This window comes from Patella vulgata, chromosome 4 (assembly GCF_932274485.2).
Source record: "Patella vulgata chromosome 4, xgPatVulg1.2, whole genome shotgun sequence".
Taxonomy (NCBI): domain Eukaryota; kingdom Metazoa; phylum Mollusca; class Gastropoda; family Patellidae; genus Patella; species Patella vulgata.
Genome location: NC_065882.2, coordinates 8,599,763 through 8,743,941, shown reverse-complemented (window position 1 = coordinate 8,743,941; position 144,179 = coordinate 8,599,763). Strand labels below are relative to the sequence as shown.

Genomic DNA, 144,179 nt, shown 5'->3' with positions numbered 1-144,179 from the left:
TGATGAGCTTTTTAGAAAAAATATAATTAATTCATGGATTTTCTTCATAAAAATGGATAAATATTATCGAAAGCATCACAATGGTAGACAGTAGAATCGATGTAGGTACAAAATGACACCGTCACAGAAAGTTATTGATGTTTGCTTCCAATGCTTCCAAGCGTTATATTAAGAGGCCACTTCCGTAAAGCGGTCAGTCATGAAAATTCCCTTGAGTGGCTGCTCAATACAGATTCTACTGTAAAAGAAAGTCCACTTACCTCAAATTTTGGTCCGATGACTTTACAGGGTCCACACCACGAGGCAGAAAAATCAACACAGATCATTTTATCCCCTGCATCTTTTAATAATGCATCAAATGATTCCTAAAATAAACATATAGTCGTAATAAAAGAAAGGGGGTTTAGTGTTTAACATTCTATATCCCCCAAGTGAAGAGAGAGAGAAATGGGGTTTAACGTTCACTCTACACAAACCAGGTCATTTCGGGACTAACATTTTTTTAAATTTTATTTCAATAATTCGCTTGCGCGTAGGGGTCTTTAGCAGTGGGAGGAAACCGGAGGACCCGGAGAAAACCCTCGAGGTTGGACAGGCGACCCTACTCCTTGTCACGTACAACCGGGGAATCGAAACCACGCTAGTTGACTCAATGATAGACTTTATGATACAGCGCGCACACGCTAACCATTCAGCCATCCACCCCCACCCCGTGCAAGTGAAGACAGTCATACATCATAAAAACAGCGGCCCTTACAGCCTATTCATATCGAATTCCAATTGTCAACGGTTCATTTCAGTCATAGTTTTTTAAGGCGAGCGATCGCTCTCAAGCGCCTGCCGCTCACCTGAATGTCGACCGAGGGGGGCTTTTTCTCCCTCTCCTTAAAATTGAAAATCCTTCTCCTTTACAAAGTCATGGGGGTTTATTAGTATTAGTGCTTAAATTCCAAAATGGTAAATATACAATGCGTGTTTATGTCAACACTTGATTTCAACAAGTGATTAGAAATAATGCTATATAAAAATATGACCCGGCATAATGACCAGTCAGTTTTAGAAAGTATTTGATCCATTATTGTTTATCTATGTTAATGTCTCTAGTGATAATCCTGTATAGTATACACGTATGTTTTGATGTCAACACTTGAGCTTATCCATTAAACTATGTGTATCTTTCTAAAGTCAATAGAATGATCACTTTGGCCTGTACCAGTGCTCTCTTTACAATTAAATTACATAGACAGTGATTCATGAAACAACAGTTTTAAAACATTAAACTATTAAATCATTAAAATTTAAAGCTCATTTAAAAAGTTCACTTTTAAAGGCTCAATACCACTCTTGTTGTAACTGAATAATATGTCCCAATCTTTATTCTGGTCAACAAATTGTACTATCTTACAATATTCCAATTAATTGATGATACAAATTTCATCTTAACACACCTAATTTAAAAAAAATTGGAAAAATTCAACTAAATGATTTGAAAAGCCCGATGTAAAGCTTTTCAAATGTGACTTGGATTTAAAGATATTTTTGAACCTTCTGGACAAGTAAAATAGGATTTAATGGATAATTTACACAACAGGTAGGACAATAACACATCTAGTACTTAGAATCAGGGCTCTATAAAAGTTGAGTGTGCCTGTGCACACACTTGAAAATGTGCCTGCAGGGTCATACTGAAACACAGGGATGTAGCCATGATTTGGTGAGTGGTGTATAAATATATCTGGCAAGCAGAGCGAGGCCAAAAATTTTTTGGGAGGGGGGCGTGGTCTTTTATGAAAATTAAACCCTTCTTGGTGTATTTTCAGAGCATCTGCTGCCTTTTGTATTTGGTTCAGTGCAAATCAAATTTCCATTTATATATTCAAATTTTACCAAATTCACTTAATTTTCATCAATGATACAGGGATCTAAAAACTTTTTGACACCACCCGACCGAGCATAAAATTGTCCCGCCCCACTCTAGCTGTTTCTCTGGATATGAGAACCTTTCGGTATTTGTTGTTTTGTTGGGGTTTTTTTTTCAAATATTACTTTATTACTGAGATTAAAAACTAAAACAATTTGTTTAAACGGTGTTTGTGTTTTATTTGAGTACAATGAATTATGACAACAGGTAGATATTGATAATTAAAACATGTTGTATTATTTGACTTGTTTGTAAAGTTGTTGTACGTGTCTCACGAATATTATTTATTATTACGGTGGAATTAGAATCAGGTCAGGCAGAAACTGAGAAAGCTCTCATCGTCCTCCTAGTCCTACTCTCGGGCCGTAGCAAATCCACGGTCAACACAGGTAAGAAATAAAATAAAAAACATCATGAAAATTTGCAGGCACGTGTTGGACAATTACGACATTCAAACCTGTAACATTGGAGTGCCGTAAATTGGTCTGGGTCACCTATTTACGGCAAATAAACAAATATAAAGACCGTAGAATAATTGTAAAATGAATAGACCTAGGCCTACACATCTTCTAAGTATAAATAATCAAAATACTAACACATCTTTCTTTAAACTAATTTGGGATGATAGGGTCTACTACGGCACACAAAAATAAATTATGCCGTGACAGACATGGTTTGCGTACGTCGGCTTTTAGTTTAACTTTTACCATGGGCGGCAAAAAATAGTGCCGGGCGCAGGCGCAACCCGGCGTGGCTACATCTTTAACAATGTGCCTGCAAAAATTTTTTTTAAAGCAAATGTGCCTGCGCACGCCGTGCGCATGTGGGCGGAAATATCGATGCCTGCTTAGAATAAGGCTATTTTTTATTTTCTGGAGCTGTCAAGCCAGTAAGAGTGTTATTGTCCCTTTAAGATTCATTTACATGACTAGGTAACTCAGCAACGTAAATAATGGCCTGTTTAGTTTAGTTTTTACTGTACATTAAGTAAGTATTTATCAGCAGAGTGCCGGTTCCTGCATGATTTATGCAGCCTTGAAAGTTCATTAAGATACTATATGGGGAGCAGTTATTTAAAAAATGCCAATCCTAAAATTAATCCACTGATAAAGTAGCCTATAAGGTTGTTCTAGAAACCACCATTTGCATGCAACACACCTCAACACAGGATGTTGTTCACAATGACAAAGCATATTATTACCAATCAGCCATTCCAGGCAAAAATTTTTTTTAAAGCAAATGTGCCTGCGCACACCTTGCGCGGAAATATCGATGCCTGCTTAGAATAAGGCTATTTTTTATTTTCTGGAGCTGTCAAGCCAGTAAGAGTGTTATTGTCCCTTTAAGATTCATTTACATCTCAACACAGGATGTTGTTCACAATGACAAAGCATATTATTATTATCAATCAGCCATTCCAGGCAAAAAAATTTTTTAAAGCAAATGTGCCTGCATACACCGTGCGCATGTGCGCGGAAATATCGATGCCTGCTTAGAATAAGGCTATTTTTTATTTTCTGGAGCTGTCAAGCCAGTAAGAGTGTTATTGTCCCTTTAAGATTCATTTACATGACTAGGTAATTCGGCAACGTAAATAATGGCCTGTTCAGTTTAGTTTTTACTGTACATTAAGTAAATATTTATCAGCAGAGTGTAGGTTCCTGCATGATTTATGCAGCCTTGAAAGTTCATTAAGATACTATATGGGGAGCAGTTATTTAAAAAATGACAATCCTAAAATTAATCCACTGATAAAGTAGCCTATAAGGTTGTTCTAGAAACCACCATTTGCATGCAACACACCTCAACACAGGATGTTGTTCACAATGACAAAGCATATTATTATTATCAATCAGCCATTCCAGGCTATTCTACATGGTTTTACTATTGTTGTCCCCCTCCATAGTTTCCAAGTAAAACAATAAACATATACAAATAAATCAATATTGTTACAAAACAATAATCCATTCTCAGTCTCGCACAAATGTGATGACAAAAAAAAATGAAGACAAAATCATTGTTTGTAGGACTGCTGGGACCAAATAAAAAGTGGGTCAGTTACCCCTGGACTGTCGTTCTATTGTCATTGCCCTCCACAAACAGACCATAAAAACAAACTAGAAAGGCCTTGATAAGGGTCATCTATTGTAAACGACCTATTTGAACTATTTCTATTTTTAAATTAAAATTTTCCCATATTTTGATAGGCCTACTCTACACACTACGACAATGTGAAGGTCTAGCTCAAATCAGCATGTATGTACGCTTATGACATGATTAAGAAAGATTGTGCGCGGTGACACGGCGGGTTCGGCTAAACGGCTACTTATGACGAATCATCAATTAATGTCCGGTATTCATTCAGTTATTTCAGTGCAACACAGACAAGCCTTCGTATACTCCATGCGTGGACCGTGGTTACATTAACCCGGTGGCTGTAATCAGCACTTAGCACTTAGTTCATGAATTTGTAAAGTAGCCTCACTTCACGTTCATGACCAAATTGTAATTAATAGTCTGTAATTTAAATCATACTCACAACACTGTCGACTAATTGCAACATTTTTGATTTCCAAAATCACAACTTGTGACAAACAAAATAACAATTTAGACGCGAGTTTTGGTAATGTTTATCTGGAGTGAAACGCGTGGTTTTATAACAAAACAAACGCCCTCTATCGGCTGAGAAGCTTCGCGATTAACCAGACGAAACAATAGTTTATTTCAGTTGAATTTGGATTGAGGAACATGTCAGGCTTATGTTGATTACCACGACCTGGGGTGGCAGGGGGCGCCCCCCCCCCCCCATTTTGGGCACCAAATGCTGGGAAAATTTGGGCACACAATTCTACTTTGTAAAAGTTGTATAAAAAAATATTGTGTTCTCGAAAGTGTCTAATTTAACAGCGAATTTATTATTATTATGTAACATACTAAGAACCTTACTACATTGTTTGGGCACCAATCACCACCGCCCCCCCCCCACCCAGTCAAAAATTTCACCGTACGCCTATGTTGATTACTCTTATAATATTATAGACTACTTTATTTTTTTAAAAAAAACTATAAAATGTTTACGTTTATTGCCCGGAGAGTGACGTTTTCGCTTACTCTTCTTACGAGTGTCAACCACGGCTTTTAATATTACGTCATGGCAATAAGTGGAGACCTAGGTTGTTCGTCCATTCCGAAAGACAATTCGCTGTTTCTTGCCAGACTCCCCTTCCTTCAATAACTACAAGGTGGCGGAACCACACCGAAAACAAAATCTAGTTTAGCCTATACAAGGACAAACAGTAGCCTACATACATAATCCCATACGACACATATTAAAGTGTAGGCCTATTCAACCATGGCCTGAAAAATCTCGAGGGTAGACCTAATTCTTCTTGGTCGATCCAAACCAAGATACGAGAATTGGACATTATAAATTAGAAAATCTAAGTGTGGAAAGCCTATATATATAGGCGTGCTGTCTCGATGGATGTGTGTGTGTTGGGGGGGGGGGGGTGCTGAATGGTTAGCACGTGTGCACTGTATCATAAGGAGTACACTCTAAATCCAGTGGACGCCAGACGCGTCCGAGCGCGTTAGATTGTAAACACACGAAGTTTTAATCTGCCCACATAATGTTTTTTATTTAACACAGCCATTAAAAAGGGAACAGAGAGCGACCTTTATATGATTTGGAATTATGACGCCGAGTGTTCATTGTGATTTAGTAAACACAGACTGTTCGATTGTGAACACATTTGGGTTTAAACATTAATAACAGAACACATGACGTCGTCTGAGATGTTTTTAAGAATGAACACCTTGCGTCATCCATTCACCGTCAAATTTTCTCTATGAACAAGCTATTCATAGAAAATTATTAAAACTGCCAACTTGCACTTAAAAGTACAAGTAGGCAGTTTTAATATTTGATTAAGAAACCAGATATAGTTTTATTTGTTTTGTAAATAAAGGATTATTTTTTTCTTTTTTTTTTTACAAAAGGCAGCCCAATGACGTTAATATACGTCCATTTGGGTAGCCTATCAACAGAATCTCCGTCGAAGCAATACCATTAAAACCTTTCGAATGAGAGTTGCGAACACGCTTTTAAAGGTCATGTTTGTGTGAACGTTGTATTTGTTTGCCCCAACGCCTGGCGTTAAGACAAACACCCACACCGTTCACACAAACATGCCCTTATGAGCATGCGTTAAGAGTCACGTGCACACTTTCAAAGACGACCTAGGACGCCATTGTACGTATTTTGATGTGAGACATTAAATCCAGCTCTGAATCACTAATCAGTGTACAATGATGAATTTCAGCATAGACACTTTGTTAACGGTAAGTTTTGCAATAGAAAATTTAATTTTATTTTCCTCCTTGAGTATTTTGATTTACTGTTAATCATTTCAACCGTTACCGCTCTCTTGGGCCTTGGCGTCTCAAAGAGTAAGACGTCTGTAACTGAAGGCAAATTTCTTTAGTTATGTATTTTATTGTTATGAATAGAGGAACGCGGACATTTTTAAGAGTGTTAGAACAGGTGGGTCTAATTTTAAAATATCCTTAAAGAAACGGGGAAGCTGACTGTAGACTATAACGTATAAGGACTAAGACTAGTAATTATTTCCCCTTATTTCATGTAGTGCGAGTTATAAATAGACAATTTTTCCCTTAATTTTTTTCTCCCCTCTTCCTGCATTTTTGGGTTGACTTTTTGGTCTAGAATTGGAGAAAAGGGATCAAATTTGCAATTTCATAGCAGTTTTGGGTAATACTGATGATATTACAGCGGAGGGATAGGGGGTGTAAAGTGTCTTTCTGCAGAGCAATCATTGTGTCGGAAGTGAGATTTTCACCCCTGTCAACTTCAAATCCGTGTAGCAAAAAATCTAAACGGTCAACCCCCTACAAAATTATGATGAGGAGATTGCCAAATGTTGTCCCCATTGTGCCTATAAAGATTGGAACCAACGGAATGTTGAGCAAAAAGCTACAGCCTGTGATGTTACAGTCATTTAACATTGAAGTCAAAGGGCAAATAATTGCTAGTCTGAGTCCATAAGGTTGGACACATAGTTATCTCCCTTCTAGTTATACGTCACGCGAGTTCTGTTTCGAACACCACGTGTTCAGAAGAAGAACACCTCGTGTTCAGAAGAAGAACACAAACTGTTTGTTGTTTCAGCTTTTTATTTTTACCCCCATTCCTCCCCTCAACAAACACACACACGCGTTATTTACAGTTATCAGTAATGAGTATTTAGTATTGATGCATTTGGTCATTTTTATAGCGGTAGGGGTCTACTATTACAGTATTAGGTCTAGCATGTTCCATCACCGCCCATGAAGAAGATTAACATCGAAGGATTTTATAAGGAGTAGATGAAAAAAAACAACACAATTTCCGAATACGGTGCACTTTAAGCTTCTGCTAAATAAAACTGGTAAAGTATTTCTGTACATCAGAGATACTATGCCTGCAGAAAATTTCGTTTACAGCTTTTAGTTCAATGTACTGATTCAATGAAACTTTTTTTTCATTTTTTAAAAAGTATTTACATTTAAATTTCGAATCACATTTTTCAGGTGTAAGGTGAATGACGGGCCTTTTTGTCATCAACTTTATTGAGATCGAAACTCAAAACGGTGCGATGAAAAAAGAATCCATTGTGCAAGTAATTGATGTAAGTTTAATTCTTGATGCACTGACAAAATTCATTTTCTGTACAATATTTTCAAATTACTGTTTGGCCAACAATCCGGAACGGATATTGTCATTGTGTTGCGGTACAAACGATGAAATGCAGGGCCTTGAGGGTCCAGGGAACTTCTGGCTTAGCCAGCATTAAAATACTCGGACAAAAGAAGGTAAAAGAAAAAAAAAATAGAACATTTAAAAAAAAGAAACCCATTTGTTTAAGAATGCTTAACCAAGAACTTAATAATAACAAATAAATTTATTATTTTTTTTGTATGCTGGGTGTCCACTGGCAGCGCGGATGGGGATCGTGATTAATGGCTCCCTTTGCACCCGTCCCCAACCCCTCCCCTCCCCTCCCCTCTAAATAGAAGTAGTATTGGAGCCACATTGATTTTCATCTAAGTTGCGTTTCATCAATAATTAGTCTGATCTAAACCACGCGAAAATCATTGTCGCAATGTACCTCATACAAAATATCACCAATGGCATGGCATTGCCAATGGCCAGTGTTCACTGTGTAGGACAACTACACAGAGCTGGGCACTCTACTGGTTTATGACATGTCGTTCTAACGTGCACAGCTTCATTTGGATATCGATGTTGCTGTTGCTCTGGGTGGATACCTGCCTTAACTATCAGCCACAATAAAATGTATTTTTGTTTTTTTTATTTAGACTTTCGTTTTTCCTAATTTCAGGAATATGACAGTTCAGAAATTGAGAGGTCACTCATAAGGGGGGACAGCTACATTTATAAGTACCAAGAACAGAAAATACCGTCCGTTGGATTTTTATTTAAAATCATGATAACATGTAAAATAAACTGTTTTGGGACTAAATAAAACCTTTAAATTCATATATATGTTTATTTTTCTCTTTTTGCCCAGAACATTTTGTAAGATATGGAAATCGACTAATTTTCTTTCGCTCATTGTGGCTTTATATATATACAGTTAATCCAGTACAATGAATCTGAACACTTAGTGTTAGCAAACAGCAAATGAACGCGTTCAAGTGTTCAAAATCTGTTTCATTTTTGCGTTCATTACGGAACGCGTCCAGTGTTCGGATCTGAACGCTTAGTATTATTTTGTTAAGAACATTGTGTTCTGTGCTGAACGGCAGACGTATACATCAGTTTGAATTTGAACGTTTAGTATTACTTTGTTAAGAACATTATGTGTTCTGTGCTGAATGCCAGACGTATAAATCTGAATACTCATCCTGTTGGACGCGTTCAAAATCTGTTTCATTTTAGCGTTCTGTAAAGGCGTCCGTAGGCGTCCGCGGGTTTAGAGTGTAGGGTCGCCTGTCCAACCTAGTGGGTTTTCTCCGGGTCCTTCGGTTTTCTGCCACTGCTAAAGAAAGACCTATTCGCGGAAGCGAATTACTGAAATAAAATTGATCCTTATGTTAGTCCCGAAATGACCTAGTTTGTGTCAAGTAGACGGTAAACCCCATTTCTCTCACTCTCTCACTCACGGTCTCGATGAATGTTAGAGAGGCAGAACCTCTGAAAATGCCCGAAAAACAATTCGGGTTACAGAATGGCGGTGCCGGTCGTTTGTCAGAGGCGAAGGAGCGGAGCTTACCGTGTAGGACATCCCCCACTCACCCACAAAGAGAATTAGGGAAATTTGACAGCTGCAAATGCGTTTTTCTGGCGCGAATCGTCAAAATGGGAACCCAGCATTAAGACGGTTGTATTAATATCTTCTAATTTAACCGAACCTGTGATGCATAATCAGCAAGCTCGTTTTGTTGGGTTTTTTTATTTTTTTATGTTTTTTTTAAACCCTGATTATCAAAATTACCGTTAATTAATGTGCTTATTAGGCAACTCGGATTATGAATCACCTGGCCGATTTTCTCTTAGGTATGACTGTTGTTGTAGCCGACAAGCAAGTTGATTGACTTCTTAATTAACAAGTAATAAACATGGGGACTGTTTCACGAAATTTTAACTAAGATAAAATCCAAATTTTAGTAATTTTATTGGATAATATAAGATTGTTTTAGTGCTTAGCCAATTAAAATTGAAGTATCCACTAAAATTTGGATTGTATCTTTAGTTAAGATTTCGAGAAAAAGGGCCCAGTTGTATAGTTTAGCCGACAAGCAAGTTGACATGACTTCTTAATTAACAAGTAATTTCCGCCTCGGCTGGGCCCCTCGACCAAAACACTATCCTGATCTTCACCAATACACCTCGGAAAGAGTGCTAATAACTACTACATAAACCCGTTGTAGTTTAGCCGAAAGTAGATTGACTTATGATACCATAGTGGCCCATTCATTGTTTTACCAATCGGCTAGATTAAACAGTCGATTAAGAACATTGCTTATCTGTTATGATATATTGTGTTCTGTGTATCTCCGTATTATAAGCGTGCGGGGTGGGGGGTGGATGGCCGAATGGTTAGCACGCGCGCGCTGTATCATACGGTCTGTCATTGAGTCAACTGGCGGGGTTTCGATTCCCCGGTTGTACGTGACAAGGCGTAGGGTCGCCTGTCCAACCTCGTGGGTTTTCTCCGGGTCCTCCGGTTTCCTCCCACTGCTAAAGACCCCTACGCGCAAGCGAATTATTAAAATAAAATTGAACCATGTGTTAGTCCCGAAATGACCTAGTTTGTGTCGAGTGGACGTTAAACCCCATTTCTCTCACTCTCTCGCTCACGGTCTCGATGAATGTGTATCTGTTATCACTCGTTACATCAGTCAGTTTATAGAGAGATGACTCGTGTTTTCCTTTGGCGTTCGTCACTTCCGATTCAGGAAACCTATATTACTCAGCATATCGTAGCAATGATCTCTGTCTTAAAATTATTTTTGGAATGTGTTTAACCAGCTCTATCACATATGTGATAATGACTGGCACCAATATTGTCCTTTAATACATGTTATATCTATAATATATGTATTCAAACGTTCTGTTATATAACCCGCATATGCATGTGCTTAAAATAATCTCTTAACTGACTTGCATATTTATTTTTTTCCTCTGTTGTAAATTATTGTGATGTGTTGTTTAATTTATTAGTTATATCTTTTGTATTATATTTTCTACGAAGGGCAGAATCCTAGAAAGGCTATTTTAGCCTAACCTTCATCCTTTCTTAAAGTAATGAAAAGGAAATGAAATGGGGTTTAACGTCCTACTGTTCTGCTCCTATGCTGGGCTAATGAAGACGGGCATACGCCATGCAATGTGCCATGAGGGAAATTTTGCCCGGGCAGCGGCACTATCGCCTACTCTTATATCGAATTCCAACTGCCAAGGGATCTTTTATGTGCATTCCAATGTATACACGGGAACTCGGTTTTTCATCTCATCCGAAGGACTAGACAGCTGTCCTTGTCAGGCCCTCCGTCCTGCATCACTGACAAGGGGGAACCACGCCCTTCTTAAAGCAGCTAAATCGCTAATATTTGGGACCTAGAAATTGACACAAACGGGTTTCAACGCATATATTAATCTAATATGAATGTATATAAAGTGATTTACATTCAATCCTCGTTCTTCCAGCCCCTTGTTACAAATGGCGCTGAAACGCATTATGGTACACGATTCGTGTACCAATGGTAAAATGTTTATTTTGTCTTAAATATTAGATATCAGAAGCCCATCTTTTCCCGTTAAGATCACAACACCAATGTTGATTAAATTGACAAATTATTCGTGTTTTCAATGTCGATGGAGTAAGATGATCTTGAGTTAGAGACTTAGCTACTTTAAATAAAGTCATTATTATTACACCTCACTGGTTTGAACGACTAAAATGAATAGTCGGGCCTTTTATGTTCCTTAAAGACTCAATACCACTCTTGTTGTAACTGAATAATATGTCCCAATCTTTATTCTGGTCAACAAATTGTACTATTTTACAATATTCCAATTAATTGATGATACAAATTTCATCTTAACACACCTAATTTAAAAAATTGGAAAAATTCAACTAAATGATTTGAAAAGCCTGACGTAAAGCTTTTCAAATGTGACTTGGATTTTAAAATATTTTTGAACCCTCTGGACAAGTAAATTTGGGTTTAATGGATAATTTACACAACAGGTATAGGACACTAACACATCTAGTACTTAGAATAAGGCTATTTTTTATTTTCAGGAGCCAGCAAGAGTGTTATTGTCCCTTTAAATGTGTTCTTTTACATGTGTAAAAATACAATAGATATGTGAGTAACTTCCTTGTTCAATAAGTATGCCAATAAGAAGACGGTGTGTGAAATTGTGTATATATGTATAACATCAACGATAAATATATGGTTGGTGTATGTGTTTGTGTGGGTGTGTGTGTGTGTGAGAGAGAGAGAGAGAGAGAGAGAGAGAGAGAGATGGGGTTTAACGTCCACTCGACACAACCAGGTCAATTTTATTTCAATAATTCGCTTGTGCGTAGGGGTCTTTAGCAGTGGAAGGAAACCGGAGGACCCGGAGAAAATCCACGGGGTTGGGCAGGCGACCCTACTCCTTGTCACGTACAACCGGCGAATCGAAACCACGTTAAAATAAAACCGGGTTTAACGTCCTGTGCCGCTGACAAAGGGGAAACCAAGCCGGAAAAAACCCGACGAACTTTCACGGCTAATACACCGGGATCGAACAAGGAACCTCTATTGTGGACCCCACTTATGTAAACCGCAATTACGATATCAGTACTAGCCAGTCTCTGTATTATGTTTAACGATAAGTGTCTATATTCAGGGATAGTGCTAAATGATAAGGCCAGCTCAATTTTTTGTCATGTCACGAGATGTAAACACAGCTAGCGCTAAACCTAACCCAGGACCTAGCCCCAATGCTTACCCTAACCCTAACCTATAATCTCGCCAACAATCACGTGCCCTAACCTTATTTACATCTCAACGACCTTGAAAAAATTGGGCCGACCTTAACAAATAGATTTAACCTTAATTTATGTCCTATTAAATAAAACTTGTTTACGAGTTTGAAACCAATATTTGACCGGGACCATAATAATGCTGCAGAAACTTGTTTAAATAAAATCTAGGGCATTGTCACTGATTCCAGGATGTTATGACACCAATGAAAGATCGTTTTTTCACAGTTTTCTGGTTAACTATCAGAACTAGAAAAGATCACATTGCCATCTTCCGGGTGAGCCAATAAAATGTGTTAATTACGCCTTTTGTTGCTATGGTTATTGCTTAAAACCTGTCACCAAAGGTGTCATATAAATATAACTAAATTGTATACTTAGTTGAGCTGGTGTCTCAATGTGGTGCAGACATAATTTACATTCTTAAAGGAATTTTATATTTCAAGATGGGCGACTTCAAGCTGTTTTTATTTCTTGTAATTAGTGGTATGTATAACTTTTTATTTGGAATAAGAAATCTGGGATGGACTGGGGACGGGGGTCCTAGCGCCTATAGGCCCATGAGGGGCCCCAACTTGCCAGATTTTGTTACGAAAAAATAAACTGTAAATGGTGCTTTCAGGAGTATATCCAGGGGCGTAAATGTGGGGTGGGGTTGTAGGGGTCAAAATAAGTGCAAGCTACGGTAGCTGATTTAGGACACGTAAAAAAAAAAAAAAAAAATCAGGCGCTCGAGATACTAAGTCGAGCGCTGGATATAATTAAGTCGAGCGCTGGAGATAGTAAGTCGAGCGCTGGAGATAGTAAGTCGAGCGCTGGAGATAATACAATCGAACACGTCTCAACCGATGTTTTAAGCTGCACAATTTTGTGCATACTTGTAGAATAAAGATATGCATTTGTTCGTTTTAACAGACCATCCTTATCACCACCACTAAATATTCACCATTATTATCTACCTCTTCCAAGTGGGGAGTACATCGCAAGTTATTATACGAATCAATAATTGTATATATTGAGTTTTGCTAGGAGAGACGGACATTTCCCCTTATCTAGAAGTTTAGGTCCAAGGTTATTTATTTCATATGTAGCCCCCCGCCTCCCCGGTCCTCACACTTTGTTCTAGCTGAGGATTCAACGTTCTCTTTCACTCTTTAGGAAACCTTTATGTTATTAAATTCAGGGTCCTAGCTGTGGGAGGAAACCTAAGGACATGGAATAAAACAATACCATTGTGAAGGCATCTTATTATAAGAAAAAAACTTGGAAGGGGGGAATATAATGGTGGTGTTGACTGAGCATGGGATGGAGTGGATGGGTGGGTGGGTATCCGCTCGGTCACTGCAGCTTTGGATTGTCTGTTAAAACGAACAAATGAATATCTTTGTTCTACAAGTTTATCATAAAATAATGCACAGAACTGTGCAGCTTAAAACATCGGTTGAGACGAGTTCGATTATATTATCTCGAGAGCTCGACTTAGTATCTCGATTTAATTATCTCGACGCCCGACTTGATTATCTCGAGCGCTCGACTTAATTATCTCAAGCGCTCGAATTCGTATCTGGAGAGCTCAAAATATTTTTTTTGTTTGTGCATGTCCTAACTCAGCCACCGTAGCAGTCATTGCATTCGGTCTCAAAATTATTCATCGGGGACTAAATAAATTAGTAAGGTAAACAAACAATGCCAAAATAGAAGGGAAATGAAATGAAATGGGGTTTAACGTCCTACTGTTCTGCTCCGAACTGGGCTAATGAAGACGGGCATACGCCATACAGTGTGCTATGAGGGAAATTTTGCACGGGCAGCGGCACTATCGCCTACTTTTATATCGATTTCCAACTGCCAAGGGATCTTTTACGTGCATTCCAATGTATACACGGGACCTCGGTTTTTCGTCTCATCCGAAGGACTAGACAGCTGGCCTTGTCAGGTCCTCCGTCCTGCATCACTGACAAGGGGGAACCACGCCGGAAAATCTGGATGAACTTTCTCAGCCAATGCAGGGATCAAACACCCGACTTCCAGGCTAGCGAGCCAGCGTCTTACCCACTTAGCCAAAAAAATAGAAGGGAAAATCCCAAATACATAATACATGCATGAATATATCTATGTATAAGTATGGTTGCTTTGGTTGGAAATCACAAAACGCGCCAGTTTTTCAAAGCTCAAATTAGTAAAAACTGTTACGCGTTCAGCAATGAAACAGGAACGCTTTTATGAACTATCGACTCTTGCGTGTGAGCGTAACCTCATGAACCCGATCGATCTTGACAAAATCGCCGATCGGAGGTCGAAGAAATAGGTCCATGTAAACGATGTAATTATTATCACTTTCATAACTTGTCAAAGATTCACAGTACTTTGTACGTTCTTGTAAAATTCTTAAACATACATTATGCAAGAGCTAAATCTGCCTACTGCAGGTTTTTCTTTAGGTCTGGAATGTTATCTAAATTATTAATTAGGCATTTATTAACATGAAAAGACCTTAATCAACTCTCGATGGCATGGATACTCGAGATTTTAACTAGATTAGAACGGTTCGTCATTTAAAAATTTAATTTAAAATGGGAAAGCGAGGCTAAGTCTCGAATATAACAGTGCCCTTACCACAATGCACACATCTGGCCAAAACTACAAACAGTGATAACTTGGCTTAGAATGAAGTAATTTGAATGAAATTTTCAAAATTTTCATGTTACATTATCTATTTTTGAGCTATTATAGCAAGGATGATCAGCTCTTTATCTAAAACTTACACAATGTATCTTTATTAAATAACATAAATTCACATGCGTGGTAGGCTACTCAGTTTTACTCATGTATTTTCTGACCATCAGAATTATGCAAACTCTTCTCACAAGGTCCAGAAAATGGTATTTGAGGAAATTTAGATTCAAAAATTTCTACAGGGAAGCATGCCCCCACACCCCTAGAAGGCTTGCACATGTGGTGCTCTACTCGTGACTTCTTCACTCGTATTAGAGGCCTGTGCATTAGTCGGTCTCATCTTTGCTAAACACCCCTTTCCCACCCCGTACAAAATCGATATGTACGCCCACTAGTTTATCCTGAGTACCAACCCCGCAGAGATTGTCTTTCTTACCAATTCATCAACAACGACGAGAATTATATAAAACTAAAAAGGCTCCCGCAACTATGGAGGAACATTACCAAGGCCCATAGCCTACCATATAGGCTCAGACTCCTTCTCAGCACACCCTTGTTCCATTACAGTTTTGGGCCCATTATATAGGCATAGGCCCTTCTCAGCACACCCTGTTCCATTACCGTTTTATTGTAAAGTAACATTTTTAAGGCCTATAGCCTATACCATATGGGCATAGGCAGGGGCGTACATAACGAATTTGTTTGGGGGGGGGGGGGTGTTTAGCCAAAATGCGACCGACTGATGCACATACCCTCAGTACGAGTGACGCAGTCAGGAACCGCGCACAGGTGCGAGTTGTCTAGGGGCCATGTGCAGAGCGGGTCTAGAAGCTAGGGGGTGGGGTGGGAGTGGTTCCAAATCTAGGGCGCTATCCACAATTCGCCGATCGTTGTCTCGCCGGAAAGCAGTTTTATTTAAGTTGACATAAAGTTTATGTCATATATGATGATTGTGCCTATAACTCTGAGCAACCTGAGAAAATTTTGAAAAATGAGTCAATATTCTAGCATTTGAGGTCATTGCTGGGAGAAAGTCTTGAGGACGAGAGGACCAAAAATGTGAGCCAATGGGACAGAATCTCGAGATCTGCCCCTGTCAATTCCCCCTGTTTCGCAAGTGTTGACATAACATTTGTATAGTCTAACGCCCCACGACCCACACACCAGGGGGAGGTCACTATAATCGTGAATATGATAGTACTGAGACAGTATAAGAAACAGAGGAATAGAAGAATAATGTCATAACGGAATCGAGCGCCGCAGGCGCGAAAAAATTCAGATAATATGTAACCGAGCTTTTAATTTTTCGGAACTGGGCCTGAAAATTTTAGTCATTGTCATGGCAAATGGAACCAAATTCTCGCTAACAAGAGGATAAGAAATGAGACAGAATCTTGTGGCCTATCTGTCAATTTCGCCTGTTTTGTAATTGTTTGTTTGACTCATTAATTCATTTAGTCTGAGACCGACTGCGGTGAGTACTTTTTTTGAGACCGACTATTTTTTTGCCATGAGGGAAAAACATTTCATAGAACAACATACTCATAACAGAATATAAGTGACAAACATTTTTTCAAACATGACAAGCAGACATGGTTATTTTATACTATAGTTTTGTGTGACGTATGCAATTTAGGCTCACGGATTCACACAAATACATAGTAATTGGGATCTATTCTGGCATTGTTTGTTTGCCTCATTAGTTCATTGAGTCGCCGATGCATAATTTTGAGACCGACTGCAGTGACTGCACTAATTTTGAGACCGACTATTTTTCGCCCTGGGGGAACTTTTGTTCATAGACCAACATACTCACAACAGAATAAGAGTGAAACACAACATTTTTTCAAACATGATAAGTTGACAAGGTTATTTTATACTAAAGTTTTGCGTGAGTAGCGTGACGTATGCAGTGAACACTTATTTTGATACCGACTGCTCTTATTTTGCGACCGACTGCACTAATTTTGCGACCGACTATTTTTCTTCCTGGGGGGTACCCTAGATAACAAACCTTAATCTCTCAACCCTCCGTGTTTCGAGTTAAGAACTGAGGCCATGACCTATAACGTTGCAGCTCCGGGAGCGATTCACACCCGGCATTTTTAAACAAAATTGACAATAGTTTTAATCAAAACAACGATTGATTATTGTTATTTATAATATTTCTACAACACCCAACTACAATTAAGCATATAATCCTACCTGAAACGGGTACAAATCGTCGTATTTAAAATCGAGGCGTTAAGCCGTTACTAAGACCGTCATCTTTTTAAACAGCATATAGACCGTATAATATGTCATTTTGAAGGCGGGGCTAAATTAGGCTTTTATAACAGCCAATCAAAAAGGCAATTTTGGACCTGATAATAAATTGCAGACCTCAGGATATGGTAAAAAGGGCGTGTACTAAAAGAGTTTGCCACGTCAAACTGAAGGCTGCCAATCGTAGCTAAAAACAAACACATCAGTATATCTCAACGTTTTTAGCTACGTTCTCGTAGCTAGGTGTACCCCTCCCCACCCCCACCCCACATTTACGCCCCTGGGCATAGGCCCCTTCTCATCACACCCGTTTCATTACCGTTTTATTGTAAAGTAACATGTTTAGGTCCCATTGCCGGGCACACGCATGTGTTGTGCTATGGGGGATGCGTTTTCTCCACGCGTGCTTGAAAAGGATAAAAGACCATTTGTCGGCATACCGTGCTAAATGTTTACAAACGAGTGATGTTATTTATATAGCCACAGATCACTAATGATTTCCCCTATTGACTTTAAAGGGACAATAACACTCTTGCTGGCTTGAAAGCTCCAGAAAATAAATAATATCTCTATCTAAGTACTAGATGTTTCAGTGTCCTACCTGTTGTGTAAATTATTCATTACATCCTATTTTACTTGTCCACAGAGTTCGAAAATATTTTTAAATCGAAGTTTCATTTGAAAAGGTTTACGTTAGACGTTTCAAACCATTATGTTGAATTTTTCAAAATTTTTAAATAAGGTGTGTTAAGATGAAATTTGTATCATCAATTAATTGAAATATTCTAAAATAGTACAATTTGTTGACCAGAATAAAGATTGGGACATATTATTCAGTTACAACAAGAGTGGTATTGAGCCTTTAATGTTAATTCTCGTCTCTTAAACCGACTCTAACGTTTTCCCAAATTTTCGTTGGGTAGAACGCTTTCTACCACAGATTGGGCAACAAGCACGTATGAGGTTCTTCATGAAAAACTTGAGATACACCAGCTGGAAGTGGAGAGAAATAAACATGCAATTTTCGGCCCTACATTTCAACCTAACCAACCTCTCTACTCTTGTATCCTCCCGCCTCAAATTTATGAATATTCATCAAAACCTGGCAGAGAATGTATTTTCAAACCCTTTTCTACGAAACAGTCAATAAAAATCGCCATGCAAAACGGGAAATAGGGGAAAGTGAAAAAAAGACTAAAATAACTTTCTGTGTTTTTTTTAAATAATAGACTGTAGTAATTTATAGTATTATAATTATGTTTCTGTCTGTTTCTAGTTGTGCTTCTTTACCCAGTAACAGGACAGCTTCTGGAGAATTATATAGATGGGCGAGCCCCAGATGAAAATAAATATGTAATATATCCAGGTATGATATAATGAGAGAGAGAGAGAGAGAGAGAGAGAGATAGATAGATAGATAGATAGATAGATAGATAGAGAGAGAGAGAGAGAGAGAGAGATGAACGCCTACTTGACACAAACTAGGTAATTACGGGAATAACATGGTTCAATTTTCAATAATTCTCTTGCCTATATGGGTCTTTAGCAGTGAGAGGAAACCGGGGGACTCGGAGAAAACCCACGAGGTTAGACAGGCGACCCTACAAATCCATTTAACTCAGCATGGGGTCTTATGATCTAATGCGCATGCGTTCTACTATTTGACTCTTTGCCCCCATTGAGAAGACCCGGAAAAAACCAACGAGGTGACACAGGCGACCCTACTCCTTGTCACGTAAAAGTGTGGGATATAAACCAAGCCATGTAATTCAATTACAGATCATATTAGACCATTCGACTGGCCAACCCACTGTATAGAATAGGAATGGTGTTAAGAAAAATGAAATGAAATGGGGTTTAATGTCCTACTGTTCTGCTCCGATTGGGCTAATGAAGACGGCTATATCCCATACAGTGTGCAATGAGGGTAATTTTGCCCGGACATCGGCGCTATGACCTACTCTTATATCAAATTCCAACTGTCAAGGGGTCTGTTACGTGCACGCCAATGTGTACACGGAACCTCGATGTTTCATCCCATGCGGTCGACTAGAAAGCTGTCCTTGTCAGGCCCTCAGTCCTGCACCACCGACAAGGACAAAACCACGCCGAAAAATCTCGATGGACTTTCTCGGTCCACACCTAAATAATTATATATTTCCCGTGTGTATGAAAGATGTACAATATTTGCTGACAAGACGTTAAAGCCCATTCCAATCTTGATAGTTTTATTTCTTCTTTATTTCCATTAGATTCAAGTGATTCAGTATCAAAGAGATTCCATTATAACAGCCATATGTTCGCCAATAGACACCCATCTTATAGTCGTGCCTTTTATAGACATATGGCTATTCTGAGACGTTTTAAAGGCACTTTGTCCATACCTTACAAAGCAATACTGGGAGCTGGAGCCCCACTTGATATAATGACATTGTTCCGCTGGCTGGTTTTATCTCGAAGACAGAGACAGTTTCGTTATAAACGAAGTATCATCGGAGAGGGAGAAACGGACACTCCTATCACATACCACGCTAATACGGAAACAGGATCACCAGTGGGAAATATGGAAATGTCCACTATGTCACACACGGATGCAGTGAACCACTCCCATTATACGCATACACAAGATATGGCGACATATGTGATGACGTCAGATGGTATGGCGACAGATGTGATGACGTCAGATGGTATGGCGACAGATGTGATGACGTCAGATAGTATGATGCCAGATGGTATGACGTCAGATGTGATGACGACAACAAATCATAATAGTGACGTTACAATGGATATGACCACACTGGCAATGCCAGAAACTAGCATGAACATTAGTAACATACATGGCAATATGACAATGCATAACACGATACCAGAAAGTAACATGATAATACATAACACGACACAACATACAACGCCAGAAAACAACACGAGTGAAAAAACGACACATCACATGATGCTAGATAACACGACACATCGCGACATGGTGTCAGAAAATACGACACATCACATGATGCTAGAAAACATGACACATCACATAATGCTAGAAAACACGACACATCACATGATGCTAGGTAACACGACACATCACGACATGGTGCCAGAAAATACGACACATCACATGATGCTAGAAAACATGACACATCACATGATGCCAGATAACACGACACATCACATGATGCCAGATAACACGACACATCACATGATGCCAGATAACAAAATAAATGAAAACAAGACAGAGGAGGAGATTGAACAAGCGACCCAGCTGATGGAAAAAAATCTGCATAATTATCCACAGATGTCAGATCACAGCCACAACAACCACACAACTCCATCAACTGCTTTGAAAACAGACGGTAAGTCGAGTTGTATTTCTCCTAGTTTAACGTGGGTGGGGGAGGTCACGAGACCATTTTATGTATAAATTTATCTGATTTCTCTTGGTAAGAGGATACCGGTGAAACACCCTTTATAAAAGAGAGAGAGAAATGGGGTTTAACGTCCACTTGACACAAACCAGGTCATTTCGGGACTAACACGTGGTTTAATTTTATTTCAATAATTCGCTTGCGCGTAGGGGTCTTTAGCAGTGGGAGGAAAATGGAGGACCCGGAGATAACCCTCGAGGTTGGACAAGCGACCCTACTCCTTGTCACGTACAACCGGGGATTCGAAACCACGCCAGTTGACTCAATGACAGGCCTTATGGTACAGCACGCACGTGTTAACCATTCGGCCATCCAACCCCCCACCCTTTATAAAAGGCTTCTGGAGCGCCTTGTCTGATAATGTAAAGGCCACGATTTGCTGATATTTCTTGCTACAAATGAAATTAGATTTAAATGGGGTTTAACTATACTGCACCGACTGGGATAATGAAGACGCGCATACACCATGCAAACGCCATGCATACGCCATACATTGTGTTGTGTTATGGCGGGAAATGGAATGAGATGAAATGGAGTTTAATGTCCTACTGTTTTTCTCCGACTGGGCTAATGAAGACGAGCATACGCCATACAATATTTGACCCACCCCTGGTTCAACCTGTATTCGCCAAATCTTATGTTGGGCCAATATTCGCTCCACCTCATATATAGCCTATATTTGCCCCAACCCGTATTAAGCCTATATTCACCCCATCCCATATTGAACCTATAATCTCCCCACCCTATATTAAGTCTATATTCGCCTCACCCCCAAGTTGAGTCGTTATTTGCTCTGCGAAATGTTCGCCCCACCCCCATATTCAGCCTATATTCGCCCCATCCCATATTCAGCCTATATTCGTCTCACCCCATATTCAGCCTATATTCGCCCACACATGTTTTGAACCTATATTCGATCCACCCTTGTTGACTTGAGTCTATATTCTACCCACCCATGTTGAGTTGAACCAATAATCGACACCTAGTTGAGTTGGGCCTATATTCGACCTACCCAGGTTGAGTTGGGCCTATATTCGACCCACTCATGTTACACTCTGCCAATAATCGACCCACCCGATGTCCTGTTTATTGTTAAAACCTGATATATCATTTTCTTAATTTTCCAAATGGAACAGACGTGAGTATAAAAACTTAATTTATTAATTCCATATCCCCTGTTTGTTTGTTTTTTTTATTGTTTTTTCGTTTTTTTTTTAGATTTACGAATTGAATGTTTTCTCTTTATTGTTAATTCTATCAAATGAATGCTTATGTTTGTTGTTTTTTTAAATGTTTCATGGATTATCAAATGTTTATGACTTTTATATGTTCTGTCAGACTACCAATTTACTCCCAAGTCGATTAAAGACGCCTTCCCATTTACAAACTGTATGATGTGATGATATATGTAGACTACAAACATATTCAAACGAATTTATCTATCAAACATTTGCTTCATATCCCTCGCAAAACATATCATTTCCTAGAAAACTATTCCATGCCGTAAGAATCATTTTTAAGCAAGCTTGGTTAACACATGCCTTGATCGAGGGAATTTTCAACTTTTATTTGTCGTTACACGCTGTCGATTTACCATAAATAACGAAGCCTAAATAAATTCTACTGTTTAAAGCCGCGGCATGCTGTACTTCTACGCCCTCACTGTTCCCACAACCGCTAGCCATTACATCAACGCATACGAAACGCTCATTACATCACCGGAGCATACAGCTTTCCAGTTAGTGATATCCTTACATTTTTGTCCCGTGGGCGTCCCATGGTAATCCAGTATTTTTCCACTACGATTGAATGTCTATACTTTCCATCAATACCCAATATGCCATACTTTTATTGGAAATAACTACCCTATAACTACTTTCTGAAGCAATGGTTACCAGCATGAACAGTCCATTAATTATTCTTTACCGTACTCTGGTAAATTTGTGTTTCTGAAGCAATGATTAAATGTACTATTAACTCATTTACCATTGCTTCTCTTACTGTTGTAAAGTTGTGTTTCTGAAGCAATGGTTAAATGCACTATCAACTCAATAACCATTGCTTCCCTTACTGTTGTAAAGTTGTGTTTCTGAAGCAATGGTTAAATGTACTATCAACTCATTAACCATTGCTTCCCTTACTGTTGTAAAGTTGTGTTTCTGAAGCAATGGTTAAATGTACTATCAACTCATTAACCATTGCTTCTCCTACTGTTGTAAAGTGGTGTTTCTGGACAGTTATCCGCGCCTTTGTCCATATTGCCATTTGTCCATTTCAATCAATATTTATGTTGTTATCTAGCCGTATAACTATGAGATTCAAATATCAAATATTTAAGACACAGTGAACATTTTAAAATCAGTACAGGGTTTCGGATGCCATTTGTAATGAACAAAGAAAACCAATATCCTACAAACCAGTAAGACAATGCGAAAGTAATTAGCAATGGCTGATTCACAAAAGACAAAATACTAATAAAACGGACTAAGCAGACGCAAACAGTTGTCGGTTAATTTAAACTGTTCACGTATTTCACGGAACATACCTAATTTGTAACTTCAATAATTGTCTTTTACAATTGAATATAAACCACTTAAAGGACAATATTGGTGTCAGTCATTATTACATATGTGATAGAACTGGTTAAATACATTCCAAATATAATTTTAACACAAAGATCATTGCTACGGGAGATGTGTAACAAGCACGTGAAGAAACGGGAAGTGACGCCAAACATGACAAACACGAGTTATCCTTCTATATATCTGACTGAAGTAACGAGCAATACCAACCAAACGATCGAATTTCATTTCACTGATAATTCCGTTGAAGTTGAAAAGTTATTATTTAACCAGTTCTATCACATATTTTATAATGACTGACAGTACTGACACCAATATTGTCCTTTAATATACATTCAAATTACATGATTATGTGCGTTTAGACCATTTTCGCCTATTTTGACGATGCACTATGTAAAATTTAGAAAAAAGTGCTGACAGCTCTCGCTATAATAGTTAAAACATAGATAATGAAAAGGGAATATGATGAAAATGTCAGTCAAATTACTTCATTCTGGGGTAAGTAAGGACTGTTTCAAGTATATCAGAGTCGTAATTGTCCTTGTATACATTGTTACGATTGTAAACAAAGTCTCGATTATCCATTTTTAAATTAAATCATTACCTTCCAATTGATATTTTATCCGTTGAAAATCAAGAGTATGCGATGGCCTAGAGAGTCGAGTGTCTTATTAATCTATCTATCTATCTATACTAATATTTGTGAAGTTTGTCTGTCTGTTTGTCTGTCTGTCTGTTCGGGTTGGCGGCTACACTAGGTCTGCCCGGAGTCTGAAATTTGGGGTATAGGGGTAGCTCGGACCGGGGAGTAACATAGGCCAGGTGGCGTTACTCTATCACTTCCGGTTTCGGTGTTATGACCCCCGAGCGAAGCCGGGCATTCTTCTAGTAATTTATAAAACATTTAAGGCCAAAAGAACGACCCACAATTGGCAGATTTATGTTTTGAATAATGCATCTTTAACATATGGTGGGTCTTGAATAATGAATCTTTAGGATTAAAGAGAATAACGCCATGTGCCTTTTATTACTATTTATTTCAATATTGATATTTTATTGCTCCCCTTTCCTTAGACATAATATACTATTTCAAGGTGACATTAAGTGTTGGGATGGAATATATCGCCTCAGTATCCACAAATGTTCCCACCGTTACAGTTTCTTTTTGTAATATATTTCAGGATGTGAAATGCTATCATTGCATTGGATCATTTCAAGATTGTGGTAGACGACAGCATGCCGAGGATAATAAGATAGTATGCCCACCTGGGTCAGGTTGTATTGTAAGTATACCTATCATATTTACCATAGTTACCATGGTTACTATATCTACCATAACACGATAGTATTCTATCCGGTTCAGGTTGTATTGTTACTATAGTTACTATAATAAGGGTTAGTGCTAAATGATAAGGTCAGCTCAATTTTTCGTCATAGGTCACGGGATGTAAACAGTGTTAGCGCTAATCCCAACCCTAACCCTAACCCTGGAACTAGCCCTAATGCTTACCATAACCCTAGCCTACAATCTCGTCAACAATCACGTGCCCTAACCTTATTTACTTCACAGCGACCTTGACAAAAATTAACAAATAGATTTAGCCCTATAATAAGGTAGTATGCCCATCTGGTTCAGGCTATATAGTTAGTACAGCTGCTATAATTATATAACAAGTATTGGGTGAGTAACACTTTAGCTTGCTAGCCCGCAATCGCCCCACTCGGGCACTCGTTGACGTCTACGTAAAATAGTCTTTAGCACATAAAATTCAAAGACGATTGGGTGGAAATGCCTCAGTCCGGGTAAACTTTCTCGTATAGCCATGGTTATAGCTAGTCCGGTGGGTACAGAAAAGCATTTTCATTTGATTCTAAGATGGTATTTTATTATTTTCATATAGGTTGGAATGTTTGGCGGAACATATCATCTGTATCACAGAGACTGTCTACCAAGATGTAATGACGACAATCAGCGCACCTGTCAATTTACGTCAAATTTACATAGAAATTGTTCAAAATGTTGTATGGGTGATAGTTGTAATGACTGGGATTATAATAGTTCGAACTCACTCAAGGGCTGGACTAATCCACAATACGTCACTTATATCTTCCTCTACTTCGTTACTTTTAAATTATTTAATTAACAAACAAAACAATTGTATATAAATGCGTCCTGCCCTACTTTACTTGCCTGGATGATAATATGATTGCCCTACTTGCCTGGATGATTATTACTCTGATTAAAACACAGATCCTATTTCGTTTCGTTTTTTATAGTTCAAAATTTCGTTTAGATTGTGTTTACTACAATAGTATCTGGAAGAGTTGAAGTGAGGGATTAGCCAATGGAACGGCCTGTTACGGCGACTTCTTGGCGTGTCTTGCACGGCACAGTGGGTAAACCACTAGAAACGTCAACGCTGATTGATTAATCAATGTCTGACGCCATTAAAACACAGATCTTATTTCTTTCTTTTTTTTTATAGTTCAAAATTTCGTTTAGATTGTCTTTACTACTCTAGTATCTGGAAAAGTTGTTATATTACCGGCGTTTTGGTTGGAAGTGAAGGATTGGCCAATGGAACGGCCTGTTACTGCGGCTTCTTGGCGTGCGATGCACGGAATTGTGGGTAAACCACTAGAAATCAATGTCTGACGTCTTAGGGTCAAAAGCCGCGCGTACGACCTTCCAGTACAACTGGTCAGATCTTCGTGTAGTGTGGGCCATCGAAAGTATAAAAAAACGAAACGAAATATAGATCTGTATTGTAATCAGATTGGGTGCTATATCCCGGCCCTCTTGTCCGGATAACGCATCAAGGTAACCAATCGAACGAAATTTAATCACTTTGTTATTCTCGTACATTCGATATAGTCTTCGTCTCCCATACACAATCCTTTACGACGCCGTCATTGGGAATACGAACACACAATCCTTTAATTATAGACGACGCTGTCAATCCTTTAATTATAGACGACGCTGTCATTGGGAATACGAACTGGTCAACACGACGTCACACTGGTTGAGAACAGACACTAACTTAGTTGACCGGCATTTTAAGTCCTAAATATCGACGATTTTAGTCAAAAACACAGAGTAAACTTAGAGAATTTTGTTAAGGATTTATTCTGCTTCCATTTAACAAAATTGAAATGTAAACAGTCATGTAAAACGGGGTAGAACGGCATTACAAAAAAGGATACTAATTTTTAGATATGGCGGCCATTTAGAGCAGAGATCTATTCTCGAAGTATGAAATAGATGGACCTCTGTGTGCAGAATGATGCATCCGTCGTCCAAGGAGTGGCATTGGGAATCGCGCCTAAGCGAAATACTGAAACCACTGTGGTTAATTATATTATCAATGTGATTAAAATACAGATCTATATTTCGTTTCGTTTTTTTTATACTTTCGATGGCCTACACTACATGAAGATCTGACAAGTTATAGCGATAGGTCACGTCAGGGGTCAAATGACGTCAGATATTTGATTAACCAATCAGCATTGATGTTACTAGTGGATTACCCACAGTTCCGGGCAGACCATTTGATTGGCTGACCCCTCATTTCAAGCAGAACACGAGTTAAATAACAAGTCGTCCAGATCCAAGTGTAGTAAAGACAAGTAAAACGAAATTTTGAACTATAAAAACGAAACGAAATAGGATCTGTGTTTTAACCAGATTGTTATAATATAGACTATTTTCAAAAATATACATAATTTGTGGATATTCATCCATTGTCTAATATTTCAAAAGTTTTAATTAGAAAATTAAGACGACGGCTTATGAAGGGAACTGTACCTGTTAATCAATTAAATGACGTTCTTAGCTATTATCACACGAGCACATGGTTGAGTGTATAAATAATGGCTGCCGGTTACCCTGATGACGTCACATCCGTCGCCTAAATCTGCTGATTGAAGTCGATATAATTAGTATTTCTGGTTGTGTATTGTATTGTTATGCGTCTACATTTTCATGTTGACGTAGATGTATTATGTAGTCGCCTACATAGTTAAACAGATAATGCCAAAAAAAAGAAGGGGAAAATCCCAAATAATGTATGAATATGATTGCTTTGATTGGATATCATAATATGCGCCAGTTTTTCAAAGCTCAAATGAAACAGGAATACCTTAATGACCTGGCGGACACGATCGATCTTGACAAAATAGCTGATCGGTGGACAAACTTGACTAAGCGCGAACGCTTGATGAAACTACGAGGACATAGTCATATCTTTTCTAATTTATGTACACTCACCACAACAATATATCGAAGATAATAGGTCCATGTAAATAATGTAATTATCACTTTCAGAAGTTGTCAAAGATTCGCAGTACTTTGTAAGTTCTTGTAAAATTCTTAACAAATAACATGAATTCCCATGCGTAGTACTCCATTTTACTCGTGTTATAAGTGTTTTTCTGACCATCCGAATTTTGCAAAATCTTTCCGCAAAGTCCAGGAAATGTCATTTCAGGCACTCTAGATTCAAAAATTTCTTCGGGTAACCATGTCCTCGGATCCCACTAGAACGCTCATGGCTGCGTCACTCGTATTACAAATAAAATCGATATCTACGCCCCTGGGCCCTTATTCACAAAAACTTAAACTAAGTTACAACCGAAATTTTAAGAAATACTGCAACTTCATTGGATATATGAAAATTGATTTTACTAGTCAGCCAATCGAATTGCAGTATTTCTTAAAATTTCGATTGTATCTTAGTTTAAGTTTTCGTGAATAAGGGCACTGGTTAAAATGGCCCATCCCTTTTACGCATAGTGGCAAAGAATGTAATACATATACCAAGGTTGTGGGCCCTCTAGATGTAGATGAAACTTAAAATATGTGTTAAAGGACAATATTGGTGTCAGTCATTATCACATATGTGATAGAGCTAGTTAAACACGTTCCAAATATAATTTTAACACAGAGAAAACGAAAAAAAAAGAAGTCCGTGCATTACCGTGTTTTCATTTAGTACAGAGTGAATAAAAACAAGGGAATGTACGGACTATTTCTATTTTTCTCGTGTTTTCTTATCTAATGACATTCAATTACTTTTTTGAATTGTCGGATATCCTCTCGCAGTCTCGCATAACAACTTTTGGTCTTCGAAAGAATTATTAGTGAGTAGAAATTCGGTCGTGTATCTGTTATCACTCGTCACGTATATAGAAGGATAACTTGTCTTTTCCTTTTGCTTTAAGGAACATTGGAACATGTTTAACCAGTTCTATCACATAATATGTGATAATGACTGACACCAAGATTGTCCTTTGAGGATCAAAAGATCTTGGATGATTTCGATTTTAGTGCGCATCAGACCGTAACATCTTGGGATATGACCCCGCCTTTTAAGCAAATTGTGAAATATGTGGAAACTCTAGAGCTCACAATTTTTTTTTCGATTTATATGCATATCCTGATTATATGCATATCCTATGGATGAAAAAATGTCGGATAAGTTTTTAACAATTTTTTTTTTTCATTATTTTTAAATTTTTAATTTGAAGCATTGGGGTCGTGAGATGACGAATCCTATCGATAAACCAAATTTCCGCGACCTTTCGTTCTAGGGTTATGCTCTCTCGTCCAAAAATCTTTTTCAAATTTGGCGTTTTCGTTCATGAGAGTACGAACAGTGTCAATATTCAAGGTTAGTGCTAAATGATAAGGCCAGCTCAATTTTTCGTCATAGGTCATGAGATGTAAACAGGGCTAGCGCAAATCCCAACACCAACCCTAGCCCCAATCGGTTACCCTAACCTACAATCTCGCCAGCAATCACGTTCCCTAACCTTATTTACATCCCAGCGACCTTGACAAAAATGGAGCTGGCCTTAACAAATAGATTTAGCCCGACTTTTTCCGAAATCCCTCTGAACGATGGTACCTGTTATGACAATATCTGTTTAATATCAGATCTACTCAAATCGATTATTTAAAATTTTATTTAGAAAACAAAATCAGACGATATTTTATATATGATTGTAAAGAGAAACTTGATACAGTTTATATATATGGGTATAAAGCGATATCATGAAATGAAATGGGGTTTAACGTCCTACTGTTCTGCTCCTATACTGGGCTAATGAAGACGGGCATACGCCATGCAGTGTGCTATGAGGGAAATTTTGCCCGGGCAGCGGCACTACGGCCTACTCTTATATCGAATTCCAACTGCCAAGGGATCTTTTACGTGCACGCCAATGTGTACACGGGACCTCGGTTTTTCGTCCAAACCGAACGACAAGACAGCTGTCCTTGTCAGGCCCTCCATCCTGCATCACTGACAAGGGGAGATACGGTTGTAAGGCGATATTCTATAATATGAATGTCTGGACTGAAATGAAATTTAATGTCCGGCTTTCTTTGCCCACTGGGCTAATGAAGACAGGTATACATCTAGATGTCGGACTACGTTTTGCAATATCACGGTGACCATGAATACATTAGACTTACATAAAATACGTCATATTTTTTTCTGTTAACTATTTGCACGACTTCCTATTAAAGTAAACTTCTTTTGACAAAGGAAACGTGTACAACAAAACATTTGCGATATATGTAGATCATATTTGGTTAAAAAATAAAACTTAGAAAAACGTGCTTTGTTGGGGTTTTTTTGTCTCCGAGAGAAGTGGGATTTAAAGGAGCTAAGTCGCTAATGTTTGGGACCTAGAAATTGACACAAATGGTTCGCAACGCATATAATAATGAAATATGAATGTATATAAACTGATTTAAATTCAATCGTTTCTGTTTTTACTGTCTAATCAGTTATGTTCGGCGAAAAACGCCAAAAGTCTCAATCGAATGGTAATCTCTAGCGTCTGGTTATTCCAGTCCACACCGATAATATTTATTGCGCATGCTCTCCACGATATCACCTATGGTGGAAGTGGACGTAAAACTTTAGGAAGGAACGAACGAACAGATAAGAATATGGCGCCACCGTTTGACATGACTTGTGAAATATGTCTAGCCTTGTTCTTTGAGGCACTTATAATTGCCACAAATGTCACTGAAATGCATGGTAAAATGTTATTTTGTCTTAAATATTGGATATCAGAAACCCATTACTTGTTGGTAAGATCAAAACATCAATGTTGATTTAAATTGACAAATAATTCGTGTTTTCAATGTTGAAGACTTTGGATGATATTGAGTTAGAGACTTAGCTACTTTAAAGTCCACTGAACACAGACTATAGGTTGTTCTAGGACTAACCTATTGCAAATCGCGGGAAAAGTTCATCAGGATTTTCCGATGTGGTTTCCCCTTGCCAGTGGTACAGGATGAAGGGCCTGACAAACACGGCTGTCTTGTCGTTCGGATGAGACAATAAACCGAGGTCCCGTGAATACATTGGCGTGCATGTAAAAGATTCCATGGCACTTGGAATTCGATACGAGATTAGGCCATAGTGCTGCTGCCCGGGCAAAATTTCCCTCATAGCACACTGTATGGTGTATTCCCGTCTTCATTAGCCCAGTCGGAGCAGAACAGTAGGACATTAAACCCCATTTCAATTCATTTTTCTGGTAAATCTTTATTTCAATAATTCTCGGGGAGGTCGAATAGTTTAACGCATGCGCATTAGATCACAAGGTCCATATCGCGGGGGAGGGGGTAGATGGTCAAATGGTTTATGTGTGTGCCTTGGATCATAAGGTCTGTTATTAAGTCAAGTGGTGTGGTTTCGACTCCCCGCTTGTACATGAAAAATGTGGGGTCGCCTGATCCAGATTGTAGAAAACTATAGCTATAAGATATCCTGGATAGAGTCTGGGTGATCCAAACTATATATGATTATGACTATAATTATCGTTGGATAAAGTCCGGGTGATCAAGACTAAAAGGAAATAAAATCTATCATATACTATACCCTGGTTAGAGCCTGGGTGATCCAGGCTATATATAACTGTAGCTATAATATACCCTGGATAGTGACTGGGTGATCCAAGCTATGTATAACTATAGCTATAACATATCAAGGATAGAGACTGGGTGATCCAGATTATATATAACCATAGCTAGATTTATACATATTTATTTTAATCAATAAATAATAGTAAAAAATCGTGAAACAAATAAAGTAAATATGGCCGCTGGTCCTTCTAGGGCGCATTATAAGCTTACATTGGCCACCTTGCTGTAAATGTCACTGAGGTCCTTGCATCAAAAGTGAAAAGGGGGCAAAAGTGAAACAAATCAAGTGAATATGGCCGCTGGTCCTTCTATGGCGGATTAAACTTGCAATGGGCCCCTTGCTGTAAATATTACTGGGGCCCTTGCATCAACAGTGAAAAGGGGGCTAATTCCGGCCATTGTCCTTTACTCAGACAAATGCAATTTGTATGTCAGCATTTTACTTAGATCGACTTACTTGGCACAAACATATAGGCTACAACATAATAAATAAACTTATGTGCTATATTAGGTTATATAAAAATAAAATTTTTAACTAATTTGGTGACCCCTTTAATATTAAGCATCCTCAATGCATCACAGTCAGGACAATCACCCCCACCCCGACCCTTAATGCGGCCCTGATTCTGCCATCACCAGCATGGATTCTTCCAGATCCTACCAATTTCTACAAAATATCTTCAAGTCTGGGCATAAATTAGAGGTAATGTAGATATCACTGTCCAATCACAAGCATGGATTCTTCAAGATCCTACCAGTTTCTACGCAATATCTTCAAGTCTGGGCATAAATTAGAGGTAATTTTAATCCAACAACTGGACCAACAGAACTGAGCCATGAAATCAGATAATTCTTCCTGAAATAGAAGTTATAGAATAAATAGTTTAATATATTGACACATGAATATAGACATGGTTGTTATTTATATAACAAGCACCTGTTGTTGTTTATGTAACAAGCACCTGTTGTTATTTATATAACAAGCACCTGTTGTTGTTTATGTAACAAGCACCTGTTGTTGTTTATATAACAAGCACCTGTTGTTGGTTATGTAAGTAACAAGCACCTGTTATGCAATTCAACATATCAAAATGTTGTTGGTTTTTTTTGTCCCATCCAAATGAGTAGGCACTGTCCTTACCAGGTCCTTTGCCCTGAATAACCAAACCAGAAAATCCTGCATCTTCAATAGAAGGCTTGATTTCGCTTTAACTACATACATCCTATCAAGGCCTTCACGTAATACCCTGCATATTTCGGCACTAATTTTGATTGGGTACAAGCCCAGCTTGTAAGCCTATCAGATTCCTCAGTCGTAGCGAATACTAAGTCTCGCACTTTCAAGCTAAAATGTTCAAGGTTCGTTCAATGTCAAGGTTTCCGTGGAGGTTGCGATGTCACAATCTCTGACAGGACGCTACTGTTCACGTGTCTGTATATAACTTAGCTATAAGTTCGAGAATTGTGAAGTAAACTAGCAAGGTCCAGATGTTGTAAAACTCGCAGTCGTTGCTTCAGGAACATGAAAATCCTGAGGAACATTTGCAGCCAACACCGGGATCTAAGCCAGGAACGAATTTTAACTAACGAGCACCTTACTCCTTGAGCCACAGTGGATCCCAGAAATCAATGGACATTAATGTAAACTTTAAATGGCCATGGTGGATTTACTGTCACCTTTCTCCATAAATAAATAAGTTACCTCTCATCTCCAATAGTTTGAATGTTTTTCATCATCATGGCAGTAAGACAGGGATGGAGTTGATAAAATGGTCGACCTAGTATAGGATGTTCCTGTAAGATGGAGGCAGATCAACATATATAAACACAATATCTAATGCACTGCTGGTTCAAGAGTGATTATTGTAAACAGAGAGAGAGAGAGAGAGAGAGAGAGAGAGAGGTCATTTTGGGACTAATATATGGTTCAATATATGACTGAACAACAGACCTTATGATTCAACACGCACATGCAAACCATTCACACAACCACCCCCCCTTATTATCAACAAGGAATTCTGGAACAGTAATGTTTTGAGCTGGGATTTGAAGGTTTCCATGGATTTTGAGAAGATTCTGGCCCTGAAGATACAATTGTTCTCCTGATGAACAATGATTTGTACAGGCCCTGGACTGTAGTGGACTCTTACAGTTGGCCCTGAATCCATTCACTTGATTTGATATTTGTTTGTTGGAATAGGGAGCCATGGTGGTTATGTGAGTAAGACCCTGGCTCGCTAGCCTGGAGGTTGCGTGTTTTGATCCCTGCATGGCTGAGAAAGTTCATCAGGATTTTCCCGCATGGTTTCCCCTTGTCAGTGGCGCAGGATGGAGGGCCTGACAAGGATAGCTGTCTAGTCGTTTGCATGGGACAAACAACCGAGGTCCTATGTAGCCTATACATTGGCATGCACATAAAAAATCCCTTGGCAGCTGGAATTCGATATAAGAGTAGGCCATAGGGGCGCTGCCCGGGCAAAATTTCCCTTATAGCACACTGTATGGCATGTGCCTGTCTTCATTAGCCCAGTAGGACATAGGCGGTTAAACCCCATTTCATTTCATTTTCATTTCATTTCTGTAGGAATAAGAAGAAAAGTAGGCTTTGTACAAACCTGGGGCCTGTTTCACGAAATTTTAACTAAGATAAAATCCAAATTTTAGTAATTTGATTGGATAATATTAGATTGATTTTAGTGCTTAGTCAATCAAAATTGAAGTATCTACGAAAATTTGGATTTTATCTTTAGTTAAGATTTCGAGAAACAGGACCCTGGCTGGTTTCTTTCCCAGACATGATATCACATTGTAGAAACTAGAAACCTGCCCAGTTTCACAGAAATTATATCACATTGTAGAAACTAGAAACCTGTCCAGTTTCACAGAAATTATACCACATTGTACAAACTAGAAACCTGTCCAGTTTCACAGAAATTATACCACATTGTACAAACCTACTCAGTTACACAGAAAGTATAGTATACCTACATGTATTATAAGATCCATGATTGAACAAACCTGCCCAGGAGTTTCTCTCATAGACAAATAAAAGGGAGATAACTTTATTTTATATTTTATTTTGATGGATATGAACCAACAAAGACACCAATAAATTCCTACACATGGTTACCAAGGACAACCTTCTATTAAGTCTCTCCACTTCCCTCCCCCCACCCCCCTCATTTTTATGGCGATTTTTGTTGACTTCTGTTGTAGCATCAGAGAAAAGGGTTTGAGGTACATCTTCTCCCAGGTTTTGGAGAATATTATACATAAAAGTGTTGAGAGGTTGGTAATGCCATAGAACTAGAATACTAACGGGAACGCCCACCGTGTGACGTCACTACCTTATGTGACGGCGGGCTTCTGACGCTGATATCGGGCACAGCGTACTTCCGGTTTCTGCTCGCACTAACAAAATGCCTGGCGCGAATTGTGTTTTGTTCGGATGTTCCGCCTGCAATAAAAGAAATCGGGTTGATCATTCTATCGCTTACCCAAAAACAACAGTGTGGAGAGAGAATCATTACGTATCATCATATACAGTCTACCAGATCAGACCCGATAAATGACAAGACCTTGACAACATGTTCAAGACACGTTGAGCCGGATTATTTCGTTGAAAAAGTAAGTAAAAACTCAAAAGAAATTAATTATGTAGATTCTAGTTGGCAGTCCACCCTGACAACCTACAATGAAACAATGAATGTCTGTATTTTCATGTTTGCCCGTTAGATTTTACCCCTTCTCTCATCAAAGTTGTATGCATATAGGTTTGTTTACATTAGTGCCGTAGCTAGGCCTAGTCTATTTTCAATTTGTTATGAAATTGACGATTACTACACCCGATGAGTGTGTGACAGCATGACGATTCTCTCTCAACAATCTTCTTTTACTTTAATTTTATGAATTACTAATTATTATTTTTTTTTAAAGGTCAAAGTTTTAACTGAGCAGCTCCATAAAAATTAAAATTGTATATTTATTTATGACTGACCTTGACCTGTCAAATCCTTTTATTTTTAAATTCCGAAATAATCTTGTTCCCGGTATGAATAATCAACAAGCATGGAAAAAAAATAATTATATCTGAACCTTTTGTTTTGTATGTAGGAACCTTTTTATTTTGATTTTATGAATATTTCAGATGTTTACAAAAATTCTGGGTCCACTTATCGAAGATTAAAAGAAGGGTTAGGGAGACTATCAACCTTAATTCTTCTACAGAAAAGCGCAACAACAAAGAAATTGAATCCAAGGAAGTCACCGGTAACTTAAATTTCTGTTAACTTAATTATAATTATGAACATTTGATGTTTCCTTATTAAAGATCAGTATATGAACATTTAATTCATCAATATTAAACAGACATTATGCAAGAGCTAAATCTGTCAACTGCAGGTCTTTCTTTAGGCCTGGAATGTTATCTAAATTATTAATTACACATTAATTAACTTATCCAGACCATAATCAACGCTCGATGGCATCGCTAGCCTGTGATATATACTGGATTAGAGCCCAGTCTGCTACTTCTGATTAAATCAAAAAATGGATAATCGAGACCATGTTTTTTTTTTATCGTACCGACCTTAGTAATGATGATCGAGGCTAGGCCCAAAATTCAACCACTAAATACTCGGTTCAGGGTGGATCAATTTGACTGAAATTTTCAGCAAATTCCCTTTACATTATCTAGTTTTTAACTATTATGATGAGAACTGCTAGCTCTTTCTGTAATCTCCCATAATTTTATTTATAAATACTTGTATGAATATCCGATTCTTCTTTATATTTACTTTTGTAAGTTTTTCGATTTTATTCAGAAACCGAGAAAATTATGAATACATGTATGAGAATCCAATTCTTCTTGTTTTAATTGAGTTTTATAAATTTGTCTATTTTATTCAGAGTCCAAGGAAAACCGAGGAAACTCAATGTTTACATATGAACGAAGTAACCTTTCAGATGTTGCAGAAATCATTTTTATGTCAAATGCCTGCTTTGTGGCTATGTCAGTCTTCAAGTGATTATATCTATCTGATTAAAACTGAAGATAAAAGTGTAACATACCATTTAACCATTGACAAGGACTTGAATTGTGAAGTACAATATAATAATTTTTGTTTCCTGTTCAAATTAAAGTTACATCTATAGATTTACTTATAAGAACTGTTGAGAATATGAAGATATGTAGGGGCATAACATCAAAACATTTACAGTCTTATTCTCAATGTCAGCCTACAACTGTAAGATATATCAGACAAGTTGATCTTTTCATGAACACAAATAAGTCAACATATAAATTACGAAATCTGTGTACTTGCTTCTGTATGTAATAGTTTTCTTGAGGACACTCAAATCGAAATTTGTTTAAGTTGTCGACAGATTAACAGAGATTTACAGAGAAAGTAAATAGCAATAATAATAGTTTATTTCACATATATGGCTACATAGCACATTGCATATTCAGATTTTGATTGAAAATATATAATTCAAAGAATCAATATTTACATACTTGTAAATGTAATTTACAATTCAAAAATAGCTTAGCAATAATATATAGTTGCCATATAAACGAGCAAAAAGTGGTAGAATATAATCATGTGGTACGAATTTGATTAAAATGTAGATTTCACTCCATTTTGATTTATTTCTTCCAACTGACTCCACTCCACATAGATTTGAGGTCAAATGAGAAGTTATAGAGTTAAACTGTGATCATTGATGTCAGGTATTTTATTTACAGCACTTTGCTGCAAGCATTTCACACAATGAAAGTAACAAAAACACAGATTATACAGATAATTTCATACAACAAAATAGAAAGTGTATAATTAAACTAAACATCACCTGGCTCTATTGGAATTAATATCGATATTGGAAGTATAAAAATATAAATGTGATTGAATCTAGGATTAAATCTAGAACTTAATCAGCAGTGTTCTACAAATTTTTTATTTCTTGTTATTACTGTATTGTAGATAATAAGTAATGAAAAGAAAACAAGGCCCCAAGTTCACAAAGCATTCTCAGTCTTAAGTTAAGGTTTTACTCAAAATTGTTTGTCTTATTTTAACTTAAATATAACACTTTACTAACTATTGTTGTTTTAATGTAAATATATCAGTAAGAAACTATGTGCAAAGTTTTGTGTTTCTGGATCAAAGATATTTCTCAAAAACAGTGATTGAAAGTTGAGCAAATTATTAAGTCTGGGAATGCTTTGTGAACTTGGGGCCAGGTTGATAATTGTAAACAAAATATATCGAGACACAATGAAATAGCACCTCTGAGATGACGTGGCATAACTTTGCACCTTCCACAGTTGCACAAAACCTAGCTTTTTAAAAGCTGCATTATATACCCCACGTGTGTACCAGAAAAATCAACATACTGATTCTGTTGGGTTTAATTTTTTTGATTGAGAATTGTTCGGGGTGCGTTTACGCAATCTTCAAAACATTCTCACATGTTATCATCGTAATATGATGTTGTTACATCCTTAATTGCAAGATTAAAGCAAATCTTTAAAACAAAATTGAACTGAAAAGTACTAAGTAGGGTGTTAAACCTGGATTCATTTCAAACAAGATTTACATTCATCCATTTATAAAAGTGATGTATTATTTTTATTGCATCTCAGTATAAAATATTAACAATGATAACAAAATTTATACAAATTTTATACAGGTGCACAACTTGTAATGTGTGAGCTTTATAAATGTATTAAATTATTCTTAAATATACATTATGTAAGATTTTGATAAAGAGCTAGCCATTCTTGCTATAATAGTTCGAAGATAAATAATGTAAAATGAATAATTTGAAAATTTCATTCAAATTACTCTATTGCGAGCGAAGATATTAGCCTTTGAAGGCCTTTGAAGGTTTGACAAGACGTGTGCAATAATTTCAACCATCGTACTGGTTGTTCGAAGTAGTCTCACTCCTCCATTTTTAGCTTAAATCAAAATATGGCTGAACTGTTCTAATCTATTTAATATTGGAGAAATCCGATGTCATCGAGAGTTGATTAGGGCCTGGATAAGTTAATTAATGTCTAATTAATAATTTAGAAAACATTTCAGGCCTAAAGAAAACCTGCAATAGGCAGATTTAGCTCTTGCATAATGTATGTTTAATCATTATTATCATAAGCTTATGGATTTTTTTGTTCATTTCTATTTGCCTTTAGTGTTTATCAATGGTCATTATCTGTTAAATTCACAAGTTTTATTTAACAAGCATCACTGTCATGTGAATAAAATATCTTTGAACAGAGCCTTGGATCATTCCAACCACATATTGTTGTTCTTGTTTTTTAAATTAGTCATCTTGAATAGTAATTTAACCATTTGTTCCAAATGATGATAAACTTATACTAGAAAATGCACAGGCAGATGACAAGTTTTGATGTATAATATTCCTTGTTGGGGTTAAACTCGATTGAGGTTCGGCAAACCCTTGAGATCATGTGAACATCAGATCATTTTTCATATAACCACTACTTGAACTTTCCCATTAAATTTAACTGGATTAGTTTGAATCTTAAAAAGAAAATAAATAACAATGAAAACAACGTAAATAAAAACCAAACAAAATCAATAGCTATGAATTAAAATTACCAGTGTAAATCTGTACACAACCAAAGACAGGGTTGGAGGTTATAATTTCCCTCACAATTTTATCTAATTACGAGCTTGATACCAAATTAATACAGTTCTTTAAAGGCTCAATACCACTCTTGTTGTAACTGAATAATACGTCCCAATCTTTATTCTGGTCAACAAATTAACTATTTTAGAATATTTCAATTAATTGATGATACAAATTTCATCTTAACACACCTTATTTAAAAAATTCAACATAATGGTTTAAAACGTCTAACATAAACCTTTTCAAATGAAACTTCGATTTAAAAATATTTTCGAACCCTCTGGACAAGTAAAATAGGATGTAATGGATAATTTACACAACAGGTGGGACACTTAAACATCTAGTACTTAGATAGAGATATTATTTATTTTCTGGAGCTTTCAAGCCAGCAAGAGTGTTATTGTCCCTTTAAAGTAAATATTATACAAAATAAAAGAAACTGTTCCAAAGCAATTTGGGATCACGTGGCTAAGTGGGTAAGACGCTGGCTCGCTAGCCTGGAGGTCGGGTGATCGATCCCTACATTTGCCGAGAAAGTTCATCCAGATTTTCCGGCGTGGTTCCCCCTTGTCAGTGATGCAGTACGGAGGGCCTGACAAGGACAGCTGTCTAATCCTTCGGATGATACGAAAACCCGAGGTCACCTGTATACATTGGAATGCACGTAAAAGATCCCTTGGCAGTTGGAATTCCCATAAATCACACCTTATGGCGTATACCCGTCTTCATTAGCCCAGCATAGGAGCAGAACAGTAGGACGTTAAACCCCATTTCATTTCATTTCCAAAGCAATTTGATCGTTTGAGAAGAAAAAAAATATATAGACATGGTCGAGACTATAATGAGTTTCAAAACTTGCCCATTTGCTACGAACACTATGTGATTATATGTATGTTGTTGTATATGTAGAAAACTTACGGATGCTACTGGAACGACAGGTTGAGATGTCTCAAACAAATCTTTAGCAAAGAAAAGCTGTAGTAAAGAATACACATTTTTTTTTTTATAAACAATATTTTTATTCAGGATGTCTGAATGGGATTGGGGAACAGGCTTAGCCTATGTAAAACCCCTTGTTATAAACAAGAAAAGGGCACTGGGAAACCAGCCAAAACTGGCACGGACATGCCAAAGGCTAACAACAATATGCACAAAACAATAAATAAAAATAATAACAAGTCCTAAATAAAATGTGAATGTCATCATAATTTATTAATAATAATTTTATAATATGTAGTAGAAAATGATACACAAACGTGTGTTCGGATAATTTAATGTCCGAAAATTAATGGTTTATACTCCCGATGGTATGTTATATAACTAATTTAAAAAAAACTCATTAAAATTATGAATAACTTACATCTATTACACCGTCAAGTTCTTGAAATTCCAGGACGTCGTACTCTTCTGCTATGTTGACATACGGCCGGAAGTTACTTGTGCCTTATTGACTTCGCGCATGCGATGTACAACATAATTATGTCATCACCGTTGTACGTCACCGAGTGGGCGTTCCCGTTAGTATTCTAGTTCTATGGTTATGCTCAGAGATAGAGATATGGAGAGAGAGAGAGATAGAGAGATCCTACCTGTTGTGTTAATATAGACCATTTATCTGTGTGTAATTGTTGTTGATAAATATCAGGAACTAGACTCCATATATCTTCTAATGATACAAGTTGCCCACCTACAAATAAATATCATTTGGATTTAACTTTGGAGATCTTCTTCTAAGTCAAAGGTGCCCCACTGCAAATTAAAATTTCACATATCTTCCAATGATATTATCATTTAGATTTAAGTTGATGGTGTGAAAAGTGAGAGAGAGAAATGGGGTTTAAAGTCCACTCACGAAACAAACTAGGTCATTTCGGGAATAACACATGGTCGATTTTTTATTTCAATAATTTGCTTGCACGTAGGGTCTTTAGCAGTGGAAGGAAACTGGAGAACCTGAAGAAAACCCACAAGGTTGGATAGACGACCCTACAACTGGAGAATCGAAACCACGCCAGTTGACTCAATGACAGACTTTATGATACAATGCGCACATGTTAACCATTCGGCCATCCAACCTCCCACGACTGATCTAGAGTATTAAGATTGACAGTTCAAAATAAGAGTACGCTCTAGTGTCACCTGAGCAAACTTTCCACTGTATGGGGTACGCCCAGTTATTTTATTTAATTTAAAAGCTCAATAACACTCTTGTTGTAACTGAATAATATGTCCCAATCTTTATTCTAGTCAACAAATTGTACTATTTTACAATATTCCAATTAATTGATGATACAAATTTCATCTTAACACATCTAATTTAAAAAATTGGAAAATTTCAACTAAATGATTTGAAAAACCTAACGTAAACCTTTTCAAATGTGACTTGGATTTAAAAATATTTTCGAACCCTCTGGACAAGTAAAATAGGATGTAATGGATAATTTACACAACAGGTAGGACACTTAAACATCTAATACTTAGAATAAGGCTATTATTTATATTCTGGAGCTGTCAAGCCAGCAAGAGTGTTATTGTCCCTTTAATATCTTACTTGGTTGATAAACGTTAAAATATAAAACAGGAACACTATAGCTAGAACTGTAGACGATATGATAATCATAGGTTAATATCTTCACTGGATTCACATACTGTAGACAGCTTGGATCATTGGTCTGAAATACAAAAACATGTATGGATCAAGATGGTCAAGTCAGATAAAGTTAGGCCATAACAAATGAAGAGCCCCAGGGAAGAACAATCTTAGTCATTATTTCAACGAACCTCAGTTAATGGCGCCATCTGGTAGCAAATTGTATAAGCTTTCTGTGGAACAATCAATTTCAGGCAAAAACGATCACGATCAGTCACATCGAACCAAGGCCCTTCTGAAATGGCCTCCCGGACAAATACAAGTCCATCGTACCCTTATTTGACCTTAAGTTGGCTGAAAAGTGGAAGTCAGTTGTTGTACTGGTAATTATGATTCATATTAAACATCATTTTGAAGTTGTGATTAAACCCACTCGTTGTTCTGTTCGCGTCCAGCATTCTCGTCCAAAAGTCTGGTTTGCCTTTTATGCGAAAAGACAAAAATGTGACTTAGATCATTCTTCCCCTTGACTCTTCAAATAATATTCTGGTTCACAAAAACACTCCTGTGTCACTTTAAAAAGGGGCATATGACCTGTTTTTATTTCAAAAACAAAAACAATCACGGGTTCTTTTATCTACACACCAATGTGTACACGGGACCTTGGTTTTTATTCATATCCGAACAACTAGACGTTGTTCTTTACTAGACGAGGTTAAGTGAGTAAGACGCTGGCTTGCTAGCCTGGAGGTCGGGGTTCAATCCCAGTGTTGGCTGTGAAAGTTTATTGGGATTTTCCGTCATGGTTTCCCCTTGTCATTTGTACAAGACAGAGGGCCTGATAGGGACAGCTGTCCAGTCATTTGGATGGGACAAAAATCTGAGGTCCTGTGTACACATCGGAGTGCATGCAAAAAATTCCTTGGCAGTTGGAATTTGATATAAGAGTTGGCCATTTCCCTCATAGCACACTATATGGCATAAACCCAATTTTCATTAGCCCAGTCGGAGCAGAAGAGAAGGATATTAAACCCAATTTCATTTCTATACTAGAGTGTCCATCCTGCACAACTGACAAAGGGAAACAGCAATGAAACATCCTGAGAAACTTCCTCTGCCAACACAGGACCTCGTTTTTTGTCCTATTCAAACAACTAGAGGATGTTTCTTGGGCTATAGTTAAACAACTCATTTGAATATCAGAAATACAGGAACTAAAGTTACCTCTTCAACTGATACAGATTCTAAACTGTTTATATCTGATCTGTCTGTATCAGTTAAATTCTGTTGATCCTCGGGTGAGATATTCACTGTCTGTCTTTTCACCAGGTAAATACTCTCATCATGCTGAAAATAACAAAAATACCTGCATTACCATAACCCTTTAGCAAACCAGAGATAAGTGGAATTTAATCAAGGTCCACTGAACTTAAACCAGGTTATTTCGGGACTAACATATGTTTCAATTTTATTTCATTAATTGTCAGTGCAAAGGGGTCTTTAGTATACAGGTCACAATTTATGGAATACAATTACTGCTTATTACTGAGCGACGTTTCAACTAGGCTTCTCTAGTCATTATCAAGCAGTGGAAGTAGTGGAAGGAAGTCAGATAAAATTTAACAGGATAGACCCAAACCTTGTCACGTACAATCTGGGAAATGATACCATGCCACTCAATAACAGACCTTATGATCTAAAGCTCATCCATCCCCACTTACCCTATAGTACCAGGTGCATGTAGTTTGTGGTGCTGGGGGTAGGTGTAGTTGCTACTGGGAGTTGTAGTTTGTGGTGCTAGTGGGAGTTATAGTTTGTGGTGCTAAAGGGAGTTGTAGTCTGTGGTGCTAGTGCTTTAGTATCAGGTGCATGTCGTTTGTGGTGCTAAAGAGAGCTGTAGTTGGTGGTGCTAGAGGGAGCTGTAGTTTGTGGTGCTGGGGGGAGGTGTAGTTTATGGTGCTTGGGGGGGGGAACTGTAGTTTGTGGTGCTGAGGGGGGGGGGGGAGAGGTGTAGTTGCTAGTGGGAGGTGTAGTTTGTAGGGCTAGTGGGAGTTGTAGTCTGTGGTGCTAGTGCTTTAGTACCAGGTGCATGTAGTTTGTGGTGCTGGGGGGAGCTGTAGTTTGTGGTTCTGAGGGAGCTGTAGTTTTTGGTGCTAGAGGGAGTTGTAGTTTGTGGTGCTAGTGGGAGTTGTAGTCTGTGGTGCTAGAGGGAGCTGTAGTTAGAGGTGTTAGAGGGAACTGTAGTTTGTGGTGTTAGAGGAAGCTGTAGTTAGAGGTGCTAAAGGGAGCTGTAGTTTGTGGTGGTTCAAGGGATAAACGCATGGGTGATATCGAAAACATCTGAAAATTGATGTAAGGATCTTTGTAGACAGGAAAATGAATAAACTGCATGTAAAAAACACTACACGTTAAAGTGACTGATCATCATGTAAAAGACCGTACATGTTAAAGCGAGAGAGAGAGAGAAATGGGGTTTAACGTCCACTAGACACAAACTAGGTAATTTCGGGACTAACACATGGTTCAATTTTTTTTCAATAATTCGCTTGCGCGTAGGGGTCTTTAGCAGTGGGAGGAAACCGGAGGACCCGGAGAAAACCCACGAGGTTGGACAGGCGACCCTACTCCTTGTCAGCTACAACCGGGGAATCGAAACCCTGCCAGTTGACTCAATGTGACAGACTGTATGATACAGCGCGCGCTAATCATTTGGCCATCCAACCCCCCTACATGTTAAAGCAATTGATCATCATGTAAAAGACCATCATTCACACGACCATCATTCACATGACCATCATTCACACACATTAAAACAAACAATAACCCCAAAAAATAATAAAACAAACTATCTCCATTGAGTTTTTGATGGTCTAAAAGTAAGTGTAAGAGAACTGCACCCAATCGGCATGATATAAAACACAATATACAAAGACATAGCCCATAATAAACAGCACAGTATATATCAAATCGAGTAAAGGAATCCAGGGGCTATTCTTGGTGTCTTTCTTTAAACCTGTACCTTGATCCCATTCAAATATTCCCTCTATTTGACTTACAGGGGAGGAGATAGCCGGGGAATGGTCATACTTCTCGCAGTGTCTCGTTTAATTAGAGCTAATCCCATTTAACACTGCTGTAATGGAGCAAATTTCTGTTCCAAATTATGACTGATCAATAGTCCGATTAACAACCAATAGCTAACTGCATAACAATATCATTACGCTTTAAACAGAGCTCCAAATTGGACCAAATATGTTCACATAACGTTACATCATGACTAATGATTTTATTATGTCCAATAACCAGTGCATACAGAGCAAAGTATTGCAGAAAAACTAATTACGTGACAAACAAGGCTATCAACACGAATACAATGTAAACAATACTGTTTGGAGACGAACAACACTTTCACCATTTTTAATACTTTAAATCACTGTCCAAAGTTTTAGGGAAGACCCCGGATTAAAGGAAGGGCTGTCATGTTGCTGTACTTGGGATAGATTTGACTGAACAGGAAGAATAGACACACTTCCTCAAAAGCTCAAGTATCAGAAGTCAATCCAGCAATGGCCAGAGAGGGATTTCTCGGGTCATTGCTTCAGGAATATGGGGAATGGTCCAAGACATGCGCTTTACAACTGGATGCAAACCTGTGTACTTCCTATCAACACATGGACTCACTGTGGCTAAGTGGTTAAGACGCTGGCTCGCTAGCCTGGAGGTTGCGTATTCGATTCCTGCATTGGCCGAGAAAGTTCATCAGGATTTTTCGACGTGGTTTCCCTTTGTCAGTGGTGCAGGATGGAGGGCCTGACAAGGACCACTGTCTAGTTGTTTGAAAGAGATGAAAGAGAGAGAAATGGGGTTTAATGTCCACTCGACACAAATTAGGTCACTTTGGGACTAACATATGGTTTAATTTTATTTCAATAGTTCGCTTGCGCGTAGGGGTCTTTAGCAGTGGGAGGAAACCGGAGGACCCGGACAAAACCTATGATGTTGGACGGATGGGATGAAAAACGAGTCCCGTGTATACATTGGCATGCACATAAAAGATCCCTTGGCAGTTGTTGGAATTCGATATAAGAGTAGACCATAGTGCCTCATAGCACACTGTATGACGTAACGGTATAATAATAATAATAATAATAAAAATTTTATTTAATGAGGCAACGTATTTAGTTTGCAAAAAAAAAACTAATCTTCCATAGGTCCCTCCTAAACTACAAAGACATATATACATGTAATATCAGGATAAATTTAAAATCATTAGAAATGCAATAGCATTTTAAAGTGGGAAGTTTGATAAGTCACTCCCAAACTACAAAACATATACATTATACAAGTAGAATATAGGAAGAACACTATAATTACACACAAAATAAAATAGAATGCAGTTGCAAGTTAAAAATAATAAGTATGTCATCAGTTGAATATTATGGTTCCTACAGTGTGCAAAATAGATGAGTTTTCAGTTTAATCTTAAAATTTTCAACATTTTTACACATCTTTATATCAAAAGGCAGATTGTTCCATAAAAGACATGCAGAATAATGAAAAGTACATTTCATGGATTCCGTTTTGCATTTTTGAAGAAAAAGAGATTTACTGGTCTGTGAACGGAGCAAGATATCCGTTTTGGAAACAAGAGATTTTTCAATAAAATGGAAATTTAGATAAAGTGGAGTATTAAATGTAATAATTTTGAATGATAAGACAATTTTATTGTAAAGAATCCTCTGTGTAAGGGTAAGCCAACCGAGTTTAGTAAATAAAGAGGTGGACGGAGTTTCAATCGGTGCATCAAGAATAGCTCTTGCTGCCCTCTTTGCTCGTCTTCATTTCCAAATCAACACTAGTTTTAGATCACAAGGACTGTTATTGAGTCAACTGGCGTGGTTTCGATGTCACACTTGTACGTGACAAGGAGTATGGTCGCCTGTCCAACCTTGTGGGTTTTTTCTCGGTCCTCCAGTCTCTACACGTGACAAGGAGTATGGTCGCCTGTCCAACCTTGTGGGTTTTTTCTCGGTCCTCCAGTTTCTACCTACTGCTAAAGGCCCCTACGCGCAAGCGAATAATAAAATTAAATTGAACCATTTTTATCCCGAAATGAGTTTTTGTGTCGAGTTGATGTTAAACCCCCCCTCACTCTCTCTCTCTCTCTCTCTGTCTCTTTGACCATTACAAAAAAATAAGGATACATTGTTTTTTTTAACTTTATATTTATTTGTTTGTAAACATATATAAATAAGTTATAATAATATCTACTCTCTTTTATTAAAGAGCTAATTCTGCCTATTGCAGATCTTTTTTCTGACTTGAAATGTTACCTAAATGATTATTTAGACATTTATTCACTTAAAAAGACCACAATCAACTCTCTAGATCATTGTATGGCTGAGATATTAGACATATATTCATGTGACGAGCCTATCGGCGGTGAAGTGTCAAAAGAGTGTATCTAAGAATTTCTAAAGATTAAGAAATAGAACCTTTTGCATTTCAAAATTTCCACAAATCAAGATACAACATTTGGACACATGATACCCAGAACAGTTTTAATTGGCGTAGAGATACACAGCTTAGACAGAAATGTGCATATTAATTGGGAGATTTTAAAAATGCAAAAAAGTGTATTTGACTAATTTCCTGAGATACACCCTTTTGACACTTCATCGACGCTATAATTAATACTCTAGAAAATTGCATGGCTGAGATATTAAGTGGATTAGAAAATGTCTACCATTTCATTGTTAAAGTAGCTAAGTCTCTAACTAATTATCATCCAAAATCTTCAACATTGAAAACACGATTTATTTGTCAAATTAAATCAACATTTATGTTGTGATCTTACCAGAAAAAGATGGGCTTTTGATATCCAATATTTAAGACAAAATAAACATTTTACCATTGGTACACGAATCGTGTACCATAATGCGCTTCAGCCCCAGTTGTATCAAGAGACTCGAGGGACGAGGCTAGACACATTGCACCAAATCAAACGCGTATGTAGACTGGAATAACCAGACGCTAGAAATTTGCACTCGCTTGAGACTGCTGTCTTACTTCACCGAACATAACTGATTTGAAATTGGAGTAAAAACGGAAACCATTGACTGTAAATCAGTTTATATACATTCATATTACAGTTTTATATGCGTTGCGACCCACTTTTGTCAATTTCTAGGTCCCAAATATTAGCGATTTAGCTCCTTTAAATGTTAAAATGGAAATGAATTTAACAAATGTAATATTTGTACAAAGATAATATGAATAACAACCATTAAGAGTGAATGTAATGAAAAGTTGATAAACAATGACGAAATGCGACACTTCACAGTCACACATGATACATTTATAAAACTAGGATCAATAATAGCCAATCTTATTAAAATACAGATCTATATTTCGTTTTGTTTTTTTATACTTTCGATAACCTACACTACATGAATAGCTGACCAGTTGTAGTGGGAGGTCGCGTTAGGGGTCACACGAGCGGCTTTTGACCCTATGATGTCAGACATTTGATTAACCAATCAGCATTGACGTTTCTAGTGGGTTACTCACAGTTCAGTGCACTATGCGCCAAAAACTCACTGTAACAGACCGTTTCATTGGCTAATCCCTCACCACATCATTCAGAACACGAGTTATATAACAACTCTTACAGATCCTAGTGTAATAAAGACATGTAAATGAAATTTTGAACTATAAAAAACGAAACAAAATAGAATCTGTGTTTTAATCAGATTAAATAATAGGCCATTCAAAAATAATATTCTTGTTCTCAGTCAGAGTCATTTCAAGGCATATCATGTCGTTTATAGGGATGTGTATGATTATCTAGTGTCATGCATGATTGGCAGAAACCAGTGTTGGAATTTAAAAATGTTCTTGTCAGACATTTTTACAGAAAATAAAGGGACATAACTCTTATCATTATTTCAAGACATTACATTTATCTCATGATTATCTAGTGTAATATTGTCAATAATATTCATCAGGTTTTATACACTACAAATTTTTACTCCTGTAACTGACGGAAAATATTTACATGAGGTAATTAACGAGATTGTTTTTAGTTTTTGAAATAAAACAGATCATGCAACTTAAAGTGATGCAGGAGTATCTTAGAATCAGAATATGTTTTTGTATGGCCATAAAATTATGTTTGGTAATACACCATTCTTCCTACAGCATAATATATAATTCAATTTAAAAACATGCCATGTGAATGTTGACTGGTAATTTTTAATCGCTAACATCGTGTCACATAACATGTATGGATTAATAGATAATATCTGAAAGAATAAATGGAATGAAATGGGGTTTAATGTCCTACTGTTCTGTGCCGACTGGGCTAATGAAGACGGGCATACAGTGTGCTATGTGGGACATTTTGCCTGGACAGGTCAGAAAAAAGAATCCATCCATTAACATTCATGTACATGCTGTCTATACATGATGAAATAAAACAAAATCCTTAATAACAATTTGGAGGAGGAGAAGAAGGATGGTGAAAATCATCCATGGCATAACTGCCTATACAACCATAATGAAAGATACAAAATCCAAAATAAATATTTTGGTTGGGTGGGGATCAAATATCCATCAAATGCTGGAAGGATCCAACAGATATTAATAATACCTGCTTGCAATGATCTACAAGCATTAACATAGACATCCCAATATGCCAGTACATAGAATTATTTCCTTCTTTTGGTTATTTTTTTTAAGATAACTCATTCTATAAATATAAATCTGGGCCAGAATGACAAAATTATTAATGAACTGAATGCATGTAATTTGAATGAAGAGGTAACAGCACTGGTAGTAAATTTAATTTAACTATTGCTGTTATAACAATGTTTAACCAGTAGTATTTACATAATAATGTTTTGATTAATTCACTAATTTTGTCCCAAGTTTTGAAAATCACACTTCCAATGCTTTCATTATTGAGGCTCGTTCTTTCAAGGCTTTAAATGCTGCGTCTTTTTCTTTTTTGGTCGGAGTTTTCTTCTTTTGTTTTGCCGTTTGGATTTTTCTATAAGCTTCCATGACCTCTGCATCTGCTGCTGCTAGTTTTTTCTTCATCTCTTGTCGGGCCATTTGTTCTTTGGCTTTACAATACAGCTGTCGAGTTATGATTATATTCCGTTGACACAATAAACGAAGTTCCGACTGCTTCTTTCGGATCTCCGCCAATATTTCATCATCAGGATTGTCGTCTTCCTTATCCTCGAAATCGAGAATCCCCTGCTCTTCCAGCTCTCTCTTAATCCTCCTCTCAAGATGCACTGGGTTACCAATGTTCAACTGTTTAGCTAAAGTTCTTGGTGAAATGGCCGGAGCTTCGTCTGCGGATTCCTTTCCACCAGTTATATCATTCATGGAATCGTCTATAGGCGTCATGATGTTTTCTTCAATTAAAGCAGAAACGAGACGCTGAGTCAGTTGACCAAACGGCGAATCTTCCATATTGTTTGGTTCAAGTTTTTTCAGAAGTGTTGTTGAATCATGATGGATATGATTGTTGTTATGACTTCCTGAGTTTCGTTTCTTGTCGACTTTAACGCCGTCCGTCTGCTCTTCCATTAAATCTTCCTCCGCCCACTTTTCTGTATAATGTTTACCAAGTGGGGTCACTTTAAAATAATCGCTGTCTTCTTCGTGAGATTTAAGGGTGTCTTCGAGAAGTTTAAGATCGTCGTTGGTGATATCTGCACAATACGGTTCAACCGATTGCCAGAATCTGTTAACCGCATCATTCTTCGGGAGTTTTGGCAAGGTTTCTCGTGGCGAATCGGAGAATTCATATTCTTGAAGTTTCGACACAGCAGATTTATTTTTAGGTTTTGCCGGTGGAGTGGCAACCACGTGTGAAGCTTTACCATTCACATCTTTCAACTTTTTACTCGGTTTGTCATCCGTCGCACCTTTCCCACGTTTCCCGGAGTTCTGCTGGTGATCCTTGCCGACAGGAGTACCCTTCTTATTGCCAGTCGAGTCTTTTTTATCTTGCCAGTTGACGAGTATCTGTATCTCACTTTCCAACAGCTTCAGCCTTTTTCCTGCTGATGCTAATAAAGTTTCTAGATCCGTCTGAACTGTATCAAGTTCATCCAGCGTCAGACACTCATCTTCAGTTCTATCCAAAATACGACTGTACTTCAAACAATCTTTTGTGTGATCAACTGGTTGCAGGTCTGGGAAAGCCAGTGGACATTCTTTGTCGATATGCGACGTCTTTCCTTTTCCCTTCATCTTTCCTCAGCGGTAAAATACACCGTTATCTTTCAAAATTATTTTTACTGTTCTTTGTCGGCCATTTTTCTTGTTTTGATCAAGCAAATTACGAAGGGGGAATAACTCGCACAATCTTATTTCCCGTTCGAGAAAGGGCTATATTTAGTAACGATAGATATACGCTAAATAACCCCGATATTAAGGTAATCGTGATATATTTTCACGTGCAGTGTTGGATTGGGTGTGATTGAACTATAATTGTTTTATATAAGCATTTCACTTACAGGAGATTTCCGTATTTCCCAGGAATCGTTATTAGCTTGTGATATCTGAATAATTTTTTTCACAAGTTCGTTGAATTCCGTCTCAGAAATCGAACCTGCCGCCATTTCTTGCTAACACGCGACGCCCACGTTGTTTCTAAACGGTACACAAGAGCCAGGCTGTGTCTAAATATTGAATTAGGGGACAAGTTTCAGAACCCGTGGATTTTAATATTTATCCGATGGTCATAAATTCTTCTAAGATGTAAAGTCACTAATATTTAATAAAGATGTTTATTTATTTAATGGTTGTTCGTTTTATTAACTGCGTCAAAAAAAGCGCGTGGTCATAAGATGTATATTTTTCAAACGCTTAATACCCTCCACAGGGTAGACTAGTCTGACCTAAAACGGTTTCTAGATACCCCAAAATCTATTGAGCAAAATCTCGAAGAAAATAGGTCAGCGCTGTGTTGCTTTATTATTTAAATCATTTCATTGACTATAGACGAGCAGTGAGCGGTATTATTGACTTGGAAACAAAGCACACGGGCTGTTTTTCACTTGATAAACATGTACTCTATTCACACTGCATCATTGACGAAGTTCATAGGCACACAATATACAACAAATAATTATGAGGAGCGATGTTGTTTTTTTTTGTTTTTTTTCTTAAAAAGATTCTGTTTGCTTTTTGCGATAAAATATTTAACATATAAACAGTGGTATAAATTACGATTGTTTCCTTGTTCTTGGTGTTTCGTTTTTTTTTTTTTCTTCATCAATAAAAGTTAGTAAAACATTTTTCCATAACCGCATTACCCAACTTCCTCAAGGTATACATATTTCAATCATCTTAGTTTTAGTTTTCTAAAAAAACGCATTTAAATTAATATTGCACAAATTAAATGGACCTTTGTGTTTTCATGAATTAGATCAATCAAAATCCGAAAGATTTCTACAAATATTTCCCTCTGAAAAATTCCACCACAATCCATCTAACGGTCTATTTACATGTTTATTCATCAAAAATTAATCAGAGCTAAATAATTGTTAAAATGACTTCATAAATATTTCGTTGTTATTTTTTTTTATTTTTTCAATTCAAGATTAATCGATATATTCTTGTTATTCGTCCATACATTCTGATGCTGGCTATGGTCTTCCGCCTCTTGAACAAAGAAGTAAAAGAATGGGCCTCCAAAAACTTACACCATTTGATCAAACCAGTAAATTGGCGTTAAGCCAAAACGGCTTTGTCGCAGTACCGCATGATGTTAAAACTGACGGTTTTGAGGCACCCCACGCTTACTATAATTAACTATCCAATAGAGACTTGCCATTTTGACAGGTCTACTTGATGTTGGCAAGGCAACGGGGTCAGTGTCGTCCCTGATGTCTTGACAGGTGCCTGCGAGTGTATCGCTCAGCATGTATGCCAAAGGAAAAGGTTCTAGTGTACCTTCCGATGCTCAAGCCAGGGAAAAGTGAGTAAAATGCAAGAAATAAAATGGATTTAGCTGATGGAATATAAACTATGGAATATACGGGATATATATGTGTTCGAAAAATATCATCCTTTGTTTCGCAAGCGGCAAATTTCCACCTGCGCGTGAGGGATGCCCCATTCAATCCGTAACAGAATGGCTGTTCCGGTTACTATTTCCCCCCTTCGACGACTGATGTTTTTGTTTTGATTATGGCGTAAATTAATTAGAATTAATAAGTGGCCCACCTTTGACATCTACGGCACCATCTTGTGGAATGTACTAAACCAGATTAATCATAATAAACCGATTTATCGAAATAATATTCAACATTAGTCTGGGTTTCACGCACGTTGTATTTACCAATATGGCCGCCGCCATGAAGTTGTTCTTCCGATTGTAAATTTTTACATTTTTTATATTTTTCAGATTAGCTTTATACGTTTATGAATATTTATTACATGTAGGGGCACAAAAATCAGCACAGACATTTTTGTCAGAAGTAAGTTTTTCCACTGGAGTCATTTTTCTTCCTAAAAACCATAAATACCATGTTAATCACGATAACAACATTGAGATTTTGGTTTGCAACAATGTTATAGATTGTTTCCATTGATAAATGAATAACATTAAATATTACACACTATATCTTATGGATTAAGGATTTTGAAATGGAAAGAATATCATCACCTAAATTATTTATTGAATTGTTTTTCTTGATAAACATGAACATTGAAATTTAATTTTGCAACAATGTGAATGTTTATAGTTTGTGTAATTGATAAATCAAAATGCATTAAATTACATATTACACACACTTATGATATTTGCAATTGATCATCACCAAGATAAATTACTAAATTATTTTTATTTTCCTTTTCAGATACGGTGGGAAAAAAATATCACATTAGGAGAACCTCCGGGGTTTTTACATTCATGGTGGTGGTAAGTCGCTAATTTGATATTTTTTTTTGATTGAGATTAAATACCAAGTGTTATTGTTGTAGCTTTTAAACCTACAGCACAGTTACTTCCCTTTATGTTCTTAAAATGTTCGACCGCATGTTTCAGAATCTAATAACAAAACATACCCTAACTTCTCTTTATTCTGTTTCATGGTCAGGTATGCTGTATTGAAGTAAGGGGGGTTGGATGGCTGAATGGTTAGCATGCGCGCTGTATCATACGGTCTGTCATTGAGTCAACTGGCGGGGTTTCGATTCCCTGGTTGTACGTGACAGGGAGCAGGGTCGTCTGTCCAACCTCGTGGGCTTTCTCCGGGTCCTCCGGTTTCCTCCTACTGCTAAAGACTCGCAAGCAAATGATTGAAATAAAATTGAACCATGTTTTAGTCCCGAAATGACCTAGTTTGTGTTGACGGGTGTTAAACCCCATTTCTTTCTCTCTCTCTCTCTGTATTGAATACATGCTAAGCACATAATGTCAACAAGCCATAATTTTGGAAATGCCAATAAACTGTTCTATTTGTTAGCTTAGGTCATCTCCCCCACCCCCCTCATAGAAGGTTTTTAAATTCCCTAACTAGCCATAATTTTGGAAATGCCAATTAACTGTTCTATTTCTTAGCTTAGGTCATCTCATTCTCCCTCCCCCCAAAAGAAGGATTTTAAATTCCCTCCAGGTTGAAAACCATATTATTCCATTGAATAATGTTAGAACACAAAATGATAGTTCGGATTGATTTAAGGATCTATCCCCCATTCTGAACATTGTACCTTACACGGGTTAGCTATGAGAACATCACTTAAAAATTTTGATATATTTGATATATTGAATACAGTGACATTGGTTAATACAGTTTCAGAAAGTGACACTACCACTGTATCTTATTTCAATGTTCATCTGCCAGGGGATCCTTAACAGACTTCACTCACATGTTTATAACATCACTGAAACATTTTGATAAATCTAATATATTTGTTAAAGTTTTAGCTATGATTAGAACCAGTTAATTTCAATATGTAAATCTAGTTTGTTCACAAGTGTCGATCCCTGCATTAACCGAGAAAGTTCACCCATATTTTCCGGCATGGTTTCCCCTGAGGGCCTGACAAGGACAGCTGTCTAGTTGTTCGGATCGGACGAAAAACCGAGGTCCCGTGTACACATTGGCGTGCACGTAAAAGATCCCTTGGCAGTTGGAATTCTATATAAGAGTAGGCCGTAGCGCGGCCGCCCGGACAAAATTTCCCTCATAGCACACTCAATGGCCGTCTTCATTAGCCCAGGTTAGGAGCAGAACAGTGGCCGAATGGTTAGCACGTGCGCACTGTATCATACGGTCGGTCATTGAGTCAACTGGCGGGGTCTCGATTCCCTGGTTGTACGTGACAAGGAGTAGGGTCACCTGTCCAACCTCGTGGGTTTTCTCTGGGTCCTCCCACTGCTAAAGACCCTACGCGCAAGCAAACTATTGAAATAACATTGAACCATATGTTAGTCCCAAAATGACCTGGTTTGTGTCGAGTGGAGGTTAAGCCCCATTTCTCTCTCTCTCTATTAATTGGCTCCTCTGGCAAGTTTCCCTGGAAACACTTGTCTGCGATATATCACCCAAGGGGTAAGTGGAGGTTAAGCCTTCAGGACCGAATGGACCAACAAGTTTTACATTTGCAGACTTTATATTTTTAAAGCCTGGAAATAAAGCACTGGTCAAAGAAATGAACTGACTGCACTAATGAAGACAGGCATACACCATACATTGTGCCACAAGAAGCATTTTGCCCGGGCAGCGGGGCTATGGCTTACTCTTATAGCGAATTCCAACAATGTTTGACACAATCCTGGTTGACGTCAGACATTTTGCCTGGAACCTTACAGAGATGTTTTTTATGCATGTTTTATTGATATTTTTGATAAATGTCGGACATTTCGGACAGGGTTCAATTTAGTCTGAAACTTTTGAATAGCAATTTTGACTGATTAACTTTTTGGCTAATCAATTTAAAATTTGAATAGCATTTCCTGAGAAATGAAGAGCACTTCCGATCTGATTTATGTTACGAAAATTTAACAAATGTAGAAAATTTGAAAAATGAGATTTGCCCTCTCGCTAGGGTATACGTGTTGTCCATCAGTTTCTTTACACGACTTTGCTTTACACGACTTTGCTTCATCCCCTCAGTCTTCTGCTCTAGGGAATGACCGAAAGAATGGGGGCTTTTTAATAATATCAATGAAAGAAATGCCAATATTATTTTCGTAGTTCGAACATGGGGTTCTGAAATTAGACGCTTGCGGATATTATCTGCTTTGAGTGCCGATCCTGTAGTTCCGACTCACTATGAATTTTTTGAAAGCTCTGCTGAAGTTCCGCATCCATTTAATTTACTTTCAGTTTCATGCATTAGTTTGCACGAAACTTCAGACAATGCCGACAGGTTCTAACACATGTCAGACACTAACATTCTTTTTCATACTTATGTATACATGAATGGATCGTGGCTAATTTTATTGTCTTTTATTAGACGACAATATTTTCAATTTACCGTAAGGGGTACCATGAGCGCGATCACAAACTAAGGTAGTCATCAATACCCAGACGAAATGACGAATAATAAGTAGTATTGCACTGGAAGATGCTGATTATATTACTTGCGTCTCAGTTTACCTAGCAACCAACGGTGCCACGCAGCATGTTTTGATTTACCAGTCATATTCCTATTGAAGGGGTTGTACAATTTCTGTCTGGGAGATGAAAAAAAAAAAAGTTCCTGTAATCACTGTAAAGAAAGCAATGAAATTAAATCGGAATTGCTCGGAATCGAAACTACGTTGTAACCCGGAGTTCACTACTTAAGACAAACGGTTTTTAGCAATGGAATTGTAATAAAATCTAAGATTGTATGAATTGCACTTCAGACTTTTGGAATGGAATTTTGGCTAATTAATAAAATATTTCTATCTAATTTCTACAGAATCGGTTCGCTTTTTGCGATGCGATACCTCTTAAATTGAACCCTGACCTTGTGTAATAGTTTATTTTATGAGCTAAAGAACAAAATTGTAGTTTTGGAACTTGAATATATTTCTTTATTTTTCAGTGTTTTTTGGGATTTATATTGCGCAGCACCAGAACGTAGAGACACATGTGATCACTCGAGTGAGGCGAAGGCGTTTCATGATTATGTAAGTAGATAATTAGTAGATTTTATATCCAAATCATTCAACCTCCTGGGCCTCCGTTTTCCTCCCACTGTTAAAATATCCTTCTGCTCAAGAGAATTAATATAGTAAAATTGAACCATATGTTAGTCCCAAAATGACTTAGTTTGTGTCATGTTAATGATAAACCACATTTCTCTCTCTGTCTCTCAATTATATGCAAATCAGATCTATTTCTATTAATACAGCCCTCGACTTACCTTTTGAAAAGGATATCACATTTTCTAATATGTACATGGTTGAAATAATCGCTTTGAAACTGGTCCCATTGATTTCTGAACCAGAGGGGTTGAATGGCCGAATGGTTAGAGCTGTATCATAAGGTCTGTCATAAGGTTTAGATTCCTCGATTGTATGTGACGAGTAGGGATGCCTGTCCAACCTCATGGGTTTTCTATGGGTCCTTTGGTTTCCTCCCACTGCTAAAGACCAAAACACGCAAGTGAATTATTGAAATAAACTTGAATCATTTGTTAGTCCCGAAATGACCTGAAATGACCTAGTTTGTGCTGAGTGAACCTTAAACCCCATATCTCTCTCTCTGTCTCTCTCCATTACTGAACCTAGGCCTTTGACTAATGACAAAGAAATTATATAGCAGGTTGATAACCAGCCGTAAAAAAAATTTGTCACATCTTGCCTGACCATTTCTAATAAACATCAATATTGAATACACATCACCTGGACAACAGTGGTGTATATCATTCACAAGTTCAAAAACATAACACCTTATTTAATGACATAACACCTACTTAATATGCCTATTATTACCTGACTACCTAATGGAATTGTTTAACACATTAGGTCTGTCATTGAGTCAATGAACTTGTATGTAACTGTCAAACCAGCCTTGTGGGTTTTCTCTGGTTACCTCACACTGCGAAAGACTCGGACGAAAAATGTGTGTACTGTAGTTTCAGGTGGGACAAAATAAATTGAGGTCCTGTGTACAAATTTGTGTGTGCATGAAAGATCCATTGGCGATTTTGATTACTAAGAAGAGTAGAAGGGAATCGTTGCTGCCTGGGTAAAATGCTCCTCACAAATGCCTCCACCATATATTTATCATATAACAACAAACTAAAGAATACACAAAACACATGAACAGTCGTTAATGACATGTAGACAAAAATTAGTACTTCTCGAGCGAACTGACGATCTTACTTGCAATATTACTGATAATGTTACTTGCAATATTACTGCCCTGTGCCATATTATGAATAATGCCCCATGCAGTATTCCAAATAGTGCTCATTGCAATATTACTGTCCCATACAATATTATGAATAATGCACCATGCAATATTACAAATAGTGCTCATTGCAATATTATTGTCCCATGCAATATTATGAATAATGCCCCATGCAGTATTCCAAATAGTGCTCATTGCAATATTACTGCCCCATGCAATATTATGAATAATGCTCTGTGCAGTATTACTGCCCAGTGCAATATTATGAATAATGGCCCATGCACTATTCCAAATAGTCCTCATTGCAATATTACTGGCCCATGCAATATTATGAATAGAGCTCATTGCAATATTACTACCCCATGCAATATTATGAATAATGCCCCGTGCGGTGCAGTATTACAAATAGTGTTCATTGCAATATTACTGCTCCATGCAATATTATGAATAATGCCCCGTGCAGTATTGCAAATAGTGTTCTTTTCAACATTTCTGACAGTGTAATATTATGAATAATACCCCGCCCCATGCAATATTATGAATAATACCCTGTGCAGTATGACAAATAGTGCTGGTTGCAACACTGCTCTACCAACATTAGTAATAATTCTACATGGAAACTATGTCATAATAAACTATTTCCACATAAGTCTCAAGCAGTGATTGAAGGTCAATTTATCCCAGAACCTTCCCATGGCAATTTCTTCTAGAATTGAATAAGCCAATCAGAGAGCTTGATTCAGTGATCACCCTTAAACTGATATTGTTCTCATCACATCAAGGTGACCCAGTTCATTAAAAAATGGCTTCAGGTTTATTTGTTTACTTTAATCCCACAGTATATATCTGAACTTTGTTTCTACTTCCTGGAGTTATTCATAATTTCGCTATTATTGTTTTAACCTAAACATATATTATTTTTCGGGTGTCGTTTAGTACATATTTTAATCTGTTGATTTGTATATACAATCTCCTTGGAAATGAGCTGCATGGATTAATAAATAATATATAATTGCTGTATAGAACGTTATTATTCAATCGGATTAAAATACAGAGCTATATTTTGTTTCGTTTTTTTTTTATACTTTCGATGGCCTATACTACATGAAGATCTGATCAGTTGTAGTGGAAAGTCGCGTCAGGGGTCATACAAGTGGCTTTTGACCCTATGACGTCAGACATTGATTAATCAATTAGCATTGACGTTTCTAGTGGTTTGCCTACAGTTCTGTGCACACACGCCAAGAATTCGCTGTAACAGACCGTTTCATTGGCTAATCCCTCGCTTCAACCAGAATGCGGGTTATATAACAACTCTTCCAGATCCTAGTGTAGTAAAGACAAGTAAAACGAAATTTTGAACTATAAAAAACGAAATGAAATAGGATCTGTGTTTTAATTAGATTGGTAATTAGGCCATTTCAGATTGTGAAATCTTAAATACAGGTACACATGTACTCGGGTTGTTGATCTTATTCAAGTGCCGATGTGTTATTTGCATTTTTGCTCATATTTTAAATTTTTCAATACTTAATACACGCTAAATATGTACTCAGATTGATAATTTAACATCTAATTAAAGATGCATTATGGGAGATAAGATAAAGAGATAGCAGTTCTCGCTATAATAGTTAAAAACTAGATAATGTAAAGGTAATTTGCTAAAAATTTCAGTCAAATTGATCCACTATGAGCCGAGAAAGAAGCGGGTGAAATTTTTGCATAGTCTCGGTCATCATTACTAAAATCATTAATATAAACAGCATAGTCTCGATTATCCACTTTTTCTGATTTAATTATCAACGGCCGTTAGCGGCATATAAGAATCTAATCCAGCCAACATCGAAGGCTAGCCTTGACATCGAGAGTTTATTACGGTCTGGATAAGTTAATTAATGTCTAATTGATAATTTAGATAACATTTCAGGCCTAAAGAAAGACTTGTAATAAGCAGATTTTGCTCTTGCATAATGCATGTTTAAGAAAACAAAATATCAATAAAAGATGGGGGCGGCGGCGTTATGCTTGATCAGCATAAAGCGATGAAATTCCAATTCCATATATCTTTGTATATACTGAATAGAATTGAACCATTTTTGTTCTGATATTCCTATTAGAGATTCATCTTTCACAATAGCGTAGTTTGCAAGTGATTCCTTAGAATTCTTAGAATTATGGGTACAATCTTGGGAGCCATGGTGGTTGAATAAGGTTCTGTCACACTCCCCAGAAGGTTCAGGGTTTGATCCTGCAACTCGGTGTTGACCAAAAATGTTTGACAAGTTTTCTAGCCTTGTTTCCTCCTGGTCATTTCATAGGTTCAGGGTTAAGATTAGGATTAGCGCTATGACGAAAAATTGAGCTGGCCTTATCATTTATCTCCGTTTCCTTAACCAATGAGATTTTTGGTCTCTTTATTCCTTTTGGTAGACATATTCATAGAAAAAACGGATGAACTGTTCACTTTCCCTACAAATCAACAAAAAATATATCTGGGTTACATATATACCTTTTCCGGTGTCTAGTCATTCAGATGGGAGAAAAAAAAACAAGTGCTGTTGGCGTGCATGTTAGGGAAACCTTGACAGTTGGAATTCAAAATACAAGTAGGCTGTAGAGCTGCTGCCTGGGCAAAATTCCCCTCATTGCTTACTGCATTAGCCCGGTTGGTGCAGGATGTTAAACCCCATTTCATTTCTTTGTTTCCTAAATCAAGGTTATTTTCTGTCACCCTTTTCCTTCAAAGAAATTGGTAGACATTTTCATAGAGGAATGCACGAAATGTCAATTTTCCTTGCATATCGACAAAAAATTACATTTGGCTTACATTTATTTTGTATAGTTTCTTGTCTTATTTGATTAACATTAACCTTTTGTCAGAGTGTTGCAATTCTTGACTCAAGTTCAAGCAGCATGATGTCTGTAATGTGGTGGATATTGATTATTATTGTCAACTGGTTTGTGTACTTCAACATACATGTAGGTAAAGCCTCATCGTTTCCGTTTTGTTTTTGATATCACCTTCATTTTCAATTCATAATGATTCTTTGGTTGTATGTGACAAGGAGTAGGGTCGCCTGTCTAACCTCGTGGGTTTTCTCCGGGTTCTCCGGTTTCCTCCCACTGCTAAAGATCTCTATGCGCAAGGGAATTATTGAAATAAAATTGAACCATGTGTTAATCCCAAAATGACCTAGTTGTGTCGAGTGGATGTTGAACTCCATCTGTCTCTCTCTATCTCTCTCTCTCTCTGTTCATAACTAAAAAAAATAGCTCATTATGTAAGAGCTAAATCTGCATATTATTGCACGTCTTTTTTTGGTTGAGCTTCAAATGTTATATAAATTACTTGGAGTCATGATGGCTCAATGAGTAAGACACCGACTCGGTAACCTGTAGGTCCTGTCTTTGATCCCGGTGTTGGATGAAAGATCAAGGCCTCATGTACACATTTGCGTGCACATAAAAAAAAAACATTAGTTGGAATTTGATTTAAGAGTAGGCCGGTGAGGAACACATTGGCTTTCTAACAGGAGGTTGCGTGTTCGCTCCTTGTAAAGTCGTTCAGATAGAAGGAAAAATAGAGTTCCTGTGTACACATTGGTTTGCATGTTAAAACCCTTGAATGCTGGTCAGGCAAAATTTCCCTCATTGCACACTACCCGTCTTCATTAGCCAATATCATTTCTTCTATAACAAAACATAACTTGTTCCTTACAGATACATTATGTAAGAGCTAAATCTTCCTAGCCTGGAGGTCGGGGGTTTCTGTCTGTTGTTGACAGCTAATCTCCATCAGCATTTTCCGGCGTGGTTCCCCCTTGTCAGTAGTGCAGGACGGACGACCTGACAAGGACAGCTGTCTAGTCATCTGGATGGGATGAAAAACAGAGGACAGCTGTCTAGTCATTCTTATGGTACGGAAAACCAAAGTTGTGTTTCAACCTGTCATATCCTGATTGAGGTGTGCATCGTTGCCTTGCAACCTGTTATATACTGATTGGGGTGTGCATCGTTGCCTGGCAACCTGTGATATATCCTGGTTGTGGTGTTAATTTGCAATGAGTAGATTATTATCGGATGCAAATCCATATTCTGGTGTAAACATCATCGGGATCCAACTCAACTATGTAATTATCTTACAATCTAACTGGGAGCCACTGTGGCTAAGTGAGTAAGATGCTGGTTTGCTAGCCTGGTGGTCGCGGGTTCGATCCTGGTCTCGGTCGAGAAAGTTCATCTGCCTATTGCAGGGTTTTCTTTAGGCCTGAAATGTTATATAAATTATTAATTAGACATTAATTAACTTATCCAGACCATAATCAACTCTCGATGGCATCGCTAGCCTGCGATGGTTATTGGATTAGGTTCCGATTTGCTGTTCGACTTCCATTCATAATTTAATCATGAAATGGATAATCGAGACTGTTTTTTATAGACTGACTTCAGTGATGATGATCAAGGCTATTCCGAAAATTCAATTGCTAAAATGTCGGTTCTGGGTGTATCAATTTGACTGAAATTTTCAGCAAATTACCTTTACATTATCTATTTTTTAACTATTATAGTGAGAACTGCCAGCTTTTTATCTAATCTCCCATAATGTATTTTTAATTGAATGATAGATAATCAAATTAAGTTCATAACTACTGGCTTGGATTCTATTTGATTCAAAAGAGTCCTATTAAAATAGTTCCTGTAACAAAATGGTGCCAATTTGTTTAAACGAGAAATGTATGAAATGACTTAAGACAACTCCATAAATTTAGTCAAAATAACCATTGATTGGTCTGTCATAATGGCCGCAGAAAAATCCTAACTACCGATTAAATATTTAATAAGAATCCAGTGATGTTGAAATATTGAACCAATTTTGGGGTGTTTTGACAAAAAGAATTTTTCAGTTTCGATATTCCGCCGGATTTGAACCATTTTTGGACAGATTCCTATTTAGAAATTCAACTTCGATAATATCGTAGTTAGCAAGGGATTGACTCGCAATTGCTGAAATGACGTTTATTAATTTTTTTTTAAAGAATGTAGTTTGTTGTCAAGGCAATGTAGCATAACACCTTTTGTTAACAGGTGTCAGTTTAAGTGGAATTTGACAAAAGGATTCTGTTGATGAATCCAATATTTAAGTCCGGGTTTTATTTTTCAATGTAAAGAAAGGGGACAGCTGACCAGTCCTTGAATACTGCTGATGCCTGGGGTGACTCCACACCATGCATTATTCTATTGTGACCATTCATCTTCTAAAGCCAGTCCATTCATTTTATGACGGGATCCATGAGAGAAGCTTCCTCCCAAATCACATGAGGTATAGATTTTAATTCTATACAATACTTTAATATTTTAGTGTTTAAAACTTGGAAGATCTGTTTTAAAGTAAATAAATCCGTATTTGAGCTGTAGACATAGACATCCTAATGTCTTTTTTCTAGCCTGTAGCCCCTCGTGAAGAAAATGGTATAGCCCAAGGCTGATGACTGTTTTCTTGCAGGGAATAATTGGTAGGGCCAGGACTGATACAGATCTTTGGTTACCATGGCAACACAACATTGTTGAGAGATTTTCTCCAGTTATTGGGCAAACTTTAAAATGTCAAGATTATTTACCCAATATTTTTTCACATTGGCAATAATCAATAAAAACATATACTTTGATTTTATATAGACTGGCAGTGAGGGGGTTATGTCATAAATACTGGATGTTAAAAAAAAAATAATAAAACATCGACGACCAGTCACATAAAAATACCAATCTTTGACTTGGGTCTGGATTATAAATATGGGAATAGATTGATAGTAAATTATCTTAAAAAAATATTTTTGCATAAGGCCGCGGTTAATTAAGTATCTGTTTCTCGTGAACTGTGTTTGTGAAATATGCCTGCTACATGAGGTAATTATTAATTATTGAGATGGAATTTAAAATTTTTGAATTTAGTGCTGTTTCTGTTTCAGCAATAATTAATAATGTCGGTTACATGGTTACTAAAAACTCAACATTAATCGACAACATCAATGATTTATTCTCATTTAATGAATTTTATAGATTAACAATATCTATTGCACAATAGCCGGGCATCGGCAAACTTGATCATAATGATACATGTAGGTCTAAACTATTAGTGATATGCTTTTAAGTTAACCAATTGTTTATTCATTCATTCTTGGCATTTCATTTAATCATCTATCCCTCTTTTGACAGGTATAAAAATTACCTGTTTCGATCAGGTTGATGATTTGTTTTGACATAAATAATTAAAAGCATACCTTTGGATTTTTAAAATACAGAAAAAGTGGTATTAACGTCTTGGCTAATTCCAAGGATATCCTCACTCGGCAAACCTCAGCAGATTTTGATAACTTCCTAATAATATGTTAAACCGGTGCCGCATATAGCCGAGGTTTGCCGTGTGAGGATATACTATACACCTACATGTACTAGCCCTGAAGGAAGATAGTCCCAATAACGAGTATGTTAATTGTCTTCAACTTTGACCCTATCAGAACATGGCATCGTGATATATAAATACTTTTATTATTTTCTCTGTGGGGTCACGGTGGCTAAGTGGATAAGGCGCTGGCTCGCTAGTCTGGAGGTCGGCTGTTCGATTCCTGCATTGGCCAGGAAAGTTCATCCAGATTTTCAGCCGTGATTCCCCCTTGTCAGTGATGCAGGACTGAGGGCCTAACAAGTACAGCTGTCTAGTCGTTGGGATGGGATGAAAAACAGAGGTCCAGTGTACATTTTGGCGTGCACGTAAAAGATCCCTTGACAGTTGGAATTCAATATAAGAGTACGATGTAGTGCCGCTGTCTGGGCAAAATTCCCCTCGTACCACATTAGCCCAGTTTGGAGCAGAACAGTAGGACGTTAAACCCCATTTTATGTCATTTCATCTTTTTCAATTTCTTGGTTTAAACCCCATTTCTCTCTCTCTTTCACATTCTAGCCTAGTAGCTAACTTATCACCTACAGTGTCCTGTTTATCGACAGGCTAAATAGTGGATTTTAATGCATCAATTCATTGTTTATATTTAAAGGCAAACAAATTAAATTATAGATTTACAAACTTTGTGGGATGAATTTGTGTCCTCATGAATGCGGACGGGTCATGAGAAACGGACAATTAATTAACTGCGGCCTTACCAAATATTTGTGGATACAATTGAATCTGATGCATCCATCTGTGAATGAAAATACTTTATACAATAATACATTTTAAAAAAAAAAAAAATATTACACAGTTTATATGGAAAACAATCACTGGGTTATACATGCACAGCATGACGAGAACACTGTCGTTATGTGGTACATGTACATATTATGCCGTTATTTTTATGAAATTCAAGTTTTTGATCAAGTTTGTAGATAGCCGATGTATAGTATGTTTTAATTCTGTGCAGCGACTGGACATTTGTTTATAAATTAATAATATTGCTACTGTGAATGAAATATCCTGCTTTTCTGCTCCTCTTGGTTCATCAGGATTTTCCGACGTTGTTTCCCCTTGTCAGTGATGCAGGACGGAGGGTCAGACAAGGACAGCTGTCTAATCATCCAGATGGAACGGAAAACTGCGGTCCCGTGTACACATTGGCATGCACATAAAAGATCCCTGCGGTGCAAGGAACATTATCTAGTTGTTCAGATGAGACAAAAACGAAGGTATTGGTAGACCTTGGCGTGCACATAAAAGAACCCTTTAGGGTTTGAATTATATTTTGATGTCCAGGCAAAATTTCTCTCATCGTAACTCACTGCATAGTGCATGTCCATCTTCATTACGTGGCAAGGAGAAGGGGTCGCCTGTCCACCCTCGTGGTTTCTCCAGGTTCTCCGTTTTCCTCCCACTGCTAAAGACCCCTACGCGCAACCGAATTATTGAAATAAAATTGAACCATGTGTTAGTCAGTCCCGAAATGACCTAGTCTGTGTCAAGTGGATGTTAAACCCCATGTCTCTCTCTCTCTCCATCTTCATTAGCCCAGATGGAGATGAAAATTAGGTTTCATTCATTCTACTTTTGTAAAAGGTGACCAGTATACATCTTTCATTTTTACTTGCAAAATTCGAAGGTATACGACTAATGACCCTGAGTTCACAAACAATTCTAAGACTTAAGAATTCACTCAAAATTGTTTGCCTGATTTTTTAACTAAAATATAGCCCTGTATGAAACTTCTGTTGTTTTAATGTATCAAATACATCAATAAGAAACTATATACAAAGTTTTGTGTTTCTGGATCAAAGATATTTCTTATAAACAGTGATTTAAAGTCTGGGAATGCCTTGTGAACTTGGTGTCCGTTGTAAAATATTGACATGTAGAGGACAGACAAGGTAAAAACAATGCAATACTTCTGACACCATTTTGGAACTTGCCTTGTGCACTCTATCAGGATTCCTGTATTTAAATTTACGGTTGTTCAAATGTTATATACACAAGGTTCGCACACTCCTTGAAACTCCTTGAAAATCCTGGAAAAATAAAAATGTGATTTCCAGTACTGGAAAATCCTGGAAAAACAAGTTTACTCCTTGAAACTCTGTGAAAATTAACATTTGTGGTTTCGCTATATAGTCATCAAATGTTTCTTAAAAGGATCACAAGGTCGTCGCCGTAAATGTTCTTCAAGCGTACAAAATATACATTATGATGTAAAATTCTATACAGGTACTCCTGGAATCTGGTAAATAACTCCTGGAAAACTCCTGGAATTTAAAGTGTTCAGAGTTGTGCATCTAGGATGTTAAACCCTATTTATATATCGTCTTGTTTCTGTTTCAGGGTTTTGTAAATTCAGGGTACAGTGTAAACGGTATGGCTCCGGTAAGTTGATTCTTTTAAACTTTATAAAGTTACAAACACAATACACTCAGTCTTCTCTGTTATCTACCCTTGGTTAGCGTTGTATTGCTAGATCAATGACGGGGATAGCTGCGTTCTTACCAAGGGAGGATAACAAGGTAGTGGTCCGAGCTGATGGCTAAAATCAAACTACAGAACAGAAATTATCAGACAGGTTCTCTGTTGATGATCTTGGCCACCCACTCGAATTAGAATATAGTAACCACATATATCCACCCCGGGGGCTTGGATGGCCGAATGGTTTGCAGGTGCGCACTGTACCATAAGGTCTGTCATTGAGTCATCTGGCATGGTTTCAATTCCCTAGTTGTGTGTGACAAGGAGTAGGGTCCCCTGTCCAACCTCGTGGGTTTTCTCCGGGTCCTCCGGTTTCCTCGCACTGCTATAGACCCCTACGCGCAAGTGATTTATTGAAATAAAATTAACCCATATGTTAGTCCCGAAATGACCCGGTTTGTGTCGTGTGGACATTAAACCCATATTCTCTCTCTCTCTTTACCCAAAACAATCCAGTTCTGTGATCTTGGAACAAACACCCTTTATCCAACTAAGAAACACAATCCAGTTCTGTGATGTTGGAACAACCTCACTTCACCCAACAGAATCCAGATCTGTGAACTTGGAACAAACTCCTATTACCCAACAGAATCCAGTTCTGTTGTCTTGGAACAAACTCCCATTACCAAACAGAATCCAGATCTGTTGTCTTGGAACAAACTCCCATTACCCAACAGAATCCAGTTCTGTTACCTTGGAACAAACTCCCATTACCCAACAGAATCCAGTTCACGTAAAAGAATCCCTGGCAGTGGAATTCGATATAAGAGTAAGCCACAGTGCCGCTGTCCGGGCTAAATTTTCCCTCAGAGCACACTGTATGACATGTACATAAAAGATCCCAAGGTAGTTGGATTTCAATATAAGAGTAAGCTGTAGTGCTGCCCGGGCAAAATTTCCCTCAAAGCACACTGTGTGGCGTATACCCGTCTTCAATAGCCCAGTCGGTGCAGAACAGTAGGATGTTGCACACCATTTCAATTGCTTACTGACATAGAGTATTTGCTTACTGAGTACATGTTTATTGACTGTTTACATGTGTACAAATCCTGACTTCTTAAATATCGTAAAATAAAATTTATAACAGTGCCATCTGTCACCATAAATTTATCTGTTGACTGTAACATTTGTGAAAAGTTGAAACGTTTACAAAATACTATCTGCTTTACTATAAGAAAAAACAGAATTGTAAAATAAAATTTTAATAATTGAAACGACAATATTTGATTAAAAAAGATCATGAATTATATTTTTGTGTAAATTATGATATATACATACTGCAGGGGTTACATGTACATGCATTGAAATAAACATACATTTATAAACACATGCATTACAAGGTTATGAATTACAATTGTGTCCATAGTGATTTTGTGACCTTAGATTTCTGAATGATCTAGTTTTTTTTTTTGGACAGATTAATTTGAATTTTGTAAATAAAATGGGATTTGACATCTTTTTATCCTAATTGAACCATTTGAATGAGCACAATAGTGGGACATGCAAAATTGGATACAATTATCGTGGTGTCATTGAATATTTCTGTCCACTTTGGTGGCTGTGTGTGTGTGGCATAGATTCGCCAACCAGTGTTAGTCCAAGAATCTTGGATGTTGTAGCCTGGTTTGTGGTGTTGGATGGCCAAATGGTTTGCGTGTGCACATAGAATCATAAGGACTGTCATTGCGTCAACTAGCATGGTTTCAATTCCCAGTGGTATGTTACTGGGAGTAGGTTCACCTGTCCAACCTCGTGGGTTTCCTCCGGTTTCCTCCCACTGTTAAAGACCCAGTAAACCCCATTTCTCTCTCTGAAGCTTGGTTTCACCCTTGTTGGTTGTTCAGGACAACAGACTTGGCCAGGAAGAAAAGGAACCCAGTTGTTGAGGTCATGTGTTACCATGGACATCATGTTAAACATGGAAATATTTATCAAAATAAAGAGCTTGTAATGCTGCTATCGAGGCAAAAGTTCCATGACAACACACCTACATGTACCTTGGTTTCCTTTCATTTGTCTGGCCACCGTTTCGTAAGTAAGATCGCGCGGTAAGGTGGAGATATTAAACCAATCGTATTCTGACCAAGAATGATCAGACTCAGATACCTGAATTACAAGGATGTCTAGCCACTATTAAACCGGCACCAATTATATTCTGAACATAAATGATCAGGGACTACAGTACAATGTCTGTTACATTGATGTCCACGTAAAAGATCCTATGACAATCGGAATTCGATATGAGTAGGCCATAGTGCCGCTGTCCGGGCAAAATTTCCCTCATAGCACACTGTATGGCGTATGCCCGTCTTCATTAGCCCAGTTCAGAGCAGAATAGTAGGACGTTAAACCCCATTCCATTTCATTTTTGCTTATTACAAATTTCTCGAATTCGATCATTATTGTGTTTCCATGGAAAGGCTGATGTTGAGGTTTTTATATTTACAATAGATTTATCTCTTGTTCAAGTCGTTTTGAAATTTCTATTATGTTAGCATGAATTTATTTTGATGAAACCTGTGATTTATTTGATTTGTATAAATTGAAACATGCCATGTGTTTCAATAGACAAGAAAATTATAAACATTCTAATATTTAGGAGGGGGGTTGGATGGCCGAATGGTTAGCATGCTCGCACTGTATCATAAGGCCTGTCATTGAGCCAACTGGCGTGGTTTCGAATCCCCGGTTGTACGTGACAAGGATTAGGGTCGCCTGTCCAACCTCGTGGGTTTTCTCCGGGTCCACCAGTTTCCTCCCACTGCTAAAGACCCCTATGCGCAAGCGAATTATTGAAATAAAATTAAACCATATGTTAGTCCCGAAATGAACTAGTTTGTGTCGAGTGGACGTTAAACCCCATTTCTCTCTTTCTCTCTAACGTTTAGGCAGTCAGTAATTATTTATAGGTGTTCGAGAAAGATGTCTGAAAAGCTATTTAGAACCTATTCCTCTTTTCCCCTGTCAACAAATTTTTAGATACATAATTTCGTCTAGTTGAAGCCGATAAATTTTTGAGTTTTTTTCTATGGAATTCTATGATTTTTGTTGAGTTTTATCTCAAACAGAAGGTAGATATTAATTTATTGTATCTATAAAATTGTGATAACCACCTTAGTTTTGTTTTGGACTGATCCTGGCTTGATCACATGGTCCTACAATAATCAATAGAATACCAAGCACATATGAGGCTGTCGAGTGTTATATGGTTTGTTATACTGAGGCTTGCGATGTACCGTTATCTCTTCACCACCATCCAACCTACAAGCTTCATATATCTGTAGTTGATCTATAAATTCTTATTTCTAAATTCTTAGTTCTGATAAATAAAAATATTGGGTCTTCTATGTTGCTATATTTCTTTAGGGTTTGTAGGTTTTGTTTTAAGTTTATATTGTTGTACTACAGATATTTGGACTCTTCATCACGATTCTATATTCAAGCTTTTGTATATCTGTAGTTTTTTCAAATTTTTATTCTAAAAAAAGAAAAATTGTTGGTGCTATATTATGTCTAAAAGTCATTTCTAAATGTTGATGGTTTTTTAAAAAAAAAAAAAAAAAAAAAAATTCATATTTTTCTATCATTGATTTTAGGTGGAAAGTAGTGGTTTCAGTGTTGTCTAAAAATGCGGGAATGTTCCGTCTTAAAGATCATTCCGGAAGTCGAATATTTATTCTGATTAATGAATATATTTGATTTGTTCATAGTTTTTAATTCCAATTTTTTGTGTGTGTTAATTTCATTCATTAATTTTTCATTCCATATTTGAAATTTTTACAATGAAAAATACTCAAAATATTTATCTCATGTATCTAGTTTGTCACGTTCATTTCAAAATGAGTCAACAATTGTTGAGTTTCCTTGAGTTTTATCCTGCTGTTATTGTATTTCCTGTGGGCTTAAAAGATATTGTTGGGTTAATGCTTTGTTGTTTTTTTTTAAAAAGGCGACCGAAATATGAAACTATTAAAAATATCCTGTTATAGGTTAAAAAGGGGTTAAAAATTATATAAAATACTTTTGTGGTAGACCTATGATTTAACAATGTGAAGCTATATCTCTGAATATGATGCATGTACAACATGTACACAAGTAGACAGCCCTTTTAGCGAGGTAAATAGGTTAGGGTAGAGAGCCTCATGACTTAAAGTGGGTCAACCCTCAGACATGCACACTGAAGCAGAACACAGCTTTCCTAACTTCAGTCAGACCTTAAAAAAATATTTCTGATATAAAATGAAACCTTAATTATTAACTAAATCAACAATATTTATATTACTGTAAATAAAAACTAATATTCATCGAATACCGTCAATGAGCGAGGGTATGAAGCTTTAAATTTTTATGTATAGTTATTAAGTGATGGATATAATCCAACTCAGTCAGGTGGGCGGTTCATTACAAGGTTCAAGTTGTACTATTTCCAGGGGTGCAGAAATTTAAGGTACAAATTTAATAAACAAAAATTAAAGATTGAATATAGTATACATTGCTGATTCTTAATAAGTTTTATTTATTTTTTAGGAAGATCAAATGACTTGAATATTTTATTATAAAATTAAAATTGCGATGAATTTTAGGAATTTTTATCAGCTTTATAAATAAAAGGACAGATAACTTCGGAAAAATGTGCATTGTTCTGTGGTGCATGCAACCAACCAGATCAGAACAGACGAAATTTTAATAGAAATTGAATAAAACTTATTCAAAGCCTGTTTGATTATCTTTGAAACATTCTCTGAAAAATAGTCGTGCAACCTCTTTATTCCACTCTTCCCTACCACTTTTGAGCAAGGAATTTTGAATTATCTTTGACTTTTTGTTAGCTCCATGGAAGTTATCTAAAATGGAGACAAGACTCTCGGATTGGCCTATTCTGGAGTTAAATGTAGGGGACGAGAAAGGTAGTATTAGTAGTTATGGCGACACTTTTTAGCCTTAGTGATATTTAAAAGTAATATTCATGGCACATCAGATGAGAATTAATGTGTTGTGGAATACTAAAAGGCCAGGTTCTTCAACTGGGATAGTGGGGGAATTAACATGGTTTCTTGTTAAAGGGAGATAAATCTCATTTCATTGACAATTAGGCATGTGAGTCTTAGATTGAGAAATGCTTCAACTGGGCTAATGAAGACAGGCATACACCACGCAGCATGCTATGAGTCTAATCTTATATCAAATTCCAAATCCTGATAAATTTTCTTGGCCAACACTTTGTTCAAACACTGGATCTCCTAGTTAGCGAGACAACATCTCACTCACTCATGAGTTTCATTATAGAATCCATGTGCATGTAATTTCTATCTGTAGTTAGTTAAAGAAAAGAAATATACAAGATTTGTATTAAATCATAGTCTGCATTCAGTTACATCTTAAAATTCTACCCAATATTAGGGGGCGTTGGTGTTTGAATGGTTTAAGATCCAGTGGCATAGTTTCGATTCCCCGCTAGTACGTGACCATATCCAACCTCAAGGGATTTATCCGACTCCCCCGGTTTCATCCAAGTCAATTATGGAAATATAATTAAACTAGGACTACTACTTTGCCTGTAGAGAAACACTCTACAAGTCATTGCTCTTTCGCAACTCTAATGTGTATGTTAGTTTACTTGACGCTAGCAAAGCTTTTGATAAGGTAAACTATGTAAAACTCTTCCAACTGCTACGTTCTAGATGTCTGTGTCCTTTATTTTCAAGATTTCTACTTTATTTATACCTTAACCAGAGGATACGAGTAAGATGGGGAAAAACAGTCAGCAACTCCTTTACTGTAACTAACAGTGTCAAACAAGGGGGAGTACTCTCTCCAATACTATTTACCCTCTATATCGATGAACTTCTGAGACGGTGCAGACAAAGTAAACATGGCTGTCATATTGGGAATGTATATGTCGGTGCTCTCGCCTATGCTGATGACCTCATACTAATCGCCCCAAGTAGAAACTCTCTTAATGGTTTATTACACATAGCAAGTAAATATTCTGAAGAATATAACCTCACTTTTAATCCCGACAAGAGCAGACTTATATATTTTCCATGCAAACCCTCTGAAACTGGAAATCAGGATCTTAAACCCATTCTTATAAACAGCCTCCCCATCAAACTTGTCGAATCTGAATCCCATTTAGGAAATCTGCTTCATAGTTCGTCAAAACATTTACATTTACGTCAGTGTATAAATAATTTTACTGTTAAAAGTAATGTAACATTAAGAAATTTTACATTCTCCTCATCTTAAGTTAAATATAAATTATTCAAAACTTATTGTATGCCCCTGTATGGGAGCCAACTATGGGATTTCTCACAAAAGTCATTAGAGAGTGTTTATGTAGCCTGGAGAAAACAGGTTAGGAAAGTATTAAACATTTCCCCAAGAACCCACAATAGTTTATTGAATATTACATGTCAGGATTTGTCAATTGAAACTCAGCTTCATAAACGTTTTATGAAGTTCTGTCATAGTATTATACATAGTAGTAATTTATGTCTTCATATATGTGGACGTACTGCGTTGTTGGGAAGTCAGTCTACTACGTGCAATAATATCAATTACTTATCATATCATTATAATATAACAAAATACAATTCAGAACGTTTGTCATTGTTAAATATTGTAAATAAAATAGAATGTCACGATAAAAGTTGCTGGAAGGAAAATGATAAGAGAATAGGAAATGCTAGATTTAAGAGATTGTTCACCATCTGAATATATAAACTTAAATGAAATAATTAATCAACTCTGTATTAATTGAGAACTTGTATATATTTATATGTATTTATTGTACTTAGTGTACGAATAAAAATTTATTAATTTATTAATATTGCGGGCATACAAGTTTTTCCAAACCTCCAACCAGGAATATATTGACTGTACTGAGTGTATAACTATTAGTCACTTTAGTTATTAGTTGATTAGGTAATTAGGTAATCAAGGTATTTATTGTGTTCTCTTGATTAACTGCTTAATCTGTCGGGAGTTGGATAGCCGAATGGTTAGCATGTGTGTGCTGTATCGTAAGGCCTGTCATTGAGTCCACTGGAGGATAGACCCTCTCTGTCTCTCAGAAATTAATTATATCATATTACTAATTATTTGAAGCGTAGAACAATAGATTTATAGTAAATGTTTGGCCAATTAGTGATAGTTAATTCCTCTATTGTAAGATTTCAATGTAGTTGAGATTATAAACTGATCAAATAGATATTGGTAAGAAAAGTGGATTAATACGTTTCTCCTAAATTTCTAAAAGAACGGTCTGTACTACAAACTTTGTAGCCTAGGTGCCAATTGACATTTGATTAACGAAGAGTTTTATTCTACTGTTTTATGTTTAATTTATCTTACATTAAAGAGTTATTAGATAAGATTAGATAAAGAGCTGACGGTCTTGCTATAATAGTTAAAAAATAAGCGATTCCTTATTTAAATCGATAACAAACACCTACCTGACTTACCTGGGATAATGAATGCATGTTCCGCAAGGTGGTACCTGTACAAGTCCTGCACGAATGTTCAAGAATTATGTAAATAAAATTAAACCATATGTTAGTCCCGAAATGACCTAGTTTATGTCAAGTGGACGTTAAACCCCATTTCTCTCTCTCTCTGTTTCACAAGGTGGTACCTGTACCAGTTTTGCACGAATGTTCAATATATAGCACTACTACACGTTGATATCTGATGAAACTTTACTTTGTACAAACAAAATAACTCTGTGCTTCCATACTGAACTGAGTTAAGGATTTCAATATGTATTAAAAGGGAGACAACTCCATTTATAAAGTATATGAAAAAAAAAAATTTCCATCATTTTTCCAAGCAATGTTTTGTGGGATTCTTTCCTATTTTGTTGATCTTCCAATGATTTTCTATTTACACAAATTGATAGTTTGATATTTGTTGTTCGAGTTTAAAGTCACAGATATGTAGGCCCTACTATATTAATGCACAGACTGCAGTTTTCATGCTAGTAAGCATATATAAGCATAAAAAGAACTTTATAAAGGATGGATTCGATTCTAGTTATTATGTACAATGTAAGTAAGAAGACCTTCATAAAGCGAGAGAGAGAAAGAAATCGGGTTTAACATCTGCTTGACACAAACTAGGTCATTTCGTGACTAACTGTCGTTCAATTTTATTTCAATAATTTAATTGCACATCGGGGGCTTTAGCAGTGGGAGAAAACCCACGAGGTTGGACAGGCAACCCTACTCCTTGCCACATATAACCAGGGAATCGAAACCACACCTACGCGCAAGTATTTTAATGAAATAAAATTGAACCATTTGTTAGTCCAGAAATGACCTAGTTTGTGTTGATTGAATGTTAAACCCCATTTCTTTTTCTTTCTCTTACGATGCATCCCCCTTCATAAAGAAATAAGCTGCTTATTATTACAATATTTGTCTAAGAGATACATGTAAAAATGACGTGGAAACATCAATACAAACCAGTGATACAAACCTGATATTTTTAACTTTGTCCCAGACATGTAATATTAACATCAATAAATCAATAAAATCAAAAAAAAAAATTCTGAAAAAGATAATTCTGTGCCTGACCAAATGTCATGTACTAGAGATGTCATGGAAATGAAATGAAAGGAAGGGGCCTCAAAAGGGGAATATCCCATATGGCCTCCCTTCTTTAAAATCTGACACTGTAGACTACAAATAAAAATAGGTTACTATTTCTGATGTGCATATTATCTGTAAAATAGGTTGACTTGTAAATGAGGAGCAAATTTATGTGATTTTATCAAATTTCACCCCTGTAGTACATTTTATCCAACCTCGTGGGTTTTCTCCGGGTCCTCCGGTTTCCTCCCAATGCTAAAGGCACATATGCGCAAGCGAATTATTGAAATAAAGTTAAACCATATGTTAGTCCTGAAATGACCTAGTTTGTGTCAAGTGGACATTAAAACCCCATTTCTCTCTCTCAGTACATTTTATGAATCCAGATTCTTACAGTTAACAGAATTATTTTAGTTTTACCGATTTGATAATATATTTTCTGAATCCTTATACAATACTAGTTAAATGTATTTATGACATAACATTCAGTATATATATATCTCACATAGACGTGGGTGTAAAGTTAAAATGTGAAATAAGATTAGGCTGTAGTGCCGCTGCCTGGGCAAAATGTTCTTTATAAGGAATAGAACGTTAAACACAATTTCGTCTAAATATTTAATGCTACCCATTAGAAGTTGGGGGGTTGAATGCATGCACATAAGATCATAAGGCCTATAGTTGAGTTAAGTTGCGTGGTTTCGATTCCTGGCTAGTAGGTGAGGGGGGGTGGGGGTTGAATGCATGCACATAAGATCATAAGGCCTATAGTTGAGTTAAGTTGCGTGGTTTCGATTCCTGGCTAGTAGGTGAGGGGGGGTCACCTATCCAACCTTGTGTGTTTTCTCTGGGTCCACTTCATATCGAGTGGACATTAAACCCTGTTTCTCTCTTTCTCTATTTGCTATCACAGAAACTTATTGTTGATTTGTGTAAATAAGAAGGAATATTATCTAATCTTGTGAATATATATCTGAATTACATGGCTGAATGGTTAGTGGACCCCATCTCTCTCTCTTCTCTCTCTCTCTCTCTCTCCCCCCCCCCCCCTGAATGGTTAGCAGTGCACACTGTATCATAAAGCCTGCCATTGAGTCAACTGGCGTGATTTCGAATCCCCAGCTGTACATGACGGGAGTCATGTCGCCTGTCCAACCTCTTGGGTTTTCTCCGGATCCTCCGGTTTCCTCCCACTGCTAAAGATACCTATGCGCAAGCGAATTATTGAAATAAAATTAAAAACCATATGTTAGTCTCAAAATGACCTAGTTTGTGTTGAGTGGAGGTTAAACCCCATTTCTCTCTCGCTCTCTCTCTCTCTAAACTAGTTGATTTAATAAGACTGATGAAGGACAAACCCCATTTCTCTCTCTCTCTCTCTCTCTTTCTCTCTTCTCTCTAAACTAGTTGATTTAATAAGACTGATGAAGGACAAACCCCATTTCTCTCTCTCTCTCTCTCTCTTTCTCTCTCTCTCTCTCTAAACTAGTTGATTTAATAAGACTGATGAAGGACAAACCCCATTTCTCTCTCTCTCTCTCTCTCTCTCTTAACTAGTTGATTTAATAAGACTGATGAAGGAGTAAACCCCATTTCTCTCTCTCTCTCTCTCTCTCTAAACTAGTTGATTTAATAAGACTGATGAGGGACAAACCCCATTTCTCTCTCTCTCTCTCTGTCTCTTTCTCTCTCTCTAAACTAGTTGATTTAATAAGACTGATGAAGGAGTAAACCCCATTTCATTTAATAGTCTGTTGAAATTGGATATAAATTTAGAATATGATATAAGAATTTCACCAGCCAAGTTATATGCCCTAATTTTGTTCGACTGGTGCATGAATATATGACTTATTTTCATGTTTTTGCATGTAGGCTGAATACAAGGATCTAGAACTGGTCTATTTTACTGAATGAGGCTCATGAGGTACTTGGTTTTGTCAAATACAGTAAAGTATTGTTCTTCAGCTCAGGGTGTTTTAACATCAGCTGTGGTTTAGTCTCGTAGGTCATTAGCCTGATTGGTACTCTTGCTTGGTTCCCACTTGTCAGTGATGCAGGATGGAGGGTCTGACAAGGACAGCTGGCTAGTCGTTCGGATGGGATGAAAAACCGAGGTCCTGTGTATACATTGGTTTGCACATAAAAGATCCCTTGACAGTTGGAATTTGATAAAAGAGTAGGCCTTAGTGCCACTCTCCGGGCAAAATTTCCCTCATAGCACACTGTATGACATATGCCCGTCTTCATTAGCCCAGTTCGGAGCAGAACAGTAGGACGTTAAACCCCATTTCATTTCGGCCCTGTTGCTAACCTGCAGGTCCCGTGTTCGATCATCAGGATTTATCGGCATGGTTCTCCCTGGTCAGTGGTGCAGGACAGAGTGATGCCCCCTTGTCAGTGGTGCATGACAGAGTGATGCCACCTTGTCAGTGGTGCATGACAGAGTGATGCCACCTTGTCAGTGGTGCATAACAAAGCCTGGCAAGGAACAACTTATGGTCCTGCAGATGAGACGAAAACCCGAGATCATGTGTACATGTTGGTTTGCACGTAAAAGATCCCTTGGCAGTTGGAATTCGTTGTAAGAGTTAACAATAGAAATGCTGTTCGGGCAAAATTTCCTTCATGGCACACTACATGGCGTATGCCCGTCTTCGCTAGCCCAGTCGGAGCAGAATAGTCGGCTGTTAAACCCCATTTCATTTCATTCGTAGCTAAATTTGCTGATATTGTAGAAGTTTCTCAAGATTGTGTGTATCTGTTGTTATTCTTTTATTTCAATTCACCGTAACTTTTTAAATACGGAATGAAATTGAACCATTTTAGGACGGATATTGTAATTTTTGCAAGTGATTTAAAAATCCCTCAATTTACAAATGGAGATTTTAAGATTTTGTTTTTGTCTGTTGGTGTAACAGTAAATAATGTATTAAATGTTTACTGTAATAGTGTGTTGAACTGTGGACATAATAATAAGGAATATCTTGTATTAGAAGGTTTACAGTAAAAGTATGTTAATATTCTTGGTAGGTAATATCCTGCTTTAGAAGGTTTACGGTAAAAGTGTGTTAAACTATGAATATTGTTGATATAGAATAACTTGTATTAGAAGGTTTACAGTAAAAGTGTGTTAAACTGTGGATAGTGTGAGAAGAGAATAACTTATTTTTGATGGTTTACAGTAAATGTGGGTTTAAGTGTGGATCTTGTTGGTAGAAAGCCTCATTTACTGCACAGGTTTTCCTGCTAGCTAAACAGTGAAAATTTTAAAAATATCTACTCATATCTTTTATAAGTTAGTATCACGATATATATCGATTGTTTTTCTAAGTTTTTTTATCATTGATTAATAGTTATTTAATACTTTTATAGTTTTATAAGAAAATAAACAAATTGTCTCTCATGCCATTCTCCTTCTAGAAAATTCTCTGTAGATTTGAATTGTGAATAATAATGGTGTCAACTTGAATTAAATCAGAACAAATAAATAAATGAAATCACTTCATTTAAATTTATTCACCATATGTAGTAATCCAGTCAGTCGTTATTAACCTGAGCCGGAAGGTCCCCCATTGAGAGCCTCAATCCAGATGATGTGAGTCCCCTTTTGCCATTGACTTCATGAACAAAGTCAGGTTAAAAATGGTTGGAATTCTTCAACTCTTGACTTATTGAGTTGGATAACTGTTGTCTGTTTTATAAAAGTTTTTATTTCAATAAAAGTATATTTTGGGTTTATTTAATTGGTGTTATTAAATGTGGCGTTCTTAAACTGATCAAATTGATAAAGCTAGACGAAATAATTTTTAAAAAAAAAAAATTAAGAACATACTCTCCTGTGTAAAACAGGCTGTCCTTTGACCCTATGTAGGGGATCACGAGGCTAAGTGGGTAAGACGCTAGCTCGCTAGCCTGGAGGTCGGGTGTTCCATCCCTGCATTGGCCGAGAAAGTTCATCCAGATTTTCCGGCGTGGTTCTCCCTTGTCAGTGATGCAGGACTGAGGGGCATGCACGTAAAAGATCCCTTGGCAGTTGGAATTCGATATAAGAGTAGGCCGTAGTGCCGCTGTCCGGGCAAAATTTCCCTCATAGCACACTGTATGGCGTATGCCCGTCTTCATTAGCCCAGGTTAGGAGCAGAACAGTAGGACGTTAAACTCCATTTCATTTCATTTCATTTGACCCTATGTAAAAATGAGATGGGGTTTAACGTCCTACTGTTCTGCTCTGAACTGGGCTAATGAAGACGGGCGTACGCCATACAGTGTGCTATGAGGGAAATTTTGCTCGGACAGGCCCTCCGTCTTGCATCACTGACAAGGAGAAACCACTGTTCATTGACCCTATGAAAAGAACAGACTGTCCTGTGTAAATAATGTTCTTAGATAATCTGTAAATAGGATTTTAAATTCGAACTTTTTAAAGAAATAAAAAATTAATTCTTTTTTGATTCAGAAGGCCAACATGTGTTTTGTATACAGTGTTGTTATTTTACATAGAGAAACTTCCCATGCTTTAGACCATAAGGTCTGTCATTGAGCCAAGCTGCATGGTTTTGATCCCAAGTTGTATGTGGCCTGACCAAACTCGTAGGTTTTCTACTGGTCTTCCGATTTCCTCCCCACTACCAACAGCCCCTATGCTCAAAAAAATTATTGAAAAAAAAATTATACGATGTTAGTCCCGAAATGACTGGGTTTGAAACTGGAATTTCATTAGGATTTTCCAGTGTGGTGCAGGATGGGGGACCTAACATGGACAGCTGTCTAGTCATTCGGATGGGACAAAAAACCAAGATCCTGTGCCTACGCTCAAACAAATTATTACAAAAAAAATTGTACGATATGTTAGTCACGAAATGACTGGTTTTGAAACTGGAATTTCATTAGGATGGAGGTCCTGACATGGACAACTGTCTAGTCATTCGGATGGGACAAAAAACCAAGGTCCTGTGCACATAAAAGATCCCTTGCAAGATACCTTGCCACTTCGAATTCTATAAAAAAAAAGTAGGCCACAGTGCCGCTGTCTGGGCAAAACTTCCCTCATAGCACACTGTATGGCATATGCCTATCTTTATTAGCCCAGTCGGATTAGAACAGTAGGATCATAAACCCCATTTCATTTTATGTCTGTGAATTGGTTCAACTAAAAGTATAGAGTTTAAGTGTGTATTGATTAACTATATGTTGTATAAATATATCAGGTTATTATCTATGTATATAATAGTGATGAAGTACATGTTGATGTAGTGATAATATTACACATTATACATTTATTCATAAACTGCTGTCTGACTTGTTTACCACTAACAAATTTTACTACAAGTGATAAAACTCCGCTTAATGTTGCATTTGTTAATCAAAAAAGATTTTAGCTATAAGTGATAAAGCCCTGGTTACCCAGAAAGGGGCCACGGTGGTTGAGTGGGTAAGGCGCTGGCTCGCTAGCCTGGAGGTCGCGGGTTTTCGATCCCTGCATTGGCCGAGAAAGTTTCCCCTTATTAGTGGTGCAGGACGGAGGGTCTTACAAGGACAACTGTTTAGTAGTTCGGATAGGACAAAAAACCTGAGGTCCCGTGTACACATTGGCATACACGTAAAAGATCCCTTGGCAGTTGAAATTATGTTTTAAGAGTAGGCTTTTGTGACGCTGCCCAGGCAAAATTTCCCTCATTGCACATTGTATGGCGTATGCCCATCTTCATTAGCTCAGTCGGAGCTAGAAACAAATTTTTCTAGAAATGATAAAGGCTCGCTTATGTTGCCCTTGTTAACCAGTAGCAAATTTTACTATAAGCCCTGCTTAAGTCACCCTTGTGATCGATCCTATGCGATTGTATGCAACTGGAACTAGTGATCGATTATGTCGTCCTTGTGATCGATCCTATACGATTGTATGCATCTGGAACGAGTGATCGATTATGTCGCCCTTGGTGTTGATCCTATCCCATTGTGCGCAACTGGAATTGATGATTGATTATATCGCCCTTGTGATCAATCCTATGAGATTGTTTGGTAGTGGAATTGGTGATTGCTTATGTCGCCAGTGCACATTTAGTTGCATGTACATAGAGGATTTATGCAACTCAACCACCAAACGAATAACCTGATTTTGGGTCTGAATGTATCCATGACTAATGAAATGCATAATTTCTTCATATTCTAACTTACAATATAAAACAAAAATCAATATCTCATCAAACTATTCCACTGGAGTGTCGGGGGTTGGATGGATGAATGGTTAGCGTGCGCGCGCTGTATCATAAAGTCTGTCATTGAGTCGACTGGCGTGGTTTCGAATCCTCGGTTGTACGTGGCAAGGAGTAGGGTCGCCTGTCCAACCTCATGGGTTTTCTCTGGGTCCTCCGGTTTCCTCCCACTGCTAAAGACCCCTACGCGCAAGCAAATTATTGAAATAAAATTAAACCATATGTTATTCCCGAAATGACCTAGTTTGTGTCGAGTGGACGTTTAACCCCATTTCTCTCTCTCTCTCTCCACTGAAGTGTTTAGAAATCTGCCATATGGTGAGTCACGTGGAGAAGTCATCATTGTAACTCTCAAAGTAAGACAGGTGTCTTGGTGGCTCATTAAGAAAGACATTAGCTAGCTAACCTGTCATTTGCCACGAGAGGCCATCAAGATTTTCCTTCCAAGTTGTTTCCTCACTTTCCTCACTTGACCTGGCAAGCGACAATGTATAGTTGCTCGGATGGAACAAAAAACCAATGCCCTGTATACACATTGGAGTGCACGTAAGAGCATTGGCAGTTGGAGCACTACTATCCGGGTACATTTTCCCTCATAGCACACGGATTGGCGTATTGGTTAGTGCTAAATTATAAGGCCAGCTCAATTTTTCGTCATAGGTCACAAGATGTAAACTGGGCTAGCGTTAATCCCAACCCTAACCCTTGACCTAGCTCCAATGCTTACTCTAACCCCAATGATTACTCTAACTCAAACCTACAATATCGCTAACAATCACGTACCCTAACCTTATTTACGTCTTGACGACCTTGACAAAAATTGAGCTGGCCTTAAATAGATTTAAGCCTGGTGTAGCCCCGTCTTCATTAGCCTAGCCTCCACAGTCGGTTATATTCATGATTACAGGTTCAAGAAGTGGTCTGCTTCTAATTTTCTGTGTGTCCAATACATTAGTATTCATATCTGGAGAGCCAACGATGAGCTCTGCCTCTTTTCTGTATAATGAGAGCTACGATATAGCATCCAAGTCTCATCATGCTATGATTATCCAGTCACAAAGTCTATCCTACTGTTGGAATTAATTAATCTCAGTGAATGTGTGATGTCCCCAACTTTAGTTATAAATGCGTGTATGCCTGAAGTAACCAGCATTTATCGAGTAATGTGGAACGCTGCCTTCTAGGATAATTTGATTCTGGATAATGGCACCCTTGAGCTCTAACTCTGGAGGGCAGGAAGACTTTTTATTTCGTTAAGGCCAGACGTTTAAATTATTTGTTTTTCACAATCTTGTGAGGGATATTTTGTTGAACGCTTTAAGTCATAATGTCAAAAATAATGTCAAGAATTTGAACTAAAAGAAACAATTTAGGATTAAGGAGTTATGGGGGAGATGGTCTGGTTGAGTCAGATTAAAGTGTAAAAATATCCGAGGAAGGAAAACACTAAGCGATATTTTTTTTTTTTTTTTTTTTTTTTTTTTATTAAAAAAAACACTCTTCCAAGTGTACTGAACTGTAAGAAACGAATTACAATTAAAGGTCACCAGAAAGCTTCAAATTTCTTTTAAATAATGCAAGTAATTATGTCAACATGTCCTTTCGATAAGTATAACTTGAACCTAAATGTCAATAATATTACTTGCAACAGGTAAATTTCAACGTTAATAATTTCCTCCGTTCTCCATAAGTAGTGTTAACTTTCTGTCAATAAACAATCTGTAATGTTATTTTAGTCCTTCTGCTCATATTCTAGTCTATATTTGTATCAGGGGGGCAGGATGGCTGAATGGTTAGCGTGCGCGCGCTGTATCATAAAGTCTGTCATTGAGTCGACTGGCGTGGTTTCGAATCCCCGGTTGTACGTGACAAGGAGTAGGGTCGCCTGTCCAACCTCGTGGGTTTTCTCCGGGTCCTCCGGTTTCCTCCCACTGCTAAAGACCCCTACGCGCAAGCGAATTATTGAAATAAAATTAAACCATATGTTAGTCCCGAAATGACCTAGTTTGTGTCGAGTGGACGTAAAACCCCATTTCTCTCGCTCTCTCTATATTTCTATCAGCAGAAGGATCAAAATGACATCACAGATTGTTTCTTTACGGAAAGTTACTACTAACCACGGAGAACAGCGGATATTACTTTCGTTGAAATTTACCTGTTGCAGGTAATATTGACATTCGGGTTCGTGTTATATTTATGGAAAAGATATGTTGACATAATTACGTGCATTATTTAAAAACTTTATGAATCTTTTCCGGTGACCATTAAAGGGGTTATACGGGCGAGATGGTCTGGTAGAGTCTGGTTTAAAGTTTAAAAATATCCGAGGAAGGGACAAAATTAATCATGACATTGCAATATTGATAAAGGTGTGATGAGTTACTCAATAAATACTATTATTTATTTGTACTGATAACATTATTTGTGTTGTTACCATAACAACAAGGAAGGGAGTGGCCAATCAAACTTCAATATTTTAGTATAATGGAATCCATCTTAGATATTGATTCTTGCTATATTTGACTTGTGTTGAGTGTAAATTTTTAAAGCAATTAGATAGTTCTTGTATCATTGGAATTTTGGGGGGAGGGGGAGGAGTCACAACCCCCATGGACATGATTTTTAAACATTATAGTTTTCATGCACAGATAAAAAAAAGACAATAAGAAAATCTTATAAAATTGTTTATTCATGTTGCTACATGTGCATTTAATACTGTTCATATATACATGTAAATAATCCACATAAATCACCTGGTGTGAATTCAGTCAAATTAGAGGCCTATCAAATGTTATACAACTTGTAGGGGATGTTGGCTTGTTTATATAGAGATATTGCTGAATGTCGCCTATTTTCTTTTCTCCAACATTTTGTTAAATTAACGTCATAACAAATGTGCAAAGCATTGTTGCCATTTTGGCCTCTGATTTCCTAAATTTGATGTTCAACCCAGACTCCCCTCTGCTCAAATTCCTGGACATGCCCCTGTTTTTAAATAATACATGTACACTGCATGCAAACTAAATATTTATATTTTACACTTATTACCTGTTTGTCAAGTGATCACTTACTTGTTTATTTTTCTATATTTACAGAATGCAGCGGCGCCGAGTCCATTAGGTCAAATGCCGCCGCAAGATGGCATGCCAGGTGGTCCTATCCCACCCAGTTTTTTCCCTGTAAGTAAAAATATATAAAACATTTAATAAAATTCCATTTTAAATAAATATCATATTATAAATAAACAACCCATATTTTACAATCAAGTTAGAACATTATTCATCATTTATATATTATTATCAAATGCATGTTTTCAAGTCATGTTAACTATACTCCCATTAAATTGTGTAACTTTAAGAAGTAAAAAACATCCTAATCAGATCGCATTCATATTCGCTTCAGTATTCATGTTTTAAACGTCCATTATGATTTTAACATCGCGTTTTACATCTTGCATGTATCCTCAACATTTCTCTGTGAAAAAAAATTGGATATGATTTTAAAATTCACTCCATTTGAATAAATAATGTCCTTCCAAATTCCTAATTTTCAAAAACAATTGTCATTGAATGAAATATTTTTTGACTTGCGTTGACAGGGCGGTTCTCAGCCTTCCCCTCACCCCTCAGGCCCACACAATCCAATGATGGGCCCAAATCAAGTGAGTATTGTAATCGTCATCATATTAAGTCCATGCTCTGTATCAACCTTTCTATAGTCGTCTTGTTCAGAATCAATAAAGCATTTAAAGAATCAAAAAAAAAAATCGGTCAGTTATGATAAATGATTGATATGTACGCCTTGTGGTTCATTTGAAAAACGTGTACCACTGTATTAATGGACCAGGTACTGACTATGAGGTCATCGCTGCCATCTTGAAATTAATGACGACGTATCAAAAAGTCTGTCAAACGAAGAACAAGGAACTTCAATTAGTGGCGCCTTCAGCATTTTTCGAAGAGCTTTGCTCCCAAGATGAAAGAGTCATTTTCCAAGGAACACGCATGCCAAATTTCATGTCTATTGTACATGAATTGACGAAGCCGTTCGCTTTGTTTCGCAGAGCGTCGCCCCAAGATTAAGACAATAGAGGGCAACATTCCTAGTCAAAAACGACAGAAATTTACATGAGAATATCACTTTTTATTGAGCACTCACCTTGAAATGAGTAGTGATTGTTTCTTGTTGTATTGTAGAGATGCCTAATTTATTCTGGACTTGACAAATATTTGCCAGAGCATGAGTCTTATTCCCTAACACCAGCTAATGTATGTGTCGTACGTAATCCTCCTTTAGTTTATTAATGTCCATTTAATTTGCTTGATGTGTAGAAAACGTCCTGATTTTACACAACTTTTTAGTCTTTTATTTTGGTTTTTGTGTAGTTGTCTCCCTTCACCTATAAGAAAAAAACAAAACAAAAGTGAATTTTATTTGTTTATGGATATGTTCCATATTTGTAAGGGATCCTCGGTGCACCATACTGATTTGTTCAGTATTGTAAGGGCTTTTTTTGCTAAGATCCTTGGGGTGTTTTTGTTGAAGTTGTCTGTAGAAGGGGCTTTGGTTTGACTGGTGCTATCTCTACCTGAATAAGGAACTGTTTAAACACATTTATAACAAATCTTTCATTTAGGAATTTCTTTCTTAACAGCCCTTTAGGAATATCTTTTAACAGCCCTTTAGGAATATCTTTTAACAGCCCTTGAGGAATTTCTTTTAACAGCCCTTGAGGAATTTTTTTAACAGCCCTTGAGGAATTTCTTTTAGGACGACCCTTTACTTTAGGAATTTCTTTTAGGGTGACCCTTTACTTTAATAGGAATATCTTTTAGGTGAACCTTTACTTTCGGAATATCTTTTACGACGACCCTTTACTTTAGGAATATATTTTAGGGCGACCCTTAGAATATTTTGTAGGGCAACCTTTTACTTTAGGAAAATCTTTTATAACAGCCCCTGTTTACTGACAATCCGTACACTTTCATTTCAACTTAGTTTAGTATTCACTGCACTTAATATACAGGTCTACAAATATTGTTATAGCTGTACTCAAAGAAATGGCAAACAGTCTATGTGACAGGTGCCCAATGTCTAGGCTTGTATATATACATGTATATATAACATAACACATATAGTAGAATTAATGGTTTCTGTTCAAATTTAGCCAACTTTAACACTGTAACCTGGGTATAAAATTTAATCTTGTGTATCTAGCACTAATTTCTTTCACATTCATTTAATATCAATACTTTGTTTAAAAGTTCGTAAAAATCATTTAAAATAACCCAAAATCATCTAATTTGTACTTGTGTCTAGTTTAAAGCTGACTGATTAATTTTGATGAGTGTTCAATTTACAAGTATTTAATTTCCTGACCACTGTTCAAAAATTAATAATAATACATCAATCAATTGGGTTGTTTATTTTTTTTTTTAACAGTGATCGAGAAATTAAAAACTTGTAAATTGAACACTCATTATCAAAATTGAATGGCCAGCTTTAAACTGGACACAAGTACAAATTAGATGAATTTTGGTGATTTTAAATGATTTTTACATATTTTTAAACAAAGATTTGATATTGAATGAATATAAAAGAAATTAGTTCTAAATACACAAGATTAAATGATACCTGTATTACAGTTTCATGTCCTAACTATATATTCTATTTTTTTTTTTCAATTTAATGTATTTCGATGTTGTCACGTATGTTTTTAATATTGTTTGGTCGTTGTTTTATTACACCAACATTTAACAAGAATCCTTTTAATCTCTCACAAATCTTGTGAACACGTAATTTTTTTATTTTCATTTTATTGTGATCTTGCTTTTTATTGTCTTTTTTTTTTTTTTTTTTTTTTTTTCTTTTTTTTTTTTTTTTTAAAGAAGTCACATAGTTTTTAATAAGATAGTTCTTGATTGGTTTTGGTGATGGGAATTAAACAAAATTGTATTTTGAACTTGATACCTTTATGAAGAAGAACATTGGCATATAAAATTTTCATTTATATCAATTCTCAGACTTAGAGCCCTGGGGCTATATTCACAATCATTTAATCTTAAATATTTTAAGAATGCAGCTCATTCATTGGCCAACAGCTTAAATTTGTACAAGGGTTTCATCTCTCAACCAATGAAATGACTTCATCCAGAAAATATTTTAGGTGAAGTTTTTTTTTATCAAGACCCCCAGTTTTATCGTCTGTTTGATTTTATATTTAATCTTATGTTATTTGTCTGTTTTAGCCATTTATGTCACCACGGTATCCAGGTGGGCCAAGAGGTCCGGGTCCTGGGCCAGTTAGATTACCGAATCAAATAGATTTTAATCCAGTAAGTATCATTTCTTATGGCAGAATGGACCAGGCACAGAGTATAACATCATTGCAGTCATTTTGGAATTGTTACATCGTATTAAAAATCAAAGTCTGTTCATCGATGTACACTTGTCCAATGAACACGAAGGCCTAGGTTTGTCGATTGTACATGACTTGCCAGAACCTCATGTGTTTTGTCGCTCCCAAGAACAAGATGAATAGCGCTAGGGGAATTCCTGGTCCCCACCCACCACCGAAGTTTTAAATCAGGACTTTCAATGGGAGTAGGTGACTGATCTATAGTCAGAACAGCCTAGAATAGCAATAGACACAGGATGCTGGTTACCATAGTGACCAGTAACAATAGAATTATAAAGGAAATACATGTAGCATCAATGAAGAATTCACAAATCTCTCTTCTAATTCTTTGGATTTTTTTTTTTATTAGGTAGATATAACTAAGGGAAATAACTCTTGAATGCTTATTGAAAATGACCTTAAAATTGTTTTAAAGGGGCATAACTCTGTACAGCTTGTCAACTGATAAACTAGTTAGCTTATTTTATTTCATCGACAAAACATAACAAATTATTAATGACTTCTACTTTCAAGGAGTTTTGGGTGGCCGATTTATGGGAAAAAATTCATATATTAGTCCTGAAATGCACTAGTTTGTAAACTTTAAACCCCATTTCTCTCACCTTTCAAGTCTGTGAATGGTTTAATATTAAAATCTGTTATTTTTATTTTCAGCCACCTGGTAGTACGGGTGGTCCAATGCCTGGAATGCCCAATAACATGGATCCAAGACCAGGTGAGAATTGTACGAATCTACTTCTATTTTAAACACTAAATAGGCTCAATTCTTGCTCTTCAATTGACCCCTTTTATACAGTATGGTGCCGACTCACTAATCAGGAGATGGTTTCCCCTTAGCCAGTGACGGATGGCATGGCATTGTACGTCAAGTTGTTAGGATGGGTTTGAAAAACCGAGGTCCCAAAATACATATCTCAAGAAACAAGATCATACTCCCAAATTCCCTGAATAAAATCATAAAAGCACCCTAGAATTACAAAATACATACTTCAAATTCCCTACATAAAAAACCCTAAAACTAACATGTATAATTTTAATGTTTATGTTATACTATATTAAACCCCTTTTCAACGACACATATTGACTCACTTTTAATAGTAAGTACAAGAAAACAAAACCACACACAACCAAATAAAAGAAAAAAACTACTGTCACATGTTTGATAAAAATATAAAAGAACTGTCAAATCTGTAAGAGTCAACTGGCCTGTATAGTTACATGCCTCCAGTGATACAGGCTTCAAATCAAGGTGGCAAGACATTTACTCACTAACATGGAGGTCCCATGTCCGATCCCTGCATTGGCCGAGAAAGTTCATTGGGATTTTCTAGCTTGGTTCCTCCTTGTCAGGGGGGGTTGGATGGCTGAATGGTTAGCATTGAGTCGACTGGCGTGGGTTTTCTCTGGGTCCTCCGGTTTCCTCCCACTGCTAAAGACCCCTACGCGCAAGCGAATTATGTAAATAAAATTAAACCGTATGTTAGTCCCGAAATGACCTAGTTTGTGTCGAGTGGACGTTAAACCCCATTTCTCTCTCTCTCTCTCTCCTCCTTGTCAGTGGTACAAGAGAAACTGGCTGGCAAGGGACAATGTATAGTTGTTTGCATGGGAGGAAAAAAATCAAGGTCCCGTGTGCACATTGGCATGCACGGTAAAGATACCATGGCAGATGGAATTTGATGTAAATATTAGGCCATAGTGCTGTTGTCTAGGCAGTCTTCCTCCCCCCCCCCCCTTATAGCACACTGTATGGTGCATGCCCTTCTTCATTAGCCCAGTACAGAACAGTAAAAAAACAAAACAAGGTAGACAATACAGAAGTGCAAAACTTTATCATTTCCCAACAATTGTGTTATTGTGGTAAATATGATAATGGACTGTGAGTTAAATGGTACGAATAAATAAATTTAGTTTTAAAACTTTGATAATGTGTTTTGTTTTATGTTGATGTGTGTAACTTGACCAATATAGAAATATTAATTACACCATTTGTATTCAACTGGATGTATAGTAAAGAATATGTACTGACCGAGGGTCGATATCAAAATTGTATAAAGTTAAGAATGGAACATTTAAAATGAATGAGTGTTGGAAATCTTGATCAAATAGAAATTATACCAGTAACAAAATGAAGTGAAAATGCTGAATTACAAGGGAATTCTTTCTTGAAGTTGTGGGAGGGGAGGGCCACAGTAGTTCAGAATTAGGTCTTAGTTTTGAGAAGAAACATGGGCATTTTTCATAGCCACCACGGCGCCAGTGTACACATTGGCGATGGAATTTGTAGAATTGAGGGGGTCAACGGCGGTGTAACAGTAGGGTAAATGGCCCCTCGACTTAAATGTCCCAGTTTTGAAAGGAAACATTTTTTACACCCAGTTTTGAGAAGACTTTGGCAATTTTTTTTATACCCACCAGTGTACACACTGGCGATAGAATTTGTAAAATTGAAGGGGTCAACCAGGTCTAACAGTAGGACAGATAGCCCTTGACTTAAATGTCTTAGTTTTGTGAAGAAACATTTTTCATGGCCAGTTCTCAGATGCCACATGTAGATCTAAAAAGGTTTTGGAAATCAAGTGAATTATATCTAAGGTTTTTAAAAATGATTGTATCCAATTCATACACATTACCCCTGGAGTGATTATTTATTGGATTGCTTTCCCCATTGTCAATGATGCAGGTCTGAGAGTCTGACAAGGACAGTGCCTGGTCGTTCCAATAATATGAAAAACTGAGATCCTTGGAATTTAGGTGCTGCCTGGACAAAATTTCTCTTGGCACTATATGGCGTATGCCCTTCTTCTTTAGCCCAATCTGAACAGAACAGTAGGATGTTAAACCCCATTTCATAGTCGGTGTAGGATGTTAAACTCCCTTTCATTCATTGATTGTCTGGCCATCGTCACCTTTAATATATTAAGGCTTGTTTATTCATTAGTTTCGTTTATTCTTTAAAAATACTTCAGCCATCTCCACCCTGTTTATTCATTAGTTTCATTTAATGTTTAAAAATACTCTAGCCATCTCCAGCTTCAAGACACAATTTGATAGGTTTGTTTGTTCTTTATAAAAATGTATCTAATTATAGGCCTATATTGTCATAGCTCGGCGTGGTATATACTGTTATATCCCACTGATTGGAATCAGAATAGCTTTATGAATATCAATAATATCCGTTAATTTACACAAATACAACCAGAAAGCTGATTGAAATGATGAGTTGCTTTTTGATTGACAGCTAGGTTATGTTGATGAAACCCAGAGCAGACGTGCTGTATAATGCAATTACAATACTAAATTGAGCCTTTCTTTCACATTCCAACAAGCAGAATGAAGTAGCAATAATAAACACAAAAAAAAAAGTTCAATCAACTGTTAAAAGAATGCACTTTGAATTAAAAAGACAAAAGATATTTTTTTTTTTTCCTCCCCAACATTAGATTCCTCTTAATTTTTTCAAAAAAAATTGATAATTTCTTTGTTTGTTTTAGTAAACAACTAAACATTGAATATAACAAAAGAGATTTTGCCTTTCAAATTGGGGTTTGCAATTATTTTCCTCTTCACTTCAATTAACTAGGAAGTCATAGAAAAACTTGTATGTCGATAAAATACAACTAAAGAATTTTTATATTGAAAAATATCAAAGTAGTTTGTTAAAATGGGTCATTCACATCAATTGATAAAATAAGTAGTAATTTTGAATGGTTAGCAGACAGTCTTTGAATCATGTCTTTAAGGTTTAAGTGTTAAATTGGAATTCACAAACAAGTAGCCTGCAGTAGTCCTTGCTTCTTGACTAAACTGTGACTAGTCAAGTATACATACTAGCCCTGTACTTGCTTTTAAAATAAACTATATAGCAGGAGGGGAGAGGTTGTTGAGTGGTTAAACGTGTGCACTTTAAATCATAAGGTCTGTCAATGAGTCAACTGGCGTGGTTTCGATTCCCCGGTGGTACGTGACGAGTAGTAGTGCCGCCTGTCCAACCTCGGGGGTTTTCTCAGCGTCCTCCGGTTTCCTCCTAATGCTAAAAGGCACCTACGCGCAAGCAAATTATCAAAATAAAATTGAACCATATGTTAGTCCCGAAATGGCCTGGTTTGTGTCGAGTGGAACTAGTGGAGTGCCTAAAATCACGGTACTTGCTTTACGTTCAAGGGGGTTGGATGGTCAAATGGTTTGCGCGTGCGCGTTGTATCATAAGGTCTGTCATTGAGTCAACTGCCGTGGTTTTGATTCCCTGGTTGTACATGACAAGGAGTAGGGCCGTCTGTCCAACCTCGTGGGTTTTCTCCGGGTCCTCTGGTTTCCGCCTACTGCTATTGAAATAAAATTGAACCATATGTTAGTCCCAAAATGACCTAGTTTGTGTTGAGTGGAGATTAAACCCCATCTCTCTCTCTATGATTAAACTGGTGGTATTCAAGTAGCGTACTAACATGTACTGGCTGGATGATTAAACTATATAGAAAGCCCATTATGTTTTGTTAGGTGAAACTGAAGTCTGTCATGAAATGAAACTGTTTGTTACAAACATAAAAAATGACAAGTAATTTCCTTTGGTAGAGCGACTGGTTTAATCTGTTAGATGGGACTGAAGACTTGTAATTCCCAGCTTCCCTAACATAATAAACAATCAAACCAACTGTCATCTACAAACAGCTCCAGCTTTCAACATGATTAAGCTTTCATGAAGACCTGATAAACGAGATGAAAGCATTAACCCATACTTCACATAACGTGTTTCAATGCAAGATTGCTTGATAGATACAGGTGCACGAGATTTCAACCAACTTGTTGTACGGGAGAAATGCATTAAACTTTGCCTCAGTCAGATTGAAAGCCACTTATTTGAATTAATGTGAGATTTGTAATTATAGGGCATCTTAATTAAAGTTACTGAACGTCTTTTTGCATTTTTCTTTCAACAAAATTTAAGTTTTCATGAATGAACACATGCTAAAGTTCACTCAAATTGATTATTTAACGTTTTAATTAATCATGCATTATGCAAGAGCTAAATCTGCGTATCGCAGGTCTTTCTTTAGGCCTTAAATGTTATATAAACTATTAATTAGACTTTTGTTAACATGACAAGACCATAATCAACTCTCGATTGCATTGGATACTCGAGACATTAACTAGATTAGAACGGTTCGCCATTTAAGATATTAATTTAAAAATGGGAAAGCGAGGCTAAGGCTTGAATATATCAGTGCCCTGGTTACGACAATTCACACATTTTGTCAAAACTACAGTGATAACTTGGCTCAGAATGAAGTAATTGTTGAAATAAAATTGAACCATGTGTTAGTCCCGAAATGACCTAGTTTGTGTCGAGTGGATGTTAAACCCCCATCTCTCTCTTTAAGTTGAATACCACAAACTGTGTTGGTAATCATTGGTAATTATTTGATAATGTAAAAGAAATGAGAATTTTGAAACTGAAAGAATCTTAATTAACCGGTTTAACTTTGATCGATATCTTGTTTCAAAATATCGGGCAGCTTAGTGCATGTAGAAACTTTTCTAGAAAGAACTTCTCCAAAATTGCATCTGTAAATCAGAGTTTAAAAACTAAAACAGAAACTTAAACAGCTCATTATAAAGTCATTGTAAAAAAAACATCCTGGAATTCGAAACTATAATTGCGTTGAGAAAACCCCAAAAAAGATTGAAAAATGGGAATTGTAGGCATGTTTTTAATGTTAGTAATTTGTGTTATGTGCTGACAGTAATAGAATCCATTACCCAATAAATCAAAATATGAAAAAAAATCAACAAATTCTTGGAAGATTACAAGTCGAGGTAAAAAAAAAAGATCTTTTTAGTTTTCACAAAATTTGAACAACTGTTAGTATCATTGAATGATGTTGATTTTAACAAAATTTTAATGTTTTCTTGAAAGCAAAAGTTAATTTCTCGTAAGTGGTATGCTGTTCATATTAAAGGCATAGTCCCAGATCTCACAGGGTGCTCATTGATAAATGAAATTTTAATTATACAAGTTAATCCCCATAATTGGGAAGAAATAGTCCAAATAGCTTGTGTGAAAGTTTCAGTTCAAAATGTGAGGGAAGAGTGGGGGGGGGGGCGGAATAGTGCAACACATGCGTGTTAGATCATAAGGTCAGTCATTGAGTCAAGTGGCATGGTTTCAATTCCCCGCTTGTACGTGACGAGGAGTAGGGTCGCCTGTCACACCTTGTGGGTTTTCTCTGATTTTTATGTTATAGAATATTGAAATTCTATACTGGTAAATGGAATGTAAAGCCCTGTTTTTTTTTTTGTCAACAAACATGGTGCAGAAAGTTCTTAATGTGTGAATCCATTTTGTTTCAAATACTTTCAAAGTGATATCCATCCGTCGGTACGTCATCCACAATTTCTTGTGACCACTCTACCGACTACATTTATTATCTGATCATTTTGTTTGTCACTATCGGGATCAGTCGTGAAAAGCTCAATTATTTTTATTGTATCTTAGCGATATTTTGTTGTATTAAATGAAAGGTGTTATTAGTTTAAAGTTTCTATTTATCAAGTTAAATCTAGTGAGTATTAAAGTCTTTTTATTGTTAAAGGATATTGCACAATAATTGAAGAAATTTTAACCGACTAGACATGTTGATTTATATGACTAGATACAGAGACGAGATGAATTCTAGAATATATCTATTGTGTTCATGTTGTCTATAATAGAAAAAAGATACCACATTCATTGTGTTATTGTAATCTGTGAAGCGCTATAAAAATGTCAAAAATGTATTGTTGAGGTAATAGTATACTGGGGAGAAGCACATAACAGGCAAGAAGAGAAACAAAACATGAAATCTTATAAAAGTGCTGAAGCCCATCACAACATTAATTTTCTTGGAATAGAGACCCATCAATGTCATGGAAAACCCAAAGAATATCTTTAATTGACATGTTACTGAAATAGCACAAAGCCAGGCCTGGAAATAACGATTTTAGATTTAATGAAATAGTACCTGACATTTTCAACTTAGTGCTGAACATGTATTAATGATATCAATAAAAAAAAAGAAGACAAATCGGTGCCTGACAAAGCCTGTATTTGGATCTGACATTGTCTGTGACCGGTGCCTCATTTCCAGGCTTTCACAATGGTTAAAACACAGTACTTGGGTTTTCCGTTCCATCCAGACAACTGGACAGTTTCTTTTGAAAGGCCCTCCCAAGCAAATATATTATTGGCATGTAAATGAATAAAGAGCTATGTCGATGGTTTTCTTTCCCATCCAAACAACTAGATGATTGTCATTTGCCAAGCCCTCCCATCCTGCACAGGGGGGTTGGATGGCTAAATGGTAAGTGTGTGTACGTTCTATCATAAGTTCTGTTGTCGAGTCAGTTGGTGTGGTTTCGATTCCCTGGTTGTAGGTGACGAGGAGTAGGGTTGCCTATTCAACCTCGTGGGTCTTCTCCGGGACCTCCAGTTTCCTCCCACTGCTAAAGACCTATACGCGCAAGTGAATTATTGAAATAAAATTAAACCATATGTTAGTCCCGTAATGAACGAGTTTGTGTTGAGTGGATGTATGGGCTGTAAACTCCAAACAAACTTTCAACATACATGATTGCTGCCCTTATGTTATCCGGTGGAACAAAATAGAAATCATATGGTTGCTTGATTTATGTTCTAAATCTTTTAACATCGACTGACCTTTCAATCGGATCAGTGTTCTTTGTACTGCTATACATAGTTACTAGAATATTAAAAGCTAAAATGTACAGAAATTGATCTTACCTTTTGATAACACTTGTTGATTGCCGCTAGAGGTTTCCAATGTATGTACCAATGGTATAGAGTATTACACACAAGTTTGAACTGATTCTTAACGGTTTTTCACAATTCAATTGAATATAGGTATCCAATAGGGAAACAAATTACACAATATTTCACAGTCCAAATGAATATGGGTATCCAATGGGGAAACAAATTACACATTTGAATATGTTCATACATAACTCTTTCACTATCCAAATGAATGAAGATAATATCCAATAATGAATGCTTCACATCTAAAAAAATTAGTCATGAAGAAAGTCTTTCACATCTAAATAAAATCTTAATGAGTTATTGTTAAAACAAACAATATCTGCCGGCTCTTGTTTCTTCATTTCTTTACTACTGGTTCTTTGGTTGAACGAGAGAGATAATAGCCAATAGCCCGTATAATCTTACAGCATTACTGGTTGATGGCCTACTGTTTTACTCTATTAGATTCTGATGTTATTCATCTATGGTGAGACCATGCTGTATGATATTATTGTATTACTTGATCGACTGCTCTCTCTCTCTCTCTTGTTAAATTTCCCACTTTTATGGGATGAGGAACAGGGTTGACTGTCCAATCCTATGAGTTTTCTCCACGTCCCCGATTTCCTCCCACAGCTAAAAACTCTTACACACATGCGAATTATTGAAATAAAATTAAACCATGTTAGTCCCGAATTGATCTAGTTTGTGTCCCCACCTTTCTCTCTCTCTCTGTCTGTCTCTCTCTCATAACATGCCTGCTATTATTAATCTTAGATAGTCTGTTGATTGAAAACTCTTGAATGAATATTAAAACAACTTGATTGGCTCCATCTTCAACATTTGGTAATACTAGGACTTCTGTATTTCATTTTAGCTGACGTCCATCGAAGGCTTGTTTGTTGATGAGCAAGTTTTCACGGAATCCTGATACCTTGTTCCTATTGAACGTAGAAATATATACTCCTGTTGAATATGAAATATTTTATCGCAAGCAACATTTGTTGAAACTTCAATATTGAACGTAGAAATATATACTCCCGTCAGATGTGACTTTTCTTTTATCACAGACCACATCTATTTCTTATAAGACACAGATATCTTACAAAACATTTTGTTGAAAACATGATATCTTGCTTGTATTGAACAGATAGAAATATATATATAGGCCTACTCCTGTCAGATATTTTACAAAACATTTTGTTGAAACCATGATATCCTTATTTATATTGAACATAGATAGAAATCTATATACTCCTGTTAGATGTGAGTTTACTTTTATCACAAACACATCTATTCCTCTAAGACACGGATATTTTTACAAAACAATTTCAGACGAACTTCAGGAGGGATTTACAAGCCCTGTATATTCCTTCAACAGAGAGAATGGTTTGCATTTTCACTTCAATACAAGTACATTCTACTATTTTTTTCTGGAATCAAACAGAAGTTTTTGGCTGTTTTTTTATGGTAATTCCCACATGTAATTTGTTATTATTACAAGAACTAGCTGGTTGAAGTGGTTTGCCAGATGTTCAAGTCTACACATGATCACCCACTCAACCGACCAAAAATCACTTATATTTTCTTAGTCTTCCATATTTACTCAAAACGTGATGATTCTTTGTTTTTATTCGTCGTCTCCTCTCGATCATCTGTAATTAAAACAAAATAATATTGTAATAGGTAGAAATAATGAAATTAAATACCAGGCTTTAATTAAAATAAATCATCTTAAAGGATTGCATGTCACGTTTCAATTAGAAATATCACGTAAGTTCTTTTTGATATAATAATAACAAAATCAAACGAATGAAAAAACAACAAAACAAATCAATAGAAAACCATTCTAACCTTGTTTTAATTGATCAGTTTACCAAGACTGATCAAAACACGACTGATTCATATAAAAAGAACAAAATCTTAACAATTTACACACTGGATAAGACATTGTATTTTAAACCTATCCTCTTCTTATTTCATGTTCCCCCCCTTGCCAGTGGTGCTGGACAGAGAGCCTGACAAGGACAGCTATCTAGTTGTTCGGATGGGACAAAAAACTGAGGTCCCGTGTATACATTGGCATGCACGTAAAAGATCCCTTGGCAGTTGGAATTCGATATAAGAGTAGGCCATAGTTCTGATTCCCGGGCAAAATTTCTCTCACAACACACTGTTTGCCCGTCTTCATTAGCCCAGTCAGAGCACTATGTTCAACTCCCATTTCATTTATGTTTTGGTCCACAACAAAACATCAAACCAACATTGACTAGCGTAAAACTGTGTTTTATACTTGATCCGGTCCACTTATACATTGGTTATAACCTAGACTGTATTACTGTAACCCAGGTATCATTTAATCTTGTGTATATAGCACTAATTTCTTTCACATTCGTAAATTAGACATTCATTATCAAAATTAATCAGTCAGCTATAAACTGGACACAAATACAAATTAGATGATTTTTGATGATTTTAAACGATTTTTACGAATTTTCAAAAAAAGATTCGATATTGAATGAATGTGAAAGAAATTAGTGCTAGATACACAAGATTAAATGATACCTGGGTTACAGTAATATGCTAGCGTAAAACTGTGTTTTATATTCGATCCTGTCCACTTTATACATTGGATATAACCTAGGCTGTATTTTATACGAGTAATTTATCTTCTCCGCTATTAATTAGACTAATGTTTGATCAGCACTAAGAGATTCAAGTACTCACATTTCACAGCAAACACCCTGCCCTTTGAAATTTATTCTTGCAAACTTCAAACACTGAATGAGCCCGCCATATTTTCTTTTAATAAAAAGAAAATCTGGCCCGAAATTACAGAGCTCGTAAATCAAATATATTGAAGAATATTAGTGGTGGGAAATATAATATATTACCATCCTAGCTATATTATTATTAGTTATTTCTTTACCTGTCAACACGACTTAAAAATGATTAATAATATAGCGAGAAAACATGCCAGGGTTTGCTGCATAAATAACTTAGCCATATTATAAAAATAGTTGTAAAGAGTTGGATATAAATAAGTGCTTAGAAGAGACAAGATCAATTTGATTGAAGTTGACAGGTTTGCAAATGAAAGGATAGATGTAATCCTAGAGATTGAAGTTTTTGCAGGATTTATTCTTAAGCATATTATCAATCCAATTTAATTAAAATACAGATGTATATTTCGTTTTGAGGTCCCGTGTACACATTGGCGTGCACGTAATAGATCCCTTGACAGTAATTGGAATTTGATATAGGAGTAGGCCGTAGTGTCCCTGTCAGGGCAAAATTTCCGTCATAGCACACTGTATGGCGTATGCCCGCCTTCATTAGCCCAGTTCGGAGCAGAACCCCATTTCATTTCATTCATGTTTCGTTATTTTATGCTTTCGATGGCCTCTACTACATGAAATCTGACCAGTTGTAGTGGGAGATTGCGTCAGAGGTCATACGATTTCCAGTTCTATTCCCTGTTAGTACATGACAAGGAGTAGGGTCGCCTGGGTTTTCTCCGGTTTCCTCCCACTGCTAAAGACCCCCTACATGCAAGCGGATTATTGAATGAAAATTGAACCATATGTTAGTCCTGAAATGACCTAGTTTGTGTTGAGTGGATGTTATCTACCCTCTCTCTTCTCTCTCTTAAACATTAACTATGTTCATGGATATTTTGGAAGAAAATCAGGAAATTCTTGTCAAAACATTAATTACTCCTAACTTCACTCAGAATAAAGTAATTTGACTGAAATTTTTAATATATTCTTTTTACATTATTTCTTTTGAACTATTCTAGTTACAACAGGTGGCTGTTTATCTAAATCTTACATAATGCATCTTTAATGCCACTTTAAGATTATTTTCATATGTAATATGGATATTTTATTAGCAAGGATATTTTGTCATGGTGATCTGAATGATTTGGTTGTTAGGTTATTTTCTATAAGAGTGAACTTACCTTGTCATGTGTCAGTGATTCATGTACTTGTAACATATCCAATTCTTATGTTATAATAAATCTTCACATCTCTATGGTGTAAGGTAACTTATTTACTCCTTCATAACACACACGAGAAGATTTACCATTGAGTGGTTTCTCTATCTATTAACAATCCTTGTATCTCTCCCTAGTAGAACTTCTTTTCTCCATAACACACAAGGACAGATTTACTATTGAATGGAGGTTCCTCTCTCTCTCTCTCTCTCTCTCTCTCTCTCTCTAACCCTTTATCTACCTAGTAGAACTTCTTTTCTCCATCAATAATCCTTGTATCTTTCTCTAGTTGAACTTCTTCTCTAGGTTTGCCATCTGTAAAAGAAAGTAAATTAAATCGGTCTATGTTATAACTGGGCCTTTTGAGAAATGACTCGCGATAACCTAGCAACACAACCATACCATTTCCCCTTCATACCAATTTGGCATGGCTCAATCTTTTTTAAATGCCTGAGTGAGTTGATGTAGTCACGTTAGATTTATATTGTTCCCATATCAATTGCCTCAGACAGATATCCTCACAGAAAACCCGACTCCTCTCGTCTTCAACTTGTTTGATTTATCTTGAGTAACGATTGCCTGTATTTTTCCAACCACGGTTATGGTGTATCAGTGTATTTCTTCTTGAGGTTAATCTGCAATGTTTACATCCCAGTGAAAACCATTCACTAGCTTTTTGTCCGAGCTTTTGCCTCCTGATTAGATTTCTTTAATACATGCCTGGTGTTGATTCCCTTGAAAACAAATTACATTAACTGCTCCTCGGTGTTTTTTTTGTAGGAGCTTTTGTGATGATTGAAGGGTTTAGTTTAACACTTCATGAAAGAGAGGGTGAATAATCCAATTGAAATAAATGGTTCATTTATCATCTCTTTTACAATATGAGAGCCGCAATGTATCAGCAGACTCTGGCTCACTGAACTGTTGATTTGTGATCTTCTTTACAATATGGGAGCCGTTGTGGCTCAGGGAATAAGGTGCAGGCTCATAACCTAGAGAGAGAGGGGGGATGGCCGAATGGTTAGTGCATGCGCGTTGTATCATAAGGTCTGTCATTGTATCAATTAGCGTGGTTTCGATTCCCTGGTTTTAGGGTTGCCTGTCCAACCTTGTAGGTTTTTTTCCGGGTCCTCCGGTTTCCTTCCACTGCTAAACACCCCTATGCACAAGCGAAATATTGAAATAAAATTTTACCATATGTTAGTCCCAAAGTGACCAAGTTTGTGTCAAGTTTTTTTTAACCCCATTTCTCTCCTCTGTATATATTGTCGTGCACAATAAAAAAAACTTTCAATTGCTGTCTAGGCGAAATTTCCTCATAGCACACTGTATGGTGTATGCTGTCTACATTAGTCCAGTCTGTGCAGAACAGTGATAAAGTGGACTGGATGCTAACCAATCAACTAACAATCTCTCTTTACTTGTAAACAAAAACAACCCACGCATATACACAACACCTAATCTACCTTAGATCTAATAGTGAAAGACTACTGACATCTTTTATACATCAGCTGTCGTGTGCAATATTTACAGCCTTTTTACTTTATTCCAATTATATAAACCTGAATATACATGTACTGTCACTATAATCTATAGACAAATATAATAGGACTTTACCAGGGATTGAAATTACATACCATACCACAATCAATCGAATTCACTTTGACGTAAATTTCAATGATTTTCATCATGTACCACTGTATTGCTTTTCACTGTGAGAGACGGGCAGCTAATGAGCCCGCCATATTTTCTTTTAATAAAAAGAAAATCTGGCCCGAAATTACAGAGCTCGTAAATCAAATATATTGAAGAATATTAGTGGTGGGAAATATAATATATTACCATCCTAGCTATATTATTATTAGTTATTTCTTTACCTGTCAACACGACTTAAAAATGATTAATAATATAGCGAGAAAACATGCCAGGGTTTGCTGCATAAATAACTTAGCCATATTATAAAAATAGTTGTAAAGAGTTGGATATAAATAAGTGCTTAGAAGAGACAAGATCAATTTGATTGAAGTTGACAGGTTTGCAAATGAAAGGATAGATGTAATCCTAGAGATTGAAGTTTTTGCAGGATTTATTCTTAAGCATATTATTAATCCAATTTAATTAAAATACAGATGTATATTTCGTTTTGAGGTCCCGTGTACACATTGGCGTGCACGTAATAGATCCCTTGACAGTAATTGGAATTTGATATAGGAGTAGGCCGTAGTGTCCCTGTCAGGGCAAAATTTCCGTCATAGCACACTGTATGGCGTATGCCCGCCTTCATTAGCCCAGTTCGGAGCAGAACCCCATTTCATTTCATTCATGTTTCGTTATTTTATGCTTTCGATGGCCTCTACTACATGAAATCTGACCAGTTGTAGTGGGAGATTGCGTCAGAGGTCATACGATTTCCAGTTCTATTCCCTGTTAGTACATGACAAGGAGTAGGGTCGCCTGGGTTTTCTCCGGTTTCCTCCCACTGCTAAAGACCCCCTACATGCAAGCGGATTATTGAATGAAAATTGAACCATATGTTAGTCCTGAAATGACCTAGTTTGTGTTGAGTGGATGTTATCTACCCTCTCTCTTCTCTCTCTTAAACATTAACTATGTTCATGGATATTTTGGAAGAAAATCAGGAAATTCTTGTCAAAACATTAATTACTCCTAACTTCACTCAGAATAAAGTAATTTGACTGAAATTTTTAATATATTCTTTTTACATTATTTCTTTTGAACTATTCTAGTTACAACAGGTGGCTGTTTATCTAAATCTTACATAATGCATCTTTAATGCCACTTTAAGATTATTTTCATATGTAATATGGATATTTTATTAGCAAGGATATTTTGTCATGGTGATCTGAATGATTTGGTTGTTAGGTTATTTTCTATAAGAGTGAACTTACCTTGTCATGTGTCAGTGATTCATGTACTTGTAACATATCCAATTCTTATGTTATAATAAATCTTCACATCTCTATGGTGTAAGGTAACTTATTTACTCCTTCATAACACACACGAGAAGATTTACCATTGAGTGGTTTCTCTATCTATTAACAATCCTTGTATCTCTCCCTAGTAGAACTTCTTTTCTCCATAACACACAAGGACAGATTTACTATTGAATGGAGGTTCCTCTCTCTCTCTCTCTCTCTCTCTCTCTCTCTCTAACCCTTTATCTACCTAGTAGAACTTCTTTTCTCCATCAATAATCCTTGTATCTTTCTCTAGTTGAACTTCTTCTCTAGGTTTGCCATCTGTAAAAGAAAGTAAATTAAATCGGTCTATGTTATAACTGGGCCTTTTGAGAAATGACTCGCGATAACCTAGCAACACAACCATACCATTTCCCCTTCATACCAATTTGGCATGGCTCAATCTTTTTTAAATGCCTGAGTGAGTTGATGTAGTCACGTTAGATTTATATTGTTCCCATATCAATTGCCTCAGACAGATATCCTCACAGAAAACCCGACTCCTCTCGTCTTCAACTTGTTTGATTTATCTTGAGTAACGATTGCCTGTATTTTTCCAACCACGGTTATGGTGTATCAGTGTATTTCTTCTTGAGGTTAATCTGCAATGTTTACATCCCAGTGAAAACCATTCACTAGCTTTTTGTCCGAGCTTTTGCCTCCTGATTAGATTTCTTTAATACATGCCTGGTGTTGATTCCCTTGAAAACAAATTACATTAACTGCTCCTCGGTGTTTTTTTTGTAGGAGCTTTTGTGATGATTGAAGGGTTTAGTTTAACACTTCATGAAAGAGAGGGTGAATAATCCAATTGAAATAAATGGTTCATTTATCATCTCTTTTACAATATGAGAGCCGCAATGTATCAGCAGACTCTGGCTCACTGAACTGTTGATTTGTGATCTTCTTTACAATATGGGAGCCGTTGTGGCTCAGGGAATAAGGTGCAGGCTCATAACCTAGAGAGAGAGGGGGGATGGCCGAATGGTTAGTGCATGCGCGTTGTATCATAAGGTCTGTCATTGTATCAATTAGCGTGGTTTCGATTCCCTGGTTTTAGGGTTGCCTGTCCAACCTTGTAGGTTTTTTTCCGGGTCCTCCGGTTTCCTTCCACTGCTAAACACCCCTATGCACAAGCGAAATATTGAAATAAAATTTTACCATATGTTAGTCCCAAAGTGACCAAGTTTGTGTCAAGTTTTTTTTAACCCCATTTCTCTCCTCTGTATATATTGTCGTGCACAATAAAAAAAACTTTCAATTGCTGTCTAGGCGAAATTTCCTCATAGCACACTGTATGGTGTATGCTGTCTACATTAGTCCAGTCTGTGCAGAACAGTGATAAAGTGGACTGGATGCTAACCAATCAACTAACAATCTCTCTTTACTTGTAAACAAAAACAACCCACGCATATACACAACACCTAATCTACCTTAGATCTAATAGTGAAAGACTACTGACATCTTTTATACATCAGCTGTCGTGTGCAATATTTACAGCCTTTTTACTTTATTCCAATTATATAAACCTGAATATACATGTACTGTCACTATAATCTATAGACAAATATAATAGGACTTTACCAGGGATTGAAATTACATACCATACCACAATCAATCGAATTCACTTTGACGTAAATTTCAATGATTTTCATCATGTACCACTGTATTGCTTTTCACTGTGAGAGACGGGCAGCTAAATGTTGTGAGATTGTCATCAGCCTGTTGTCTATTTCGAGAAGTAGTTCTACTCCAGTCCGAGCTCCTGAAGGGTAGGCCTATATGTGGTTTTATGAAGAAGTAATGATTTTGTTGGATGTGGTTTCATCGAAGGAGTTGAATTAACTGGAGATAGTAGACTAATATGGTGATGTTGTTATTAGATTGACTCATGTAGGTAGATAAGATCTGGCCATTATTATCAATTCATTACAACAGGCATTAAGATAAAACTTGTTGTGAGCTATAGGTTAATGTACCCCCCCCCCCCCCTCGTGTAGACTTAGTATCTTCCTGTACTTGACAATAGAGACTATCTTGTGAAAACTTGAAACCCTTATAACTTTGCTCAGAATAAAGCAATTTGACTGCAATTTTCAATATATTAATTTCTTATCTATTTTTAAACTATTATAGGAAGAATGTCCAACTCTTTATCTATTTTGAAGACTCCCCTCGTGTAAACTCAGTATTTCCCCGTCAATGTACATGACAATCCAGACTATGTTGTGAAAACTTAAAATTCTTATAACTTCGCTTTGAATAAAGTAATTTGACTCAATTTTCAACACAGTCATTTTTCATTATCTCTTTTCAAACTGTTATAACAAGAATGTCCAGCTCTTTATCTAAATCTTACATAATTCATCTTTAAGGGTCTCCAGTGTTTCGACTTAGTATCGCTGGGTAACTATGTTATATAGACTGAAAGGTCTTACAACACAGCACTACATGTTTCTATCAAAGTTACAAAAGAATGTGAAGAACAGTGGCATGTTAATGCATTTAAGCCATTGAAGGATGTTTTGGAAAGACAGAAATTTGTTTGACAAGTTTATTGATATAACATTGGTTTTTTTCGCTCTCGACTTGTCTAACCACTACAATTATTTTAGACAAACAAATAACTTACTAAAGCTGGAGATTTTTTATTTTTTCGTGTAATGGCTCTTGTACTTAATGGAGGGGATGAAGTTGGGGGAATATAACGGTAATCGAGAGATTGTTTGAAGTCTGAAATTTCCCAGACTTTGTTTTCGATAGAAATTAGAAAAATCGTTTATGACAAGAGAGGGATTGTATTGTTTTGAGTCAATAAAAATCTGTCTGAACGTCTTTCATTAAAAAAAAAACTTGATATAAAAAGAATAAGTAAGACAATAAGTAGTCTTTAACATCAAGTGTTATTTTATGTACTGGGAAGTTCTACATGGAAGAAAGATAAAAGAATGTCTAGGTCTTTACGGGTGTTTTTTATTTTAATGTTTTAAAAATATTCTATCAGTAGGATATAAACCCATGCTGCGTTGAAAATACTCTCTAGACTGCCTCAATCAGCCCGTAGTAATGCATGTATGTATAAGGGCAAAAAAGTCTGCCACAGGCCTACTGATGTTAAACACACATTTATGAGATTTAGTCTATATTGAAGTATTATTTTATAGCACATAAATCGTTATTGAAGGTTCTCTGTATTATAATACTTTCATTTTGTAAAGATTCTACTTGACTGTATTATTATTCACATTCAACATTTGTGGCTACATGCTTTCATTTTATGGTTCATTTTATAAAGGTGTTTTTTTATATTCACGTATTTGTCAGCCATAAGTCAAAGAAACAATATATTCATTTCAAGTCTGTAAGAAAACTGTCTACAATTAAATCATAGGGTAACCCTGACAACATGATTATTCTAGAATGGTAAAGACATACAATACCATAATTCATGTCAAATATATATAACGTGTCTAAAATGTGTACATGTATATTTATAATAAGTTTTTCTATACTGCATTCTATACATAAATATATGTATAAATTATAGCCGACGCTTGATTCATGTTATTTGTTATAATTATTTATCTACCTATACATGTATGTTCTATTATTAATTTGCATTTTGCTTACAACTTCATGCTATTTGTTGTAATTATTGATCTACCTGTATGTTCTATAATTAATACATTTTGTTTACAACCCTCTCCCCCTCCTTTGTCATCTCTGTCTCTACACACTGTCTCTACAAATATTACATTTTGCTTACACCCCCTCTCCCCGCCTTTATTGTCTCTGTCTCAAAAAATATTACATTTTGCTTACACCCCCTCTCCCCTCTTTTATCATCTCTTGTCTCTACAAATCCTACATTTAGCTTACACCCCCTCCCCACTCTCCTTTATCATCTCTGTCTCTACAAATATTACATTTTGCTTACCAGTACCACCCTTTCTCCCCCCTTTTCTTATCCCTGTCCCTACAAATACTACATTTTGCTTACCGACCCCCTCGCCCTCTTTTCTTATCTCTGTCTCTACAAATACTACATTTTGCTTACCGACCCCCTCCTTTATTGTCTAGATATTAAGTGTTGTAATTATTTTCTACCTGTATGTTTCTATTGATTGATATTTCTTGCCTACACCTCCTTCTTATCTTGTCATGTCTCTAGAATAATCTAGTCACACTTATATCCATAATATTATTAGTTAGTACTAGTAGACTCACGGTTCGTTTAGTCTCTTGTCTGTTTTAACCACAGTAGGACGTTAAACCCCATATCATTTCTGTTGTAAGTGAAGTGAAAACCAGCTACACTGCTTCTATCTCTACTATAGCAACACTTTAGGCATGTTACATCTAAAACCTCAAACAAATCTCTCCACTGACTGTCAAGATATGTCTTTGAACTAAACATAAACCACTGACTGTAATAAGGTTATATGCCAGATTACTTTTCTTTTTGAAGCAAGTGGAGATGGTTTTTTTTCCGTACTCTCTTTTTTTATTACTACTTCTCTTTACTCCATTTGTAATAAATATTTCAAATCTTGTGGTTAATTTGGTTAACCAAATTGAATCAGCCTTTTTTTGTGTGTTAACTCACAAGTTAACGTTATCTTTTGCGACTGCCCCTCGTATCCATTCACTTGATTTGATATTTTTAGTTTATTTCTTACAGTGTCTGGGGGTTGGATGACTGAATGGTTAGCACACGCGCGCTGTATCATACAGTCTGTCATTGAGTCAACTGGCGTGGTTTCTATTCCCTGGTTGTACGTGACAAGGAGTAGGGATGCCTGTCCAACCTCATGGGTTTTCTCCGGGTCTTCCAGTTTCCTCCCACTGCTAAAGACCCCTATGCGTAAGCAAATTATTGAAATAAAATTGAACCATATGTTAGTCCTGAAATGACCTAGTTTGTGTCGAGTGGACGTCAAACCCCATTTCTCCTCTCTATCTCTCTGTCTTACAATGTCTGTGTAGCTTGTGTCACATCCACAGGTTTGTCTGGTGGGTTTTGTCATAGAAAAATACTTTGTCTTTAACAACAGATCAATGTGTGAAATTTAAATATTACCTTGAAAGCGTTGGTTGTTAGATTGTTGTTTAGATTCATAGCCTGGTTGGTGTTGACTGGTCATTAAACTCCATTTCCGTTATTACAAATTCACAAGCGTTAAATTCACTGGTAGAAAGTCGCTGGCTTAGTTTTAAAGAAGACAACGTTACCCTTTCTACAACCAGTTTCTCCCAACTCTCTAAATGTATTATTGAAATTGGCAAGCTGTGGCCTTAAGCTTGATTTTTCTTATAAATCACACTGATTGTTGGGTCTCATTTAATGCATGTTAACTATGGCCTGACAGGATTGAAGGGTTTGGTCCACAATAGGAAATAACATGTATTGTCATTCAATTTCTTGACAGCCTTGTAGTTCAAGTTCTACTTTCTTTTTTTTATTTGAACGAGTGATTGTGTTGCGGTATTTAGATTGACAACTCAACCAGTTAATCACCATTTGATTGATAACTGAAATTTAATTCCACTTCGATCTTAAGAAAATATTTTCTATTTACAAGTTAGCCATTTTATATTTGTAGAAAGTGAAGATATAATTGAAGTTTTTGTAATAAACGCAGCTTAACATTAAAATGAATATTTAACGACTTAACAATCGTGGTATAAAAGAAAATGTGATAAACGACAACAGTGAATACTCGTAACATTCTTTTGCCACGTGATTTAAAGATAATTAGTAATAGTAATGGGTGAATTTCCTCTCCCATTAATAAACCAGGTTTAAACTTGAGTGATTATTACTATTAGACATGGCTGATTGCTCGTTTGATTGAGTGTGCTGTTGTTTGTTGGAATGAAGACATTGATTTTGAACCCAGTTAGAACCTTCAGGTATTCCCCACTTCTCCTCTTTGATTTTAAACAGATTAGAACAGTTCAGTCATATTTTGATTTAATCTAAATATGGATGAGCGAGACTTAGTTTCGAATAACCAGTACGGTGTTTGCAATTAATGCACACGTCATGTCAGCCTTCAGAAGCTAATATCTTCGCTCGGAATAGAATAATTTGAAGGAAATTTTCAAATTATTCATTTTACATTATATATTTTCGAACTATTATAGCAAGAATATGGTTAGCTCTTTATCTAAATCTTAAATAATGTATCTTTAAATTTATCTACGTACAAAAATGTTTTGACATGTTTTATTGTCCCATATACTACTGAATTTACATAAATGCATTAATTAGTCATAAATATCCAATCTTAATTTGTCATTTTTCTTACCTCAGAAAATTTAAATCAGGGTAAGAAAATGGAATGCAGTTTAGCGTTTCTTCAATGATATAGTTTGGTCAAGTAATTGATATTGCAATACATAGGTCGCAATTCTATGGAATACAATTATGACCTATAAATCGGCAGTGTTTCCACTAAGTTCCTCAGAAAAGTAAAACATTAAACGCCATTTGATTTCCAGTTACCCACAAGATGCAATACGCATCAAATCAAACAGCTTGTTTCCATTCTTCAAACCAACTCTCAGTTATCAAGAAATATTTCATTGCCAAGCCCCGCAGGCATGGAGAATTTCCCCAATTTATTGACATAACTGGTGGAAAATGAAGTACATTTTCTTTGTTTCTCAATATCAAAGGAATTTCTTTCAATGTAGAAATGTTTAGAATAGGTTTACATATATTCATGTGTTGGAATTATCTCAAGACTTAATGGATCTTAGATCTTATCAGGGGCTTGGATGGCTGAATGGTTTATTGTGTGTGCTCTAGATCAGAAGGTCTGTCATTGAGTAAAGTGATGATGTTCTGATCCCACGCTTGCACGTGACAAGGAGTAAAGTCGACTGTGTTAGTCCTGCAATGACAAGGCTTAAGTTCAGTTGACTTAACCCACTATCCCCCCTCCCCAATCTATCTCTCTCACGTGTTGAAGATTATCTAGAGACTGCTTTAGATCAGTGAAGTGATGTTGTTCTGATCCCTCGCTTGCACTTGACAAGGAGTAAAGTTGACTGTCCAACCTTGTGGGTTTCAATGGGTGCTCCAGTGTCCTCCCACTGCTATAGATACGTACAGTTTTATATAACCAATAACAGTATCCAATTTATTCATATTATTCCCTTCATGGTTGTATATAAGAATTGTATTGATATAGTATTCAATGAAAGATATCAAGCTTGATAATAAATCAAAGCTTGGTCATTACATTAAAGGAATAAGACTACTGCCTACTTACCCTTGTGTCTGCAGTATTCATTAATACCAATCAGTTCTTACTGCTTTAAAACTTCTTTCCTTCTCGACAAAAACTCTAACTATCTCTCATTATCATTATATACAAGTTGTCTGTGTTGTCAGACGAATCGCCCATTAATACATTAGTAAGGATCGTTACGCCAGCTTCTTCTCGTCTGCAAAACAGAATAATTGATAACTTATTACCAGTTTCTTAACTTGAGCCCAGGGAGAAGGTTGCTTTCTCTATTTAAAACTGTCATCAGTTTGTAAACCTATACCGAGGGAGAATGTTCTGTTCTCTACTTTAAACTATCTCCAGTTCGGAACCTAGGCCCCAGGAGAATATTCTCTTCACTGAAGTTTAAAAAAAAGGTCCTTCTTTATTTAAAACTGTCACCCGTTTGTAACCTATGCCCACGGAGAATGTTCCGTTCCCTAGGCCCACGGAGAATGTTCACTTCACTAAAAAGATCACTCAAATTAAAAAGTCCACTCCAGGAAGAATGTTTCCTTCACACAAGTTAAAAAAAACAAAACAATTGAGATGGTGTTATAAGATGCAAAACTTATATCATCCTGTTGCTATTTAATGAACATTTTAAAAGATGGTTTAATTAACTTTAAAAAAAACCCTAGATAACGGTTAATAAATCACCACTTAATTTAAAAAAAAAAAAAAAAAAAAACACCCAAAAAATTAAAACTGCTCTTACCTAGCCCAATTGAGAACATTGTTTCCAGTACTTGATGTAAATCCACAAGAGAATGTTACCCCATCGCTCTACTTTAAAAACTAAAACTTGATATAAAGCACAGCTACTTGGTGAACAATCTCATTGGTTTATTATTGAGATAATGGTGTGTCCATATCAGACTGAACACAATCAGAAAAGACAGTTAATAAAAACAAATCTTTGATGGTGTTGACAAAGCTGATTATATTTTAAGGGTCTCTTTAAGGTCTATTTCAGTCCCTATCCAATTACACCTCTCCAACTACATAATTGTCATCTTTTCTTACACTATTCATAAAAGGAAATTAAACCGCTCAAAAGAAGAACTAGGCTTCGTCAAATTTCCTCGATTATTTATCTCACAATTGAGTAAAAGCTATGGTGTAGAATTTATCGTTGCCCAGTTTTATTTCTGTAAAGAATGACGAGATGGTATTTTATATCGTGAAACTAGTATTATTATACAAGAAGATTATTTGTTGGCGACGGCGATCAACTGGTCTATAAAGCACCTGTTCTTTATCAAAGCCATATTTTATCTCCTTCTTGCTCATAACAAACTGCATTCATGTGTAGATAATTGAACCGATGTCCATTACATCAACTAATTGGCTTCTACGATATTGAATTATTTTTTTGGTATTGGATCAGTTTCATATTCAATGAGCAGTTAGATTTACTTGTAAGAGCAATGTTTAAGTGATAGAAATAAACTAAAATGGGATTTAGAGTCTTACTTTTCTTGAATATCCAACTGCTAAGGGATCTTTTACATGCACACCAATGTGTAGACTGGTTTCGTCCCATTACAATATTCACAATATCTTATGCATTATATCCTCGAATCGTTGATTACAACACGTAACTACAGATAAGAGCAATGTTTAGGTGAGCTGAACAGTAGGACATTAAACACCATTTTATTTCCAATTAGTGCAGACGAGTAAGACATTATTAGTTAAACCCCATATTATTTCATTTAGATGATTTTTAACCGGACAGTTCACAATTTTCAAAGAAATAAAACTTACATTATTACCGGACCATTGCTATAGAAATTGTGTAGTCTCCGTGAATATTTCGCTTAAAATTACTTCCTCTCAACAAAATGAGAACTTCACTTAAATCCGTCTAATAGCTGTTTTAGCCTCGACTTGTTTCCTTGGGTGTAAAATATTTAGTTGGTTGTCGGAATCTGATTAATCATGAGCACGAAACAAGCAATATCTGTAAAACGTATTATTACAGGTCTAACACTGTGTTATTGACCGCGAACGTTTTAATACTGTTCAAGTTATTCACAGCTCCAACTCAATGGAATCATGATTCCTGTTCCTCCTTTGAACGCCTGTTGAAACAAGACTACACCACCTTGATGAAGAATTAGAAACTTGATCACAGTTACTTGAATTGTGGTTGGTTAGACGTTTGTTGTCGGCGGCGGCAACAGTCTTTGATAACTCTAATCCATAATAATAGGAGATAAAATGTCTGAATCCGTGCAGCTTTATGGAACTCGGTAGAAAAGCAATTGAAACGCCTGTCATATTTTGACAAGGGCCCTAATGTAATGAAGTAATTTTCCTAAAGAATTTTCTTTTTCACAACTGTCACTGATGGATATATGTATTGAAGGAGAATGTTTTCTTTCATGTTTTCTTGATTAACCAGTCTTTTTCTTGACTGATTATATAATCCGGTTGTATTTTCTGCACGTACGGGACTCCATTATTGTAACGGCCGTCCAATTTGAAATCCTAATTCCCCATAGATATTCATATTTCACACATCTGCAAATAATCTTGAAAGTATTACTAATATTAAAAAAACAATAAAAACCTGTTTCTTAAAATCAGATTATAAAATAAGTTACCAAAGAATTGAACAGAAAATTGTCGTACATCTGTTGTACATTTATTATTTGTAATATATTGAATCTTGGTAGTGTCGAGTCCTGCAAGTAATCTTGAAAATATTGATAATAAATAAGGTTCGTAAATCTATTGAAAGTCTTATTATAATATAGTTACCAAAGAGCTGGATAGGTCCTCTGTGCATTTGTGAACTGTAATCTATTTATTGGATGTGGGTATTATAGAGTCTAACTGTGGTATATTCAGCTATAATTACCTGCCGATAAAGGTGTAATACCAGTTATTACTTCTCTGTGCCATTGATTAACGCGAGAGGAAATTAAATGAAAGCCAAACAAGCTTTTATTACTGTTGACATGAGACTGTGTTCGCGATTGAAGTGAGTTGATTATAAGGACTTGATTAAAATACATAATTCACACCGCGCTTTAGCACTGATTAGATCTCAAGAAGTACAGACAACTTAACTAGGTCTCTATCAATAAAAACTCGTCTATTAAACTTGATTTACCAGTTACTTCTCTACTTTATTAACACACATCACTTTGACTTCTATTCACAAATTCAGGTGGGTTTTTTTTAACTTTTTGTATCACGGATCAAATTGCTTTATAGCGACAGTAATTAAAAAAAAATGACTGACATGGAAACCGGAAATTAAACTTGAAAGGACTGGTGAATATTTAGAAGCGTTACTGAAATATGTGGAAAAAAAAAAATAGTTTCAAGAAATGTTTTTGTGTTTTTTAGGGGTTTCTGAAATATGTGGATCAACTGTTTGAAACTTAGTGACTTAAGAAAAAAGAAGTTATTTTGAAATAGTTTCAAGAAATATGTTTTTGAGATTTTATTTTTAGTCTTCTGGCACCAAACATGTAAACAAGGTTATTTTAGTCAAGTGAAATTACCACAAATTGAAGAAAACCAGAAAAAATCTTTCTCAATCCTAAATTTCTTTTTTGAAATCTGCCAAGAAAACAACCCGTTATTATAATGATTTGTAAGATCATTATTCTGATTGAAAACTAAAGATATTTAAAAGTAAAGGTATTATAAAGTATACCTGCTATTACATGTAGGGGCTGATTTAGTGGGGTGAGTCGTGTCGGTAGTTGAACTAACCTTTCTAGCAGAAGATTCCCTTCAGTAAACTTGCAAAATGCTTTATATAGTCGCATCCGTATCCACTAGCGGCAATATTCATCTGGACCCCTCGTCCAGTATTTTTCTTTATCCATCGGTTTGTATGTGAACACCATTTCTGTATCCACTAGTGGCAATATTCACCTAGACCCCTCTTTTCAACATTTTCTCTATTCACCAGTTTGTATGTGAACACCACCTCTGTATTCAATATTCACCAAGACCCCTCTTTTCAACAATTTCTTTATCCATGGTTAGTATGTGAACACCATCTCCATATCCACTAGCAGCAATATTCACCCACACCCCGCTTTTCAACATTTTCTCTATTTACCAGTTTGTATGTGAACTCCATCATATCCAATATTCACCAAGACCCCTCTTTTCAACAATTTCTTTATCTATGGTTAGTATGTGAACACCTTCTCCATATCTACTAGCAGCAATATTTACCCAGACCCCGCTTTTCAACATTTTCTGTATCCACCAGTTTGTATGTGAACTCCATCATATCCAATATTCACCGAGACCCCCCGTTCAACATTTTTCTCTATCCATCGGTTAGTATGTGAACACTATCTCCGTATCCACTAGCGGCAATATTCACCGAGACCCTTCTTTGAACATTTTCTCTCTCCAGTTGAAGAGGAAGTGTGGTATTTAGACGTTGTTTTAGCATATGTTAACAAACTGTTATCCTGTGATAAAACACTGTATACCACCTAGCAGGTGCCCCTTCTCTTCATACTAGATAATCACATATATACCTTAATCTTATCTCTATTATAGATTGGGATAGACACACGGAATGAAATTACTTTGCATAAATACTTCCAACACATGTTGGCTTGCTGTTGATCAAATCTAATTTCTAAACAAATTGTGGTTTCCTGTTGTTAAAATCTCATTTTTAGACAATTGGTGTTTATTAGTGGTTGAAATCTATTTTCCAGGCAAATGTTGTTAAAATTTGTTTTCTAGACAAATTGTGTCCAGCGATTGTTGAAATCTAATTTCTAAACAAATGTTGGCTAGTTGTTGTTCAAATCTAATTTCTAGACGAATGTTGCCTAGCTGTTGGTAAAATTTCTTTCCTAAAAAAAGAAAAATGGTGGCTAAATGTTATATCAATCTTGAGTACCCAATAGCATGGATTAAAAAGTGAAAAATTTGATATTTTCAACAAAAAAAATGCAAATCATACATATTAATATCCAATTGACTTGTCATATCCCAACCTCTTTTAAAACTGACATGCTTTAAGTCTATAGTATAAATATTGTCAAACGCATATTTAGTAGACATTTTACAATTTTAATGTTTTTAGTATGTTTACATTGGAGAATTGATGGTTTTCTAAAAAAAAACAACAAAAAAAACAGAAAGTTTCCTGAAAAATAAATAGCACTACATTAGCAGACTGTTGTTTAAATATTTTATATGTTTGAAACACTCTACTTACATTTCTTAAAATTTGAAGAGTTTTCCGGTGAAATAAAGGAAGCTTAGTTAATAAAAAATTCCATTACATATGTTTAAAAGTATATTGTATTATTCATACTTGCCGTTTTCTCATCCAACGTTGGGTTAAAAGCTTTTAACGTGTTTTCGTTTTATTTATTTCTTTTAGAGAATAACACTTGTTATAACGAACCTTACCTAAATGGCTAGATATACATATCCTATAGACGATACAAAATAAATGCAAGTTTTATGACACGTCAGCGCTAACGTGTCTGTAATGCCCCAATTGTATGGTAGTCGTAGCGAGATGGGTTAAACATTATCAGATATATTCATTCATATGCATGAATGAAAATAAACGTTGCGTTAAATAGAATTAAAAACGGGTTAGACAATATCAGATATATTCATACGCATGAATAAAAAATAAACGTTGCGTTAATGAAATTAAAAACATCCTTGTTCATGTATAGAAATAGTTCAACTGAAAAAAAAAAAAATGGTTGCATACGATTAAAATCTTAAAAATTTCACTTTTAAAATGTTTAATTGTTTGCTGTAGGAAACCAAATAAAATAGTTGAACATATAAATTTTCAGATATATTTGCTCTAAAATACACTTGAATTAATAAGATTTTTTCATTATTCAACAGTTATAAAATAAACGTTACCTGAAAATAAATACAAACTGCTGAAAATGGCCTAATCATCTGCAGGAAGTCACAGTGGCTCAGTGATTAAGATGCTGGCCTGGAGGTCGCGGGTTCGCTCCCTTCTCAGTGATGCAGGACAGCCGTCTAGTCGTTCAGATGGGATGCAAAACCGAGGTCCCTGTGGCAAATTGGCATGCACGTAAAAGAACCCTTGACAGTTGGAATTCGATATAACCATAGGTCGTTGTGCCACTGTCGGGGCAAAATTTTCCGCATAACACACTGCATGGTGTTTGATCCGTCTTCATTAGCCTAGTCAGTGCAGAAAAGTTGGACGTTAAACCCCATTTCATTTCTTGATATCTGCATTTCATATCGTTAAGGGGGAGGGGGGGTGGATGGCTGAATGGTTAGCTTGCTCGCGCTGTATCATAAAGTCTGTCATTGAGTCGACTGGCGTCGTTTCGAATCCCCAGTTGTACGTGACAAGGAGTAGGGACGCCTGTCCAACCTCGTGGGTTTTCTCCGGGCCCTCCGGTTTCCTCCCACTGCCAAAAGACCCCTACGCACAAGAGAATTATTGAAATAAAATTAAACCATATGTTATTCCCGAAATCACCTAGTTTGTGTTGAGTGAACGTTAACCCCCATCTCTCTCTCTCTCTCTCTCTCTCTCATATTAAGATGTTTTCCTTATTAGACCACATCTTTATAAATGAAAAGCCTCAAGAAACCTGTTATTTTTTTCACTTGGTGTATATGTAATTAGCTCCCTGTAGATAGTGTTAATACGATGAAATAACACTCTATTTCTAATAGAAATCAAAGGTTTTTTTTATCCAGTGTATATTTCTTTTCTGTCATTATAATTCATATTACCAATATTCAGCTGGTTTTAAATAAAAGCTTTTTATCTCATATGAAGCATGTGACATTCTCTCTTTCATCTCCTGTCCTAATAACTGCGTATCAGGATTATAGCAGATTCAATTAAGTTATGTTTTGCAGCGTGGTATGAAATGAACTCGGTTTATTTGTCTAATGCTTTTGCTTTAGATTATAAGATCTGTCATTGAGTCAAGGGGCGTGGTTTCGATTGCCAGCTTGTACCATATGTTAGTCCCGAAATGACATTTTTTGTGTCGGATTTTAAACTCTCTCTCTGGTTTTGTGGGCTTGGATGGCCGAATGGTTAGAGCATGCGCGTTGTATTATAAGGTCTGTCATTGAGTCAATTGGTGTGGTTTTCGATTACCCGGTCGTATGTGACAAGGAGTTAGGGTCTAACTTCAGGTTGCAACATCCTGAGTATCATATCCTGGACCTCATTATTAATAATCCATATTATCATATCTTGTACCTCATCATTAATAATCCATTGTATCATCATATCTTGTACCTCATCATTAATAATCCTGAGTATCATATCTTGTACCTCATTATTAATAATCCCGAGTATCATATCTTGTACCTCATCATTAATAATCCCGAGTATCATATCTTGAACCTCATTATTAATAATCCCGAGTATCATATCTTGTACCTCATCATTAATGATCCCGAGTACCATATCTTGTACCTCATCATTAATAATCCCGAGTATCATATCTTGTACCTCATCATTAATGATCCAGAGTATCATATCTTGTACCTCATCATTAATAATCCTGAGTATCATATCTTGTACCTCATCGTTAATAATCCTGAGTATCATATCTTGAACCTCATTATTAATAATGGATAGCAACAAGCCTCAAAACCAAAATGCCTACATATAATTATTGGACATAAAAGAATCTTGGGAATAGTACAAACATTTCCTAATCTCTCGACAGTCGACAGGTATTCTTGGAATTGTTAAGAATTGAGCCAGTTAGTGTTTTAATGTAGTAACCTTTTATTTTTCAGACAATTCTTTATGTCTTTTGAAAATTTACATAGAATGTTTTACTTATTTACAATAACTTATTAATTATGCCTTTTGTCAACCCCATGTAGACCTTACAACTCAACTCAACTCAACTCGTGGAGGGCCGAATGGTTAACATGTGCGTGTTGTATCATAAGGTCTGTCATTGAATCAACTGGCGTGGTTTCGATTCACCGGTTGTACTTGACATGCTGTAGGGTCGCCTGTCCAATCTGGTGTTTTTTTCTCTTGGTCCTCCGGGTTCCTCTCACTGCTAAAGACCGCTACGCGCAAGCAAATTAGCGAAATAAAATTGAACCATATGTTAGTCCCGAAATGACATGGTTTGTGTCGAGTGGACATTAAACCCCATTTCTCTCTCTGGTAATAGTGTAGTTGAGTAAGGTCTACATACAGTTTGACAGGTGTAAACAGAAATTAATAAACAATTAAAACAGGTGTGTATATTACAGGTCACCCCAGTATGGGAATGCAGCGAATAAATCATCCAGGTGTGAGAATGCCTGGTCCTATGAATCCTGTAAGTATTAAAATGATTCTTGATCGCTATGGCAGCAATACAATTATTGGCAAGATACAAAAAGTTTTGTCAAAAATTTATTTACACACATCTTTAAAATCCACTTAAAATGATTCTTGATGGAAATGATTCTTGATGGCTATGGCAACAAAAGAATTATTGGCGAGATCCAAAAAGCTGTCGTCAATGGTCTGTTTTGTCAAAAAATTTATTTACACTCAACTTCAAAAAATTTAAAAAAAAATTCAGAACCATACTTTTTTTGTCAGAAATTTATTTAGAAACAACATTTAAAAACAAAAGAAAAAAAAAACAATGTCATAATGCAAGTAAGATTCATTGACCCTTCGGATTCTTTTATGGCTGTGTAAATTATTATTACTTATGCCTTGATAGTGTATCCAAAGACATTACCTGAATTCAAATAGAATCTCAGATATATAAATACTAATTGTATTGTTGTGCTCTGTGCAGGCTCAGTTTTAGATGTACCTGACAAAATGTCAGGCACTAATGAAAGATTACTTGACATTTTCAACTTAGTGCCAGACATGTATTAATAATATCAATATAAAGGACAAATCATTGTCGGACAAAATGACAGGCCTGAATCTGTGTCTGACAATGTCTGTGACAGGTGCCTTATTTCCAGGCTTGGTTCTGTGTGATGTTTGAATGGGTGTGGTCAATCTGTGGGCATGACATCAATATACGTTGTTATAATCATGGTCTTGGCCATATATTATTGGTTACACAAGTCTGGAAATAATCCATCGGTCACTGACAGCGTCAAGCCCAAATTCACATCCTTTTCAGTTACATCTTTTTTTTTATTTTGCTATGTTTTTCTTGATATTTATGAATACATGACCACCACGGACTTCAAAAACAACAGTTAAATGTACTTGTTCATTAGATCTTGTGGTTGAGTGGACGTTAAACCCCATTTCTCTTTGTCTCATTAGACCATGACATTTTGTCCAGTAAACCTAATATTATTCCAGACCTGCGGTATCTGAAATATTATTTACCCATGGCCATGCTGGGGGGGTTTTATTAAAAAAAATTTGTTCCCCTCAGTTATTGTATTCTTTTGTTTCCCAATTATTGCATTTTTTCGTTTCCTAATTGTTGTATTCTTTTGTTCCCCCAATTATTGCATTTTTTCGTTTATTGTATTTTTTCGTTTCCCAATTTTTATATTTTTTCATTTCCCAATTATTGTAATGTTTTGTTTCTCCCCCTGAGAAAGTTCATTAGGATTTTCCACCTTGGTTTCCCCTTGTACACATTGGCATGCGCGTAAAAGATCCCTTGGCAATTGAAATTTGATATAAGAGTAGGCAGTAGTGCCGCGGTCTGGACAAAATCTACCTCATAGCACACTGTATGGCGTATGCCCGTCTTCATTAGCCCAGTGGGAATAGGACATTAAACCCCATTTCATTTTGTTTCCCCCCCCCCCCCTAAATATTATATACTCCTTGATCCCCCATTTATTTTATTTCGCACAATTTTTTCTCTTTTCATATTTAAGTGTTTCCCCTTCTTCTGTCTTATTTCATTCTTTCCTTAACTCTCAAACTTTGAGCAATCTAAACTAAATTTATAATTTTATAAAAAAGAAATTATTAAAAAAAAAAATTATTGTACCAAGTGTTATCCAATATGAATGTTTTGTAATGTACAGTTTAAATTGGATTTAAAAATTACAAATTTGTGACATACCAATTTTTTTTTTTTTTTTTCGATATCGATGTTTTGTAATTGTGTTGTATCAATGTTTTGATTGTATTTCGTACCGTTTTCATGTAAAGACGCAGTTGCTCAAAGTTCCCTTCTGTTTATGTCTGTTGGCGACGGTGCATCAGTGTTGTGGGTTGTTTTTTTTTTAAATTACGATTCGTAACCACAGCACGTCGTCATGACGACTAACTCTTCTTTTTCTCTATCCCGATTTCTATCTAGGTGTACGATTCATTACAGAATTATAGTGGTATGCGGGGCCCACCTCCAAACCCTGGAATGGGGCCTGGTCCAGGAGGAATGCCACCAATGTCCATGTAAGTATCAGATTTTTTTTTTTCAAAAGTGTAGGGGCGATGGTGGCTTGCTCACTAACCAGGACATTATTGGTTCAAGAAAGTCCCTCCGTGGTGCAGGACGGAGGGGATGAAAAAATTACGTCCACCTTGTTAGTGTGCACGTTAAAGAACCCTTGGCAGTTGGAATTCGAATAAGAGTAGGAGAAAACGGACAATAATTTGCCTGTCTTCGTTAGCGTGTTTGGTTTGGTGCAGAAAAATAGGACGTTAAAACGCATTTCAAAAACACGTTTCAAAAACATTCAATAGGGTGGAAAAACCCATTTCAAAACATTCATTTTAAAAAGAATAAAAATATTATTTATAGCACTAAATAAGACTTTTGATTCTGTGTTGATTTCACCAATCTGTTAATATTTGGAGTCAAATTAGTTATTTTTTATATTAGTATGGAATGGAATGGAATGGCAATCAAAGTCTCGTCACCACAATCCTCCGGTCATTTTGAGACTAACATATGGTAATATTCATTTCTATGGTTACGTGTGATGGGTGGGGTGGGGTGTATGTTTTTTGGATGAGACAACTGCTCTTTCTCGAATTCCACCTGCCAAGGTTTTTCTTTCTTTTTTTTTTCTTTTTTTTTAAGCATTCCACTGTACATGAGTGGCCTAGTTTTTTGTACCATTCTAACAACTTTTCACACTAACAATAACAATGTCAGCCCAGCAGGCTCCACCACTTGTGAAATCCCAATGGTTCTTCGCAACCCATGTTGGGATCGAACCAGAGAGGGGAGTTGGGTAGCCGAATGGTTAGCACGTACGCACTATATCATAAGGTCTGTCATTCAGTCAACTGGCGTGGTTTCGATTCCCAGGTTGTATGTGACAAGGAGTAAGGTCGTCTGTCCAAGCACATGGGTTTTCTCTGGATCCACTGGTTTCCTCCCACTACTAAAGACCCCTTCACGCAAGCAACTTATTGAAACAAAATTGAACCATGTGTTAGTCCCAAAATGACCTAGTTTGTGTCAAGTGGATGTTAAACCCCATCTCTCTCTATCGAAACCAGAGATAAACTAGTTGAGATATCTCTGCGTTGATTCTCGCCCTGCACAGAACCCAATTTGTATATTGGATATCAAGATGGTTGTAAATATATTATCTTTGGATCAGTACCATTTATAGATTAAATATATTCACCAACATGACTATTAATCTGATGTAATTTATCAAAATCACCGATCGTCATTTGCATTTTTCGGACACGCTATCTGATTTTCACGTTTTATCCTCGTTAAAATGTACTCCTGTGTAACGTTTGATTGAGAAAACCAAACCGAAATCTCAACAGTAGATAATCTCCCTGCTTGGTGGAGTCACTCGGATTAATGATTCCACAGAAAATTATACGTGCCGCTGGACGATGTTGATTATATCCTATCTTTTCGTGCATTGGCCAAGAAAGTTCATCCAGATGTTTGCGGCGTGGTTTCCCCTTGTCAGTGATGCAGGACGGAGAGCCTGACAAGGACAGCTGTCTAGTTGTTCGGATGGGACGAAAAATCGAGATCCCGTGTACTCATTGGCATGCACGTAAAAGATCCCTTGGCAGTTGGAATTCGATATAAGAGTAGGCAGTAGTGCCGCTGCCCCGGAAAAATTTCCCTCATAGCACACTGTATGGCGTATGCCTGTCTTCATTATCCCAGTTTAGGAGCAGAACAGTAGGATGTTAAACCCCATTTCATTTCCTATGTTTTCGTTTGCAGTGGATGCCGAATTTTTTACAAATTTTCAATTCATCATAGATTTCGAAACAATGAAAGAAATTGAACCATTTTTATACGCCCACATGGAAATATGGTCGTATATTGACGTCGCAATACGGCCCTTGTTTTAGTTTTTAGAACCTTGTGAACCCTCAAACGACGAAAATTATAATGTCATCTGTATGAAATTGTCTATTAAATCCCCCTAATTACCTACAAAAGAATAAATATGTGACAACCCTTGTCGACTGCTCGGACGATTTAGCTGCTGTGGGCGTATGTTTTGTTGACTGGCAACCTATCTTTGGACTAATATTCTCTTTGGAGATTCACCTTTCACAATAAGGTAGTCTGGAAAGGATTCAATCTGGTTAAAACACAGATCCTATTTCGTTTCATTTTTATAGTTCAAAATTTCATTTTACTTGTCTTTACTACACTTGGATCTGGAAGAGTTGTTATTTAACTCGTGTTCTGAATGATCTCAGGGATAAGCCAATGAAACGGTCTGTCAAGGCGAGCTTTAGATTGCAAAGGATTCAAATTCCCTCAAATGACATTCATTGTATACAAATTTATAACAGTTGGTTAATAATGTAATTTGACTATGCAATTTATTTGACAACTGAGACTTGAATTTTCAATTGTACAAATTTTCATTTTAGGCCCGGCGGACCAGGTGGTCCAGGACCTGGAAGACCATGGCCTCCCACATCTTCATCATCAGTAAGTATCCATTACATCACTTTAAGTGCGTTTCGCCGGATACACGGCCCCATTACATGTGCACCAGACTAACTTTTTTGCCAGTGAAAACGTGCATGGAACGTCGCGAAAACGTGTATATGAAAAACAAGCCTTATATTATCACAAGAATATTTGTGGTCTTCACTGAAGTGAATTTGTCAAATATTTCATAGGAGAAAAAAACCGAATCAAAGTGGCATTGAATAGAAGATATTAAAGCATCTGTTTATATGCTTCAGGCAGTACCCTGAGGACATTGGATATTCTGAACTTCTATGTGATCACAAACTGTTTTTAAAACCCACTGGAATACACCTACTGAATTTAATAGAAGGAATTTTTTTGGCAAAGTTTCTCTTATTGTTACCAAGTACATTGTTGAAACGTTGCTATGAAATTGTGTTCATAAACGTTTTGTGTTCCAGCCAATAATGTAGCCTTTGCACACACTACTCTAGCCTGAAATGATATAAAATTCAATTATTAATAATTTATGTACTCATGTTTTAAATCGATCAAACTTTATCAATGTAATTGATTTACTAATCTATAAACTAGGGCATTTATTCACATAAATTTTACGTAATATATTTTTGGAATGCTGCATTTTCATTGCCTAAAAATCAAATATTTCTACTAGGATTTTAATTATTAGCCAATGAACATGCTGAATTCTTGAAATATTTTACTTTAAGATGTTGTAAATAGTCGTGTGTGTATTGAGCCAAGTGGCATGGTTTCGATTCCCCGGATGTACATGACAAGGAGTAGTGTCGCCTGTACAACCTCGTGGGTTTTCTCCTGGTCCTCCGGTTTCCTCACATTGCTAAAGACTCCTACATACAAGCGAATTATTGAAATAAATCTGAACCATATGTTAGTCCCGAAATGACCTAGTTTGTGTCAAATGGACATTAACCCCCATTTCTCTCTATATTGTCATATACATTTGTAGTTGTTGGGTTATTTCTACTCTGAAACATCCAATGTCACTTCTCATTTAACAATTTATTTTATGAATTTTGTTTTCTAGTTAAACTACTCATCGGCATCTCCTGGAAGTTATAATGTAAGTTCTTCACCCAGCTTTTTATTCTCTTTATCATCAATTTGTCAGGGCTTTTGGTTTGCTCCCATTGCTAGTATGTGACTAGTAGGCTGGAAAAAGCTTTCCTTAATTTGCAAAAGTTAAAATTTGCTCTCTTGAAAAACGTTATATCATAACAAGGGGAGTTATATCAAAACAAGGAGAGTTATATCAAAACAAGGAGAGTTATATCAAAACAAGGAGAGTTATATCATAACAAGGAGAGTTATATCATAACAAGGAGAGTTATATCATAACATAAGAGCAGAACAGTAGGACGTTAAACCCCATTTCATTTCATAATAAGGAGAGCTATATCATAAGAAGTTATATCATTATAAGGAGAGTTATATCATAACAAGTTATATCATAATAAGGAGAGTTAAATCATAATAAGGAAAGTTATACCATAACAAGTTATATCATAATAAGAAGAGTAATATCATAACAAGTTCTATCATTAATAAGGAGAGTTCTATCATTAATAAGGAGAGTTCTATCATAATAAGGAATGTTCTATCATTAATAAAGAGAGTTCTATCATAATAAGGAGAGTTATATCATAGCAAGGAGATTTCTATAATAAGGAGAGTTATATCATTAATATGGAGTGCTATATCACAATAAGGAGAGTTCTATCATAATAAGGAGAGTTCTATCATTAATATAAGGAAAGTTATATCATAATAAGAAGAGTAATATCATAACAAGTTCTATCATTAATAAGGAGAGTTCTATCATTAATAAGGAGAGTTCTATCATAAGGAATGTTCTATCATTAATAAAGAGAGTTCTATCATAATAAGGAGAGTTATATCATAGCAAGGAGATTTCTATAATAAGGAGAGTTATATCATTAATATGGAGTGCTATATCACAATAAGGAGAGTTCTATCATAATAAGGAGAGTTCTATCATAATAAGGAGAGTTCTATCATAGCAAGGAGATTTCTATAATAAGGAGAGTTCTATCATTAATATGGAGTGCTATATCACAATAAGGAGAGTTCTATCATAATACGGAGAGTTACATCATTAATAAGGAGAGTTCTATCATTAATAAGGAGAGTTCTATAATAAGGAGAGTTATTATGATTCCTAATCTATATAGACTTATTGGGGGGGGGGGGGTCTTTAAACATTTGTGTGGTCAGTGCTATGGAAAACTTGTTTAGATTGATACTGATGTACAATATAATGATTTATTATTTCAGGGTCCCGTGTCTGGGCCGCCAGGTACACCTATACACATGCCAAGCCCACAGGGTAAGTAAGATTCTTGGATAATAACAGTTCTAAATGATAGGTATCAAGATTTTGTCTCTAACCTTGGTTGATAAAAATCCTAGAAGTTTTGCAAAGGATAGGCATCTTGATTTTGGTCTGAGATTTGCTGGTAAAAATCCGAAAAGTTTTTCTTGGTCACTGTTATGAATCAGAATTTATTGCTAATTAAGTATTTAATGGTTTTTATTCGTACCTGTTTTACAGGTGACTCGGCGAATTCTGGTGATGGAATGTATGGAATGATGAAACCGGGTGGTATGCCCGGAATGCCTGGGGTAAGTCTCACATCAAATTAAAACATAAACATGCTTCTACACTTATAAGTTCTGTACAATATTACGTAAACTCTCATTAACTCACTCTAAATAGTATAACGTTCTATACGCCCACAAATGCATCATTTTGACTTAGTCAAAATTGATCCTATCAAACTGTCGTCGTACAATTTCTTGATAATGATAAAAGGATAAAACAAGTGATTGTTTCCCATAAAAACTGTGTTCTGTTAACACTCTACAGATTTATCAAACGATTGTTTTAAAATTTATTTATGTTTGCATGAGTTAAATGAAGAAGCATGTTGAGTTTCAGCAATTTCCATTAATTACTTCTAGAGTTATGGCACTTCTTTAACTTTTGTATGAAATTTATAAACGTTATTTAAATTAAACGATAAAGCATACAAATTCTGTAACTTACTTCTAGAGTTAAGGCCCTTGTTTTAGTTTGTAGAACCTTGTGAACACTTAAACGACAAAAATTCTAATCTGATCTGTATGAAATTGACATCAAAATGTCTTGTAAATGCCTCCACATTAGCCACGAAAGAATAAATTTGAGACGACACTTGTCGACTGCTTATATAATTTAGCTGCTGGCAACCTATCTTTGAATATTTTTATTAAATGATTTTAAACAATTTATTTTATTACAGTTTATGGGAGGTCCTGATGGCATGCCAATGGGACCTGGTGATATGCCCCCAGTTATGAATGGTAAGTAATACATTTATCACTTTTCCTGGTTGCATGTTCTTATTAAAGCAAACGTCTCTTGGTGCAGAACAGTAGGACGTTAAACCCCATTTCAATAAAACGTTATACATTGGAACCTTATTCAAGAAGACTATACACATTGTTTTATCCACAATTATTTTATACACTTAGCCTTATTAAGGAAACATTATACACTTGGCCTTATTCAAGAAAACATTATACACTTGGCCTTATTCAAGAAACTTATTCAAGAAAACATTAATCACTTGGCCTTATTCAAGAAAACATTATACACTTGTCCTTATTCAAGAAAACAGAAGTGTGGACGAATGGTTAACGCATGCGCTTTGTATCATAAGATCTGTCATTGAGTCAACTGGCATGGTTTCGATTCTCCGGTTGTATGTGACAAGGAGTATGGTCGTCTGTCGAACTGCGTGGGTTTTCTCCGGGTCCTCCGGTTTCCACCGACTGCTAAAGACCCCTACTCACAAGCAAGTTATTGAAAGAAAACTGAACCATATGTTAGTCCCCAAATGACCTAGTTTGTGTCAAGTGGACATAACCCCATTTCTCTCTATCTCTCAATCAATTATTAAAAGTTTCGAAACAAAAAATATTTGCTCACAGCTTACAATTATTAAAATCAAATTTATTAGCTTTGTGGCCATACATTTGCTTGAAATATAATTTTTTTTAAAAATAAATATCAATTTTAGGTTTACTACATAATTTGTTTTAAAATCAACCTTTAATCTACATCAAATCAAAAGCTACCCGTCTGCTCATCAGGATTTTCACCGACGTGGTTTCCACTTGTCGGTGGTGCAGGAGGGGGGGTCTGACAAGGACAGCTGTTTATTCGTTCAGATAGCATGAAAAACCGAGGACCCGTGTATACATTGGCATGCGCGTAAAAGATCCCTTAGCAGGTGGAATTTGATATAAGAGTAGGCCATGGTGCCGCTGCCCGAGCTAAATTTCTCATAGCACACTGTATGGCATATGCTCGTCTTCATTAGCCCAGTAGGATGTTAAACCCCATTTCACTTCTTTGTCGAGCGTCTTTAGATGTTATATATGAATATATATCCAGAATCACTACAATTGCTCATACACAAACACTTACCATCACAAAGTATTATAATATTTCATTTGTCTTGTATAAAAATATTTTTTTTTAATAATACAGGTATTTTTTTTCTGTTGTGAATGATATTTATTATTATATAACGTGTGCATCCGTATCTCATAACTGACGTTAAACACATTATTTAAAGCATGTAATATGATATATATAGTATATATGATATATTCTAAATATAGTGAAATTCTCGACAGATGGCATGATTTAATTATTTAGAATAATAGCTATTAAATTTGATATTTTATTAAAGGACAATGTTGCCATTCACCAATTTTACACACGATATAAAATAGGTTAAACGCATTTCATTTATAATTTTGAAATAAAAGATGATTTTTGTAGTTGAGCTTGTATGTGACAAGGAGTAGGGCCAGCTGTCCAAACCCGTGGGTTTTCTCTGGGTGCTCTGGTTTACTCCCACTGCAAACTAATTATTGGAATAAAATTGAACAAGATGTTAGTCCCAACATGACCTAGTTTGTGTTGGATGGGTGTTAAACCCCATTGTCTCTCTTTTCTTTAGTTGAAAATATCTTGGTGCTGGGCAACATTGTTCTTTGATAAGATATGAAAATTTTTAAAACAAAACTAATGAGAGGGCTATATATATATATATATATATATATATATATATATATATATCTATATATATATATATATATAAGATACGGCTGTTTGGGCCATATGTTTACACTGTAAACCGGGTATCATTTAATCTTGTGTATCTAGCCCTAATTTCTTTCACATTCATTCAATATCAAATCTTTGTAAATTGGGCACTCATTATCAGAATTAATCAATCAGCTTTAAAATGGACACAAGTACAAGGTAGATGATTTTGGGTGATTTTTACAAATTTATAAACAAAGATTTGATATTAAACAAATGAGAAAGAAATACACAAGATTAAATGATACCCAGGTTACAGTGTTAACTGCTCTTTTACTTACATACTGGTGTACTTGAGCAAATATTTAATTTCTCATGTTTTAAACGTTTGTTGGTTGTTGGTTATGTTAACCCTTTAGCCAAGCCTGAACAAAAGGCATGTGTTGTGTCTAAAGCCTGTGACGGGTGCCTTACGTATACGTCATGTGATAATTTGCACTGGACAAAGTCATGTGACCGGGACCTTGTGTCCACCCTTATATATATATACATGTACGATATGTGATAATTTGTACTGGAAGAAGTCATGTGACAGGTGTCTTGTGTCCACACGTTTATACGTTAGATGAGAATTTTTCTGGACGAAGTCGCGTGACAGGTGTCTTGTGTCCACCCATGTATATGTTATGTGATAATTTGTACTGGACAAAGTTGTTTGACACTGACCTTGTGTTCATCCTTGCATACGCCATGTGATTATTTGTTTGCACAAAGTCATGTGACACTGATCTTGTGTCGACCCTTGCATATATACATGTACATTGTGTGAAGTATGTCCAGGCTTGGCTATAGTGCCTAGAGGTACTTTTAAATAATTACTACCCCATTTACTATAGCCTTAGTGGGAAGTGATCTTTTTTTTAATTGCTTTTTGGAGCTGATTTTCAAAACTAAAGATCCTCCTTAAACCCCTACCTCTTCAAACAGCATTGAGTCACCAAATTAGCATATGTTGTCACTGAATAGTTCATGGCTATTCATGTGACTTGATTAATTTGAACTGCAAAACAGAAAAATAGTTTTTTTATTTTTTCAACTGTACTACTTTAGCTCCAGTGCAGAATTGAAATGGATACATAGTTTCTTTAAAATTGACATTTGTGGATTAGGTGGTCTAGTGGTTTAATGCGTGCACATGAAATCTTAAGGTCTGTCATTGAGTCAAGTGGCATGGGTTTGAATCCCTGCTTGTACATGACAAAGAGTAGGATCGCCTGTCCAATCTTTTGGGTTTTCTCTGGGTCCTTCGGTTTCCTCCCACTGCTAAAGACCCCTACGCGCAAGCAAATTATTGAAATAACATTGAACCATATGTTAGTCCTGAAATGACCTAGTTTGTGTCAAGTGGATGTTAAACCTCATTTCTCTCCCTCACACCTATGTGTCCCTGTCATATATTAGGTACAATGCAAACAGCCCTTTTTACAAAATAATCTTAATATGCTATGCTCTTTGAAGTTTGATTGTCCCTTGCTAACTACCCTATTTTAGCGTACATTATTTAGATACTGTCCAAAATATATAAGGGGAGCCACGGTGGCTAGGTGGTTAAGACGCTGGTTCGCTAGCCTGGAGGTCGGGTGTTCGATCCCTGCATTGTCCGAGAAAGTTCATCAGGATTTTCCGACGTGGTTTCCTCTTGTCAGTGGTGCAGAACGGAGGGACTGACAAGGACAGCTGTCTAGTCCTTCGGATGAGACGAAAAACCAAGGTCCTGTGTATATATTGGAATGCACGTAAAAGATCCCCTGGCAGTTGGAATTCGATATAAGAGTAGGCGATAGTGCCGCTGCCCGGACAAAATTTCCCTCATAGCACACTGTATGGCGTATGCCCGTCTTCATTAGCCCAGTATAGGAGCAGAACAGTAGGACGTTAAACCCCATTTCATTTCAAAATATATAAATGATGGTCAGTGGCTTTAATGTTGATGTCTTTATTTTTATTGATATCTTTGTGTGTTTTTGATCAAATTTCTGAAATATAGCTTAAATATATATGGGCATGCTTTTTTTCCGCCAGAAACATATTGAAGTGATGAAACTATTAGATATGACGTTTATAAGTGTTGAAAGTATTAGATTAGATAAGAAATGTAATAAAGTGTTGAAAGTATTAGATTAGATAAGAAATGTAATAAAGTGTGGAAAGTATGAAATATGAAACTTAGTAATGTGATGAAAGTATGAAATCTGTAAACATAATAAAGTCATATAAGTATTAAATCAGAAACATTTTGAAGAAATGAAGGTATTAAATATGCAACGTAATAAATAATGATAGTATTAGATATGAAACATAATAAAGTGTGGAAAGTATTAAATATGAATGATTGAAAGTATTAAATCTGAATCATAAAGTGTCGAAAGTATTAAATCTGATCTGAAATATTGAAAGTATTAATCCCAAACGTATTGAAATGATGGAAGTATTAAATCCGAAACATTGAAATGATGAAAGTATTAAATCCGAAACATTGAAATGATGAAAGTATTAAATCCAAAACGTATTGAAACGATGGAAGTATTAAATCTGAAACATTTAAATGATGGAATTATTAAATCAAAAACATTGAAATTATGAAAGTATTAAATCAAAAACATGGAAATGATGAAAGAATTAAATCCGAAACATAAGTGATGAAAGATTAAATATGTCATAAAATGATGAATAGAAAGTATTCAATCAGAATAATAAAATATTAATCAGAAACCTATTGAAATGGTGACAGAGTTACATCTGAAATACAATAAAAGTGTTAATTTGAAACGTAATAAAAATGTCTTAATTTTCAATTGATATGTTTTCCCTAAATAAAAACTTAAAAAAATAAGCAGCCTCTGTATTTTCAAGATATATTTCATGAAATTTTATCCATTTCTATGGTAAGTATTTAAATTGATGTGTTTTTCAGGTGATATGGATGGAATGAAAAACTCTCCGGCAAACGGCCCTGGTACGCCGAGGGATAACTTAACGCCCGTCAGCGGTCCTGGCCCAGATATGGGTCCATACGGGTTAGGGGGCTACCAAGAAAACGTAAGTGACTAAACATTGTGTGCACGTTGATAGATAAAAGTAAAAATCAACAGGTACCATTTCTTTTTTTTTTAAAAAATGAAAAAAAAAAAAAAAAACCCAAACAACTCTGTACACTTCTGTTACTCATTTTTATTAACTGCTTTCAGTTTCTTTTGATTTTCTCTTTGTCTGCCGCGGTTTGGGGCATTGCATGTTCATGGGCTACTGATGCTTCTCCTCTCTCTACTTTTACTTCTGTCTTTTTTGGTTCTGTTTTTTCTGAGCATTGCCTGTGAATTTGACCTCTGACCTCTTGACTTGTCAAACAATCTTGATGAAGCAACAAACACTTTTAGCGTATTATGTGTGTGTTAATAAAGTAGTTAACTAATGGCTGGGAGCTATCGCTAATATTTTAATTGGCTCTACATAAATATATTTAGAAATAAACAAAAGAAAAAAAACAAACACATAGCATGCAGTTAGACATTGTACACAAAAATAGGTCCAATTTCCTCAGATGATGCCAACAATTTAAAAACATTACTGGCAAATACTTTCATCATCTTGTCATCCAATCATACTGCAAGCATGACTTCTGACCCTAGACCTCCGGTCTCAACCTCTACATCTTTACAATTTTTCAGGATCAAATTGAGTCTGCCGCAATCCTAAAGATTAAAGAGTCTATGCAAGAAGAGGCAAAACGGTTTGAAAAAGACGGGGAAAATCCGGAATATTTCATGCAATGAACTGTTTTCATTACAAAACAAAAAACTAAAATTAAAAATTTTGTAAACGATTTACTGATTTATAAATGGTATAAATTAATGTTAAGGTGGACTCTCAACTTAGGCTCAAACCGTCAGACACACCGAACATTTCAGCAACATTCCTAAGTCGCTTGTGTATCGTTTTATTACTACAAGTATTATGTACATATCAAAATTTGGTCCCGAGATGTTGGGCCGTCGTTGGGCCGTCGGGAGACATTTAATATATTTGTTATTTATTATACAACTTGGTTTAATTATCATTCAATCTCCTCGCATGGACAAAATTTGAAAAAAAAAATAACAACTCTGCCTCTTGTATATAGTCTTTTATCATTTCTTCTCTGTTGCCTTTAATGTTCGGTTGTGAACGGCTTTAAGCCTGTCATCAGGATTGTTTGAAAACTTTTTAGTGGAAATAGTCTTCAAGCCAAAATAGCTGCCCTTTTGTTTAAACAGTAGTAGTTTTTATATATATATATCGCATCAATAGCCATCCAGAACAGCTTCCTCTTGCCTGCCTGCTAAAAGTGTTTTCATAAGTTAGCATTACGCATTCATTGTTTTCAGTTCTGTGGGACAAATTCTGACTTAAGTGCAATTCATCCATACCTAAATGTCCTTCATGAAAGAAATAAAAAAGTATTTTTGTAATAATCACCCAAAATCATCGCATTTCATTGTTACATTTGTCATTAAATCATCTATCAAAATAGAAAAATCAAAGTTTTCATTCTTGTCATCCTCCCATTCATGGACGATGTTCGAATTAGCAGGTGTGTAAGAGGAAGATGCCCATTTATTGATTACGATTTTTATTAGAAGCTAATATTTCGCTTTAGTATTAACATTTAACCAACGACTTTTGTCAGAGCTGCATGATCCAACAAATTTAAAACCATGAAACTGACTTCTAATATCTAATTTTTAAAAAAAAAAGCCCACGTTCTTAGAGAGAGATAATATTCTAGTTATTTCTACCCGTAGGCCGAAATCTCTTGGCTTCAAGATTATTTCAGATTTAACTGGCTCAGCAATTTTTTATTTTATTTTTTTTTTTTTTCTTGTGGCTGTAGGAGTTGAAAAACCAATCAACATACTGATTGATTGTCTTTTATTTTATGTTGATATGGAACCAACGTGGTGTATTTCCACCCATTTTCCTAAAAGCACCTGTAATCTTTTTTCATAGCACACAGTGTCTGTATTTTTTGCAACAAAAACTGTTAGGGAAAAGGCGATGGTTTTTTAGTACAAGTGGATTTTTGGAGTCTTTTTCTCTTGGTCTCTTTTGATTAAACAACCTGAAACTCGACACATTTATTGGAAACAAAATATTATATTTTTAATTAATTTATTTATTTATTATTTCTTCCTGAGAGCGAGTAACTAAAAAGGTTTATTTTTTAGTCCTAGAACTAAAGTTTAATCAGAAGAAACTTAGGGGAGAGTTATAATGTTGATATAAAAAGCGTGTATGTGAACGGCTAGGATTTTTAGGGCGACAGTTGTTGATGTATGTAGATATGATTATTACGATATTTATATGGCTGACTGTGTAGCATCTGTGTATTATAGTCTATTAGTAGTCATATTGTGTTTTTGGCATGAACTATTTTTATAGTTGAAATGAAATTTAAATAACTTGTAAATTTGTTCAGAATACTCCTTAGTCTATAAAGCATTAATAATTTATTCAAAAAGTGAATATTCATTCCAAAAAATTAATATATTATTATTATTATTACTATTATTATTATTATATATATATATATACATATTCTATAAATATATATTTATGAAAGTCAGATTCTGTGTGATATCTGATTTTATTGTGTGTCAGTATTTTCTACATTTTTTAATGAAATTATAAAAAGTCTCATCGGTTACGAAAATTAGGGCTATCACTGGAAACTTTTCTGTTCATACATAATATATATATATAAATAAGATTTGTAGAACATAAAAGTTTCTGTCGAGTGAATGTTACTACGGTTACGATATATTGAGGACAGGTGATTGAGAGATATGGTGAAATAATTGTAAATTTTTACAAGAGAACATTAAGGAATTTTTTTTTTTGAGAAAGACGTCCTTTTTCTTAAGTCAGAAGTTTATATTACTTAAATTGTCCTAATTTGCATCTTAAGCTGTGAAAAAAAAAAATATGCAATCATTTTTGTGCAATTTCCGTGTTTTACCTTATAAGCAATAACGATCATAATTACCGCCCACTCAAGAGTCATTTCATTTTACACGTTTTCCATTTAGTAGATAGGTCAGTATCAAAACAAAATTAAATTTTACGTAGAATTCAAGAAAATTAATTTGTCTTCAATTTTAGTTTTATTTCATGAAAATTAATTAGTCTTCCATGAGAAAATGTTTTAGTCCTAGTTTTGTTGATTTGGTTATTTATTTATTTATTTATATTTTTTTTTTTTTTTTTTTTTGCTATTAAGTTGAATGATGGTTTGTTAAAGATTTTAGGTAGAAGGGAGGCAACTCCAATAGCATAACAGCGTATATTTTGTTTCAAAATTAACTTTTCAAAATTAATATTTATAATATAAAATATATCGTCTTTTATCAATCTTTATTACAATTAGGCAAATGACCAATGAACTATTTCACTCGTACTTAAGTTCTTGGGGTGAAAAGTGGTCTCATTATCTTTTGCTTTGGGATTTTTCGTTAAGTCGTTCTTTCCCAGTTATTTCATTTCACCATTTGCTTTGTTTCTGAAAGAAAGAAAATAAATATTTAAAACAAAAATGCTCAAGTATCTTTATTTATCTACTGGTATATAAAGTTGAAGCTTAATATTTATGAAGTTGGTTTTTTTTTTTTAGAAATATATGTTGCCCCTGCCATTTTCTCGTTGTTAGGACGTAAGAATAATATAATAGTAAGGGAAAAAAAAGACTTGAAAATCATTCCTAAATTTATTAATGAATAAAATAAACACGAATAGCGCGTTTAATTCCTCATATTATTAGGGATTTAACAACAAAAGGCAAACCAGGGGTATAGGAAGAGCATTTAAGAAATATGCTGTAGCATAGATAAAAATCATTCATACATTTATTAATAAATATAATAAATAGAAAAAAATTGTCGAAATAAATTTGTTAAGTAGAAAATGGTAGGAATCAATTCTGACAATCTCTAGTACTGAACTGTTTTGTAGGACATTTATTTCTAGCAGTAGAATGTTAACTGGTTTTTATCGAGTTAAATCTTTAATTTAAAATCGCCATGTGATTTCTGTTTTTCACAGATGCTTGGGTATCGACCTGAACTGGATAATATACACTGAATTCAAAGTTTGTATAGAGAAATTCAATTGGACAAGGTTTGAAGAAGGCAGGCCAATCAGAGATTGCCTAAGAAAAAAAAACAGGTTTTGGGGTCAATGCTTAAATACAACAGTTGGAACTGTATTTGAGTTCTGTGGTAGCCTTTGACCAACTCTGTACAAGTCATACTTGAGTTTTTAAAACAAAAAACAATTGTTCATCTTTGATCTGCGACATGTAAGAGGTTTTTTTTTTCTTCTTGGAAAATATCCCATTTATTGTTTTTATTTTTGAACCTCATTCAATATATTGTCCATCATTTGATCATACTTATGTCTTGTCTTATTAAACTAAAAACAGAGTCATGTCTCATTCTATATTATATGCTCACTTATCATTGTGAGATATGAAATATAAAAAAAATACAAATTTTCAAGAAGATTTTTTTTTTTTTAAAAATCAAATTTATCTGTTTACTGTTCGGACATGAAAGTTTTGAAATGGACGTTTTTACTTCGTCATATCTCATCGCATTTTGTGTCTATTGATGTTGAGTTGGTAGCCATTTTGTTTATAATGTTACTAATTTTGATGGATGTATGTTAATGTTAACTTGCCATTTTATTTGTACACAGAACAGGGTGAGCAGATGTAAAAGTTAAAACAAAAAAGAGTTTCGTTCATATATTATTTAGATTATGGATGGAGATTTACCTCAAAAGTAACTTATTATTAATATAGGGGGGCGATCCATGCTCACTAGTCAGCGGGTTAGGGTTGTCATGGTGGTACAACCATCTCTTTTGACCTTTACTTGTCCACGGAAAAGTGGCACATTAAACCCCCCCCCATTTCATTTCACTAGTCTGTAGGTTCACTAGTTCGCATGTCGTGTTTCAACCGTTGATCTCGACTTATCCGTGGAAAACTGGGATGTAAAATCCCCACTTCATTTCACTAGTCTGCGGGTTCGCATGTTTGCGTGTTGGGTTTATTGTTCGGTTTGACCTTGACAAAAATGTCTTAAACCATCTGTGGGGTTCAGGGTTTTATTTGAGCACCCATATTTATAAAATGTTGTACAGCGGCTGACTAGGGAAACCCTTTCATTCATTAACTTATCACTGCGGATAAAACTTCAGGCAAAGTATTTTATCATTTATTGAAACACAATCTAAGCTGGCCTTAATAATTGTTCTATCATGTATAGGATTTTTTTGAGTTATTTCTTTCAGTGCTTTTCAGTGGGAATTAATTGATTAATTAGAATTATCCCTGATATTATTACTTCCCTGTTGTTCATATTTTAATACTGTATATCAAGTCCTTGTAAATGTTGTCGAATATAATTATAATATATAAAACCGTAAGTAGCCAGATTTGGATGTTTTTGATATTAACATATTTCCCCCGTGGATAATTGAATATCCACGTACAGGAGATCTGTCATATGTCTATTATTGCTCGCCCTGTGTAATGTGTGTTTTTTTTTTTTTTTGTAAGATATGTTAATGAAAATGAAGAGGATATTTTTTACACCTATATATTCACGGTTATATTATTTAAAATTAGCCGGCCCTATTTAATCCACCCTACTCTCACCTTTCTAGGACACAGGATGTTTATTGACATGTAGCATATCACAGTTCAAATCGGTCATTAAATTCACAAATCATCTTTTTAGAGGCATTTAGTAACTGGATAGAGCAATAAGCTGTGACACATACTTATAGAAAGCGACTATTAATATTTTTAGGCAACGTTTCAAAGAGCTTTTTCTCAGCCATGTTTGGAACAGTATTTTCTCAACGATATTGGCGATGAATTAAAGAGTATTCTCACTTTATCAAGTTGAATGACGATTCTAAGAACCGTCGCCAAAATATATCAGTTGCTGCTTGCCATAAGTATGGGTTATAGTTTAAGATTTACAAAGTCCATAGTCTAGTAGAATACTAAACTGCTTTAAATTTACCTTTATGGTATGACATACATGACAAAATTCTAAATGTTTTTAATACACTATTTCAAATTTTGGCTGTTATCTCTATCCATATCGGTAATTCCTCTAGATATTTCTTTCCTCTAAAAAAAAAATTGTAGAATGATCTTTATTAATTTGTTTCTGTATATATGTGTATATATATTTAAAAAAACTTTTTATATAATATTAGAATAAAAAATGAGAGATTATTATTATTATTATCATTAATTAGAAATTTCTTTATAACTTTTAAAAAATAAATCTCTGCTACTGGTCAGTTTTAAGTTTGTAAAACTAACTTGCTCAAATAATGAAAATGATCAGTGACACTATATATATATATATATAGATTAGTAGATAAAAAAAATGCATATCAATTGATGGTATTTTAATGACCGGAGTAGATAATTAAAACCAAGAGAGTAGGGTGAAACTAACGATGTAAATGTCTCTGTGTTTATATTTTTAGCGAAAAAGATCTGCAATGCTTTGTAAATTATGCAGTCTGATGTATTTTATTTTACTTTTGTCATGGGTTTATATTTTTTTTTTTTTTTGTTCCTGTGATGTTTTTCAAATGACCTTCATTCATTTTACACACACCTCCTCTTCCTCCCTTGCCAACATGGCGGAGAAGAAGGAGATTCACAATCAAAATGTACGGCAATATTGTACTATATCTTTAGTCATTTTGTATTATTCATGTGACAATGTTGGGACAAGCAGACAGACAGATGGATGTATGACCGACCCCCCCCCCCCCCCCCCTCGAGTCTGTTATACTTTATAAGTTATTACGTATTTTTTTTTTGTATAGAATGTAGCTGTGTATGTCAACCTTTTTAGTTTCTCTCAAAATTTTCAAAATGTACGTCCTGTTATGAGAAAAACGAATTGTGTAGAATTCCGAGGGCTATAATAAAACAAAATATCTGTCTACTGTTAAATGGTCTTTGTTTTTTTATTAATTTTTAATCAATACCTTGTATTGAGTGGAGGTTAAACCTCATCTCTTTCTCACTATACCCCCTGCCTAAGCAGAAAATGATAATCAAAGAAATTCACCTACTGAACATCTACTCCTGTGTGCACGTAAAAGATCCCTTGGCAATTGGAATTAGATATAAGAGTAGGCCATAGCGCTGCTGTCCGAGCAAAATTTCCCTCATAGCACACTGTATTGTGTAGGCCCGTCTTCATGAGCCCAACGTTAAACCCAATTTTATTTAACACAAAATGAAGAACAAAACCAGGGTTTACAAGAAAAGACACAATAATGTGACCAAGTTTAAACATTCTACCTCTATTAGAAACAGGGATATTGTGTTTTAATTTCTCACCTATCACATTATGTCTCTGATCCCCAGAATTCACCTAATAAACACCTCAGATACAAGCGGAGATATTGTGTCCCAAACTGAAACCGAAAACTACCCTATTCCACCAGAAGTCGAAATGGACCAAAGCAAATTATATATTACCTATCAAGATTATCCTACTCACTGGCTTCCATATTAATTATTGGACAATAAATCCACAAATGGTTGTTACATTCCTCTTTGCAAACAACTTTTTTTTTAAAAATATAATATACTGTAGTTTATTTGCAAATACAAACATATAGGTATATGCGTACATACAAACACGACAAATTATACAATTTATGAATCTTTTCCCAGTAAAATCTAAAGTATTTACAATTACCACTGAAATTAAATTCACTACAGAGTTATAAAAATATATGCATGCTATCTTAGGATAATAAGTCCATGTCACAAACAACTAATTTAAAGTGCTTGATTCTGTTGATAAACAAACCAATTGTAGCCTATGGCTGTTTTCCCCGTTTTAATTCCTAACTCAATATATCACAAGCATTGATCACATTTATCTTTTTAGAGCGATAATTTCATATTTTCTAAGAAAGTCAAAACATAATTATTTCTATGTCTTTTGCTCAATAGGTTATCAAATCACTATTATACGATCATGGGCATTATTTCCCACCCTTAAAAATCTATGACACAGGAAATAACAACACAATTACCTCCCCTGTTTTGCTATTGACAACATGGGGCAGCCATTTTCCAACGTTGGAATTTGAAGTTAAAAATGATATTTTTGCCAATTTCTCAGCTGGCAATAGCGAATTATAGGATTATTCTTTATCAAGGTAGGACTGTTTATGGATACCATCTATTTTAAGGCTTTATTTTAATACATTTTAAAAATATAACTTGAAAATTTGCAATTGCAACTTTAAATAGCATCAGTAATCCAATTGTTTATCACTCTGCTTAACCTATGCAAAGAAAAGCCCATCATCACTCTATTTTACCCCAATATCTATACCAATCACATTGTTGACCAAAGTAGAACACACACATTTTCTGACTTTAATATTAAAAACAAGATGAGCAAAATGATGGTAAACCGAATATAGGCCTATGTACGTATATTTTACGTAAAATCACCGTCGTCATGTTATTTGGGAAACTCTAACAACTACGTCACGTTTGAACATTCTACTATAATTAGAGGTAGAAGCAGAGTTAGTTCAATAACGTTTCACATAAGCTACAACTGCTTAGTCGAAAATGTTCACCATCAACGATCGAACTCGGGCTAAGTTTGAACGTTCTTAAATGGAGTTACCTCCCTTTAGACGAATTTTTCATTCAGCAATCTAAGAAATCTTTTATAAACGCATAAATTTGTGACCAAATAAAACAAATTGGGTGGCCTTAAAACGAATCTTTCTTCGCCAATCCCCTAATCGCAATCCTCCACTTTTCGACTATCGGCCTTTTGCCTTGTATAATTCAAGTAGGAGTTTGCCCTCATGTAGTTTAACTGGGGAATAAAACTGTCATGTTTTGATGACGATGGTTAAGCCTGGGACGAATATCTTCCGGGGATGGTCAGACCTAAAAGCCTAAATGTGAATACCTTTTGCCAGTGGGGAATTAACGTCCTACATTACTGCACCAACTCGGCTAATGAAGACCGATATACACCAACGCGAACTAGTGTGTTACGAGGGCAACTTCTTTCCCCGGATAGCGGTACACAGAACCCCGACTCTTCGCCGGAGAGAGAGATGGGGTTTAACGTCCACTCGACACAAACTAGGTCATTTCGGGCCTAACATAGTTTAATTTTATTTACATAATTCGCTTGCGCGTAGGGGTCTTTAGCAGTGGGAGGAAACCGGAGGGAGAGAGAGAGAGAGAAATTGGGTTTAACGTCCACTCGACACAAACTAGGACATTTCGGGACTAACATATGGTTTAATTTTATTTACATAATTCGCTTGTGCGTAGGGGGTCTTTAGCAGTGGGAGGAAACTGAAGGACCCGGAGAAAACCCACGAGGTTGGACAGGCGACCCTACTCCTTGTCACGTACAACCGGGATTCGAAACCACGCCAGTCGACTTAATGACAGGCCTTATGATACGTGCTAACCATTTGGTCATACACCCCCCACACACACACTTTTCGCCGGACAAAAGTCCCGAGATGTAAAGAGGGTTAGCACTAATCCCAACCCTAACCATTGACCTAGCCCTAACCTACAATCTCGCCCACAATCACGCGCCCTAACCTTATTTACATCTCGGCGAACTTTGTCAATTCAATGCTTCAAAGTGCCTATTCAGTTCTTCAGATTTGATTTTGGAATATGACCATATAGTTCTAGCGTAGCTTTTCGTTTGGGGGTTATCAAATGTAAAAAGCACTCTAACCGGGCAGTGGTCGCTCAAACTTGCTTCAAGAACATTTGTGGAGTGAACGAAATCGGGACAGCCAACTAAAACGAGATCCTTTACTGAAATGACATGAAATGAAATGGAGTTCAACGTCCTATTGTGCTATGAGGGAAATTTTGCCCGGACAGTGGCACTATGGCCTACTCTTACATCGCATTCCTACTGTCAAGGGATCTTTTACACGCACGCCAATGTGTACACGGGGCCTCGGTTTTTCGTCCTATGTGAACGACTAGACAGCTGTCATTGTTTGGCCCTCCGTCCTGCATCACTGACAAGGGGGAACCACGACGAAAAAACTGGATGAACTTTCTCGGCCAATGCAGGGATCGAACACCCGACCTCCAAACTAGCGACCCAGGGTCTTACCTACTTAAGACACCGTGATTCCAGATCCTTTACTACACTAGGATCTGGAAGAGTTGTTCTGGTTGAAGCGAGGGATTAGTCAACGCTGATTGATTAATAAATGTCCGACATCATAGGGTCAAAAGCCGCTCGTACAACTCTTGACGCGACCTTCCATTACAACTGGTCAGATCTTCATGTAGCGTAGGCCATCGAAAGTAAAAAAAAAACGAAACGAAATATAAATCTGTATTTTAAAGGGACAATAACACTCTTGCTGGCTTGACGGCTCCAGTAAATAGATCTTAGCCTTATTCTAAGTATTACATGTTTCAGTGTGCTACCTGTTGTGTAAATTATCCATTACATCCTATTTTACTTGTCCAGAGGGTTCGAAAATATTTTTAAATCCGAGTCACATTTGAAAAGGTTTACGTATGGCTTTTCAAATTATTTAGTTGGATTTTTCCAATTTTTTAAATAAGGTGTGTTAAGATGAAATTTGTATCATCAATTAATTGAAATATTGTAAAATAGTACAATTTGTTGACCAGAATAAAGATTGGGACATATTATTCAGTTACAACAAGAGTGGTATTGACCCTTTAATCAGATTGATCTACCAATGAAATCTACATGACTTCCATCTTTGGAATTATTTTCTAGTGCTCCTAAACCTAGAATAATTGTATTTTTCTTCCTTCTTTCAAAAAGAAAAAAAAAACAAAGGATTTATTTTCCTAGAATAAATGTATTCTTTTCATTTATTTAAAAAAAATGTCTGAAGATTCCTATTTTTTTCCCTGCGATTCTTAATGTTATAATGGAAATGATTAGAACTTACTGATCGCCTTCAATTGATGACGACAAACCTCTATTAAACAGGTGACATTTCCACTTCAGGTGACAGATATTGCCGTTAATTGTCAATGGGTAATTCACATGTCAAACGTTCTTTCAGCTTTACGGTTCCGGTATCTGTCTTTCAAAAAGGCTAACCTGCCATACTAAAGGTGATGAAGTTAAAGGGAAAGGTATTTCCTCTAAACCAATCCACGGCCATATGCCGGAAATGTAAAGACTGCAAACTCGTTTTTAAATAATATACTAGTACACAGGGCCGGCGGAAGCATTTCTTGATTGGTGGGGGGGGGGGGCTACCGTCTTAGGGCCTTAGGCGAGGGTCCAGGGGTCGCCTAGGCTATTAGGGATTAGATCGTCCGAGACGCTTTCTGACCGATTTTTGGCTAATAAAATTAAGCAGCAATGAAGTGAAATTTTATTTCTTTTCTACCCCCCTTAACATGAAAACACAATCTATGGTGGTTTAATCCTGTGATGCTGAACTTGACAAAAAATGCATAATAATACCAAGGTTGTGGACATTCTAGAGGTCACATTTTTTATCCGATTTTGATGAAACTTACAATAAATGTTAAAGCGGAAATTGCAAATTTTTATGTTATATTTTTAAAATTTATTAAAATAAAGCCTGAAAATAGATGGTTTTCCATAAACAGTCCTACCTTGTTAAAGAATAATCCTATTAATCCTATAATTCACTATTGCCAGCTGAGAAATTGGCAAAAAATATCATTTTCCTCTTCATTTTGAAACGTTGACAACCTATTGAGCAAAAGACATAGAGATAATTACGTTTTGACTTTCTAAGAAAATTTGCAATTTCCGCTTTAATTATCGAACGATCTCGGTTCCTTTCGATATTGGCGCACATAGGACCGCCCCTTCCTGGATTATGGCCCCTGATTGTAGGAAAAATCACATTTTAGTTTGTTGGCCCTGTAGAAGTAACAGTTTCTATTTTATTGTAATAACCGTTCAATTATATCAGGTCACAATTTTTATCCGATATCGGCGAAACGTGAAATATTGGTCTATCTCCCAAAGATCTCGGTTCCTTTCGAAATTGCCATGTATCGGGCCGTCACTTCATGGATTATAACCTCTGAATGTAAGAAAAATCACGTTTTTCGCTTACGGACACTCTAGAGGTTACAATTTTCATCCAGTTTTGATGAAACTTGTAATGTATGTTTGCTTCCTTTCCATATTCGCGCAATTCGGATTGTAACTTCCTGGATTATAGCCCCTGATTGTACGAAAAATCACCTTTTTAGCTTGTGATCCCTCTAAAAGGTTACTATTTTCATCCGATCTAAAAAGCGTTCCTCGAGTTTATTTTTTAATGTGGTTGATTATCCAGTATCTTTGGCCAAGTCAAGTAAGAGTTGCGCCCCTTCCCGCAATAAATCCCATAATTCTTGCATTAATATAAACAAACATGAATCGTAACGACGAATTAGGATTCATTTTAAAAAAAAACCATAGATATGGCCCATGAAGAGAGAAATTTTATAATAAAAAAAATTAAGAGTGTTGGATATTGAACTGGCAATGCAATCAAATGGATTTTCTGAAATGGCATTCTTAAATTAATTTCATGGGCCTCAACTTTTTTTTATTTAGGATTAGTTACCTCCCCTAGACTTTGTTGATGATAATGTAAAAGACCGGGTAATCTAGCCAATGACCTATTATTCTCAAATGTTGACAACGCATCCAGACTAATATTCATAGAATATTTTTCTGGGTGGTAGAGACTAGGCATCGATAAGGTGTACGTTCACCCGGCAAACCTTAGCAGATTCCAGTACCCTACATCTAGATGTAGAGTAACGGAATCTTCCGAGGT

General features: G+C 36.1%; 4 protein-coding genes and 5 long non-coding RNA genes across 21 annotated transcripts in view; 3 read left to right on the top strand and 6 right to left on the bottom strand.

Annotated features, from left to right (window-relative positions):
• LOC126819135 (thioredoxin) overlaps positions 1 to 4,607 on the bottom strand; it is a 10,268-nt gene extending 5,661 nt beyond the window's left edge. The window contains exons 1-2 of the mRNA XM_050547020.2: positions 4,461 to 4,607; positions 261 to 365 (exon numbers count right to left, since the gene is read on the bottom strand). Of these exons, the coding sequence (XP_050402977.1) occupies positions 261 to 365; positions 4,461 to 4,484 (129 nt within the window). The 5' untranslated portion in view covers positions 4,485 to 4,607. The remainder of the gene's footprint in view (positions 1 to 260; positions 366 to 4,460) is intronic.
• Positions 4,608 to 7,502: 2,895 nt separating this feature from the next.
• Positions 7,503 to 8,480, top strand: LOC126819158 (uncharacterized). Its single transcript, XR_007679532.2, has 2 exons — positions 7,503 to 7,608; positions 8,323 to 8,480. It is a non-coding gene; the product is annotated as an uncharacterized LOC126819158 (long non-coding RNA).
• Positions 8,481 to 31,478: 22,998 nt separating this feature from the next.
• LOC126817781 (ubiquitin-like-conjugating enzyme ATG10) lies at positions 31,479 to 51,306 on the bottom strand. The gene is made up of 7 exons (XM_050544926.1): positions 51,156 to 51,306; positions 42,844 to 42,966; positions 41,581 to 41,701; positions 40,619 to 40,716; positions 34,362 to 34,487; positions 33,076 to 33,167; positions 31,479 to 32,229 (listed from the first exon to the last, which is right to left on the bottom strand). The coding sequence occupies exons 1-7, from the start codon at positions 51,258 to 51,260 to the stop codon at positions 32,148 to 32,150; spliced, it is 747 nt and encodes a 248-aa protein (XP_050400883.1). The 5' UTR covers positions 51,261 to 51,306; the 3' UTR covers positions 31,479 to 32,147.
• Positions 34,914 to 38,676, top strand: LOC126819151 (uncharacterized). The gene is made up of 3 exons (XR_007679526.1): positions 34,914 to 35,000; positions 35,521 to 35,642; positions 36,282 to 38,676. It is a non-coding gene; the product is annotated as an uncharacterized LOC126819151 (long non-coding RNA).
• On the bottom strand, positions 38,637 to 40,525 carry LOC126819146 (uncharacterized). The gene is made up of 3 exons (XR_007679520.2): positions 40,390 to 40,525; positions 39,948 to 40,004; positions 38,637 to 38,920 (listed from the first exon to the last, which is right to left on the bottom strand). It is a non-coding gene; the product is annotated as an uncharacterized LOC126819146 (long non-coding RNA).
• LOC126819102 (transcriptional adapter 3-B) lies at positions 46,871 to 50,968 on the bottom strand. Its single transcript, XM_050546967.2, has one exon. It carries the CDS (start codon positions 50,887 to 50,889, stop codon positions 49,558 to 49,560), a length of 1,332 nt encoding a protein of 443 aa, XP_050402924.1. The 5' UTR covers positions 50,890 to 50,968; the 3' UTR covers positions 46,871 to 49,557.
• A 1,178-nt stretch (positions 51,307 to 52,484) lies between the features above and the next one.
• On the top strand, positions 52,485 to 138,294 carry LOC126819101 (single-stranded DNA-binding protein 3). 12 transcript variants are annotated; one of them, XM_050546961.2, is made up of 19 exons: positions 52,485 to 52,621; positions 53,051 to 53,123; positions 53,505 to 53,566; positions 56,686 to 56,770; positions 66,799 to 66,840; positions 84,832 to 84,915; positions 85,335 to 85,397; positions 87,985 to 88,071; positions 88,809 to 88,869; positions 118,437 to 118,519; positions 120,488 to 120,582; positions 121,013 to 121,084; positions 123,004 to 123,064; positions 124,119 to 124,154; positions 125,387 to 125,438; positions 125,664 to 125,734; positions 126,394 to 126,454; positions 131,185 to 131,309; positions 135,345 to 138,294. In XM_050546961.2, the coding sequence occupies exons 1-19, from the start codon at positions 52,566 to 52,568 to the stop codon at positions 135,381 to 135,383; spliced, it is 1,308 nt and encodes a 435-aa protein (XP_050402918.1). In that variant the 5' UTR covers positions 52,485 to 52,565; the 3' UTR covers positions 135,384 to 138,294. The 12 variants fall into 12 exon arrangements, with proteins under 12 accessions (XP_050402918.1, XP_050402916.1, XP_050402913.1 ...); XM_050546959.2 differs by lacking the exon at positions 135,345 to 138,294 and adding an exon at positions 131,939 to 133,772 and having other exon boundaries at positions 118,452 to 118,519; positions 120,506 to 120,582; XM_050546956.2 differs by lacking the exon at positions 135,345 to 138,294 and adding an exon at positions 131,939 to 133,772 and having other exon boundaries at positions 118,452 to 118,519.
• Positions 84,405 to 101,121, bottom strand: LOC126819140 (uncharacterized). 2 transcript variants are annotated; one of them, XR_007679513.2, is made up of 4 exons: positions 100,182 to 101,121; positions 95,932 to 97,598; positions 85,895 to 86,135; positions 84,405 to 84,913 (listed from the first exon to the last, which is right to left on the bottom strand). It is a non-coding gene; the product is annotated as an uncharacterized LOC126819140 (long non-coding RNA). The 2 variants fall into 2 exon arrangements; XR_007679508.2 differs by lacking the exon at positions 100,182 to 101,121 and adding an exon at positions 99,905 to 100,158.
• Positions 102,788 to 112,714, bottom strand: LOC130012469 (uncharacterized). Its single transcript, XR_008787901.1, has 3 exons — positions 110,914 to 112,714; positions 110,199 to 110,373; positions 102,788 to 103,200 (listed from the first exon to the last, which is right to left on the bottom strand). It is a non-coding gene; the product is annotated as an uncharacterized LOC130012469 (long non-coding RNA).
• Positions 138,295 to 144,179: the final 5,885 nt, after the last annotated feature.

Bases quoted from the DNA above. Each gene is read 5' to 3' on its own strand.
- LOC126819102 (XM_050546967.2), bottom strand. From the start codon at position 50,889: ATGAAGGGAAAAGGAAAGACGTCGCATATCGACAAAGAATGTCCACTG.
- LOC126817781 (XM_050544926.1), bottom strand. From the start codon at position 51,260: ATGGCGGCAGGTTCGATTTCTGAGACGGAATTCAACGAACTTGTGAAA. The intron at 34,488-40,618 runs GTAGGATCTCTC...CCATGTGTAGGA, and splicing joins GGTCTATATTAACACAACAG to ATTTATTGGTGTCTTTGTTG. The intron at 32,230-33,075 runs GTAACTTATTTA...CTTCTATTTCAG, and splicing joins CAAACTATTGGAGATGAGAG to GAAGAATTATCTGATTTCAT.
- LOC126819101 (XM_050546954.2), top strand. From the start codon at position 52,566: ATGTATGCCAAAGGAAAAGGTTCTAGTGTACCTTCCGATGCTCAAGCC. The intron at 85,398-87,984 runs GTGAGTATTGTA...TGTCTGTTTTAG, and splicing joins CAATGATGGGCCCAAATCAA to CCATTTATGTCACCACGGTA. The intron at 131,310-131,938 runs GTAAGTGACTAA...ACAATTTTTCAG, and splicing joins TAGGGGGCTACCAAGAAAAC to GATCAAATTGAGTCTGCCGC.